The 130,840-nt window shown below is 39.4% G+C and overlaps 7 protein-coding genes and 1 long non-coding RNA gene across 12 annotated transcripts; 5 read left to right on the forward strand and 3 right to left on the reverse strand.

The window, feature by feature from the left end:
* Nucleotides 1–2,004: 2,004 nt before the first annotated feature.
* LOC124134788 (double zinc ribbon and ankyrin repeat-containing protein 1-like) lies at nucleotides 2,005–24,172 on the forward strand. Of its 4 annotated transcripts, XM_048403756.1 has the most exons (20): nucleotides 2,005–2,073; nucleotides 7,375–7,521; nucleotides 11,139–11,286; nucleotides 12,255–12,381; nucleotides 12,747–12,843; nucleotides 13,348–13,442; nucleotides 13,928–14,040; nucleotides 14,957–15,077; nucleotides 15,387–15,596; nucleotides 16,449–16,574; nucleotides 16,721–16,839; nucleotides 17,332–17,359; nucleotides 18,441–18,639; nucleotides 19,238–19,341; nucleotides 20,009–20,183; nucleotides 21,000–21,091; nucleotides 21,586–21,666; nucleotides 21,942–22,075; nucleotides 22,707–22,781; nucleotides 22,986–24,172. In XM_048403756.1, the coding sequence occupies exons 2-20, from the start codon at nucleotides 7,413–7,415 to the stop codon at nucleotides 23,134–23,136; spliced, it is 2,304 nt and encodes a 767-aa protein (XP_048259713.1). In that variant the 5' UTR covers nucleotides 2,005–2,073; nucleotides 7,375–7,412; the 3' UTR covers nucleotides 23,137–24,172. The 4 variants fall into 4 exon arrangements, with proteins under 4 accessions (XP_048259713.1, XP_048259714.1, XP_048259715.1 ...); XM_048403757.1 differs by lacking the exons at nucleotides 2,005–2,073; nucleotides 21,586–21,666; XM_048403758.1 differs by lacking the exons at nucleotides 2,005–2,073; nucleotides 7,375–7,521; nucleotides 11,139–11,286 and adding an exon at nucleotides 11,410–11,444.
* Nucleotides 24,173–25,811: 1,639 nt separating this feature from the next.
* Nucleotides 25,812–32,617, reverse strand: LOC124134790 (transmembrane emp24 domain-containing protein 10-like). Its single transcript, XM_046499829.2, has 5 exons — nucleotides 32,324–32,617; nucleotides 30,555–30,675; nucleotides 30,003–30,073; nucleotides 28,828–28,954; nucleotides 25,812–27,964 (listed from the first exon to the last, which is right to left on the reverse strand). The coding sequence occupies exons 1-5, from the start codon at nucleotides 32,501–32,503 to the stop codon at nucleotides 27,843–27,845; spliced, it is 621 nt and encodes a 206-aa protein (XP_046355785.1). The 5' UTR covers nucleotides 32,504–32,617; the 3' UTR covers nucleotides 25,812–27,842.
* Nucleotides 32,618–32,709: 92 nt separating this feature from the next.
* LOC124134899 lies at nucleotides 32,710–34,380 on the forward strand. Its single transcript, XR_006861169.2, has 4 exons — nucleotides 32,710–32,828; nucleotides 33,067–33,122; nucleotides 33,703–33,809; nucleotides 34,121–34,380. It is a non-coding gene; the product is annotated as an uncharacterized LOC124134899 (long non-coding RNA).
* A 3,286-nt stretch (nucleotides 34,381–37,666) lies between these two features.
* LOC124134791 (toll-like receptor 2 type-2) lies at nucleotides 37,667–42,126 on the reverse strand. The gene has a single exon (XM_046499830.2). It carries the CDS (start codon nucleotides 41,759–41,761, stop codon nucleotides 39,605–39,607), a length of 2,157 nt encoding a protein of 718 aa, XP_046355786.2. The 5' UTR covers nucleotides 41,762–42,126; the 3' UTR covers nucleotides 37,667–39,604.
* Nucleotides 42,127–44,333: 2,207 nt separating this feature from the next.
* LOC124134793 (DNA replication complex GINS protein PSF1-like) lies at nucleotides 44,334–50,382 on the reverse strand. The gene is made up of 6 exons (XM_046499834.2): nucleotides 50,242–50,382; nucleotides 49,947–50,011; nucleotides 48,881–48,976; nucleotides 47,366–47,456; nucleotides 45,951–46,142; nucleotides 44,334–44,484 (listed from the first exon to the last, which is right to left on the reverse strand). Exons 1-6 carry the CDS (start codon nucleotides 50,314–50,316, stop codon nucleotides 44,416–44,418), a joined length of 588 nt encoding a protein of 195 aa, XP_046355790.1. The 5' UTR covers nucleotides 50,317–50,382; the 3' UTR covers nucleotides 44,334–44,415.
* Nucleotides 50,383–50,427: 45 nt separating this feature from the next.
* LOC124134792 (lysophosphatidylserine lipase ABHD12-like) lies at nucleotides 50,428–72,846 on the forward strand. Of its 2 annotated transcripts, none has more exons than XM_046499832.2 (12): nucleotides 50,428–50,586; nucleotides 56,047–56,177; nucleotides 58,790–58,895; nucleotides 59,971–60,090; nucleotides 61,411–61,487; nucleotides 63,213–63,342; nucleotides 64,651–64,688; nucleotides 65,366–65,445; nucleotides 68,473–68,555; nucleotides 70,022–70,100; nucleotides 71,379–71,506; nucleotides 72,479–72,846. In XM_046499832.2, exons 1-12 carry the CDS (start codon nucleotides 50,489–50,491, stop codon nucleotides 72,513–72,515), a joined length of 1,107 nt encoding a protein of 368 aa, XP_046355788.2. In that variant the 5' UTR covers nucleotides 50,428–50,488; the 3' UTR covers nucleotides 72,516–72,846. The 2 variants fall into 2 exon arrangements, with proteins under 2 accessions (XP_046355788.2, XP_046355789.2); XM_046499833.2 differs by lacking the exon at nucleotides 50,428–50,586 and adding an exon at nucleotides 50,728–50,805.
* A 7,894-nt stretch (nucleotides 72,847–80,740) lies between these two features.
* LOC124134794 (lysophosphatidylserine lipase ABHD12-like) lies at nucleotides 80,741–98,784 on the forward strand. The gene is made up of 12 exons (XM_046499835.2): nucleotides 80,741–80,863; nucleotides 84,427–84,560; nucleotides 84,900–85,002; nucleotides 85,258–85,356; nucleotides 85,701–85,777; nucleotides 87,883–88,012; nucleotides 88,767–88,804; nucleotides 90,169–90,248; nucleotides 92,492–92,574; nucleotides 94,020–94,098; nucleotides 94,754–94,872; nucleotides 96,064–98,784. The coding sequence occupies exons 1-12, from the start codon at nucleotides 80,844–80,846 to the stop codon at nucleotides 96,104–96,106; spliced, it is 1,005 nt and encodes a 334-aa protein (XP_046355791.1). The 5' UTR covers nucleotides 80,741–80,843; the 3' UTR covers nucleotides 96,107–98,784.
* Nucleotides 98,785–113,787: 15,003 nt separating this feature from the next.
* LOC124134901 (toll-like receptor 13) lies at nucleotides 113,788–115,758 on the forward strand. Its single transcript, XM_046499996.2, has one exon. The coding sequence runs from the start codon at nucleotides 113,788–113,790 to the stop codon at nucleotides 115,756–115,758; it is 1,971 nt and encodes a 656-aa protein (XP_046355952.2).
* Nucleotides 115,759–130,840: the final 15,082 nt, after the last annotated feature.

Here is a 130,840-nt window from a genome sequence, read left to right on the forward strand (position 1 = left end):
ATATACGGAGTCCACATTCACATTCGACCCTCATGACACAGGCCTGTGATCATTGCTTCGGCCTTGCTCTCGTTAAGGTTAAGCATGTTGGCATTCATATACAACAGTCTCCAATGTTACTCAAGGCATGTGCTTTACTATTGACATGTTTAAAACTGTCTGCTAGGAGAGTTTCATTAGCATATAGATGTTACAGGTCGCTTCTGTATGCGCTCTTCTGGCTGCTTCGTGTGGAGCGGGAATAATATGGGCCCTAAAACCGATCCTTGTGGAACTCCCCATCAGATAGGCTGGATCCAAACCAGGTTAACACAGCATCACCCTGTCCAAACTGGGAGTCAAGTCGCTGTAGAAATGTCTGGACCCGTGAAGATCCGGGGTAGAATGCTTGCCGTAAATGGCGACTATGCGTGTTGCAAGAGGAGACTAACTGTGAGATTAACGGGATCAGTATAAGCATGGATATACTGATGTGTTTTTGTGTTTAATTAATTAATGTAGACTCCCAATGCTGGCTACCCATGAAGATTCGGGGTACAATAGGTCTTCAGCAACCCTTGCTTGCCGTAAAAGGCGACTATGCTTGTCGTAAGAGGCGACTAACGGCATCAGGTGGTCAGGCTCGCTGACTTGGTTGATGCATGTCATCGTATCCAAATTCATGATGACAATCACTGGATTGTCTGGTCCAGACTCGATTATTTACAGATTGCCGTTATATAGCTGGAAGAGTGCTGAGTGCGGCGTTAAACAACAAACAAAACAAAAGAAGTGTCTGATGATCAATGATCAGAAGCCGCTGGGGTATCCAGAAGGAATGATAGTCTAACCTTTCCATTATCAACTGTCAGAGTAATCAAGCTGTGGCGTATTCAATGTAGATGTATTCTTTACACATCAAATTATAAAGGAGATGGTCCCTTTTGAATAGCTGTAAACCAATAAACCCTCGATATGACATGCAATCTGAGATAGACGTAGAAGGAATGAAGATTTTGTTATAGAACGCTCCTTGGTGATTTAATGGGTCATCCCTCAAGTACCCATACTGCAGTCGTGGAGAGAGAGGGGGGGAGAGAGAGAGAGGTAGGGAGGGAGAGAGAAAGAGGGAGGGGGAGAGAAAGAGGGAGGGAGAAATTATTAGAAGTATATACACTAATTAGATAGGTTTACATGGATCAAACATCAGTCTCGTCAAATAAGATCTTAGTGATCCCTGCCACTTGTGCAGGGAAAGCGAGCCCTCGGATCTAATTTTCATAAGATTTGCCAAACACATAATAATAAATCTCATGGTCAACGTGTCTTCTCTGTTTTGCTAGATGGTCTCAGTGGTTGTTCCAATTACCGTAAATCCTTGATTAAACGACGCTGGGTCCAACGACCCTCTGTCTTGAATAAACGCCTGTCGTGAATGCCGGGTTGTATTTGAGTCTACAATATTTTGTTACGTAATGCTCCCTTTTCAAAGATTCCAGTGTATTTCGTTAAACAATTCAATTAATATTAAGCTATTTGATTTGTTTTCATTGAATATGATGCTATTTTTAGGTATAGAACGTAAGAAAAAAACACAAGGCTTTGATGTGAAAAAAGACCTGCTGAAAAAATATAAACAGTTACCTTTAATAAACGCCTTGTCTCGGGACCTTCCGATGATAATTTTTGATGGACGATCAAGTATCCTTATGACTCACTATCATCGCAAGAAATAAACAGTAATAAACAAAAGTAATGAACAAAAAAGAATACATAAAAAACATTTATATCTTATACAAATTTAAAGAAATCAGCTTTTGATTTATAATTGCACTACAAAATATGATTAAAATGTTTTGTCAGTGTGTCGGTAAAACCAGAGACCATTTAATAGAAACTTAACCTTAGTTGTATTCCTCCGTTCCATGTTAATCAACCAAACCAAAACATGTTTTAGCGGTCAACGAATGCATAGTTTTCTACATTATTACTTCCCCTGTTCCACCAATGAAAATGCTTCTTTCATTCAGTATCTAGGACGCTTACGTCCGTGTTGCTACATGCCCAAGCAAGGTGCTCGGTTCGATTTGACAGGTAATTTATCGAATATGTTCTTATAGATAAGCGTTCGATTCAATTTTTACAAATGGACATGTGAATTCTTTCACTGTCACTGCTGATAAGCCGTTTATAAACTATATATTACCCATTTTACCTTCGCACGAAGATCAAAGAGGGTGTTGTTGCAGGTGTGTATTCCCGGTTGTCCCCGACCGTTGTCACCTAGATGGCCGTTCATTAGCATCGCGTTAGCACATTTGTGATGCTTCATGCCTGGATGACTGTTTATGCCAAGACAGCATTTTGAACATTCTCAGCAGTTTGAGTTATATCAGTATGGTGATGACAAATTTTGTCACCAAAGAGACGGTATCATTTTCATAAGGCTAATATCAATATTTGCGTGAACAGATTAGTGATGTTGACCCAAAACAAATGTAAACAAAGGATGTGGTTGACAAGTATTTCACAATATACATCAGAATAGACTACTGCTGAATGGCATGCTGGTTGTCATTTTCGTTTCATGCAACACTGGTAGAAACTAACATTTTTAGTCCACTAGTCCTTATAATGATAACATATACTGTGCAAAACCCTTAAAAATTGCAAATTTCTACTAGTTCTTATGATACCTTAACTATCAGGCAGTTTGGAAAGGACTACAGGACTAGTGCCAATTTCTAACGCTGTAAAGCTATATATAGTGTTGTTGCATTTCCCTGATATTTATTTAGAATCTACTGATGTTACTTTGATTTAAAAAACAAAACAGTCAAGCATTTTGAGGTATGGTGCAGATGGGTTGCATTGATAAATGTCCATTAAGTGTCTGGGTACAGCCAACACTGCTCTAGCACTGTTACATGATACTTAACCTCTAATTAACTCTAATATCAGCGTTAAAAACTAACAGTTTTAGACCACTAGTCCTTATAATGCTAACATATAGATCTAGCAAAACCCTTAAAAAGGGCAAATTTCTTCTAGTCCTTATGATACCTTAACTATTGGGCAGTTTGGCAAGGACTATAGGACTAGTACCAATTTCTAACACTGAATATTATTCGTCAACTGATAGCCAAAGATCTTGCTTTAATATGCCACATCAGCAATCTTGCAGCTATTCACTGCCAGGAAATAAAATGTGAATCCATGGCATTATTCTGAAAGATCAAACAGTAATGCACATGGCTGACTGGATAGTACAAAGAGTATGACTTGTATTGAAGTATCATGCTGTATTTAGAAAAAAATATTTCATGATTTTAACATGAAGTACGGTGACAAGGAGTAGCCATGAAACATTATTGGAAATACTAAACATGATGTTGTTAATATCCATTAATATTCATGTCTTCATAGGGCAGCATGTATATTTTGATATAACTTTGTGTATTTTATGGCAGACCAATTAACCCAGTCTGGGTTTGCAATTTTCAAGCTTGGATGGGATCTTTTACTGAAGATCTTACTTTTCAGTTACTTCCTGAATTAGTTCATCTCAGCACGAAGTATTTCAAGATCAGTTGACTGGGGACGTTGTTTTGGCCTGGAGTCCCCTAACTGCTAGTCGTTATGATAGCTTCTGGTGTCATTCTTGCTTGATGAATTTCAAGGTTCACAGTCTAGTTTGAACAAAGTTCTACACAGCAATATCTCATGTTACCAGAACAAATGTCACCCCTTCTATCAAAACATTTAGGTAGCCAAGTAAATAACTTACTTGGATTTATTTCCTTATCCTCGATGGATTTACATTCTATTGTGGTAAGAACCCATTTGCCACCACAGATTCATTTGAAAAGTGGTGTACAACTTACTATCAGTAACTTTCCACAGAATTTCCTTCAGACATGAGTTTAATTTGATAGGACAGCTAGTAGGGCTGGGACGGGTAACCCGGGTCGGGTGGGTCCTGAGTAGGACCCGGGTACCCACAGGACTACCCGGACCCGTGGTTAGTCACGTGATATATATTGTTTAATGACAAAAATTATCTAAAACTCTATGGTTACACTATACATCACTAATATCCCATTTCTTTCTGACAATGCACCCATTCCTTCTGACTTTTATATGTTTGAATAAAGATAAAACTGCATGCATTAAACTTCAGTGTATGCATGACCGGATCGTCTTACATGTGTATCTAAATACATTTTGCCAGGGCTACGGTCAAACTTTTCCAAATTGGACAATTTGTACCTATCTCTAAATATATACAGCGGGTACCCGGGTAGGGTCGGGTAATAGGGTGGAGGGTACCCGGGTAGTAAATTTGGACCCGTCCCAGCCCTAACAGCTAGTTTAGCACTGTGTCATTCAAAATCTGACTCAATATGTAGTTCATGGATCTGGGGTATTCATCATAATAGAATAGAGATACACTTGATAATGAAAGAAGCTTATAATTATGACTCTGAAAATCTTTATATAAAACATGAAAACATTAAATAGTTTGAAAAAAAAAGGTGATAATGTGGCACTGAATAGACACTGTCATGTGTAGTCTTTGGCCAGCACTGATGTGCTATGGTGCTATTAACTTCCAGGGAGAAGGACCACCTTCGTGGATGTAGCATCAGCTCCAAGAACGGAAGGTCGGTGGTTTGATCGTCTGGCATTGTCATACCAAAAGATGTTAAAAAAAGATTGTACTTGTTGTTCCCCTGTCTGGCACTTTAAAGGGATCAAACAAGGACTAGTCAGCTTTCCATGTTCAACTTCTGCATGGTATCTCAAGGGGTTAGCACTAGAAAGCCATCTTCCTAAGGCAAGGGAGTTAACTGACTATAAATGTCCGCCTTCCCAAACTAGGCAGGAATATTTTGGAGTTATATTTTGGCTATCGTGTCTGTACATAGTCCGTGTAGGGAAACATCTGGTTCACCGTCCACTGGGCATTGAAGGATTTTTAAAAAATCTTTCCATGTTTTTTATCAAGGTGCTCAAGTGATTTTCTGCACTTCGTGAGGTAAGACCAGTTTTATTACAATACAGATCTTGATTATTGATCAGATCATCGTATGCGTGTTGCAAGCCACAAATTGCTTAGAGTAAGCAAATTAATATCTCACACCGGGGTCAGTAACAGCTCGAGGCACTTGTACTTCTGCCTAGTTGCCTTGCCAAAATAAAGAATGTAATAGAAGAGCCTTGATGACGAGCTGATGACTTTACGACTATTGATGACTACTTTGAAGATGTGTAGCAGATTGGGGTTGCTGGGATGTTAGCTGACTTCGCCCATTTCCTAGGTGGTCCAGTCAAGAATTTCTTGCTCAGCTGTCAAATTAAAATCTCAGTCAGCCGCCATTTTGGTTTGAAAACGAAGTGACCTCAGCCAGCGATTGGTGCGATTGCATGTGGCTGAAAGTTAGTGCCCTGTTGTAAGGCGAATCACTTCGCTGTTTGCAACACACCTCTTGACTGGCCACTGCCATTTTGTTTTAATTAAATGCAAGTGATATGAGAGGTGGAATCTAATTGCTCAATAGGACATAGAAGGGACATAAATCGTAATAGCTATAATTTTATAGTCAGTTAACTCCCTTGCCTCAGGATGTTGGGGGTAGAATAGGTCTTTAGCATCTCATGCATGCCGTAAAAGGTGACTATGCTTGTCATAAGAGGTGACTAATGGGATCGGGTAGTTGGGTTCACTGACTTGGTTGATGCATGTCATTGTATCCCAACTGCGTTGATCGATGCTCATGATGTCAATCACTGGATTGTCTGGTCCAGACTCGATTATTTACAGACCGCCGTCATATAGCTGGAATATTCAGGATGTTCTATAAAACCAGCAAAAGTCAGGACTAGTACAAGCAGCCACACATGCATGCACATCGCTACGTGAGTTCAATAATCTCACCTCACCAGAGTGAAGATTGTTACGCTTCACTGAACACTGTTACAAATTCACTTCTGTCCCGTATGTCATGTATCACATTCAAAAGGTGACTGACATGGATTGCTTTGTACAAGTGATAGGTGTTTTCAAAAGAGTGAACATTTATCATCATGATTTTCATATTCAGTTAATCCTCTCACAAACGAACTGCTTCTGCTTGTTAGTATTTACATTTCCCAACTGAGTTTTATATACTACAGATTCAGATATATCACAAGTCTTTAGGTCTTGTTTGTATTAAGTGATCCATGTCAGAATAACAACTTGAAATGAAATGTTCACAGCTGCAGAAATCTTAGTTTACTGTTAAAGATTGCTTCTTTTGGTATTTGGGAGGCGGTGTGGTAGCCTAGTGGTTAAAGAGTGTGCTCATCATGCCAAAGGCCCAGGTTCGTTTCCCTGCACATGGGTAGTTGGATACAATGTGTAGAGCCCATGTCTTGTGTCCCCTGCCATGAGGCATATTCCTGGAATAAATTGGTGAAAGCAGCATAAAACCTAACTTACTCACGCACTCTTATTGTATTTGTCTCCTTATGGATTACAGTTCAAGTTTGTGGTGAGGTGTTTTGTTGTAGGTAGTGTTAGAGAAATGTAAATTTGTGAAAAGGATTACTGGAATTCATAAACAATCATGAACCAGAACCAGTTTCAAAGTCAGCTGTTTCTTGGTATTATTGGGTAAAACAAAAGACAAACTCTGTTTCCTGTTTTTCAACTTCAGTCTGAAGTCCCGACCTTAAGCCCTTTTCCTCTCATCTTCATCGAGTTGCAGCATAGGTTTTGTCACATATAACCCTCAGGATTTTATGCCACTTGCGTAAATTTGTTGCACTTCACTACAGGCAATTTGTGAACCAGTCAGCATGTTCTGTAACTTCTGTTAAAGAGAGAAAAGTGAAAAAAACAAAAAAACAAAAACCAACAATATTTTTTGATGGACTTAAAAATGTTAAATAGGAAACACACATATTTTCTTTCTGGCCCAAAGTAGAAATCTACAGCAGCTGCACAAGATTTGGCTCCATCCTTGAGTATATTTGGATGGCAGTGAATTATTCATCATCATTTGCTCCTGTTATCTCTGCAATCTAACTGTTTGATTAATTCAACCCTGGTTTGGCTGCAGCGATTCCCAGTGGCAAACAGAAGCAAGTGTTGTTGTGAGACAGTTTCATGTGTTTTGTCATATACACATGTACTTAGTATTTTTATTATTATCTTCTTTTCATCTCTTAGTCAGTCATTTTAGGCATAAAAGATCTACCAATACAGTAGAGTATGAAATGAATATCATTTAACATGTTTCATAATTTTAGTCTTTGATATATTTTTTCAGAACAAAAAGATGGATGTTAACATGTTTCATCATAACCATGCATATGTTTTTGGATACTTTATAGTGTGACTTATTTCAGACGTAGGTTTGGTGGTGTAGTGCCTTTCTACCTTCATCATGACTGCAGGCTCCATCATCGTACCAACCATCATCCCCCTCCGGGCACCGGTGCCAGGGAGGTCCAAACTCTCCATAGACTCTGCTACCAAGATAGAAGTCAGAACAGGTGAGTCCTTTCATTTTCATCATGTAGTGCTGTGCTGGGAATGTTCACTCATTTCCATGAAGCCTATTCTCAAATGTTTCAAGTTTTGTGCAAAAGTGCCAAGTAATGTGTTCATGAATAATGTATTGGATAATTAAATAAATTCTAAGGATCATTTGTAAATAAGGAAGAACATGTAGGACATGTTAAGAAATAGGTAACTTCAGAAGGTAATTTTATGGTCGACTGAAAACATTAACATTTTTTAGGCAGGGGAGTGGGGTTGACATTTAGTCACTTTTCCATTTGCTGTCGGAATGTGGGTTTGCTTACTTTATTTGTTTCCATCCTGGAATGAATATACAGTGAATCTTCATTAACTGAATATATTGTTTAAGGTGATATAACTTGAATCTGTGCCAAAAACTTTGAAGTCTACAAGCCCAAATGTGTCTCTTAACATCATTTTCAGTAGATTTTAGTGTTATTATATTGGCTATTATTAGCTAAGCTTACGAGGCTGAACAGATTTAAGACTATAGTGGATAAAATTACAGACTGTAATTTATGGCCCAGACAGAATCCTATTTTGCACTCTGCTTTTTTGGTGTGCATACAGAAACAGTAGAACACGGATATAACGAACACGGATAGAGCAAACAAACGGATACAACGAATTGTTAAAAATCCGCAATTTATCTCCTATATATATTATCATATAAATTTACAAACATAATGAACTCTCTACAGTGAACTCACAGACATAGCGAACTGATATCTGATCCCCAACAAGCCCAAATATTATTGACGCTAAATATTAGTGACGCGTATAGCAAACTGAGAAATCTCACTCCGTGTCAAGTGTCACTGACAATTGGCTGTACACAATCAGCAGCGAAACAACACAGTCACTGGTGACGATTCAGTCTTGTTAACTTTGCATTATGTTAATCTTACCTGTCCATGTAATTGGACTTATCTTGTCTGTATATCATAAATGCCATACTTTGACTCGTTAAAAGTCATATTTGAGGCAGTTTGACTATTAAATGTCAACATAAGGTTTTCGCAATCGAAATACATGTAGCGCAGGAAGTCCCTATGGTGACTGGTCAAATTGTTTCATACGTAAAAATATCCCATATTCCAATAGCAATCACCTGCACCAAAGTGCTATTCTTATGGTTCTTATAATTTTAGATATATATAGTGAAAGCTGTAACTAAAATAACACGATATTGGAATATGTTATTCTGATAAAGTTATAATTTCAGATAAAATTTCTTCCGACTATTGTATCAAAATGTTATGAAATTGTATCCTTGGGTACTTTTTAAATGAATCACTGGTAGGTGCGGGAGGAAACATGTATAAACTTGTATGTGTATTGTGTTTTGTTTCAGCTAAGATGGCCGACGTTTCCGAGCTAAAACGTATATAACAAACTGATTTTTCGGTCCCTTGTAGTCGTTATGTCCATGTTCTACTGTAACTAGATCATGTTGACATATTTTTTATGGTCCTGATGACATTTCGTTAACAAGGTTTCACCATATGGAAGAGAATTTATGGATGTCAACCTCTTTATTATGAGGAACACAATGTTTTGGATTATAAACTTATTCCTTCAAGTGATGAAGGAGTAAGTATATATTCCGAAACGTTGGTTTCTCTTAATAAAGGAGTTTACATCTTTAAATTTTTTACCTCATGTGTATCACTTCTATAGGTCATTCAAAGACTTGAAGGTTTCACGTTAGTGTATTTTAGCAACATTGCTAGAATGTACCATGTATACAGAAGGATGTTCCCTTATTGAAACAATGTTGGTCAGTTTAGGAGCCAACATGTATTAAACCATCACCTAAGCAATGCTTAGGCCAGGGCCCACTTGCACAAAGCGATCTTATCGCTAAGATGATCATAACTCCCATGCTTTAACATAGGCTTACAATAGTCATAGCGCTAAGATCGCTTTGTGCAAGTGGGCCCAGGATTCTCTCTAAGAATTTTCTGGCATGGGTCTTCTATGTGAAAATTTCAAATATTCCAGAGGTACACCACACTTGCCCACACAGCATAATGTTATAATGCCTAATTGTATTTGAAAATGTTGGCCTTTTTCAAATTTAGGGGCTAAAAGCACAAAGCCCCACCTTAGAATTATCCCTGCTTAGGTAATATCTGTAAATCTCAATGATGGTGAACACATGGTGCCAAGCCTAGCTTTACATGGACACTATAAACTATTGCCATGCCACTGCGTATCATGTTTGTGCTATTGTTTTCCACATGGAGTCCAGCTACCTTTACTTGACCATATCAGTGTGTGTCATGTACACACACCAGCCTCAGCAGACACGATGTCTTACATTATTGATCTGTGCCCCAGCTTGTGTCGCTCCTGGATGGTCATTAGGAGATTCACTGACAACAATAGTCTCTTTTGTTGCTGCTTAATGATTTACAATACATCTGTGGGTGCGGATGACACTAAATCAATACCTGTACCCACAACATGTGTCTTTCACATTTGTCTGTGGTTAATTCAAAATAAAATGTGCTTGATTGACATATGTATAACTTCAACTAATGTGATCCATATGATTACGACATAATTAAACATCCTACTGGTAAAATAGGGGCATCTTCATTAAAGTGTTATCCGGAGATTACCACTGCTGTCCCAGTTTGTTTTCACAAGCTTATGATTGTTTTCAATTATTCAGAATAACATATACCTTGTATACTCATGTTACTCCTGTGTGTCCTGAATCCTGAATGTTTCATAAACCATTGCCAAATAAACCTGGTTCATTTCTTAAAATAACTGGCCAATCAAATTGATCCCTGGACTAGGCAAGGTGCAGTGGTGAATAACTTCCTGACTAATCCTATTGAAGAAAGACAAGTTCTATGGATGAACAACTTCTTTATTACAATTAGCAGTGATTAGTGCAACGTTTCGGTGTAGATCCTAACACCTTTATCAAGCAAGTGATGCTTGATAAAGGTGTTAGGATCTACACTGAAACGTCACACTAATTGTAATAAAGAAGTTGTTCATCCATAGAACTTATCTTTCTTCATCACACCAACTTCTAAATGCCACTGAAAGAAGGAATCCAATTGTAGTTTTCAGATGCAGTGATTTGAAGCTTTTTGAAACCTTCAGTCTCTATGTGCTTTAAATCATACAAAGTGTGTTGTATTTATTGCTACCCCCTTTCTTTGATGTACCAGTGTTGGTGACATCAGTGTTCTGTGTGTACACAGTTCCTCATCCAAACTCCTTATAGTCCTCACCAGTATAGCAAATGCATCAATACTTTCAGGGTAGCTAGTCTGATTGTAAGTAATAACATCAGTACCCAGGAGATTAAGGCTAAAACTATAGGTCCCCAGCAACCTATTCTTTGCTTACACCAATAAAATACCCCAACAGCATGGGACATTGCTCGTGGTATCAGTCACTGGTTTGTGTGATCCATACTTGGTTATTTACATACAGGTTGTCATTTAGCTAGAGTGCAGTGTTAAAAAACACATTTCAAATATGCTTTTGTATGACTCAGTCTACATGATCTAAGTGTTGACAATTTTAGGAATTGACATTTATTCCTCATTTTGCTCTTCAGAAACCAGAGATACCGATATTCATTACACAATCAATGGCACCAGACCTAACCCCTTCCAGAAGATGGGGGAGAAGTGTACAATGCAGTACCGTGGGCCCTTCACCCTACCTCCTGGGAAACAAACACTGAAGGCAGTGGCTGTGTCTAGGTGAGTACATCTTGCAGTATCATGAGCCCTTCAATTTACCTCCAGGGAAACAAACACTGAAGGCAGTGGCTGTGTCTAGGTGAGTACATCATGCAGAACTGTGGGCCCTTCACTCTTTCTCCGGGGAAACAAACACTGAAGGCAGTGGCTGTGTCTAGGTGAGTACATCATGCAGAACTGTGGGCCCTTCACCCTTCCTCTGGGGAAACAAACACTGAAGGCAGTGACTGTGTCTAGGTGAGTACATCATGCAGTACTGTGGACCTTTCACTCTTCATTCGGGGAAACAAACACTGAAGGCAGTGGCTGTGTCTAGGTGAGTACATCATGCAGTACCGTGGGCCCTTCACCCTTCTTCTGGGGAAACAAACACTGAAGGCAGTGGCTGTGTCTAGGTGAGTACATCATGCAGTACCGTGGGCCCTTCACCCTTCCTCCAGGGAATCAAACACTGAAGGCAGTGGCTGTGTCTAGGTGAGTACATCATGCAGTACCATGAGCCCTTCACCCTTCCACCGCAGAAACAAACACTGAAGGCAGTGGCTGTGTCTAGGTGAGTACATCATGCAGTACCGTGGGCCCCTCACTCTTCATCCGGGGAAACGAACACTGAAGGCAGTGGCTCTGTCTAGGTAAGTACATCATGCAGTACCGTGGGCCCTTCACCCTTCCTCCAGGGAAACAAACACTGAAGGCAGTGGCTGTGTCTAGGTGAGTACAGCATGCATTACCTTGGGCCCACTCTTCGTCTGGATTTCAAAATTGCACAAACCTTCAGTGGCTTGGAGGTAGTGCTAATATTATTTCATCAGACTAAAGCTTTATCCTCAACCTTAAAAATATGACACATTTTCCGAACATTTTTCTTTACATGTTGACTCTTGATAGCTAAGTTATCTCTACTAACAGTTTGTTAACTGTAACTGAAAGATAAGAACAACCGTAGTCATATGTGTCTGTATTTCCAGGGATGGGTTGAGAGAGAGCAGTGTAGTCACGAAGGTATTTGATGTGGAATATGTTCCCCCCCCTGCTCTGGAGCCCACAGATGATGACCTTGGCTTTCAAGAACAGTGGGAGAAGGAGCAATCAAAGGTATCATTGGCTACATTCTCTCTTTTATTCTGCATGGTGTAGTTGGGCACCTAGTGGTTACATAGTGTTCAATTCACAACATAGGTACAGTGTGAGAAAGTCCGCCATCATGGCTAAGAGTGTAAAACCAACTCAGTTCCTCACTTGCTCTATGAGCAATGAAGAGTGTGTTCAATGTTTGGTAAAATATGAATATTAATTTTGTTCTGACATTGCAAAATTATTGTAGCATCTGTCAGCCAAATTTATTTTCGAAAGCTTTTTACACTGATGCAGTGTTAAGTTTCGATTTGATGGTTTAAAGTCAACATGAGTAAAGTGTGTGACTACTCTATGGAGAATATACCGAATAATCCTATCTGCAGCTTGATGTGAGGCGAGCAACAACTAAGCTGGCAACTTCATCACGATCTGCCTGGACTGACGTCTCAACCATGAAGCAGACACAGCAAATGATGGCAGGTGGGTTGATTGTTAGATGTTTAGATGGTAAGGTTTTTAAGGTGTGATTTCTTTTTTGTGCAGAATGATGAAGTAAAGGGATAAAAGTGTCAGTGATGCATGCACAGGTTTTATGGACAATGCCAATCTCATTAAAATCAGATCTTTGTACTCGCTACCGCTAAACAAAGATCTGAGGACATCCCATTAGGGGTCAGAACGTCAGAATGACCTTTCATCCAACCAATCGAGAATCGAGAATATGTCAAAATATGTTTCGAAGCGTAGTCGCCAGTTTGAAACTAGTGTTGTAATGCTTGAGAAAGCTGCCTTCTGATTGGCTTATGTAGACTTCTTGTCAGTCATTTCATTGGTCGGTCAAAATTCGCGAAAGGTCGTTCTGACATGACTCGTAATGGGATGTCCTCTGATCTTTGTTTAGCGGTAGCGAGATATAAGATCTGATTTTAATGAGATTGGGACAATGCCTTCTGTGTTTAACAAAGCTATGTTTCTGTGTTGTAGATATGTCAGTTGGAGGAAGCTCACACAGGCGGCCAGGGACTGGACCCAGATTTCTCAACTCTCGCCGAGGAAATATGTCTGAGCGGGGAACAGTGGTTAGTATTACCTGGCACCTGTAGTTTGGAAACCTTGATTGTCCAGTATATGATATCTCCATTGCATCATGATAAATCCGCTAGCCTCGTTCATCACCACAGCTCTGTTGTGGTCCTGATCTGAATGACATGATGCTATAAATAGCGATCTAAATGAAATGAGGCACAAGAGCAAAGAAAACTGCAGCGTTTGGGATAAGAGAGATGGTGATGTCACTTCCGAAAAATAAGACCATGATTGTGAATAGGTTCTCGATATTAAACAGAATAGAATGGATGATAACTTGGATGGTCACATTTACGAGAACGCAAGAGGTTAGAAGAATCTTTTTCATTTCACACATTCAGAAACAAATGCAATTATTATTCTCAAAAAGTTAAAAATTGCCCAAAGGTATTACATACTTGAATGTTGCACCTGGTAAAACCATTGGTTGGAGTTTCAAGATACCAGTTCATGACAAATAATTCTTAAACTGCTTCAGACATTTGACCACTCGGGTGAGTACGGAGGCTCTGATACCCGGCGGTCTGAGAGACGTCTGCCCGACAACACCACTCAGGCCATGAGGCTGCAGAGAGAAACAGACTTCCTCAAGTAGGTGGTGATTTACCAGAGACAATTTACACATATGTTTGTTGATATTGGTTTGAACTATTCCGTCCTGTTCTATGAAAGGTAGCATCTTACTTTCTAGCGCTCTCAGTCACTGATAAAAGGAGTTTCATCATAGTGGTAATGTCAGCAAGTTGATTCACTTGTTGCTGTTTTGTCACTGAAATACTTCCAAAAGAAATGTTAAACCCAATTCATTAACTTTCTACCAACATGGAGATTTAACACTAAATTGATTTCAGTTTCTTGACAATCTCATTAAAATCAGGACTTCTCACTACCGCTAGACAAAGATTGGTGAACATCCTATTTCGGGTCTGAACAATCTTTCAGCTGACCAGTCAGAGATTTGCTTACCAGATCAGGAAATTAACAGTCAGACTGTGTTTTCTTATCATGAAACCTCATAAAGGTTAACACAGGGTGTTCTGAAAAGACTGGTTACTGGCTATACAGATGATTTCGGCAAAATCATTGTTTATCTCTGTCTTTAATGGGATAAAGATTTGAAACGGAAGAAACTTTCAATTTCAATCGCCTTTGGGAAGTACTGTCATACAATCATGTTACCTATTAAACCTTCCATTTTCTTTTTGATCAGTTTTCAATTTTTCAATCGAGAACCTTGTCGAAACATTTTTAAAGTGTAGTCTGGAATGGAAGTTGCCGGTGTGAAACTAGTGCCATAAAGCACAAAGATTGTTCTGTGAGATGTCCTCGGATCTTTGTGTTGTGGAAGCGAGCACCAAGATCTGATTTTAATTAAATTAATTTCTTGATCACCATTGTTATTAACAGAACAGCCTTACCTTATTAACAAGATGTGCTGGAGATGTGGGGTATGATCTGTGTCCCAGCTGATGCCTGTTGGCTTCACATCCTACTGCCTCTATTTCAGGTGTATCTACTGTTTTGCTGACCGTCCATCTGACCCCTATGCTAGATTCTGTACAACTTGTGGTCAGCCTGTCCCTCCCATCCCACAGACCCACAGAATAGCACCACCGGAGCCTGGACAGGTCAGACCGGTTTAACATTGCATGCTAGATGGCAGATTGTAACTGTGACAGTATGACGTTCCAGTATCAGAAGTGATATTCTTCTAAGTAATAGTGGATATATGAAATGATTTTGGGGAATGGAATGGAAAATCAAAATCATTTTCTTTCTTTTTTTTGGGGGGGGGGGGGGGGGGGGGGGGGGGGAAGGGGAGATAAAAACTGTTTTAAATTGTTGAAAAATATATCCAAAAAATCAGTATGACCATTACCTATAGATCTTTGAGATGTTACTCTGTAGCTTGTTCATACTGTGGGCAACTATTTCAGATGGGAATGTGTGTGTACTGCAAGTCCATGGTGCCCTTCAACACTGAGACGTGTGTGGTGTGTGAGGGTCCGATACCCGTCCAGAACCGACCCCAGGCCAGTGTCAAGCTGTCAGACCGTCTAATCTGCACTCTGTGTGGTACGGCCAACCCCAGCAACCTTGTGCTGTGTATAACATGTGACAGCAGGCTGCCGACCACAGCACAGCAGGTTAGTGTCTACATGTCTACATACATAGAGATTGTAACTTGAATCCTCTCTGGGTGTCCAGGACAGAAAAGGTCACCAGTACCTCTTGATTGTTAGAGTCAATTAAGATAATAATCGGGTGCCACCACGTGTCGATTGTGTGTCAGTCTATCCCAACAGTATGAATCGTTGCTCATGCTCGTACTATCATTCCCTAATTTGCCTGGCCAAGATTTTCATTGTATTGAATGTAGGGCTGGGACGAGTCCAAATTTAATACCCGGGTACCCACCACCCTATTACCTGACCCTACCCAGGTACCCACTGTAGATATCAAGAGAGGGGTACAAACTGTCCGATTTGGAAAAGTTTGACCGTAGCCCTGGCCAAATGTATTTGGATAACGTGTAAAATGATCTGGTCAGGCATTCACTGAAGTTTACTGCATGAAGTTTTATCTTTATTCAAACATATAAAAGTCCGAATGAAGAAATTGGAACATTAGTGACCTATAGTGTAATAGAGTTTTTGATTATTTTTTCATTAAGCAATATATCACGTGACTAACCACGGGTCAAAGTAGTCCTGTGGGTACCCGGGTTCAACTCAGTACCCACCCGACCCGAGTACCCGAGTGCCTGAGTTAACCGTCCCAGCTCTAATAAACTGCTGTGAAATTGCTAGAATATTGCAAACTGAGGTGCAAAACAAACTTCACTCCTTTGAATGTATCAGTCTTATTGATCCTTTCTGAACATAAGTCTGATGCACAATTTCTGACAAGTTTCATAAAATCTGTATGATACACACTCATTGTTTTTGCCTCTTTTTTTTCTTTTCCTTCTTTGATTGGTCAACTTTTCTATTTGTCAGACTGCCATCCTGAGTGGGAGATCTGCCCCTCCGATTGTCAACCCTGACAAGCGTCATGTGACATGTAACAAGTGTGGTCGTGTCAACAACGGAGATGCCCGCTTCTGTGACTGGTGTGGCACAAAGGTAGGGATAGAACAACACTAGTTACTTAGAAGTGTCTTGTGTCATAATTTAGTTATATGAAATGAAAAAAACGATTAATGATTGATTGATCACATTAATAACATGTGAAATATTATTAAAAATATTCTTGTACTGCTTTTATTCAGCCAAGCCAGCCAACAAGTGCCATGGTGTGCTCTCAGTGCCTGGCCAACAACCACCCTTACTCTACTTTCTGTGGGTCATGTGGTGTAAAAATGGATGCCCCCGTCAGGACAGAGTACAGGTAGGGGTTGTTTCAAAATCACAAAGTTCATTTATTGCATTTGTAAGTGTGACATTATTTCTGAGGTGAGGTGAAATGGGGTTTAACGTCGCGTCCAAGATTATTGCACTTATATAGCGACATGCATGCACGTGTATGTGTTGTTTGTGTGGCTGTTTGTACTAGTCCGGCCTGATGCTGATTTATAGTGCTAGCTCACTGAGATACCATGCTGCAGTTTAACATGAATACCCCATTCAGACACAGTATACTGACTCCGAACCGACCAGTCCTTGTTTTAGCCTCTTATTGCCGAGCGTCAGACAGTGTAACAACATTTTTTAACATCTTTTGGTATGCCGGGGCCGGGGATCGAACCCCAGACCTTCTGCTTTCCGGGCGAACGCTCTACCACTAGACCATGGAGGCGGTCGACATTATATCTGAAAGAAGGGTCTATAGATATATATGATATAACTCTAATATTGACCATTTGTCTGATTTTTATTTCAGAAAGAACCCTTCTGGCGGATCAGGTGATGTGAGTACTCCACCACCTATCTCAGACTTAATTTATATTTACATATACTACAGACAATATACAGAGCAGACTAGCTGAAGTCAGGGTTTCATACTGATCTAGATGTTCCTCTCTTGAATGGACCTATGTGGCAAACATCTATGGTCTATGCCAGTTTGAGCTTTCCTCCCATATAATGCTAACAAGCTAGGATATAACAGTGTTAAACCCGAGCCACTCACTCACTCACAATTCTCACTCATTCTCCTCAAGAGAGTGGTGGCACATGGTCCTGTGCACAGCTCACAGGTCACAAAATCAGGTGAAGTTCAGCAATGTCGGTTGCGGAATGTCCTTGGATGGGTCACCACATTTTGGCGGCTTTGCCCCTGAGAGTTTCTAGGGCTTCGGTCCTGCCCCACTGAAGCACATGTAACACATGTGGCATCTCCTTGGGCAAGTCACTTTGTTCAAAATGTGTGTCTGTTCACTCAGCAGTGAATGGGTACCCGGTAGGATGAGTTGTTGTTAACCTTCTAGCTCCTAACAGGCAGCTTGGGTTGTATACTACCCAGGGAGCTGAGAATGGTTCTTGAGTGCACATTGATCCGTTGACCGGGGTAATAATAGCACTTTGAGCTTGCCCCTGAGTGGTGTGGAAATATGTGCAATATAAATAGCCTATTATTCTTATTGTTGTTGTGGTTGTTATTGTTATAATAATGAAATCCTTCAATCAATGTAATAACATCTGCTGATTTATCTGCAATCAGTTCTGTTCCGTTATTGGACTTCACTATGAATGAGGGGCGGTCGGGTAGCCTAGTGGTTTAAGCGTTTGCTCGTCACACGGAAGACCCGTGTTTGATTCCCGACACGGGTAAAATGTTTCTGGTGTCCCCCGCCGTGATATTGCTGGAATATTGCTAAAAGGGGCGTAAAACCGTACTCACTCACTCTCACTATGAATGACATGTAAATTACAACTGATGTAATAAAAATTAATTTAGGAATGCAGATTGCAGCTAGTGTATTAACAGCATATCAACAGACATGTGATTGTAAGCATTGTGATGTATGAGATCCCCTTTGTTTCAATCAGTCCAAATGGCTGCCCGTGAGTTTCCCTGTGGCTAGCACCCCCAAGCCAATGACCACTGTGGCCTGTCAGACCGTGGGGCTGTTCTACCCATCCAAGCGTGGGATTGAGAAACAGAAGGAGATAGAGGAGGAGAAAGTTGCCCTGGAGAAGCAGATGAGAGACAGGCGGCCATTGCTCACTGCCATCAGCCCAGGCAGGGGTGAGTCATAGATTCCTGGGTGAAAGACCCGGTTCCAGTAACAGGCAACTAAATCAAAGCCAAAATGGTTTGGTGACCGCTTATTCCAATGGAATTTGGCTAAAAAGTGTGATGTAGCTGGAGCACTTTTTGGGAGGCATTTTGGGCACCTGAGACATCTCAGACAGTAATGTCATTTGGTCACATACAATGTTAGCTTAGTTCTCTGTGGTTCTAAGGCTTAGAAATTGATAGTGTTGTTTCTCAGGTACTGCCTGCATCATCATAAAGTGTGCCGCATGTTTTGTTTTGGTTTCCATTTCCCCCCCCCCCCCCCCCCCCCCTAAAAAAAATTCTTAAATATTCCGTGTTTCAAACACACAACCCTTGCAGTTAAATGCTACAATACTTAAGAACATCATGATTGTAAACAAAGTTTGAACTAGCTTGAACACCCCCACATCCCCCACCCCCCCAAACACTAATTTCAAAAGCCATTCTATTCTTTTTTAAAGTCTAATAGTGATTATTATTCAACTGCAGGACTCAGATTCTGCATCAGTTGTAGCCAAGGATGTTCCAGCAATGTTTACAAGACATGCTCCTGTCTGTGTTTCAGGTTACTGGCGTCGGCAGATTGAACACATCTGTATGCATCTGAAAGCCCATGCCCAGAATGATGCTGAGTTCCGTGCTCTCATTGGAGAACCCAAGATGGGCAAGGTACTCATAACAGAACTCTCATGATCTTATATCTGAAAGAAAGATTAGATTTGGTTTCAGGGCAAAGGCTTTGAAGTATTGCTGCTGGTAAGAAGCTGTGAAAGGGTATGACATGATTAAGAAATATGTTTCCAGGATGGCCTCAGAAGCAAGGATATATTAGTTTAGCCATGCATACTCTTATCACATTGAGGGGGCACGGGTGGCCCAGTCGTCTAAGGCGCCGTGATTCGCTTTGGAGTTGCGTCCCTTGGTCACGCCAGAAACCTATGATTGTGGGTTCGAATCCAGGTTCACCCCGATTATGTTTCTAGGTTTGTCAGCACCATACCCGTGCTTGTGGGTTTCACCGAAGTGGTAAACGTCTGAGACCTGCATCACTTCGGGCTTTCCTCCTACATTAAGCTGACACGCTGTGATATAACTGGAATACTGTTAAAAGCGGCTCTATACCCAACTCACTCACTCACTTATCACATTGATATGAAATTGATGTTGTCCATGAACCTTTTTCAGCAAATTCTTTTTTAAGTCTCTGAGTGTTATGCATAGTGTTTCTGTTGCAGAATTTGTCTCAATTAATTGCTTTTACACTATCTGCTGTACTTTGAGTGATTCTTCACTTGTATGGTGAGACATTGTTTTCAGCTCTGGTCTGTTTTTCTAGCTGATCACAAGTGCTATCCAAGAAGATGGCTATGAGTTGAGCCTGAACCTGACGTTTGCTCTGCGGGGAAACAAAGACCCATTTGTGGGGAAGAAGCTTGGGGTATCTCACCAGGGCTACCTCAGTATGCACACTGACAGGGACAGCATCAACAGCTACAACACAGAATCAGAAGGTAGGGACTACAACAGGACATTGTCCCAGGTGTATAAAGAGGACTTACTCTGCAATTGTAGCGGTTCGGTAGCCCACTGGTAAAAGCCTTTGCTCATTATGCCGAAGACCTGGATTTGAATCCCTACGTTCCCGTATGCCCCATGTTATAACTGGAATATTGCTATCACCAGCTTGAAAACACTCTCACTCTCTACTCTGCAGTAGTATTGAGAATTTCACAAAACATGATAATGGTTAAACTATTGATGTTGTGGTGCTTGGATGCTTCTAATTGGCAAGAAAGATTAATTGCAGCTTTTCTTGATGTTAGAAATGGCCCGTGTTTTAAACAGTTGTAAACAATATTTATTTACAACTGCTTAAAACACGGCTATATCTAACATCAAGAAAAGCTGCAATTAATGTTCCTTGCCAATTAGAAGCATCAAATATTGTTATGTAAAAATGTTGACAAATTTGTTTTTAAGTATAACTTTGTATTTATGATGCACTTGTATATATAACAGCTTGTTCTCGTCTCTGTATGGCTAAAAATGCTGATGCAATATTAAATTTCAACTCCCTCACTCTTGATGTTAGCTGTTAGTGTTTCTAATTTCTTCCTATAACATAAGGCAGTTAAGTATGAGTATCTGCTTCTCAGACAATTAATTTTGAAAATAATTGCTGCATGGTGAGAGCCTTATTCATATTTAATAGTATGAAAAAATATATACCCAGGTGTGAAAGACATGAACATGTTTCACTGATGATGGCAATGTTGGAGAACCAAGACTTATTTTGTGCAGCTTCAATATGAGTGTTTGTTTTACAGACAGTGGAGAAGACACAGCCAGAACAACCAACAACAAGAAGTCGACTAAGAAAGCAAAAGCTAAGAAGAAAAACACAGGACCTAAACTCTCAGTGAGTGGATGTCTTTGATGCCGTAGTCATAATTTTGGCATGAAATGTTTCCTGTTTGCTTGAATGATTAGAATGAAACAGCATGAAGGCTTAGATATTACTAATGTGCTAAGATGTTTACAAATGTAGTCAACCTTTGTGCATTTGCCCTTGTAGATGTAAGGTCATACTAGAACCCTATCACTGAAATTTGTTTGTTGAAAACGTCAATGTACAGGACGTATGGAGATTGGGATTCACAATATCATTGTGTTGGTATGAATTGTTTGTCATGCTATCGACCATTGGTTGGTCTTATTTAAAGTATGTCACGATATTGCTGACTGTTGCTGAAAACAATATTCAACCACTTGCTCTGTACAGTGACTTTTAGAAATTTTAACATAGGAATAAAAACATAACATTTCAAAGTGTGTCCCCATTTGGTAATGATTTCACCCTCGTTCTTGTCACCTTATCCTTCCATCCTGCATGTTGCATGTCTTCTCTTGCAGCCCATTAACTCCAAACTGATGAAGGAAATCGGAGCTAATGGTGATGGTTCCCCAAGTGAAGTGCAGCAGCTCTTGGATGAGGTATGATCCATGAGATAGAGACTGATCCTCAAGAAACATGATGTGATGCATGTTGAAATATCCTGCCTGCTTTTGATGACTTCAGTATTGCTGTGATAACATTTTCTCAAAGGAGATTTATTCTAAAATTTGTGATGACTTGTGTCTGGTAGTGCACAGCGAGTGTATAGTCAGTGTAAAGCCAGTGTTTAGTCAGTGTAAAGCCAGTGTATAGCCAATATATAGTCAGTGTATTGCCAGTGTATAATGACTAGTTACTACTCTTGTGTTGCTAGGGAGCAGACCCAAGCTGTGTTAACAAGAACGGCCTTCCCGTGCTCCATGTTGCATCCAAGAATCGTCACCTAGACTGTCTCCCCGTCCTGGTTGACGCAGGGGCTGATGTCAACAGGAAGGGACCTTCAACAATGTAAGGTTTCCCAGTCCAAGAAATATTCACTTCAGTGTTTCTCTTGTCAGAAAAAATATTGAAATGACATGGGATAAAGTCATTAGAGATTGTCGTGAATTTTTATCCATTGGTCACTGAGTTTTTTGTTAGGATAACTTTTTCAATTATATTTTATCATAGGTGATGGATTTTAGTAAAATCGTTAGATCCACAGTTTACTTTGAGATAGGTTTTCTCAGGGTGAAATGAAATCTCCATGGGTTTTTTAGGTTTGAGGTTGCAATACAATATGTATCCCGATACAATGAGTGTGAAACGATTCGTATCCCGATACAGTACTTTAATGTCAAAGTTGAATCACAACACTGAATTATTTGCTTTTAAATGCCAGTGGTTGTTAACAGTTTCTGTTATTCATCATGTGTTTTAACACTAAGATACCTTGTAATGTAATGTATCGTATGTATTGCATTACTGTGGCTGTAAATCGATGTTTTGCATCGTTGGCCTCATATCGGGATAAAATAATCACTGTATCATTACACCACTCATCTTTAATAGCTACGGTTCAAGGTTGGGTTATTTTGCTTATTATACCTTGAAGTGACATCCTACCACAATGCCTCTACCTGTTTCTTCTTTCTAACAGAAAAGGCAACACAGCTCTCCATGAATCTGTGAACCTTGGACCTTCTGGTCTCAAGGTCATCGATACACTGCTGGAGTAAGTAAATCTTTATATCCAATGAGGCTTCTGCTACTGCTATCACTGACATTTATTAAAGAATTATTTGTAGAGAAAATACTATTTCTTTTAAGTGGTTATTAACTTTTTAATTGCAGTTACAAAATCCTAAATGTACACAATATTTGTCATGAATCAAATAAAAAATGTTCTTGGTTAATATTTCTTTGATGTTATTTTCAGTCTTGGGGCAGACCAGAGCATGAAGAATGAGAGAGGAGAAACACCATATGATCTCGCAGCAAAAGCTGGCTATGACTCTATCATCACAAAGTTTGCCTCAGCCCTTGGCCAATCTCAGCTCCATAAGATGACCAAGCCGAGAACAAGTTAATCTAACTGGCTGGCCAGAGTTGCTGTAGACACTCCTACAGTGTTGCCTCGGTGTCCTGTACCTCATCTCTGAACCATTGAGCCTAGTTGTTGCCTTATTACCAAGTGCCAGTCGAAGGAAATGCCCATGAAAAACACCTGTACAGCATTTATCAAATTTAATTTTTATTTTTATCCATCACAGATTTGTTTTCTTTAGTGGCATTTTTTTTACAGTGAACACATCATGATTCTGATTCTTACAAAGTCTTGAGAAATTATTCCTCATGGACTTTGGCTGAAAATATAGACTTTAGATCTCAGGCAATGAAACTTTGTGTGAGTGGGCAGATAATTAGTGAACATGGTGAATGTGAAAAAGTGTTCCACCACTGGTCATAATATCCATTTGTTTTACTGAAGAAGTCTAGTATTTTAATAGTTCATGTATTTGCTGATGGGCAGTGTTTTTGCCTTTTAGCCTTTTATAGATTTTGTGGTAGATTTACATGGTACATAAATATATTTGTACATAATATGATGACAGCTATCACTTATTTTACCTATGAACAGCTATATAATCAAGCACTGAGACTTCACCTACCGGTACCAATGAAGCCACATTCAGATACAGAACTTGTGCTTCTGAGTCATGTATGTCATTCCATGACAATACTGCCATCTTAACTTAATTGTGTATAGCACTGAATATGTTGTATTCATTTTACTAGGCTTGACCATGTTGCTAGTATGGTTTAGAAACTCTTATTTATTTTATGTATATGTCAGAAAGGATGCATTGTTTAGTTTGAAACTTACTCACATGCTTCAGAAGTTAATTGTTATTGGTTCAAATGTAAAATGAGTGTTTAAAAATCCATGTGTAGTGTCCTAGTGTTGTGATACTCCGTCCCGTACTATGGCCTATCTGTGATATTTAGTATGTGAAAACTTATTGTTCCTGTCATAACTAGCCTTCAGACTCCAGTATATATTGCTTTTTATCTTAGAACTCTGTAGTTATTTAGCAGATAACATGAAATAAACTTTTTCTAGCATTTTGTTTCACAATGATCTTTTCAATGCTAGTGTATTCCCTTGAGGGACAGTAAGGTTTTAATCATCTGTTAGGGGCAGTCGGGTAGCCAAGTGGTTAAAGCGTTCGCTCGTCACGCCGAAGACCCGGGTTCGATTCCCGACATGGGTACAATGTGTGAAGCCCATTTCTGGTGTCCCCCGCCGTGATATTGCTAGAATATTGCTAAAAGCGGCGTAAAACCATACTCACTCACTCACTCACTAATCATCTGTTATATCTTGGTATTGCTGTTTGTTGACATGTAGGGGCTATGGTTTGGTTTGTTGGTTGTTAAACGCGGCACTCAGCAATATTCCAGCTATATGACAGCGGTCTGTAAATTATCGAGTCTGGACCAGACAATCCAGTGATTAATATCATGAGCATCGATCCACGCAATTGGGATCGATGACATGCATCAACCAAGTCAGCGAGCCTGACCACCCGATCCCGTAAGTCGCCTTTTACAAGCATAGTCGCCTTTTACGGCAAGTATGGGTTGCTGAAGACCTATTCTACCCCGGCAATAGGGGCTGTGGGGTAGCTTCGCTAACTGCATCGTGAAAATAAAGTCTGTCAGCATAGTACACCAATAATCCCTGTTCCTAATGGGTAAATTCTGTTTTGTGCTTTTGACAGGCTTGAACTAGTGATACAATGGCACTGTCACAGCTTACAGCTCAACTCACTTCAGATCAATGTTTTGTCCATTACCAACAGAAGTTCGGTTTTTATATCTATGGACATTTGTCAAAGTAAATATTAACACTATTAGAGTGAGTCAGTTGGGTTTAACGCCGCTTTTAACAGTATTCCAGTTATATCGCGGCGTGTCAGCTTAATGTGGGAGGAAAGCCCGAAGTGATGCAGGTTTCAGACGTTTACCACTTCGGTGAAACCCACGAGCACGGGTATGGTGCTGACAAACCTAGAAACATAATCGGGGCGAACCGGGATTCGAACCCACAATCATAGGTTTCTGGCGTGCCCAAGGGACGCAACCCTGCACAGGGAATTGCGGCGCCTTAGACGACTGGGCCACCCGTGACCCCCCTAACACTATTAGAACCTAGAAATGACAGTCCAATTGGGTTTTATTTGTTCCCTGACCAGTGGATCCAGTTGCATTTCAGTTTTCATTCTCAACTGCCTGGGGAGCATACAATACAAGCTGCCTTCCAACACTTGAGGATTTTTACATCCACCTCACATATCGGGTATCCATTCCCTGCTTGGTGAACAGAGGCACATTTGAACAAAGTCAATTGCCCAGGGTGACACCACACATGACCCTTGTGTTTTGGGGTGTTTGTATGTACAGATGTTGTAAGTTGTTGTTGTCTTCCTTAGGGTGATGGGGTAGCCTAGTGGTTAAAGCATATTGCTGGAATTATGCTAAAAGTGGTGTAAAACTCAACTCACTCAGTCTTGTCCAACATTTTCAACTCGATATCTGAAGATGGGCATAGCCCCAGGGTTATAATATCCCAGCAAAGATGTTTACCATAGTGTGAAGCCCATCCTCCCAGAAACTACTTGAAGTGTACAAAAAAGTGGCATAAAACCATCCTCAAGCCATGACACGATTAAACTTTGTTACTGACAGAAAAAAACAAATATTTTCTTTACTACATTTATTGCTCTTATAATACAGTGCTTAACTTAAATATTAACTAAAGCCTAGCCTCACCAAACACACCATATGCATAGAGTATACTTACACTGAAAGAAACATCACAATGCCGTCATCTACAAACTCAAAGCAGAGCTAACTGCTAACAACTCATCTTATTATTTATAATTCATGGACATATTTTTACCAGCATTAAACTAAAATACAACGTTCAAGATACAGAAAAGGCTAAAAGAAACAAATATGTACATGTCGCTGAGCACTTCTAATGCTAGGTGCAGTTTTCATACAGCTTCTTGTATTATTACTGCTAGCACTGGTGCAATACATCCACTCAACATAATCTGGTTAGTAACTCATGTTAGTAATAGGCCAAGTCAGAGATGTTTAAGTTCATGTTACCAGTCAAACGAAAGTAACAAAAATCACACTTCAGCTTAGCCTACTTGTAACATTGTTATTAATATCAATATGAACAATGAGGGGTGCAAAAATAGATCAATGAACATGTTGAATGTTGATCTAGATGTTACTTTCTTACATTCATTCTGATCGTGATGGTCATAAAGAAATCACCAATAAAACCTTTAATTTGACAGAGAAAAGATCATACATACAAATAAAACTTAAGGAAATCAACAATAGCTGTATCTCTTGAGTGCATAGTACCAGGTAGTTGGTTATAACTAAGAAAACATGTCAACAAAACATGGATACTGGAATTCATGACTAGTGACCTAACTACATTCTGACTTTGGCTGCAACAACTACCGGCAACGAAATTTGATTGAAATAGTCAACGACAGGACACGTTGGCAATAAAATGTGTACATTTCTGAATGCACTGGGGAAAATTTCTGTTGCAATTGTACCAAAAAAGTACACACTCTATGAAGAATGTTTCTGTACTTATTCTACATTTCATACTCCGTGAAATTGTCATTGGGATACATTTTGTTATTTGTATGCCTTTAAAAAGTTGTCCTGTGGATATTTCAAGCAAAAAATAGTAATCTTGAAATATTTTACTTCCGATCTTATGTATTGGTGTTGTCGACTAGCTATCTACTTGTTCCTTCAGACCTCATTTTAACATACGAGTGAACATAGCAGTCCCCTTTCTAGTGAAACAAGCCCTTTAGTCATATATGGAGAGTTATGAGAACTCTGTTAGGTGTTAAGTGCGCTGATGTCTTCTGGCAGTGTTTGCCCATCTTTATGAAACAAGTATACCACACATGAACTTAAACACAAATTCAGAATACACAATATGTACAATCTCCATGCAACTCCATGATCATACCTAGAAACCTGTATTCCACTAGACTCCTGAAGTGACGTTTTATACAATGAGCAATGGCAATGAAGGAATGACATGACAATACGTTGAACATCCTTCTTAAGACTGTTACATAACTTTATCCAGTCCCAACATGACTTGGCTTCTATTTGGACATCCTTGTACAAAAATAATTCAGATGGACAGACATCTCATCTAGTTCAAAAATCAATTGTTCTGACAAAGGAATTATCTACCTGACTGGTTGTATTTACTTCAATTGTTTTATGTCCTAGTTATCACAATTTAAACTTGTTTCTACTCCAAATCGAAATGTGGATGTCAGTGTCCAAATGAAAACAGACAAGGCAGGTAACTCCAACCACTCTGCCACTGAACTTACCAATATGTTCAACAAACATACCCAAAATAGATATTAAAGCTTGAAAATGGATTAAAATAGTTGGGCTAATATCAACTCATTGTCATTTAATACTGACACTTCATAATAACGTACCCTGTCAAAAATGTCCATGCATGTCAAATATTCACACAAAATTGAGGAATCATCAAGCTACAGGAAAAGATTTTCAGTCTGATATTGATCCATGTAACTGCTTCTGGTTTTTGGTACTAGTTTTGCTTTTCACAATTCTTGCACTGAAAAAGTATTCAGTTAAAATTAGGTGGCAGAGTGTTGGACAAGAGCTGGCCTCTGATGGTTATAAGGAAGTGAGTTTATTCAATAAGCTTCTTTGCCTTGAAGTATCTGCGGAGGTAGAGCACCTGCCATGTCGCCAGACCCAGGAGGCAGCACATGGAGAAAATGCTGAAGTACATCACACGCGAGTGGGTTGATTCTGGAAAGAGATATAATTAGAAATCATTTGCAAAATCTAACTTGACAACACAACCTTCTACATATGTCTAAATGTCCTAAAGATATTCTTAATCTTGGAAATGGTTTGGTAGAATGTCTATCAATACTTGCTAATAAACGTCCTAATGACATGAATTTTGTCTCAAGCAAAATTCACTGTAAAGGCACTCAATCATTCAGGTTGTTGTTTAACAATGCACTCGACAATATTCCGGCTTTTGGATAGCGGTCTGTAAATAATCAAGACTATCCTCTGATTGAAATCATGAGCATCGTCTACGCAATTGGGATGCGATGACATGCATCACCCAAGTCAGCGGTCCAGTCAGTCGCCTCTTACGACAAGCATAGTCGCCTTTTACGGTAACCAAGGGTTGCTGAAGACCTATTCTAACCCAGGGTTTCACGGGTGTGTGCCTTAGGAACGCCACAATGAACATCAATTTGCCGTGCCAGAGACGACTGGGCCACCTATGGGATTCCAAACCGAGTGCCCTTGGCAGGCAAATTGGAGAAAAAATAACTTGGGCAAAATTGGCGTATCTTTAAAGTTTGAACATTTTTTGCATTTGCTGGTACATTACAGCTATCATGACAAATCATGAAACAGTTGTACCAGGTTCACAACTATGGTCAACCAAAGGATGGTAGAATAAAGCACTATCCATGCTTCACACTAATCTGATCCCAATGTAGACCTTTACAATGAGGAATGGGTACAACATTATCTGGAACCTATCAAAGATACAAACGACCAGCGAAAACTTCTCTGGCATCTTCATTATAATTTTCTTCTTTAACAGTACTAGGATATAATGCTGCTTGAATGACAACATGTCCTACCATTAGTGTCCCTCATTTCCTCCTCCCTTGCCCTCATGTAGGCGAAGTCATCAACAATTGATTTGGACAAATCTTCCAATCGACGCAGCTCAACCTCAAGGGGCTTCAATTTCTCGGCTTTGGCAAGCTGAACACAATAGATGATGGGGATTCAAACAGCAGTATGAGATTCAGCAAACAATTCATTAATCATGTTACTTTCTGTAAAAGTAACTATCAGCATTATCAGTCATCATGGTCATGTTACATCTAAAAGAAACAAGACAACTTTCTTATAAAAAAATAGTTGGTTGGTTTGTTGTTTTACGCCGCACTCAGCAATATTCCAGCTATATGATGGCAGTCTGTAAATAATCGAGTCTGGACCAGACAATCCAGTGGTTTATATCATGAGCATCGATCCACGCAATTGGGATCGATGACATGTATCAACCAAGTCAGCGAGCCTGACCACCTGGAACATCATACCATAAACTTTCCATTGAAACCAGAAGATGGAGCAATACTCACAGAGAAGATCGCTTATGTTTGTTTGTTTGTTGTTTAACGCGGCACTCAGCAATATTCCAGCTATATGCCGGCGGTCTGTAAATAATCGAGTCTGGACCCGACAATCCAGTGATTGACGCATTGGGATACGATGACAAGCTTCAACCGAGTCAGCAAGCCTGACCACCCGATCCCGTTAGTCGCCTTTTGCGACAAGCCGAGTCGCCTTTTACGGCAAGCATGGGTTGCTGAAGACCTATTCTACCCCGGACCTTCAAGGGTCTAAAAAAATAGTACTGACCAGAGCAACAAGCAACGTTACATTAACCTAAAACTCGCGACAAAATGTTTCTTGTTTTCCTCCACTCCCAGATACTGTAACAAGGTATCATGTAAATCAAACATATGTATTTTTGCAATTATATTTCTAATTTATTCACCAGGTTCACGTGATGGTTCTCAAAAGAAAAGTCATTGAAAAAAAAAGACCTTTGGTTCGAGTCAAAACCTCTCAGCCTAGCTTTCATGAGTTTTCATGAAACTAGTATCTTTTCCCACACTACAAAGACAAAATAGTTTCATGAAACTAGTATATTTTCCTAAAAATGTTATAGACATGTGATAGAGGTTTAACAGCAATAATACTAGTGTTACTCTGTGGCAGTTGGCGCCTCATGAAAACTCACCTCTTCATAACTCTTTGCTTCCACACCATGCTTCATGTCTAGAGAGATTTCTCTGTCTCCTCCTTGGCCGCCTGAACAACAAAGATTTCACAATGTGTAATATAGTTTATTAGAAAGTTGACAAAAATGAAGTTAACTGAATAGTGATTAATTAGGAATGAGAAATGAAAAAAATAAGTCTTTGTATCTTTCATGTAAACATGGTAAACAACATTTAATAAGCATAAGGTAGCAAAACTTGTAAATGACTGTTTACTATACTTTGTAACACAAACAGACAAGACTAGGAACATGAGGAAGGCCTTGAACATGTTGAAACATCTGTCATTTCTTTTCACACCTGTTCCACTAAAAATTACAATGAATATTATATTAACTACGATAATGAACAAAAGTAATTGGGAAATAACCGATTACAGAATTCATGATGGATTCCTTGGAATCTAAAACCAATCAATAATTGATGTTGAAGTGGAATACTCCTCTCAACCTGATTCATTTAGTTTAATGCGCAAATCATGGCTTATGTGTAATTCAAACAACAACACTTACCTCCAACCATTTTTGTATCAAAGCACACTTCAAACATATCATACTCTTCTGTTGTAAATGCAAATCTGCCCTTCTTAGCATCTTCTTTGGAGTACAAAATATGGCTCTTTGAATCTGTCACCTGGAAGAAAAACAACATATTGGTACTCCATGGTATTTTCATAACTCAAACATTAACATATGAACATTGGCGCATTTTGTTTTTTTTGTAAATTACAATCCATTGACATGATTTAAGATTATGATAAAAGACTTACTTTGATACACTCCGAGTCTTACATATTTCTTACCATGCTTACATCGATACAAGAAAACAATCATTTGGACATTATTTCAGTCGAGAAACACACCTAGTTAACGCGATATAATTACCCAAAATCTGCACAGATTAATAATTAACAATTACCAAAAATTGTGACAAACCCTATAGTTTAACCCTAAATCCCTGAGTGCGGCTTTGTAACAACAAACAAATTCAACCAGTAATCGCCCGGAAGACAGGGTGACTGGGTTAACGGGGCCTGATCAAAGGAGGATTCATTGCATAGGAATCTAAGCAATGTAAAAACTGGCATTGAAGGTAAGGTGAAATGGGGTTAAACGTCGCGTCCCAGATTATTGCACTTATATAGCAATGTGCATGCACGTGTGTATGTGGCTGCTTGTACTAGTCCATACTAATGCTGATATTATAGTGCTAACCCACTGAGATACCATGCCGCAGTTTAACATGAATACACCACTCAGACAAAGTCATCAGTATACTGACTACAAGCTGACCAGTCCCTGTTTGAGGCCCATGGCAATTGCCAGGCTGCGTAACAACAAGTACCATCTTTTAACGTCTTTTGTGAGGACGCAGCAAAGGATCACTCCTTCCACTCATCAGGCAGGCGCTCTACCACTAGACCATGGCAGCGGTCTTACCAACATCCATTATTAATATTATCTAATTGGGAAGGAAACCGTACTATCACACAATCTATACCACCTGTTACCATTTGGATCAAGTTCACATGCTTTTCACTTTCATTATGTTATTGTTAATGTAGACATGATTTTAAAGCAAAGAATTATGAGTGAAAATGTAAAATCAACATTATTTTCAGATATCTACTTTTATGTTCTGATTTTAATATGTCACGTTACAATTTATAAGTTAAGCTGAAATTGCAGGAAATAGAACACCCTATGAATATTATTGCCATACAATCTACCATAAGCATGATAGCAAAGAGGTGTCACATTATTTGTTTAATACCATGTTTAATACCAATCTGTAATCATGTAAAAGAACATACAAACCTTAATTGAAATATATGATAAAGTACTCGTACAGGAATGTAAAACTTAGTACACTACTTTCAATCAAAGATTCACTCGCACTTAATTATTCACTGTTGAAATTATTTGACAAATATTTGACAAATATGTGTCAAATGTGAAATCTGTTGAATTCAAATGAATACGGCCCAGCCAATTCCAGTGATCACTAACATGATAAACGGTGAACATTCAGTATACAGTATATGTCAAAGAACCGAAGAAAAAACTGAAATCGTTTGTACACGTCATATGTAACTAAACGATAGATCGCTATGTTTGTTGCTGCTAGTTGGAAAGTAATTCTGCCATGTGACAGATGTGCACTTGTTCAGCAGATTTGTAGCATTTTCCCGTTCACTGCATCATACGGAATGCACAGATAAAATCGTACTTGTTATTTCCGTTATTATGTAAAAGTTACCGCAGTAAAGTGCAATACTTACCATAAGGTTTGCTTTCTGTCCTGGCGCGTCCGACACTTCGTAGTCACCGGTAACCAGAACATCTTTATGAATTTCCTCTCGAAGGCACTTCTTTTGATTGGGTGATAAATGGAATCTTATGGCATCTATTGTGACTAAACATAACGTACATAAGACAATAAATATGTTAGTGAGGTCCATGGTGAAGCAAACTGTCCCGTTTGGCTCTTAACAACCTTATAACAGACTGTAATTCAAGCACCTGTTTGCGTTGCACGTTTGCTAACGTGGCAATCGGTTATTTCCGTGTTACTCCGGTAACTTCCGTAGTAGTCCCGCAGTATATCAAATTCAGAATACTAACGAATTAATTTTCATATTTCTATTTATACGTGTTACTGCATGGCGTACGGGTACAATTGGATCTAACATTCATGCAAAGGTTTTGATAATATAAAAGGCTCGAGGTGAATAAGAATTTGTGAAGGTGAAGGTCGTCGTCATCGTTGTTGGCTAACGTTAGCAGGTGCGTGTAGCATGTGTTGTGGAGCTTTCATTTAATATACACGTTGGACGTAAAGCACAAGCACTTTATCCGTACATATCCATTTTATGAAAAATATATATAACTAATATTGATTGTAAATTTAATAGTAAATTCATACTAATGTCAGTACAGGTAGATCTACTGTCACTATCTGAAAACTAAAAGTAATGGTTTAGGCCAACTGATTTAAACGTTGTGTACTCCGTCTCTTTTTCAGATACAAGGTAGTAAATATGTGTCACTGACATCACCTAAAATGGGGAAAGGATCAAAGTAAGTCTGTTTTATGACCATGTACATGCTAATATATTCACAGTCTGCAACTTTAGTCTGAAGCCCATGTAAAATCACTTTGGTACAACAGCACGTAAGTTTAGAGGGACTGTGCTCTATGCTCTGAAAGCCCCTTTTTCAGTTTAGGTCTCAAATGCAAGTAGAACCAGAGGTTTTGGCACACCTTATTGCACTGATTGTAACTGGTTGTACAACTAGTATGATGAGCTGGCCTCAGCTGGGAGATATGCACACTAGCCTTTTCCGGTAATAACAGTTTGTTTAGTAATGTCCCGTTGGCCGGCCTCACTGTGTACTTCCTCTCTCTCTATTGTCCAATGGACAATTGTGCAAACACAACACCCGTGTCTTGGACTGTACAGACTGTTTCCCATGTCCTTAATATGTCCTTTATTAGAATATTCCAAAATATGTTATATGTGACATAATTACATGTTTTTAAGAATCTAGTGGGTGTGCAAATATTATTGTAGGTAAATAGTTGTTTATTCAAATATCGCTTCATGTAAATAGTTGTTTCTGTAAAGCTTTGATCTCACAGTATGTACCTGTATTGCAGGATAATCATGGTGCTCCTGGAGAGTATGGCAGGCACAGGCCACAAGCTTATACGTACACGTCCAAAGTTGGCTGAGAAACTAGAACAAATTGGCTTTGACCCACATGGTAAGCATAGCCCACACTATGAAGCCTTTTCCTGTGTAATTGCTGTCGCCAAAAAGAACTGAAAGGTGTGGATACAGGGGGATTGAGTTTCACGGTCATGGTTCATTGCAGTACTTTGTGCCACAATACGATAATTGAATCCTGAAGTAATGTACATGTACAAAATGATGAATGCATGATTATGAAGAAAGAGAAGTTATTTCTTACAACATACATAAGTTGAATAAATTGTACAAAATATTTTCTTGATTTGTTAACATCATTAAGTAATGTGGTAAGTTGCTTCAGAGTTACATTTCTTTTCATTTCAGTTCGAAAACTTGTTCTTTATAAGGAGAAGAAGAAAATACGTTCAATATGAGGGTGAAGTCGAGCCAGATGTCATCATGATCATGTGTGCCTGTGTTGATTTGGGAGTCCTTCGTCCTTGTTCATAGGATAGTAGTTTTGTTGCATCAAACAGCAAGAGGCAACTCATTGACTGTTCACAGAAAGGAACAATGGAACTCTGTTGTGAAGTTTAACTACCATATATCATGTATTGTTCTCAGAATAAATATGTATTATTTCACTGCTTTACTTGTGTTTCTTTACTGCACAATTTGCTGTTCAGAGTTGCGTCCCTTGGACATGCCAGAAACCTCTGATTGTGGGTTCGAATCCTTAGTCACCCCAATTATGTTTCTAGGTTTGTCAGCACAATACCCATGCTCGTAGGTTTCAAAAATTGATAAACCTCTGAGACATGTATCACTTCAGTCTTTCCTCCCACATTAATCTGACATGCCAAGATATGACTGGAGTTCTGCACAAAGCAGTGTTAAGCTCCTTTACTGAAAAGAGTGAGCATGTTTTGTTTAGGCTGTTTGAATAGTATTTTGGTCATATTATGGCATGTCCACTTTAAATAATGTGCAAGGCAATCTCATAAAAATGAGATCTTGGTGTTCGCTAGTGCTACACACAGTGGTAGAGAGCTCTAAGGTCTGATTTTAATAAGATTGTGTAGGAGGAGAGGGCAAAGTGATGCAGGTCTTAGACATGAAACTCTTTGGTGAAACCTTTGAGCAAGAGTATGGTGCTGGCAAACCTAGGATCTTTGATAGCTAAGACACCCATGCTCACAGATGCTACGATTTGCCATTCATTTATGGTGAATCACATAATAAGTCAAAATCTGTTTTAATGTTTATGAAAGAATGTGGATCTATCCCATAATCTCTTGTTTAAGATACTGATAATTCTAATAGAAGACATCTATATAGATTGTTTGTGTTATGGACAGGAACCGAAACTTCTCTTTAGGAAGTGACCTGGTGATTGGTGACAGGTACCTATTGGGTCTACTAGATTAGGATGTGCTGGTGACTGTGTGTGGCCTGGCTGATTGTGTGTCATGACCCGAAAGCAGGGCTTCTTGCTCATACAATCAACCCCTTGGTAGGCCAAGGTACATTTTACAGGTGAGGTGAAATGGGGTTTAACGTGGTGTCCAAGATTATTGCACTTATACGGTTACGTGTGTGTGTGTGTGCGTGCGTGCGTGCGTGCGTGCGTGCGCGCTTGTACTTGCAGTTTTATATGAATACCCCAGCCAGACAAAGTGTACTGACTCAGGCCGACCAGACCTTGTTTTTGCCCCTTAATGCTGAGTGCCAGACAGGATAATTTTGGAATGAGGCAGCTGGGATCGATCCCCGGGCGGAAGCTCTACCACCAGGCCATGAAGGCGGTCTACATTTTGTACATGACACTGGTATAGCTCTAACATTGCTGCCTGGCATAAAAATAACATTAACCAAGTGCTTGCTCAGTGATATGTTAAAATCAAAATAAATTTAGCTAACATTGACATTGTGAAAGTGAGCTTATACCATGAGTCTTGGTCTAGGAGCGGTCGGGTATCCTAGTGATTAAAGCGTTCATTCGTCACCCGGAGACCTGGGTTCGATCCCGACATGGGTACAATGTTTGAAGCCCATTAATTGTGTCCCCAACCAGGATATTGCTGGAATATTGCTAAAAGCAGCGTAAAACCATACCCACTCACTCCATCCATGGATATGTTAGCACTGAACTACTGCACGTGTCCAAACAGCTGGCCCTATCACCTGACTACTTAGGAGATGAACATTGTGTTTTCCAAAGTTCAAAGTGTCCACCACCACAGCACAATAATACAGCCTTTAAGTCTACTCTTCTTCTGGACATTTTCATTTCAAATGTTTGGAGGATGTTCATTATGTACTTCTTCACAATGAAGTGGCACTTTTTATATTTTGTAGAAATCAAAATGTCAATCATGAAATGGGGTGTGTAAAATCAGTTAAGTATTCAATTTGAACTTCCTTATGCTTTCCTGTACAAGTATGAGTAACAGCTCACCCTCTCTTGCATAAGAAACGATATGAGTCACCTTGTAGCTTACCTGCACCTAGTTGCCATCCTTTCACAGACATTAACTGGTTCGCCTTGATGAAGACTTGAAACTCCCAGTGACCAAGGCCACGCTTTAAGCCCAATCTTTCAATAAGATATGCTTACAATAAGATTATCTGTTATTAACCCCACTATATAATCGTTGTGGGTCATATATGCTATGATATATATAATATATATAAATAATGGATTGTCTTGAACCTGAAAATAAATGGCTTTAGAAAAATCATGAATGCTATTTCAAGTATGGTCATAATAAATATAAAACTTTTGGGTTTTTTTATGGAACATACAATGTTTGAGTGTCATTTGTGTTTCTGTAGTATCTGCGAAGAAGTCGTTGTCATTTGATGGTGGACGAAGGAGGCATGGGTAAATGCCCTAGGTGATTGCATACCACACCATACTGTTAAAATCTTCTGCTGTTTGGGTTGATTAATTAACCTGTGGGAATTGTTGGTTTGAATAAGCACTAGGAATCTATATGCATGTAGGACGACTAAAATCGGATCATGTGTCACACTCGGTGACTTTGTTGATTGCATGTCATCGTATCCTGTCTGTGTGGGATGTTGCTCATAATATCAACCACTTGTATACTAGTCCATAATCGATAATTTACAGGCCGTCGTCATATACCTGACTATTGCTGAGGGCAGCAGTGAAAAACATTCAAACATTGATTTAATGTTTATTTTGTCTTTTACAATGCTATGTACTAATCTTACATTCCATCCATAGTACAAGTATAAACCAGAAATCAGTAAATCTTACAGGGTGTAACTAAAATGGTTCTCTGTATCAGTGGTTCAGATGGTCTTAATTTTCTGTAAGCACTCCATTCATCAGATGATAGCAGGCTGCTATGTTCGGTGAACCACGATTGGTTAAGATGCACTGTATTTACAAGGCCTGGTACAATATATACACAATGGATGATACATTTACATCTTTGGACAAATATTGTTTTAAAAAAGAAGAAGCTACATCGCAATAGACTTTCACTATATATAACTGTTGATATACAGAGGATATTGTATGAGTCTTCATGTCATACCATGTTCACGAGACGAGTGTCGTAAACATAGTATGGCATGAACACTCAAACAATGTTCTATTTCTTACCGCAGAAGATGATGTCACAACAAGATTTGAATGACGCCAACAATGCTGTCCGGATGACGGAAACAATACACTGTTCTCTTGTGACCGGAAGGAACATGATTTTGATAGAGGATATTTCATGTGTCGAGTGAAATATCAGGTTTCTTTCATCGAATGACGAGGGGGGGGGGGGAGGTGCTATTTTCAAGAGTGGCGTAGACACATGTAATATCCTATATATTATATATTCATATATATTTTTTGTGTAGTTGTCTACCAGAAAATTAATTATTTCATTACAAATGTAAAACCTTGAAACGTAAATTCTCCCTACCTAACACACAGGGACCGTTTACCACCCCTTGTATTTGCGACATAAAAAGTAGTTTCGTGTTTGCAAAACCTTAAGCCAAATAAACTAAAGTATCAAAAAATATTTAGGGTCACGAAAATTCTTCATCATACATTTAGATATGTTTATATACAAAATCAGCTTTAACAAAAAATATTCTTGAAAACAAGGAGACCACTGTTGGAAGCGAACGAATACAGGCTGGTCCAGTAACAAAAATATCACTTTTCTCAACTTTGGAAAACTCAGTTTTTCACACTGAAGTATATAAAACATTATACAAAGTGGCTTCCATTTCTGTAACATTTGCAATGTTAGCTTTGTTTAACCACCGTCGACAGTGGCATTTCTTATCAACTGAGTACACGTATTAACATTTTGCTCTGCTATATACAGTTTAGGAAGTTTTTGAAGGCCTGAGTCACTTGGTCAACACGTAACCCCGTATTACAATTGCCTGTGGTGCAATGGCAAGTAGTGCAGAAAATTCGATAAGCTTGTATGTGGCAACGTTTTCAGTCCCACTTCTCCAAATATAATGTACAAAGAATCAAATACGAACGAAATATCGTTAACAGCAAGAACATAACAAATGCTCCTAACCTTAACACAATGTGACATTTCTCACAACCACAAGCTCGTCAGCCTGATCAATAAAGGTTTGTTGTCTCCCGCCCGCCAGTACGTAGCAGTCACATTGCTTATAACGAGTAACAAGGCTAATAAACTATCAAGCTGATATGTCACTAAATTCATTAATCATCAAATGCAGATTTATTTCTAAAGATCACCTTTAGCTAATTCAATTACTCATTACCTATGAAAAGTCACTCTTTGTGTTGGACACTCCGGAATCCTTTTAGGGCCATTTGTTTTTGTTGTTGAAATTTCAAGTTATAATCTTCAAAATTCAACTTATAATCTTAAAATTTCCGATCATTATCTTGAAATTTCAAATTAGTATGTATCTTGAAATTTCAAATTAGTATCTTGATATTTCAAGAAATAAAAATGGCCCTAAAAGGCTTCCGTAGGACACAGAATGTCCGATAGGAATTAAATGCTCAGTGATTATTCACACATTTCGTATGACGAGACTGCTAAAGGACATGGCCGGGTGGCCTCGCCTCTTTTATATATTGAATACCTTGTACTACTGACTATAACGTTCTTTCCTTATTAGTCCACCGTAATTATCAAACGTTAGTTATGACATAACTTGTACTGTTGAACAGGATTGTTTGCACGGTGCTATATGCATACATGGGGTCGGTGTTAGGCTCTCTGTACAAAGTGACATCAAGTCAGTAGCTTGCCGTATACACAAGTTTGCTTTATACAAACGGGAAAATCGTTATATACAACCCAGCTAGGCTAAGTTACCTTTCGTCTCTGGACCAAGGCTTATATGGCCAAGGTCACCTGACACGGATTAGGGAGTGAGTTATGTTTAACGCCGCTTTTAACAGTATTCCAGTTATATCACGGCGTGTAAGCTAAATGTGGGAGGGAGGCCCAAAGTGATGCAGGTCTCTGACGTTTACCACTTCGATGAAACCCACAAGCAGGGGTATGGTGCTGACAAACCTCGAAACATAATCGGGTCGACCCGGGATTCGAACCCACAATCATAGGTTTCTGGCCTGACCAAGGGACGCAACTCTGCACAGCGAATTGCGGCGCCTTAGACGACTGGGCCACACCTACTCACTCATTTAAAGGTTGACAGGACGGAAAGTGTTACTGAAGATAGGGAAGCGGTATATGGAAGGAAACCTGTCTTTAAATGAATGAATGTTTATTTATGCTGAAGTTTCAGTAACAATTTCTGCCTTTTTCGATTTCTAGTTATAAAGAGATACATCTTAAAGACGCCAATATAGATTTTTACAACAAAATGTTACTGTCCTGCACTAATCTTGACACGGTCCCAAAACATGCATCTGTCTTCCTCTTGCTCAGGCCACGTGATGTAGGTTGTCGTCTGCAGAAGTGCATACAGTGATGACGTCATGTTCCGGGCGTGTATCTCCTCCAGCAGCACCACCACGAGGTACCCCTCATCCTGCTCCAGAGAACGTTTCTGAACCAGAGTCAGCTCAAACTGACACCATGGACTCTGACTGAAGCTGTTTGATAACACCATGACGACTTTCCTGCTGGCTTGTAGACTATCAATTATATTGTCCACAATGTAGTGACCAGGGGTGAAATCTCTCTCGTGAAGACATAGCTTCAAACCATGCCTCTCTTCAAGATTCATCATCAGGTTATTTCTGACCCAGAGTGAGTCTTCATCGCAATACAGAACAAATGCGTCAAAGGTGTAGGCCATGCGTTCTCTCGCAGGCTGAAGTCGTTTCTTGTACCTGAGCATATAGATGTAGTAACGTACGTGCCAGCGCCACCTATAGGCCAGGGATACAACAATCATTAGTAATATTGTTGCACCTGTAACACTAGGTATGATCGCCATGTCAGTTAACTGGCGAGGGCAGAAGGTATCAAGCTTCATGACATCTTTTAGAGGTACCCTGACCAGACTTGGAGGACTGGCACAGAGATACTCTTTAGGGTATCCAACAAACTTTTTAGGCGCACTTTTAAGCCATTTGATAAACCACCGTAATTCACAGGAGCAATCAAAATTATTTTTTCCGAAATTAACCGATTCTAGCTGTGTTTTCAGTTTGTCAGGAAAAGCATCAGGATCTGGAATTGAAAACTTATTGGCACTCACATCGAGGTGCTTCAACCAGTTGAGGTTTTCAAAATCACTTTTATGGACATTCGCTAACCGGTTTCCAGAAAGATAAAGAAAACTGATATTTCTCATCATCTCGGACACAACTTTTGGAACTGTGAAGAGGCCACAATCATTCATCCTGAGAATTTTGAGAGTTGTTAGATGGCCTAGCAATCTGTCCATATAATCATCAGTTACGTCATACATCAAGTTGTTTGAAACCTCTAGAACCTCCAGATTGCTACAACCGTCAAATGCACCACTTTCAACGTTTTTGACAAATTCAAGATGGCATCCTCGTAGGTTTATGTTCTTCAAAACTGAGTTGTTGAATGCAGAATTAAAGATCCTGACAGAAGATTGCCCTAACGAGGTTTCTGTCATATCATCGGTAAACGGATTACAGGATAAAACATTTTGAAAGAAGATATGACTCAGTTTAGGTAGCTCTGCAAATGTATTGCCTTCGAGTTTGTCAATGTTATTAGCGGACATTGATATGTAATTCAACCCAGTTAAACAACTGAAATCAACTCCCACAAGAGATGAGATAAAGTTGTGATCCAGAACGATTCGGTTAAGTCTGTGCATTGAAACCATCTCTTCATTGCACATATTGGGGAAGTCGTGCAGACGGTTCCAAGCCAAATTAAACATCTTTGTGTATGTATTATTTGGAAGCTTTATACGTTGAATTTTGTTCCGTCTAGCAGACAGAAACATCAGATGGCGTATATTCGATACATCGAGAAAATCTATCTTGTTTTGGTCCAGTAGAATAGCGTGAGTTACCTTTCCCGACAGTTCTTCAAATAAACGTCTAGTGTCGCGTATGTCCATTCCTTCCAGGATCAAACGTAGTGTCTTTTTCCCACGTATGCTTCCAAAGGATTTACCTAAGCTTGTCTGGTTTATTTTGTTCCAACTCAGATCAAGAAACCATAGATTGGGCATTACTGTGAATGCATCATCCGGCAGAGATGTAATGTTGTTGTCACTGAGGAACAACCCTTCCACTTGTGTGACATTAGCAAACGTGTTTCTTGTAACATTGACAAGTTTGTTTCTCTCGAAGAAAAAGTATGTAATTGACGTACCCAGGTTTGGTATATATGTCAGCTTTCTTCCATGGCCTTCACACTTTGCACATTCGGCCTTGCAGTTGCAGAGATCGAAATAACAGGGTTCATAGATGTAACCTTTGCACGGAGTGCCAATCACATCGTTGTACAGGCCAGCTTGGTTGTCGCTCCACACACCTACCAGAAACCAGAAAAATAAGAACATCTCCAGGTCTTGTATAACCTTCATGATGAAAGATTTACCTCTTTGGAAAGCAACATGAACCTCTCTGAGGGAAGTTGAAACGTTTATATCACATGCCCTTTACTGGTAGTGCGTCCGACTCCTTCCTTATTTCAGTAAATAAACGTGACATTTAGTCAACACTTTTGTTTATCGAAACCTTATTAATGCACAAACACTGAACTGACTTCGACCAGATGTGGAGGAAGTATTTGTGAAATACTGCACCAAAGATGACAGAATGAGCCAAGGCAGAAAACAAGAGATATATACCGACCCACTCCCATCCTGAATTGTTTGATCAAAGAACTTCGTTGAAGTGACTTTTCATATATATATTAAAGGCAAGTATATGTAATAAGGCTGAGTGGGTTAGATCGCGGACTTTGTGTGCTGGCGATTAGGTGCCTCACTCTGGCAAGCGTGGGTTCGAATCCCGGACGGGACTCAACCCCAAAAAAGTACTAGAATCTGTATTTTACTAAGAAAGTGTTATCCCAAATATAACATTAGTTACGTTTGACCACTTTCTAAATGGCATTGTGTATTCGTTCAGTGTAATATTTAAACTTTCACAGTTAGGAACGTTTAAAAAAATATTTCCATGATCATTTATGTATTCCGTAAGTACGCATATCAGTATTCACACGCGAGACAAAGATAAACTTACTTTTAAAAGTTTCCAACTATTACTCATCCTGCAAGTAACTTTCTGAACTCCAAAACAAATAAAGCGCCACAAAAAATGACGCCATTTGCGGTTACATCCAAATATCGATGTATATAATCTATCATTATTACAAGTATCAGATTGTGCAACGTGTACAAAGTATACCACAACATATGTGTGTTTAAGCACGTGAAACAGTTTAGCTCACCTGAACTAAAAATTCAACTGTCGTGAGTTGTAAAAACGTAAACATTCTCTCAGTAAAGTTATTATTCTGTAACATCTGTTAACAGTTAATTCTCTAGTATGTAGTCTGTATGTACGTTGGTTGGTTTGTTGTTTAACGCTGCACTCAGCAATATTCCAGCTATATGACGGCGGTCTGGAAATATTCGAGTCTGGACCAGACAATCCAGTGATTAATATCATGAGCATCGATCCACACGATTGGGATCGATGACATGCGTCAACCAAGTCGGCAAGCCTGACCACCCGATCCCGTTAGTCGCCTCACAACAAGCATCGTTGATGTTTTTGTTGTTGAAATAAAAAAACACCTTGCAGCAATGTAATTTTGGTGGAGGCAATTTTCATTTTTTCCAACAGTCTGAAGCATTAGTATTTTTGTTCAAGAGTTTCGGGTTAAAATATATTTCTTTTTGATAAAATCCCATCACCCAGCCCCACCAGAATAGCAAATGGTGATGTCATATGTTGATAGTTCCAAATATTACATGGACATTTGTGATATATAGGGAATCTCACCCAGTGTCTTTTGATATAAAATGTATCAACTCGTATTGCCAAAAGTTTAAAACCCTGAGGCTTGCAGAGGAATTTGAAATTTTTAGTTACGAGTGTTGATGTATTTCATATCAAAAGACAAAGGTGACGCTCTACTGAGATTCTGTTTATCAATAAAAAAATCATACTTTCAACCTTTTCAGTTTGTATACAGTATTAACCAGTGTCTTCAGTGTAAAAAACACAGCTAACACTAGTAACAAGCTTAAGTTGCAGAGAGATGATAAGTGATGTCATTTGATTGTCGTCATGGTAACTGATGATGTCCTGAAAAGTATTGGGATGCAATTTCATTGTAGTGATATATCCTCAGAGATATTGCATGATCTCATACTTTAAAAGATAAAAAAAAGGGTGGTTCCTTTATATTTACCAGCGTCAGTCCTTATCCTAGTGAGGCAATTGTTAATAAGACCTTAAAGGGGAAGTGTACACGCAAAATTCACTTTCTTTCTTTTTCTAAACAAAACGCAATTTTAGAATTAGTTTATATCTGTGTTTGAAATGTAAACTCATTTTTTTCACAGTGAAAGTAGGAAGCTCACAATAGTGTGAAAATGATATGCCGTTATGAGGCCTTCGTTTTTCGAGCTAAACAGGCCTGAGTTATCCCCCTTAGATTATGACGTAATTGGTGCCAATTCAACTGGATCCCTGTCTATTCTCAACGCAAAAGATATCAAGTACCAGTTTTCGGTAAAACAACATGGCCTACGACACACTCCGGCGCAGTGATGACTCAGCATAACACTATGCTGGCTGGCATCTGAGACGCTAGAATCACACAGCTGTACCTACACCACGTGAAGCGGCTCTAACATAGCATGACGTCATAATGTTTATCAATTGGCACCAATGACGTCATATTGCAAGGGGCATAAGCCATCGTGTTTTTGTTATGAAAATAGAACACTTGGTAAATGTGAAAAATATAAATCGTTTTAATGCAAAACATATGTTAATTAATTGTGATATTTTTATATTTTTGTCTATGACACTACTAGGTTAACACTTTTAATGTGGAAAAAGTACAAGAAAAATAGGTTCATTTCCATGTGAACTTGCCCTTTAACCTTAGTGCTTAAAACAAAAAACAAAAAAGCATTTATAGTATAAAATTCATAATTTTTAAAGTGACACTAAACATAATTTACAGTTTGTACAGATGTTGATGATGCTGTGTTCATCAGTGCACTATATGCTCTAGGATGCCTTGTCTGATGAGGTGTTCACACTCGGACCGCAGCAGGAAGTGCTGCAACAGACAAGCAACATGGACTTATTCTATGGAACCTTGTTCACATAGTCTTTAACTCGACATATTGTTTAACACCATGTTATTTCACGGCCCCAGTAGACTTATTTTGTATTATCATTTCATCAGATAAGTCATTACCGTATTCGACGTAATAAGCGCCTCACTCTAATAAGCGCCCACATCGAGATTTGTTAATATATTGGCTAGTGAACAAACCCAATTAGCACCCCTTCTGACCCCAATTCGCATATAATACGCACTGCTTCCTTCCCCTATTTGCACTCCTTTGTTATAAGCACCCTTTATTATTGACAATTAAATTCTGGAAAAATATATCCGTCGTACATAAACATTTCCGGCTGTCACTATAAACCACGAAATTTAACTCTGTTTTTTTCACCAAAATAATATTCTCATAAGAGCTCCCTATATCTAATTTTGTGAGCGCCCTGGGCACGTATTAAGTCGAATACGGTATGTCAGATAAATCAATGTATATTTCTGGTCCCTAGTGATTGAGTTAGCCTAACACCCCTGTGAACCGTGTTCCAGTTACATCAGACACGTCAGCTTCATGTGCCTGAGTGGGTGAGTGAGTGAGATGGGTTCAACGCCGCTTTTAACAGTATTCCAGTTATATCACGGCGTGTCAGCTTAATGTGGGAGGAAACCCGAAGTGATGCAGGTCTCAGACGTTTACCACTTCGGTGAAACCCACGAGCATGGGTATGGTGCTGACAAACCTAGAAACATAATCGGGGCGAACCGGGAGTCAAACCCACAATCATAGGTTTCTGGCGTGCCCAAGGGACGCAACTCTGCACAGCGAATCGTGGCGCCTTAGACAACTGGGCCACCCGTGCCCCCTCATGTGCCTGAAGTGATGCAGGTGTCACTTTGCCCCTTTAGCAAAACCCATGCAAGGGTATGGTGCTGACAAGCCTAGGAACATAGTTGGGGTAAACTGGGCTTCAGACCCACAGTTAAAGATTTTGTTGGTTTGCTAAGAGTTTGTTTGTTGTTAAATGCCACACTCAGCAATATTCCAGCTACATGATGAAGGTATATAATTAATCGAGTCTAAACCATACAATCCAGTGATTGATATGATGAGCATCGATCTACACATTTGGGATACGATGACATACATCAACAAGTCATCGAGCCTGACCACTAAGCACAGCGAATTGGCGTGCCAGAGATAACTGGGCAACCTATGGGATTCCAAACAAAGTGCCCTTGAGAAAAAATCTTTAAATATCAGATATACAAGTCACCTCTACAAAGACATAAAATTAGTTATAACTTTATCACATTAATTTAAATAAAAATAATTCCAATTTGGGAACTTGTTAAAACACTGGCTGCAGACTCTAAACAGATCTAGATAAATCCCGGTAAGCTCTTGTTGGATCTTGTGAATGCAATGCCTAGTGCTACAACACTGATCTGAAATTGTCTACCTGGCTGTTCTTCTTGAGGACAATGACATTTCCATCTTGAGTTTCAAACTCGCCATGATCGACCTGACACCTCACTTCGACATACAATGTTTTTGGAGGTTTCAGATCCTGTGTCAGGTCAAGGCCACCAGCATCTCCAATCGATCGCATGTAGCTGGCCAACATCTTGTTATACCGACTAAACCACTGTATCTGCCAAAAAATAAAGATAGGAAATTGTTTGTCATTCAGTCAATAGTGATCAATAACAAGGAATCAGAATCACCAGGTAACTCAGTGACTTGGAAGCCATGTCCTTCTGCCACGATGGCATGGATCTGTGCTCACAATATACATCAATACATTGTCTGGCACACGCACGCACGAAAATGACAAATGAATTTTGAACAGACAATGCCATGTCGAAAGCGGTCAAATGTAACAAATGTTATATTTGGGATTACAGTTTCCAGTAAAGTACAGATTCTCGTACTTTTTTTGGGGTTGCATCTTGTACGGGATTCGAACCCACACTGCCACTCTGGACATTTCACAATCCGGAGGATTTCATTTTGGATTAACACGTATTTTGATGTTTGTCACAAGAGCCAGTAGAGTATTCAAGTCTGAATCACACAAACGGGAGGTAAGTTTGTGGAAGTAACAATACACACCAGGTAAAGGTTCAGTGACACAGTCAACAATGTCACAACTGTTAGCTGGTCTTTCATGTGGGTTACCCTGCCTAGCATTAAGTGGATAAAACCGGACTGGTGAGCTTGGAGTCACTATGATGTGTCTGAGTGGCTATCCATGTTAACCTGTGGCATAGTATTTCAATGGACTAGCACAATAAAACTTTTATTTGTCCGGAGTAATCCATCAGACACACACACACATGCATGAAAGTTGCCATGGAAGTGCAATAATCTTGACCGCGACGTTAAACCCCATTTCACCTCAGCTTCCCTGTGGTCACACATCAAAGTACAGGTCATACTTAGCAGCCATTGTGTCCACCCGATCCCCAGATTCCCCTTACAACTAGCAGTGTGACGCCGCTTGGTTGTCATGTAGTGAGTGAGTGAGTGAGTATGGTTTAACGCCGCTTTTAGCAATATTCCAGCAATACCACAGCGGAGGACACCGGAAATGGGCTTCACACATTGTACCCATGTCGGGAATCGAACCCGGAACGTCGGCGTGACGAGCGAACGCTTAACCACTAGGCTACCCGACCGCCCCGGTTGTCATGTAGACTAGTGGGATGAACATGATGAAGGCTCTTATTATCATTAATGATATTCTTCATGAAAGTAAAAATTATCTGATCGTCAACCAGCGTGGAATCTTTTCACATGCTCACAAATCTCTCTAGGAAAGGTATAAAAATCACTGTCAACATGTTCGTGGCGTCCCGCCCCCTGTAACTGTACCTCTTGTTCACACAAGTTATATTTGATGTCCGCTGGAAGAACACTCCCGAACTCCCATCTCATCTTGCGAATCTGCACCAAGCGATTGTATCTGTAAATAAATACAAACCCAATTCTAACATGTCTAATGCTAAGAGTCATTTGAACAAGAACTTGTGATCAGTATATGAAATCACTCAGTTTCAAATGTTCAAAGCTGGTCAGAATCATATGGACCATATTGTTTTACCAGGTACAAAATAATGTGAGTGAGTGAGTATGGTTTTACGCCGCTTTTAGCAATATTCCAGCAACACACGGCGGGGGACACCAGAAATGGGCTTCAAACATTGTACCCATGTCGGGAATCGAACCCGGGTCTTCGGCGTGACGAGCGAACGCTTTAACCACTAGGCTACCCGACCGCCCCACAAAATAATGTGTCATAAACACACACAAAGTTTGAGAATGGATTCAAACAACATGCATTGTGACACAAAAAGTATGGCTGTAAGGATCGATTCAAAAGTAATAATTCAGTTGTAACCTTCACATTAAACATCACTGATCTTTCTATTCTGATCGGAAATAAAATTCAAGTACAAACTGTCCATGTCATTGTCTGATATTCTTTACTCACTTGCATCATTAAACATCATGAACATACTGAATGCTCTTTATATCAATCACTGGTTTGCCTTGATTTTTTATTACTGGCTGATGTGATACAGCTATAAGTAAGTGGCCTGTGGCATCTAACAACATGCGCTCTTTCATCATGTTCCTGCATTAATTGGTGATCGATTTACTTAAAAACATATTGTTTAAACACTCCAGAAAAGTTCCATACACATGAACACAAGGGTGTGAGTTGACACAGACTAGCAGACATCCAAAAGTTATCATATCCAAATTGTGTACATAGATGCTCATGAGGTCAATCACTGGTTTGTCTGGTCCAGAGTTAATTATTTACGGATTGCCGTCATTCAGCTGGACTACTGCTGAGTGTGGCATTAAACAATAAACAAGACATCCAAATGTGTGCAGCTCCAATTCCTGATGCCAATTTCATCATAAACGCAAACAATGTTGACTTTTGAGAGTGGGCGTAAAGTTTAATTTATTTTATTGACTCAAAAGTACCACTATATATTAATAAAAAATAAAATGAATTATTCTGTATGTGTATAGATAAAAATTATGAGCAATTAATCACCTTAATGATAAATATTAACTAGGCTGATTCACTGAATGTTCAAAATGGAATCTCCTGTCTCCTTTATGTCCAACTTAACAGTGACAATCTTAATAAATGTTAACGTTTCAGTGGCAGTGAATTAATAATTTAGTATCGATCAAATAAATTTGTATCTTTTATTGACACTAAAATGTTATCCATACGTTGGTAGTGCAATAAATGATGACACTGAGTTTTGGGTGACTTGTTAGGCCAAGCTCTTTCTCCCTTGCAGTGGGCTAGTGTTACTACGAGGTGTTGCACTATTCTTGACAGCGTAGATGTGAAACACTTACAAATATGCTAACAAACATCGTTTGTTCCTTTCAAGTGCTGAATGTCGCAGTTGAACCCCTGAAAATAGTCCACTTTCTCCAGCAACTGTGGCACTCCTGAAACATTGTATATCAGTGCTTGGTTTACAGTGTGATAAACGCTATAGAAACATCAGAGATACACTCTTGTAACCATGGTAACAAGATCCATGTGGTCCAGTCACTGACTATGGGTGTGCTGGCACCACCAACATGTTATTATGGTTATTCTAGAAAACATTTAATGGCTATTCATTTGAGATCATAAACAAACAGGCATTTATCAAGTTTATTTGGACCTACAATGAGGTAGATATTTGGACCATGACAGTAAAAATTCCCAAATAGTAAATTATTAATTTCCCACTTCATGTAAATCATTTTAATACAGTTGTTAATGTTAAGGCTTTGTAGAGGTGACATGTGCTTCACAGATGAGACCATTTTTCTCAACCTGAAACCAAACCCGATAACTTTCATGTTGTAGTTCTAGTTCGAAAGATGATGAGTGCATTCTGGAATATAAGAGTACTGTACGTACTCTAATGTGTATGCTGTTTTATTTTATATAGCACGCTGGAATCATCTGCTACATTATTATGACAGTACCGATCCAGAAACTGAGGAAAATCTTCCATGTTCAGAGTTAGGAACTGGTTATGGGCACTACGCAATGCACAATGGACTCATCCTAGGATTCTGTTCTGCATTTTGATTTTGGCTAGGGTACATTTCTGTATACAGAAAGTGGCGACGACCCCTTCAGCTTTAATAATAAATAGTATATACTCTGTACACAGATACAAAAGCCCATTTGGACCATATTGGTTATTTGTTTTTTTCTCTTTTAAAAGTCGTAATTACAAGAAAAAGTCGTAATTTCGACTTTTAAAAGAGAAAAAACAAAATACCAATATGGTTCTAAAGGACTTTCGTACACAAAGAAATATATTTTAGAGTGGAAGTGAAAGACGTTAAAGAATAAGCAATTACATCAAACTGATTGACATGATTTAGCAAGCAGTAGAGATTTATAAGGCTAACTTACACATCCCTCTGATTGTGTTCAAACAAGGCTTTCATCTCCTCCAACACCTGACGCACTCCATCCTCCTGTTGAAAACAAACATCTCTTGTTCCAAATTATATTTCAAGGAAGGAGAACAATTCCTACTGTTATCAGATCAAACGAATTGTATGGTTTAGCAGCTCCTGCCAACTCGTTTAATGAAATTAATGACATGATACGTTATCAGCTGGATATTATGAGAGTGATGTGTGTGTACATATTCTTCGATTTTGTCAAGCAAAACGTCTTAGTGTTTAAGCCCATATTTACTCACGTTGTATGGAGGCAAAGTGCCATCAACCGTTCGTTTCAATTCACGAATTAATTCCAAAACTTTATCCGCGAGCATGTTGACATTTCAAGTTTCACGCAAACTCCCGCCAAGTTATAGAAGGCTATTTTTGATTGGAAGAAAGGCCAGTGGCCCAGCCAATTACTATCTGCGTCATTGAGCCCCCCCACGAGATTCTATTAATAGCCAGGAAGTGTTTTGGTTTGCAGTGTTGTTGACACCAGTCACGATGTTTCGAGTTAGCAAATCAATGCCAAAGTCGAATGACTCCATCAAAGACAAAATGGAAACTGCGAAGCTCGCAGGATATACTATTTTACCGAGCAGGTAAGATTTACATGCCAGTATTCTGTGATGTTTCAGTTTATCAGCGATAACGTTGAATCAAGAGCAGTCAGTGGACTTTGGACCTTTGTTCATCGTCCTCTAGCACGGGTTTTGCCTTATCGATGCGTAGTTGAGTGTCGAAACCCGAGCATTCGGACGACTAGTCATCTGCTTGTCAATAACCATGGAAGAGGAAAGTGAAGCTTATTATCTATTCTGGTAATGGGATTTAGAACTTTGGGAAGTTTTACATGATTTTGCACCTTATGCCTTTTAGGAAATAAACACTAGCCAACATGTTATGTCCAGAATAGAGCTGGTAGGCCGAAGGTTAGCCCACAGCACGAAGCGATATAGTTGTCACCATGGTGTGATTTGCACTCACAATCGACGATATTCACCATGTTAGTTATTGTTAAGATATTATTTACAGAACATACCTCAAATGATATCAACAGAAGTAACGTGTTAAAACTGTCGACAGTTGTCCCTCGCGACTATAGTTATCATGGTTAATATTGAGTGGTCGACAAGGAATAGTGTTTTCACCCATACTTGTAACCCCTAGGGCTACAGTTGTTGTAAGCATAGTTTTCAGCCTTGGGTATCTCGGTAATTCATTAATCTAGTCCCTATTTATTGCAGTAGACATTTGGGTCAGTAGGAACATAAAGTGCTTACTCATGTGAGTTGTTATCAGGTTATGAATATCCTCTTTGTGTTTAAAACAATTAAATAAATCTTGACTGTTAGACAAACTCATGATTCGCTGCTAGTTTTTGAATGTTGTCAAAAAAAATTGTTATGTTTCCAAACAGTTTATATGGTCATTTGTTGAAGTGCATTCCCATCCTGGTTAACAATGAAATATATGATCACATTCATTACTCTCAACATGCTCAATACTGAAGGTAATGGAAACAAACTGTGTACAATTCATATCACTATTATCAGTAGATCACAATTTATATTCTTATTCAGTAGTTATCTAAAGTACACACTGCAGACTAATGAAACTATCAAGTCATTGAAAGGCATTCTTATGATGAAACTAGACCGCCTCTGTGGTCTTGTGGTAGAGCGTCCGCCCGGAGAGCGGAAGGTCCAGGGTTCGATCCCGGGCCGCGTCATACAAAAAGACGTTAAAAGATTGTACTTGTTGTTACCCTGTCTGGCGCTCGGCATTAAGGGGCTAAAACAAGGACTGGTCGGCTCGGAGTCAGTATACTGTGTCTGAGTGGGGTATTCATGTTAAACTGCGGCATGGTATCTCAGTGAGCTAGCACTATAAATCGGCATCAGTCCGGACTAGTACAAACAGCCACACACACACATACACGTGCATGCACGTCGCTATATAAGTGCAATAATCTTGGATGCGACGTTAAACCCAATTTCACCTCACCTCACCTCACCTATGATGAAACTATGACTATTCATGATTGATAACCAATGACAACAGGTGTGAATATTATATATCATGTTTATGGCTCAACAATCATGACTCATGATTTCATTATTACTAACCAGAAATGTTTATTCAGTGTTCTCAATATGCACTACAGTAACAGCATATACTATGTATACTACTGAAGCAGGCTGAAAGGGTCATGCTTGAGCGGTTTTCCATCAAAATGTACCCAGTGCTAATGACTATAATCAACATTAAAGGGCAAGTTCACACGGAAATGCACCTATTTTTCTTGTACTTTTTCCACATTTAAAGTGTTAACCTAGAAGTGTCATAGACAAAAATATAAAAATATCACAATTAATTAACATATTTTTCCCATTAAAACGATTTATATTTTTCACATTTACCAAGTGTTCTATTTCCACAACAAAAACACCATGGCTTATGCCCCTTGCAATGTGACGTCATTGGTGCCAATTGATAAACATTATGACGTCATTATGCTTTGTTAGAGCCGCTTCACGTGGTGTAGGTCTAGGTGTGTGATTCTAGCGTCTCAGATGCCAGCCAGCATAGTGTTATGCTGAGTCACCACTGCGCCGGAGTGTGTCGTAGGCCATGTTGTTTTACCACAAAATGGTACTTGATATCTTTTGCGTTGAGAATAGACAGGGACCCAGTTGAATTGGCACCAATTACGTCATAATCTAAGGGGGATAACTCAGGCCTGTTTAGCTCGAAAAACGAAGGCCTCATAACGGCATATCATTTTCACACTATTGTGAGCTTCCTACTTTCACTGTGAAAAAAATGAGTGTATATTTTCAAACACAGATACTAATTAATTCTAAAATTGCGTTTTGTTTAGAAAAAGAAAGAAAGTGATTTTTGCGTGTACACTTCCCCTTTAAGGAATGGAGGTAATCACCTTGTTAACAGGTTTATCATGTTAATGTCATTCATAGTCCTTACTAGATGCTTAAAATAGTGTGAAGATCCAGGTTAAAATAGGTCTTCAGAAAACCAATGCTTGTGTAAATGGTGACTATGCTTGTCGTAAGAGGCGACTACATTAGGGTGGTCAGGCTCACTGACTTGGTTGAGCATGTCATTATATCCTAATTGTGTGCATCAATACTTATCAATACTTCTAATATTTACAGACCGTTGTCATATACATGATATAGCTGGGATATTGCAGAGTAGTGTTAAACAACAGTCATGGTGTATACATTAGCTGGAGAAAGGATGTAAAATAATCATCCTGGTACAGAGGGATTTCTGCTGAGTCGGATAATTTGATACTTCCTCTTGACCGAACATCAGGGTCAGTGACCACTAGTCTATTGCAGAACATATTATGTAACAGACTTGTGTCATTTGTGGTAAGAACAGAAAATTCAGCCATAGTTTGTGTTTTTCTATTTCCTAGTTTGTCTTTATTAATTCAAGCATTATAGTACGGTGTATACATGGTATATGACGTATACAAGAAAAGTGAAATCTTTATATTCAATGTATGTCTGATTTAATGACACTTGCATCACTTTGCAAACTGATAACTTTATTATGTCATATGATAAATGCCCTTTGTGTCAAGGAGGCCCTCAGTGCAGCAATACAACATAATCACAGTATGCGGTATACATTTCAACATTTGGTGCACAGCATATGGAATGTTAATTAAAAAATGAAAATCACACGCCAAGCAACCATTACAAATGAGAGTTATCTCCCTAAGGCTTGTGACTACAGTTCTTGCATCACTGTACTAGGTGAGGTACTAATTACTGAAGTGTTACGCAGCATTATGGGTATCTGTATGATGTAATGTTGTTACCTATGTCAGTGTTAAATTAGATGTGTGTGGTGTGGTGTGGTGTTCCAGTATTTATCAGGGGCTGACCCAGGATGTTCCACTTGGGCCGTTCATTAATACTTTTACTTTAACAACCAAATCAAAATGTGATCATTGTTGGAGATTTGATCATCCATTGCACGGCTACTTTGAACCGAATGTAAATCACAATCTAAACCACTCCAAGGGATTTAGCAGATTAGTGAATTGCCATATCCGGGGGAATGAAATCCTACAGCATAGGTTCAGCACAACTATCTTTACTCTTGATATGAACGCCGTGATATAACCGGAATACTGTTAAAAGCGGCGTTAAACCCAACTCACTCACACTCTTGATATGTATGTCCAGTGTTAAGACCCTTATGTAATGTGTACGTTTACCGGATTACTGTGTCTTGGTCTAATTATTACTTCATCGTGTGGTCAGAATGGAGCGAGTGAGTGAGTACAGCCCTCCAAGCTTAGACTTTTCATGGGAGCCACTTGGCTACTGGCAGCACTTTTCCATTTCAAACTTTAAGGAGCCACATTAAAATTTAACATGTTTAAATAACAACTTTGATTTAGCTTTAAAAACAATTTAACATTTTAGAAATTAAATAAAAAGACAGGACAAGGTTGAAAACATTCCATTTCTTTTAATGTGTCTGAACGACAAACTTTAAAAACTTGCTGAAATAAAGACAAGTCACTGAACAACTACACATGTAGATAGACCATCACTGGACTTCGCTGAGACAACTACCTGACACAATACTACTGCTGCCTTTCACTTTATTCTAATGTTTGTTTTATGCATTCACTTACATTTCCGTGTCATTTATTACTATCAGACACATTCATAGCAGAAGTAATCTCGGTTGTCTCACATCCCAATACTGAATTCTCTGATTCTGCTATGTCCACCCATATCTTCATCTAATAAACTCCTTTTAGGACTGCTGGGAGTAATAGCCATAGGTATGTCATCCATGTCACCATTCTATGATGGACTGGTTGTCTTATAGTTGGCTTTTGAAATACTGTAAATAATCGAGTCTGGACCAGACAATCCAGTGATTAATATCATGAGCATTGATCCATACAATTGGGATCAATGTCATGCATCAACCAAGTCAGCGAGCCTGACCACCCGATCCCGTCCCAACATGGAGGGCCTAAGTATGGTTTTACACTGCTTTTAGCAATATTCCAGCAATATCACAGCAGGTGACACCAGAAATGGGCTTCAAACATTGTACCCATGTGGGGACATGAACCTGACCTTTCGGCATGATGAGCTAACGCTTTAACCACTAGGCTTCACCACAGCCCTGGTCAGAATAGAAGAATAGTGAAACAATTTACTAGACAGGGGCTTCAGCCAGGTGGTTTAATTCTAATAATTTGCTTATCACTTGCAAGACACCCATTACTTATGAGAGTATTCATCAACAGATATTTGCAATTCATTCTAATTTACAGGTGTTACATAAAATCTCATTGAGTTCTATGTGGATTTTATATTGGAAGGTAGAATGGTGACTTTAGGGGTTCAATGCATGTTAAACACAACATGGTAAAAAACTTGAGGCTGCCAACACCCTTTTGGTATGTGGGATTCAGGGGTCTATTTGAAGGGTATTCAGGATTCAGCAGTGTGGTACCCTGGCTGTGGTATGCAAATTCAACATTTAAATAATGATATTGGTGCATGTAATACTGTATTTGATGTAATCATGGTAATAAGTGCCTACAGTGATATTTGCTAATATATTGGCTAGTGAACGATCCCAATTAGCACCTCTTCCTATTGGTCAATGTACACTTATTTATTCGTGTATAATACAATGGGCAATTAAATTCTGGGAAATATATCTGTCATATATAATACGCACAGACTTTGCTGTCAGCATAAACCACGAAATTTACCATCTTTCCACTGTTTTTATTCTCAACAAAATTATAATCTAATAAGAGCCCCCTGTTTCTAATTTTGAGAGCTACCTGGGCGCTTATTATGTCGAATACGGTAATTCCCTTTACACAGATCTACTTGTTTTTGGATATATTCTTGATTCAGTGTAAGTAAATAAGACTTAAAGTGAAAACTCAGCTGATATTCAGGATTTAGGGGAGGGGGGTTGGCACCCTCATGCTTGTTACCAAAGCGATGGGCATGTCACTATTCCAGTCTATGTTGCAGGGAGTCAGCGAAGAAGGCAGTGTTGGTGGCAAAGACGGTGTGTTTGACAGTGTTTATCATCTACATTGCGGTGCCCATCTTTGTCAGAGCCAACTCCTGGATTTTGCCCAAAGTTGTTTTCTCTAACCTCGGTGAGTAAATAATATCTCTAAACTCTTTGACCGACTTAGTGACACCAGATGTTGGCTATTGTTTGCTGTGCAACAGGTTGTCTGAGGTTTCATGTCAGATTTGATATATTCATTGTGATTGTAGTCAACGTGGTCAGGCCACAACTTTTCTCTCGCCTGACTGAAAATCAGTTGTTCCAAAATTGTTATAAAAACTGCTCAAAGAACGCTGATCCAATTTTAAACATGGCTGCCATTTTTGTTTCTTCATTATTCAGGTGAGCGGTCGAGCATTGTGCCTTTAAGTTTTTATTTTATGGTTATTAAATGTTTGCTGACATTTAGGTAGGTCAAAAGAGTTAGTGACCTTATCCACAATGCATTTGATTAAATATGGTATCTTTTTTCCGATGTTCATTGATGTTTGCAGTTGTATCTTTTCATTTTCTGGTACATCAAAGATAGAGGGGTCCAAGCTGTCATGGCTCTGGTTAGTCAAATACAGTCATTCCTCGCCATAACGCGGGTTTCGGAGTCCATGGATGACCCCCCCGCGTTATCAGACATCCGCGTTTTTCCTTATAGGGAATGTAGGTTGGAAATATTTTATTTCTTGTGCATATTGCGCGCTTGAGTAAAATTTAGTGTATGGTACCCAGTCAAAAACTTTGTTGTATCGCCTGAGGTTAACGAACAAGAGATAACAAACTTTGTCAATGAAAATTGCTATTAGAGACTAAACACCAGTAGACATGATTATTAAACATTTCATTTGTATTTCCTGTTGTACTAGGTATTGTTTTATATGCCAAGGTTAAGAATACCGTGTACAGATGTATCGAACCTAAGCTGGAAATGGCTGTCCGCTGTGTACACATGTTTTGTCCCAATCTACCGGTGATTCAGTTACAAAATAACCAATAATATAACTTCAAAGTCTTTTTGCAAGGAAAAATATTTTCTAATATGCGTTATCTTAATACAGCATTCATTATATATGAATTTAAAATAGTAATAACCTAAGCGTAGCACTTTGACATAATGCAGATACATTTTAGGTATGGAACAGTTTGACGAGTCACCGTCAAGGCTACGTGGTATAGCTATTTTCATCACGAAAACAAAATGTTGACATATTTTTTTATGAATCAAAGTATGTCAGTTATGATATGTGAATCCATTCTCTGACAACTAAGGTTTGTTTCAAGGCCTCAATAGCAGTAATCTGATCGTGACCTCTGTGAATATGTGAGTTAGAACTGTAACGGTACGCGTTAAAGCAGACCCTATGCAACAGGGTAAAGGGAAGTTGTAAGTGTTTAGCATACTGTTTCACAAATGAATTTGCCAATATTAACATAATTAACGTAAACAATTTGTATTGAATGAAAATGTGACTAAACCTAATCACACAGTCCCGAGTCCAGATGTATAACAATGATTCTGTGTGCACGTTTGTTATGCTCTATCCTATAACGTGGAGATGTGAAAATAATTAAATTTATGGGAACAGAGCTCGAGATAAGCTGCATATTTTCGTAAAATACACATAAAATAAACTAAAATATGAAGATAATCAAATGTGCAATAAAAACTATAAGTATGCTATTGAAATATAACTAATGGTTATATTACAACTGTTAAGTAACACAATTGCGTACGTTACAACTGTTAGATAAAATGATTGCGTGTCAGCTGATCACGAAATTCACTTACCGACAGTTACATTTGGAAAAGCTTTTGCGACAAACATACTTGAATTCTGATTGATTCTAATTGAAAAGCACATTGTGTCCAATGGTTATGTGATTATGAAAATAGAGCCAGTAATTTCTTATAATGCTAGGTTTTCAAACAAAAATGGCTTCTCGGAGAGGGAGCTGCAAGCAAATGCAGACAGTATGAGAGCATTCATTTAGTTTAATATAAGTTACAGGGATTCTTACAGAACATTTAAAAAAACCAAAATACCAAGAAACAGTTGGGTAAAAAAATGAATACCCTCTAAAAATTGTGGATACCCGATCAAAATCAAACTTTTGTCCTTGGGTGAAATACCCAAATAATCAAAATCATATCTAGAACTCTGGGGAACCATTGATTATCGTGTGGCTTAACCGGGGTCGTGGGGTCGCGGTATTGCGAAGGGCGTTGTTGCGAGGGATGACTGTATGTGAACCAAATGTTTTTGCTTTAGCAATGGAAGAATAAGCTTTTGAATAAGTTAGTGTACTACTGGTGGTGAAAATGCATTTAATGTACAAGGTATTAGTCCCATGAGTGAAATGGAGACATTGTCTTGATGTCCTAGGGTAACACAAACTGCTACATTGATTTACATCTGGAGACAAATAAAGCTGTGTTTGAACAACTTGGAGCAAATTATAGGGACTGCCAGCTGCCTCATTCTCAGCTGCTTCTCATGTGTCTGCAGCATGTTAAGCACTGGAAGCAATTGTGATGGAGTTGAATAACATTGGTCATTATATATACCATATGGTAGATGTTTCCATATTGTTACATGGCACAGATTTGTAATTGTTATATTCTTGAGATTATTACTTGCCTATGTAAAGAAAACAGCACACAATGTTACAGAAAGATAGTTGTATAATGGGGATTCTTTGTTCCAGTTCGTTGGCCTCCATTTATCGATTTGTCTAAGCCGTCAGATTTTGGTCTGAATACAACCCGGAACTTCTACCTGCAGACAGACAATGGTGTTCATGTTGGAGTTTGGTAAGAAAAATGGAGCTAGAATCTTGTAAAATCTCTCTCTCTCTCTCTCTCTCTCTCTCTCTCTCTCTCTCTCTCTCTCTCTCTCTCTCTCTCTCTTTCTCTCTCTCTCTCTCTTTTACCATGCTTATGGTCCTGTATTCTTAGAACACATCGCATGCAGATGAAAATCTACTGACAGATGCAGAAGGATAAGGTTGGGATATTTTGGCACAGATTACTTGACAGAATTTTTTGATTGCATTGTGATCTGAAGCAAAGCTTAATGTTGAGGAACATATAAATATATGTTGTATTTCAGAAAAATAAAATAAGCTCCAGATACCCAAAATAGATCACCATACCCAAATTAATTTTAAGTTGTTTCCATACAAACATGCATGCCAGTTTTTAAAACCCACCAATATATATAACCATGATAACAACACCCTTTGTAATTACACAATGTAGCCTTTTCAGTTTTCATTCCCGTAATGTCTGTACACATCTTTATTTACTGTTCAAATACACCTAAATCACCTATATACAACTCTACTGCAGTGAATATTGCACGTCCTGCCTATTGTAACTTAGACATATATCACTGTTGTGAGCTTATGCGCATCCTCTATATCTCCAGGGCACGTATTTCGGTAAACTATCACCTACTCCTGGATCCATGCCTGTTGTTCTTGCGATATTAAATTAGATAAAGAAGATGGCTTATGTGCTATGAGACACTTTGCAGCACACAAACAGAATTAAGTGTAACTGGAAATAGCATTTCAAGCTGAGTTATTAATAAAAATGTCTACTTGGTTGTTTAAATGAGACTGGATCGAAGGGAGTGAAAATGTATTGCATACCCAAAGAAACCTATCAAATACTCAATGTATACGATAACGATAATTGCTTCACAGCTTACAAAATGATCTGGAGCCCAGGGTGCCGTTGTACAAAACAACCTAAGCACTACTACGACTGTCGTAAGTCTATGTTAAGGTATGGGAGTTACGATCACCTTAGTGCTAAGATTGCTTTGTACAATGGCACCTTGTTAAATATGTCGCTATGACAATGACTATTGTACATGTTGTAGGCACACCCTGCCATCGAGCCTGGTGCAAGACGGGGGTCCCGCAGATCCTTATGAATACGAACAGTTGCTGAAGTCTGGGAAGAGGATTATTCTGTATCTCCATGGCAACAGTGGAACAAGGTAGGCAGTTTAAAGGCATGTAATATACAAGTGATTGTGCTCCGAGCCATGTTTGTGTCTATTGCACCATTTGATGACGGAGACAGAATATCAAGTAAAAGAAACGATATGAAATAGGATTTAAGTGTTTTGTGTCACTGTACCTTGCTTCGATATTTTGAATAAGTCTGGCGTGTATTGGCTGAAAAAAAGGAGTCGAGGCCGCTATGGACATGGTTGATGCTGTAACTTATTTGCACCCCGAAAGGTCACCAAAATAACTTGAGATCACCAGTTCATTACAGTTTGGATAGCTTGTGTCAAGGTTAACCCGGGGTTAATATTGTGTCAAGGTCACCGGTGATAATATCCACTTATCTAATAAAGAAAAAGGAAATATGACATTGTTGAACCTCGGGGCAATTTAGTCAATTTGCCTGTTGATGCAGAAAGGATCTTGTTAATTATCATGCTTAGTCAGGGGATTTACCAAAATCCTTTGTTGGGATATTTGAGCCTTCAGTTAGGAGATATACATACTGTGTTTTCAATGTAGAGCCAGGTTACATGGGTTGTCGATTAGAATTTACGGAAATACTGACAACAGCCTTTAAACGAAATATGGCACTCTATATGCTCAAACAGTTTGTTTGCATTATTATAATACTTCCCTTGATTTTATGACATGCATTGTGATGCAGTTGATATGACGTCAAAGTAGTATATAGAAAAGTGCCAAATAGCAAGCTCTCTTGTGTCCGCAAAACATGAAATACGTTCTCTTTGTAGCTTTCTGTCGTGTTTTCTGATTAAAATGTATTGCCCCACATCCTCGAATATTGTCGTAAGTGTAACTTTTGTAGCTTATAATTGTACATGTAAGTATTTAAATATGCCTACCGACAATGACTGTAAAAGAAGTACTATCTTAAAAATATTAGCTTCCGTGGTGATATGGACATCAAATTGGCTCTTTCAGTCAGAGGGAGTTTATTGTGATTTGATACGTCTGATTGACCAATGAAAATTGAGTTTCTTCCATATTCTTGTAGAATATCTTTTATCAGGGTGTACAACACTTGAAGGACATTATAAATAATTTTGAAAATGATAAGAATATAAACGGACAGTTTGTTGTACTGGTACCTGAAATGTTTGCCGCCCTGTTATGAGAAAGTATATTTGATCACTTGGTCACTTAGCACACTTTGGTGGTAGGTGGTGCAAGAAAATGGACAAAGAATTGGCAGGATCAACTAGAAATGTTGATTGTCAACTATTTTCAATATGCCTAGAAGCAAAATTCGATCTGGAGGTCAAATGCATCTGTTTTGTTTCCAGAGGGGGATATCACAGAGTACAGCTGTACAAACTACTGGCCAGCTTGGACTTCCATATTATCACTTTTGACTACAGAGGTCAGTAGTCATGGAAACACAATTCAGTTTGTCTTGTTATGCAATTCTAAGAAAATAACGCAATATATAGTTTTGAAAATGTTGTGCTATGTAACAGTATTATCAACCTCTTCCAAATGAAAAGCTTTGTTTATCATGTTTACTAAAGTACCATTACTAATTCCCTCGAGTGGAAGGTATAGAAAGCATGTAGGATATTTTAGTGTTATGGGTATGTTAGAGCTCCACATTAGCTGCGTGTTTGCGTAACACATGCACTATAAACCACCATAACTTAATTGAATTTGAGTTACTTATGTACAGATACTCATGAAATAAGAACAATAGTATAATGACAGTCTTCGTAGTTTCTAAAATTAGCCTTTTCAGCTCGTGTTGTCTTTCATATCTTTTGATTGAATGCAGGCATCACATATACATGAACTCTACTGCAGTGAATAATTAAAAAAATGCTACATTTTACTTATGGTAGCTCAATCACATTAAAATCAGATCTTAGTTCTCGCTACAGCTAAACAAAGATCTGAGGACATCCCATTACGGGTCCCGTCAGACCGACCTTACGCGAACTTTGACCGACCAATGGAATGACCAACCAGAAGGCAGCTTTCTTGTGCTTTACGGCACTAATTTCAAATTGGTGACTACGCTTCGAAACATAATTTGACACCTGAACAAAAGAACATTCTGGAATGGCTAATAGATGGTCTAGATTGTATGGATTCAGTCGTTAAACCCGTAACTATCGCTCGGAGTTAAAGTTTTCGAGGTTGCATGATTAGAAATCACATTCCGACTGTCACTTTCATAATCTGGTAAGCGATGCTCTGGTTAATCAGATGAAAGGTCGTTCTGAAGTGACCCCTAATGGGATGTCCTCAGATCTTTGTTTAGCGGTAGCGAGAACTGAGGTCTGATTTTAATGAGATTGATGGTAGCTGTAATTTTTAACACTGTTGGGAGCTTAGGCGCTAGGTGACAGATTCAAAGTCCCCTGAAACAGTATTGTGAGCATAATTATGTTGGAAAAGGTTCACTCATTGGTTTAAAAAATATCCAGTAGACTGGATCAAAGGGAGTTAAAATCTATGGAATACCCAAAGAAAACCATCAATATTCAAGATGAATTATAATGTGAGTAAATACTCAATGGCTACCGAGGAATCTGGAGCCCTATTATGTTATTGACAGTTCATTATGTCAGGGTCCATGATGTCACCTGTTCAGGAGCATGATGGGTATTTGGACATGCAAGGAATGGCCTCAGCTTTGATTGGTATCATGAAAATATGACGGATACATACATGAGCTTTATCTTGTGATTTTAGTAAAATTGAAAAGGGGAGGGGAAGGTCTTCTTGTTGAAAATGACTTACTGACAGTTCATTGTATAAATGGGGGGGCACGGGTGGCCTAGTCGTCTAAGGCGCCACGATTCGCTGTGCAGAGTTGCGTCCCTTGGGCACGCCAGAAACCTATGATTGTGGGTTTGAATCCCGTTTCGCCCCGATTATGTTTCTAGGTTTGTCAGCATCATACCTGTGCTCGTGGGTTTCACCGAAATGGTAAACTTCTAAGACCTGCATCACTTCGGGCTTTCCTCCAACATTAAGCTGACACGCCATGATATAACTGGAATAATGTTAAAAGCGGCATTAAACCCAACTCTCTCACTCAATTGTATTAGAAATGGTGGTTTTTCATACATCCGCCATGTTGATGCAGGTTTCGGAGACTCCACCGGCACCCCTACCGAGGACGGAGTCGTCCATGACTCCCACTTCATGTACCGGTGGATCAAGGAGAGGAATAATGGGCAGCCTATCTTTCTCTGGGGTCACTCACTCGGCACAGCGTAAGTCTTTTTTCTCTGGGGTCACTCCCTCGGCACAGCGTAAGTCTTCTTTCTCTGGGGTCACTCACTTGGCACAGCGTAAGTCTTCTTTCTCTGGGGTCACTCACTTGGCATAGCGTAAGTCTTCTTTCTCTGGGGTCACTCACTCGGCATAGCGTAAGTCTTCTTTCTCTGGGGTCACTCACTCGGCACAGCGTAAGTCTTCTTTCTCTGGGGTCACTCACTCGGCACAGCGTGTCTTCTTTCTCTGGGGTCACTCACTCGGCCCAGCATAAGTCTTCTTCCTCTGGGGTCACTCACTCGGCAAAGAGTGTCTTCTTTCTCTGGGGTCACTCACTGGGCACAGCATAAGTCTTCTTCCTCTGGGGTGACTCACTCGGCACAGCGTGTCTTCTTTTTCTGGGGTCACTCACTCGGCACAGCATAAGTCTTCTTTCTCTGGGGTCACTCACTCGGCACAGCGTAACTCTTCTTCCTCTGGGGTCACTCACTCGGCACAGCGTAAGTCTTCTTTCTCTGGGGTCACTCGGCACAGCGTAAGTCTTCTTTCTCTGGGGTCACTCACTCGGCACAGCATAAGTCTTCTTCCCATGGGGTCACTCACTCGGCATAGCGTAAGTCTTCTTCCGCTGGGGTCACTCACTCGGCACAGCGTAAGTCTTCTTTCTCTGGGGTCACTCACTCGGCACAGCGTAAGTCTTCTTTCTCTGGGGTCACTCACTCGGCACAGCATAAGTCTTCTTTCTCTGGGGTCACTCACTCGGCACAGCGTAAGTCTTCTTTCTCTGGGGTCACTCACTCGGCACATGGTAAGTCTTCTTTCTCTGGGGTCACTTACTCGGCACAGCGTAAGTCTTCTTTCTCTGGGGTCACTCACTCGGCACAGCGTAAGTCTTCTTCCTCTGGGGTCACTCACTCGGCACAGCGTAAGTCTTCTTCCTCTGGGGTCACTCACTCGGCACAGCGTAAGTCTTCTTTCTATGGGGTCACTCACTCGGCACAGCGTAAGTCTTCTTTCTCTGGGGTCACTCACTCGGGCAGACATGATACGTCCATGCATCTTCAATCTAAATCTATTATGATCATTTTAAACATATTTTCTTTATTAATTTTGCCATATTTAGGGTAATTGTAAAACAATTCAATTGATCTTGGTATGATGACTACTTATGTAAGTGTAAGCTTTACATGCAGGATAAACTAATGTATGTAAGTTGATGAACAACAACCTAATGTGTTTTTATTAAATTATTTTGTAATTATGTCACAAAATGTCGATATAATATGATTGTTTTTTGTTTGTTTCAGAATAACTACAAAATTAGCAAAGAAGCTCTGTGAACTGGGTAAGTTTGAAACGGTTTAAATATGTCCATACACCAGTATTCAAAAGTCATTGATATGCATGTTTGAGCATAAAGCCATCTTGCATCTTCTGAAACATATAAAACTTATAGATCTTTTGACTACCTGTACTCTACACTGTAGCTATATACTGTAATGTAAAGATCAGTGGCTCAAAGGCATGATTTTGCTTCAGTGTCAAGGTCATAGGAATACTCAATAAATGCTCTTGTTAAGGCAAATAAATGTTTATGCATAAAGTTAGCTTGCATCTTCTGAAACACATAAACACACACATATATCTTTTGACAACCTGTACCCTACGCTGTAGCTGCTTTCTGTAATTTAAAGATCTGTGGTTTAAAGGCATGATTTTGCCTCAGTGTCAAGATGTTAATTAGGAGTACTCTGTAGATATTCTTTGTTAAAGCAAATGCTAGTCAAGCCAAAGACCAGATCCGAACATTGGAACAATGTGTGAAATGGTGCCCTGCAATGTGATGTTGCTAGAATATTGCAAGAAGCAGCAAAAAATGACACTCACCACAAAGTTAAACCAAGATGCTGAATGAAAGAAGTTGTTACCTCTTCTGCAGTCACAAACAGACTGACAAACTAGCTTCACAAGACAGCTGTCTTAATGTTCTGATTGTGTAATAAAGGCACGTGTGTGTTACAGATGACCATCCACCAGGCATCATCCTGGAGGCCCCCTTTAACAACATCCGAGAAGCTGCCGCCAACCACCCTTTTGCCATTGTGAGTATCCAGGCTGGAACTGTGTGTATGAGAAGTAAGACAAATCCATCAAAATGTGAGATCAGTTTGTGAGATTTGTAGGCGAGACCTGTGAGCAAGATAGGTGTGTCAGATGTGGATTGTGCAGAGTAATTGTTTTTGTTTTTGTTTTTGGCACGGTTCCCGTCGGCGTCGGCGTCGGCGTCGGCGTCGGCGTTCCCACCGTTTCCGGACCATAACTCAGAAACCGTTTAATTTTTTTTCCGCGAAACTTTGTATACACATTAACCCAGCACTGAATTGGTGCCTTTTGCTATTTAGAGATTTTTGACATTTTTATTTTTTCTCGTTTCCATGGAGATAACTTGAACATAGACTCTGAATGGGGGGTAAGCTTGGTTTCCGGACCATAACTCATAAACCGTTTAATATTTTTTTCGCGAAACTTTGTATACACATTAACCAAGCACTGAAGTGGTGCCTTTTGCTATTTAGAGATTTTTGACATTTTTATTTTTTCTCGTTTCCATGGAGATAAGTTGAACATAGACTCTGAATGGGGGTGAGCTTGGTTTCCGGACCATAACTCGGAAACCGTTTAATATTTTTTCGCGAAACTTTGTATACACATTAACCCAGCACTGAAGTGGTGCCTTTTGCTATTTAGAGATTTTTGACATTTTTATTTTTTTCTCGTTTCCATGGAGATAACTTGAACATAGACTCTGAATGGGGGTAAGCTTGGTTTCCGGACCATAACTCGGAAACCGTTTAATATTTTTTTCGCGAAACTTTGTATACACATTAACCCAGCACTGAAGTGGTGCCCATTAGTTGTTTGAAATTTCTAGGAGTTCTATTTTTGTCTCTGTTATTTAGTAATGGAGGGTGGGAATGAAGAGATGGGGTTTAACGTGAAGTAAACGAATGAATGGGGGTTAGGGGAGTGGGGGGAGACATATGTTTTTACGAGTAAAAACACTTTCTAGTTATAACCTTATTATCCCCCGCCCTAACGAAGTGCGTGCGTGCGTGTGTGTGCGTGTGCGTGTGCGTGAGTGCATGTGCGTGTGTGTGTGCGTGTGTGCGTCCCGAAATCGTTTCCGGAGCATAACTCAGAAACCGTTAAATATTTCTCTATGAAACTTTGCATGTCTATCAGACTCATGCTTAACTGATGCCTTTTGCTATTTAGAAATTTTATAAATTTTTATTTTTTACGTTTCAATGGCAACAAGTTGGACTTAGGTTCTATAAGGGTGCTGTTCGTTTCCGGAGCGTAACTCTAAAACGGTTAACCGTTAAATAATTTCTTACAAAACTTTGCATGTTTACCAGACACATACTGAACTGGTGCCTTTTGCTATTTAGGAGTTTTATAAATTTTTATTTTTTACGTTTCCATTGCAACAAGTTGGACTTAGGTTCTATAGGGTAGAGTTTGTTTCCGGAGCATAACTCAAAACCCATTCAATACTTTCCAACAAAAACTCTGCATGTTTACCAGACACATACTGGACTGGTGCCTCTTGCTATTTAGGAATTTTAGAAATTTTTATTGTTTATGTTTCCATGACAACAAGTTGGATTTAAGTTTTAATATAGGATTGGTTTACTTAAGTAATATAACAAATAAACTGTTAAATATTTCCATGCCAAACATTGCATGTCTATATATAAAGCGCATACTGAACTAGTGTCATTTGATATTAAGGAGTTTTAGAAATGTTTATTTTAGAATTTCCATTGCAGCTATTTTGACATGGGCTAAGAGAAATGTTGGGTCAGTTACCTGGTTTGGGACCATAACGTGTTAAAATGGGCGGGGGATATAGATGACTTTGTCAACTATATGCTTGTTATTTAAGCAGTGTTGGTTTTAAAAAGAAGATATGGAACATGAATGTCAATAAAGAAGACATTCGTGTATCATGTCAATGTGGGGTTCTGGGATAGATTTGTAACCAGTCACCTATGCTTGACGTAAGAGTTGACAAATATGAATTTGTTGGTTGATTGCATGTCATCATACCCCGATAGGGGCGGTCGGCTAGCCTAGTGGTTAAAGCGTTCGCTCGTCACACCGAAGACCCGGGTTCGATTCCCGACATGGGTACAATGTGTGAAGCCCATTTCTGGTGTCCCCCGCCGTGATATTGCTGGAATATTGCTAAAAGCGGCGTGAAACCATACTCACTCACTCATACCCCGATATATTATTACATCACTTACAGCCTGCCATGAAATAGCTAGAAATTTGCTGTCTGTGGATACAACAACAAAGGAACAAAAAACAAGACTCTTTTGTAACACACAAATCTTGATATGATATTGGAACAATAGTGTCAAGGGGAAGTTTTCTTGTGGTAGGTTGAATATGGATCTGATATGGGGCAGTGTGTAGCCACATGTTTTAGCATTGGCATGGTATTTGTTAGACCCATGTTATCCTTAGCACATTGGGTACAATCTACAGTCCCTGCTGTGATGTGGCTGGTATAGTGCTTATAGTGTCATTATACCTCACTCACTCGTTGACAACTGCCTATGTGACACCTGTCAGGAATATTTAACTGCTGGCCCGTGGATGGTTAAAATTAAGAAAGGATTGCTGAAACGTAAAGTAGATAGCCCGTCTGGCAAGTCAAACTTTCACCCAATCTCTGTGTATGTTTTTTTTTTTAATTGGACACTGCTCGTATTTTGAGAAAAATATTTGGGAGGATAAGGTCATGTGAATGGTTAACTCAAAGATCACCCTGGTAGAATGACACAACCATCGTCCATACTCATAAAGTAGCCATAAAATGAGCCAACATATAATCTCAGAGTGCAGGAAAAGACGTTTTAGGGGTGAGGATCACATTGGGTAACTCAGTCATGACCTCCAACATTCAGTTTTGGGTCAGTTAGTTTGGAGAAGGGCCAGTAACTTTTGAAAGGAGCAAGCCCTACTTGCTACATACTACTAATTTGTTGTTAAATCTACCCCTGCCTGTTTTCTTGTGTGTCTTGGTTTGACTGACAATGACTTGTTCCACTTTTCAGCCCTACCGCCTTCTGCCCTGGTTCACCTGGGTCTTCGTTGATGGCATCAAGGAACATGGTATCCACTTCAGCACTGATGAAAAGTAATGTTCTTATTTATATAAATGTCAGACACACCTTTGTTTTACTTACCAGTAGCTGCATGAAAATTCAGCTGCATCATTAGATGCATCTTTGGGTATCAGGTGGTCAAAATGGATGTATGATGTGGTCAACACTTGATAGGTGACCACTAGGTTCTACCGACTCTCATGTGTGATCTGACTGTTGTCTTGGCAGCATGGGTTGACATCCATAAAATCAACCGCTGGTTTATCTGTGGCAGGTGGTACACTAGTAGTAATATTAACTACTGTGGTATAATTGATTTTCTTCGCAGTAAGTGACAAGTGCTGATCAGTATCTAATATTTCCTGTAGTAGAGGGGCGGTCGGGTAGCCTAGTGGTTAAAGCGTTCGCTCGTCACGCCGAAGACCCGGGTTCGATTCCCGACATGGGTACAATGTGTGAAGCCCATTTCTGGTGTCCCCCGCCGTGATATTGCTGGAATATTGCTAAAAGCGGCGTAAAACCAAACTCACTCACTCACTCACTCCTGTAGTAGAGGGCATTTAAAGCTTCCTTCGTGTAATGATGAAATTATCACAATAAATTAACAGTAACCATGGTAACATGGTTTATATTCTCCAAAAAGTATTCACATGAAATATGCAGTATCCAGTTCACTGCCACATTAATGTTTACAATTGTTACAATTACCTTAGTTCAGATGGACAATGAAAAGGCAGAAATTTCTTTGTATGCATTTAATGCATCATCCTAGTTCATACTTAGCATTAAATTGATTTATTATAGGTTTTCATATGTACAATTTCATTAAAATCAGATCTTAGTTCTCACTACCTCTAAATAAAGATCTGAGGAAAACTCTATTACAAGTCACGTTAGAACAACCTTTCGCAAGCTTTGACTGACCATTGCAATAAGTCAGCATTAGCCAGTCAGAGAGCAGCTTTCTCCAGCTTTATGACGCTATTTGTGAACTGGCAACTTCCATTACGGACTACGCTTTAAAAAAAATCAATTGAAAATTGAAAACTAAACACAAGAAAATTCTGTAATATCTAATAGATGGCAGAGATTGTGTGGCAGTACTTGCCGTTGCCACTGGCTATGGAAAGTCTCTTCCGTTATAATTTTCTTACCATTGACGCGAAAGATAGGCGATGAAGTGTCGTACAGCCCATAAGTGTCCTTCCTAATACCTTGTGTGAACCTTAAAAAACACATTCCGACTATCACTTTCCCGATCTGGTAAGCAACACTATGATTGGTCGGATGAAAGGTCGTTCTGACATGACCTGTAATGGAATGTCCTCAGATCTTTTTTTACCAGTAGCAATAACTTATTTGAATGAGATTGACTTAGGTAATTTATTTAGTTTTATTTCTAATCGACATATCAGGATATTTTTGAGTCGACTACAATTTCCACTCAGTCACACCCCTCATAAAGTGCTTGTCTTGAAAGTTGAGTTTTCCTCCTCAGTATTCGGAGTGTGAGTCCCCCCATTCTGATCCTCCATGCAGAGGATGATGCTGTGGTGCCATTCCATCTTGGAGAAAAGGTGAGATGCCTCGTCTCATTCCATGATGGTACCTGGCTCTAGGTCAGAATATGTACTTCACTCTCGTCAGAGAGAAAGAAACTGATACTGTTTGTTCAATCACAGTCAAGTAGCATTAAGTTAGCCAAGTTAAAGTTTCAAAACCTGTTTATGTTGTACCTGTGTGTAATTAGATATACCTTAATTACTGATTATTTATTATTTGATATATTGACAAGGATGTTCTTCCACCTGTAACGATTCTGTTCGTAGGTATGCGTGTAATGATTCATCAGTTGTTGGTTGCATACTCTGTTACTATGGTTACACAGTATGAGGATTGCATCAGTTGGTCATGTATCGATACAAGATGATACAGGTATCGAAAAGGGTGACATGTTAATTGACATGGACGTAAATGATAAAATTCTATTTTCTGAATATATGTACATGAGGTCTCAAGCTACTGTTTCATCTAGTGACTAAAATCTACGAAACAGTTTTAGTTGGGCTTCTATTAATTTCCTTTGATGATGGCAATGTTTCCTTCATATATCAAGTGTTGTGTTTTCATTGACGTTGAATTGTTTTACAACCTTACTGTTTAGATACACATGGTATTGCAACAAAGTGCGTCTTTATAGATCTATTTGAATAACAGTGTTTATCAAAGGATTGGGTTGTCCAAATAGCTGTTAAATACTGATTGGTTGTTGGTTGGTTAACGCCGCACTCAGCAATATTCCAGCTATATGACGGCGGTCTGTAAATAATGGAGTCTGGACCAGACAATCCAGTGATTAATATCATGAGCATCGATCCACGCTATTGGGATCGATGACATGCATCAACCAAGTCAGCGAGCCTGACCACCCGATCCTGTTAGTCGCCTTTTACGACAAGCATAGTCGCCTTTTGAGGCAAGCATGGGTTGCTGAAGACCTATTCTACCCCCTGAATCTTCATGGGTCATGTTAAATACTTAGTGATGGATGGATGAGTCACAGACTCCTGGTGGACTGGTTGAATCTGGTTGAATCTGTATCGTTGTGCCATAAGCTCTTTCTCCACCGGTCTGGTCTGGTCCAGGGTCCCGTTTCACAAAGCGATTTTAGCACTGAGACATTTGCAACTCCCATAGTTTAACATAGACTTATAACAATCATAGCACTAAGATCATTTTATTAAACAGGGCTCTTGTGATATAGCTGTCTCCTGTTTGAACTTGTTCACTCCGTTTGTAAAAAATTATATTTGTTTGAATACAGTAATTACACTGGCCCTTATTTTGTCCTACAGCTGTACGAACACGCCAAACAGTCCAAGCCGGATCACCATGCTGTGGTGGAGTTCAAGCGCTTTCCTGCTCACCATGGTTTTGGGCATAAACACATATTCAAATCGCCAGAACTGCCTGAGATTATCAGGTGAGAGATGGCTCTCTGATTCATGTTATTACATTTTCTTTACAATGTCATGGTTACAATGGCCAGATCACCCTCTTCATCTGTCCACATAATTTAAGACTTTTTTCAGGTTTTTTTATTGAAACATTTCAACTGAGATTTTGGTCATATTTATGTACTGACATGAACATGATTTTATAGATAGAAATATATTTACTGTCAGCACAGTCACATTCAACATTTACAAGTTGTGAATGAGTGAGTGAGTATGAATTTATACCTCTTTTGGCAATATTCCAGCAATATCACGGTAGGGGACACCAGAAATGGGCTTCACACGTTGTTCCCATGTGGGGAATCAAACCCCTTGCCTTCGACGTGACAAGTAAATGCTTTAAACACTAGGCTACCCCACCACCCTTCAAATTAATATCTTCCAGAATCTATATGAATCAAATTGAACACCAAGGACATGCAAAAGCAAGCTTAACAGGCTTAATGTAACGAAATTAGTTGCATGAAGGTTGAATTGCTATTGTCTTTCATGTGAATTTAATACTGACAAATGCCCCTGTTAATCCTTTTTTTGTTTTTGTTGTTTAATGCTGCACTCAGCAATATTCCAGCTATATGACGGCGGTCTGTAAATAATTGAGTCTGGACCAGACAATCCAGTGATTGACATCATGAACATCAATCTATGCAAATGGGATACGATGACATACATCAACCAAGTCAGCGAGTCTGACCACCAGATCCCATTAGTTGCCTCTTCCGACAAGCACAGTCGCCTTTTACGGCAAGCATGGGTTGCTGAAGACCTATTCTTCCCCGGATCTTCATGGGTCCCCCCCCTCCTGTTAAGTAGTTCACCAAGTCTTTAGACTTTACACAAGGTATAAGGTGGTGATGTTGTGACTTATCTGATTTGTGTTTACTTTGCCAATTAAGAAAATATCAATCAAGCTACCATATTAACTTCTTTTTTTTCAGGTCTTTTGTTCACAAGGCACTGGAGAGGAAGAAATAATCAAGATATTGCTGAAATTTCACAGCGGAACTCAGGGAATCACGTGATTAGCATTCCAAACTGTGGAATATATGGAAAATGTACTGCTGTTAATATTGTGATACACAACAAACTTCATTGTATTCCTGATCTTTTAGTCTTATATTAGGAGAGAGTATCCTTACACATGTTCTACGGTTTGTCATTTCTGATATTGAAAGTTCTTCTGCTTTCGTTTCACAGATGGCCCTAGTGGTCTGCAACACACTGTACAGAGTTGCATCCCTTTGCCATGCCAGTTTTTGCTCTAATGATGATCCTTAGTCTGTTAGGACTGTCTTTCGGTGGGGGGGGGGGGGGGGGGGTACAGTCGTCTAAGATGCCACAATTCGCTGTGCAGAGTTGTGTCCCTTGGGCACGCCAGAAACCTATGATTGTGGGTTTGAATCCAGGTTCACCCTGATTATGTTTCTAGGTTGTCAGCACCATACCTGTGCTTGTGGTTTTCACCAAAGTGGTAAACGTCTGAGACCTGCATCACTTCGGGCTTTCCTCCCACATTAAGGTGACACGCTGTGATATAACTGGAATACTGTTAAAAGAGGCATTAAACACAACTCACTCACTCACTATCTTTCGTTGTAGGTATATGGCAACGAATATACATGTATCGCTTTGGGCATTTCCCCCAAACTATTGCTGGAACTCTGTGATAGTGGTACAACTGATGTACTGTTAAACCCATCTCACAAACTCACTGTCCTACCTGCTTGTGTGTTCTGGAAACTGGTATTCCTGCAATTAAAGACTGCATGTTTATGTTGTTTGCATAGCCACATACATGCCTGAAATAGCCACATGTACACAACAACAAACAAGTATTCAATAACTGAATGAATGAATGAATGAATAATTTGAATAGAAAAATATGAATAATTATGTCAAATGTTTCATTCAAAGCAATGATTTTTTCAGTTGATCTCAAGAGTTAAAGACTGAAATAAGTCTTGATGATAAATGTATACTTTTGTTTTATAAAACTTGTAATTAGGGTTTTTAATTGATGAATTGTTTGTTTGTTTATATTGTTAATCTTTTGTCACAAGAAGGTAGCATGGTATTTTTAGACTTAAAAATATTTGTTTAGTCTTATGTAGAAAATTGTATTTTAGCACTTATTTATGTTGTGCTTTGTTTGTGCTTTCCACCTACCTTCTGCAAGAATTTACCGGATACCAATGACTTTTATGGCCTCCTTGTGGTGTGTTGCTTTGATTGACTTTATGCATTAATGTAAGTTATTAACTTAGCTAAACATTCATACACCGAAGTACATTATATTTGTTATCTCATCTTGTCTTGTCAGTATTTATTAAACATTAGAAATAAACAGGAAAGCTTCAAGTACCTGGTCAGCTCATTGTCCAAAACATGATCTTGCTCTAATTATTAACATGAACTCACCCTTATTTTGTCTTTTTGTATGCTAAACATTTGCCCATAAACTCCCAGTAGTGCTGACAGGTTTCTACAGTGTGATTGGCCTCTTATACTTTGACCTTGGACGTGGGAGTTATGTGTTGATTTGTGTGGTTGATTTCATATTATTGTACCTGATTTGCACTTCACATATGTATTGGTGTTGAATGCGAAGGTGTTGTGTTGGAAACGTTATTTATCAGGGTTATAGTTAGGCATGCTTATATTAACATTGAACTGTGTGAAAAATATTGGTCACTCCAGACAAATGTAGAGGAAGGCATAAGCATATACTCCGAAACATTGTGTTTCGTCATAATAAAGAAGTTGACATCCATAAATTCTCTTCCTTATCCGTAGATGTGGCCATTGGTATGTTATTCTGAGACTAGTGAACATCAAGAGGGTCGGCCTAGATACCTGGTACATAAATCACAACTCGGAATGAGGTGAGGACTGGTTGGATACAACTAGTGGTGTCTTTGTCCAACCTATCATGACTGAAGTAATGAGTGTTGGAGTGAAATGGTTCAAACGAGACAATCTTGACATTATTGGTCAATTTTGTGTTCCGATCCACATCTTGACATTATTGGTCATGTTATCGTCCCGCTCTAGATCTTGATATTATTGGTCATGTTTGTGCCTCGCTCTAGATCTTGACATTATTGGTCATATTTGTGTCCCGGTCCACATCTTGACATTATTGGTCATGTTTTTGCCCTGCTCTAGATCTTGACATTATTGGTCATGGTTTCGTCCCGTTCTAGATCTTGACAATATTGGTCATATTTTTCGTCCAGTTCTTGATCTTGACATTATTGGTCATGTTTGTGTACTGCTCTACATCAGAAAGTGGACATGCTATAATATGACTGAAATACTGGGTTTAAACTTACCTACTTGACGCGGCTTCCAAGGGATAGGCTGTCTGTGTCCTATGGTTAACGGAGTAATGAACTTATACTACTATTGTATGTGGTATCAATGCAGTTTACAGTAACCTGGAGCAACAGGCATTGGTCCCTTTCTGAAATACCTGCATTGGTCTCTTCCTTAAATAAAAGCTTGTACATTCATCCTGATGACATATTTATATATATATGTATGTTGTTACAGTGCCTTGACAGAATGTTGTTATCTATATTTTACACAGAACCTTGTTATCTCTCTATGGCATAATAACCAGTTTTAGTCCGTGGATTGTTATCTCTATAGATCTGGCAATAACCACGATGGTGTGGTCCAAGGAACAGACCACTAGTGGGATTGGCCAAGCCATGCCAACTTAATAATTGGAACAGCTTCTTGGCGCTAAGTTTGTGTCTCAGCATGTTTCACAGAGAAGTGTATGTCGTTAACATATACTTGGGTAATACGAAACATTGAAAGAGGAAATGAAAGATGTGCTGTATCTTGGAGACAAGGTAGATAATCTCTTGCTTTAATATTTGGAAGAAAAGGCTTTTGAGATAACAATTCTGCTGTTAACATGGTTTGTTCACTAAATGTTGTTAGTTTGAATACTAGTATTAGATCTGACATATTGTTAATTTTGGTAAAGAGAAGACAGGTTTCAGTGTAGATGGGAGACGAAGGACATTGAAGAGAGCAGGACACCTGTATAACGTTTTGTATTTGTGACAGAAAAAGCAAAAGGTATTTGAAGTAAGGGAGGATCGTGAAAACAAATAAATAGCCATTCTAGTGATTATTTATGTTTGTATGAAGAAGAGAAACAACCGGCTAGCACGTTCAGGTGCTTGTTTCCCCACTACAGATGAACCTTTGTAGCAGTAATGAGTAGATACTAGTATGTTTGTCACAAGAGAGGTAATGGATGGACGGGTAGTGGTTGTCGTCTACATAATGGTGTACATTGCTGATGTAGCTAGAATGTGTCATGTGATTTTTAACCATGTCAAGTTTATTGGAGAGGGCCTGTTTCAGGTATTGTTGCCATGGATACAGCAGCATGTCACACTTGATATTTGAGCTGGCTGTTGTTTCGGAATGTGTTGGCCAGCAGGGAGAGGTGTCTGAGCAGATTGTGCTCTGTTATCAAACTGAACAATGCAAATGTGTTTTTCTTCCCGTGATATATGTCAGTGTTATTGAATAAATGTTGATAAGAGTTGGATTGAGTTATTATCTTATATATCTACAGGAAAGGGGAGGGTTTTATGTCTTCCTGGAATTAGGCACTAAACGCAATAAAATGAAAGAGAGCCTGTGGAGAATCGACCCCCAGTACCACATGATGGTCCAAAGAACGGACTAGGCGACTATGCTTGTGGTAAAAGGCGACTATGCTTGTGGTAAAAGGCGACTAACGGATTGGGTGGTCAGGCTTGCTGACATGGTTGATGCATGTCATCCTATCACATTTGTGTAAATCGATGCTCAGTAGTCCAGACTCTTTCATTTACAGACTGCTGTCACACAGCTGGTATATTGCCGCGTGCGACATTAAACAGCAAACAAAACAAGAACAGAGTAATAATGGTAAGTTAGTAACAATGTGTTACCTGGTGGACCTGGGCTCGAGTATTCATGGGTTGCCATGATACAGCTGGAATACTGCCAATTGTGTTATTAAACAACATCCACTCATTCATCCACAGTCAAACAAGCCGACTCATCGAGATATGACTAAAATCGGCATATCGGTAAATATAAACTGCTGTGTTCATTCCACCCTTACATATGCTCTCCAAGAAAAGTAGGGGATATTCTAACAAAACAGATTATTACAGAAATACAAAGAGGTATCAATGTGGTAATGGATGGATAAGTAGGAATGGTCCTCATTGGTTTATACATCATGGCATGGTCACCCAGTGACAATTTGAGGGTGTCTTGTCTACTCTTGCAGTGCCTGTCCCTGGCCTTAACATATTGGGTGATCTTTGACGTTGGTGTACAGTAGGGCTGCAACGAATACACTATGAGGCGAATACGATTCATATCACGAATATAGGGTAACGAATACGAATATTAATTCACAATTACAATAACAAGTCAGCAGTTTATGTATTATTTATTATATTCAGTGAACCAATAAATTCATAATTTATTTGACATGGTTTGTTAATTATTGATAAATTATACATTTATATACTGCACTTATCCAGGTACTAGTATCTGCTCAAATGCGAAAATGACCAGTGAAAACAATACTATCAAATTAAATATTATTAGAGTGTTGTCAATTAAAGAAATCTATGCATATAATATGTTGTTATGGAGATTTTTAGGTACAGGGTATGTAAATATACATGATAGCATATTCATAAATATTTAATTCTAGTGGCCATGAATAACGAATTCAATTCATGAATGGTTACGGTTCGATTCACCGAATACGCGAGTGAATCGTTACAGCCCTAGTGTACAGGTCCCCGAACATCTCCCAGACGTGTTCTCTCGGGGAAGGTCAGAACTCATGGCTTGCCATAGCATTCTGGTGACGTTCTGCACCTGGAGGTAGTCGGTTACGATACGTGCACGTGGACACAGGCGTTGTCTTCTTGAGAGACAAAACCCTGGAACAGCATGGCCTGTAAACGGCACAACTATTAGAGCCACTTGTTTGGGCTCGATTACTTAAAGCCTGATGTCTGCTAAATCGACAATTTTCATAATGGTAACCATGTCTGTATTTTGAGGGCAATACCTACCTGATTCTTTCCTCCCACTCTGTTTCAAAGAGACGCTTCTTTGCATCGCCTCAGAGCTGAAAAAGATCTTTCTGCTTCTGCACTACGGATGGGAAGAGTGAAAATAATATTGGGTTTAATGTAGTAGAATCTGTGTACAAAATGTTTTCTTTCGTTTTCTAAAGATGGACAAATAAACAAATAATGAAATTCATCACCTATGTCAGATAATTTGCAAAGTTGGCATTTCCTTTCGGTTAAAGGTATTTTTCTCCATCTCCCAGTTTCAATAGGTAGATCATGATTACAAGTTCTAAACTTAAGTAAGACTCGCCACTCGACGGATCACTGACTGCCGAAAAACAGAATCTTATACTTATGAACTCACACAACTCAAAAAAAGGTTTGAATGTCCATCGCGTCTTGCACAAACCCTTCAGTACTTTGACTTTACTTTGAGAACCTCATTTGTCCCAAACAAATTAAAATAACCTTCTTTTGTGTTACGTTAAAACAGAGGTGCACCTTTGACAAGCACTCATCATGTTTCTGATTGCTGGCATCTTGAGGGATGAGGCTATGCTAAGGTTCAGAACATGACTACAGCAGTGCGTGATGAGTGCCAGCGGTTTTCTCTTCTTTGACTGGTGTTTGCAAACCTACTTTTGAGGTAAACATGGATGCAGCTCCACCATACATGCCTGTCCTCTGACATCGTTAATACCAAGCCATGTTTTCTCAAGCCATCTTTGATACCAGTTGCATTGCCTCACCACTGGTTCTGTCCAAAAACATAAAACGCTCTCTGATTCAAGAATCGAAAGAGTTTTCTACAAAACGGAGAGGTACACTCAAAAACTCCTAATTGGTTGTCTGTGTAACCTCATCTACTATGACTGAAAATACGTACACATTCTTCTTCATGCAGGCTGTATGTGACTTGTGATCTGATAAACTCATTTTGGGTGTATTCTTTGTGTAGGTTGCATTCTTTTTACAGGTGATTTTGATTTACATCAAGAACTGCCAGGAAGCTGATTTTACTAGAGGTTGTGTTTGTATCCCTTAATGACTTTCCACGTAACATTGCTTTCACAATACATTCGAGAATGTGCGTCCTCTTTTCCAAATGTTCCTTGTCTACTTTTGAAAAGTAAAGACTGCTTTGGTTCCTCGTGGACAGAAATACAGTAAACTACGTTTATAACGAACACGGTTATAAGGAACTGACGGATATAACGAACACGCTTATAAGGAACTAAGGATATAACGAACATATTTTTTGGGTCCCGGCAATTTGCTGTAAATATGCTTCTAACGAACTACGGTTATATCGAACTAATATCAGTGGTCCCTTTGAGTTCGTTATAACCGTAGTTTACTGTTTTTCGCCTTATGAACATAAAGCATCTTGTCATGTGTTACTGATACTCCTTCCTTTCCTTTGGATTTTGAAAACGTCAGAAACAGACGCCTAACAAGCATCGTGTTGAGGAAACAAAACACAGTATTAACAGAAAAAGACACGCTTTGGGATGGACTGTATACCATATTGCCGAGGCAACGGAGTTAACTGACAATACATGCCAGTGGAAACTGGAGTTTTATAGTCTGTTAACGATCTTGGCTCGGGGTGATGACTGTATTCCAGCCATTAATATTTCTTCAACCAGAAGTGAATGAGTAGGGTGGATTTAACGGCACTTTGAACAGTATTCCAGTATCCCGGCGTGTGAGCTTGGTGTAGGACGTAAGCCCGAATTGATGCAGGTCTTAGGCTGTTACAATTTTGGTGAAAGCCCAATCTCATTAAAATCAGATCTTAGTTCTCGCTATCGCTAAACAAAGCTTTGTTTAGCGGTAGCGAAAACTAATATCTGATTTAATGGGATTGGTGAAAGCCACGAGCACGGGTTTTGTGCTCAGAAACCTTGAAACATAACTGGGGAACCGGGATTTCTACCCCACGTTCATACGTTTCTCGTCTCTTGTCTCGACTTTGGTCAACTATATCCAGTACATCAAGTGATAACAACATTGAAGAAAGAGAGTAGCATCGTGATCAGTACAATTCTTGGATACTAAGATACATTTCTGACATGGTCAAGGTGTGTGTACGAAACCGAATTCAGAAAAAGTTCTGATGCCAGGAGTGCACGCAAGAAGGATGACAAAGAACAATCTCCACACAACAGAAATACACAGTTGTAGAAACAGTTACCAATACATTTTGCTTTCAAGGCAAAGTATCCATCCTCGAAGTCACATGACAATAGGGCATTAGTTAGATTGTCGGTGGGAAATGTTTTGAAATCTGCTTGATTTATTGTCTGCATAGAGAGGTTAATCTCATCTTTAAACCCTTGGAAAATATCAATAGCCCCGCTTATATTATTCTGATTGATACAGTCCTGTAGATGTGTGAGATCGGTCATATTTACTAAAATGTCAATAGAGAAGTTCCAAGATGAAAACTAACAGGAAAACAGAATCAATGCAAGCAGCTTCGGGAAATAAACGTTCAATCAGCGTATACAGGAGGGAAACACAAACCAAAAACAAATAAGTAAGCTTTAAAAGTATATTTGGGCGCGAGAATGCTCAAAATACAACACACCAGAATTTATTACTATTATTGAACAGGAATATTCACTTAATTCCAGAGCAAATTAAATATTCTAAGTTCAACATGGACGTCGACCTAACCCTTGTTTAGAAATAAAAACACATTTTCTTTGTGTTATATCTCAATATACGTTTAGAGTAGTTATATCAACAATTTGGCCAAACAAATGGCCGGGGAAAAAAACAGTTCGTTATATCCGTCAGTTTGTTATAAGCGTGTTCGTTATAAACGTAGTTGACTGTACATAAATACAGAATGACGCTATGATACACTGGATAATGGAGGGTGTTCTTGTGCCTTCGCTGATCAATTGGAATAAAGGCAACAAAAAACATTTCCATGGCCTCAAGAAATCTCAGCTGTAGCAGTCATTGTCATGTCATTGGTCTAAGGGCGGTTACTCTAAGTTTGCTAATCCCTCTTGGAAAAATAGACTGTTCCGGAAGTCAACGTTAGGTTGGGAGATTCCAAATGTAGGGGATTTCCAGTCACGAGTTGTGTATGACAACACGGAGGAGGAAACTAACTTTGAAGGAAGAAAATCGAGTCATAAACAGCTGACATACTTGCGAACTTTGGGCAGTCATGGGGTATAGTAGAGATAGGTAAGATTTAAAGTTTATTTTGTGTTTAGTTTGGAAGTAACTATGTGAACTATCAAAGTAATTATCCGCTGCTTGCAGTGTTGCTGTCGACTAGTCTACGAGGTTACAACTTTTGACAACAATCTGTCTTGACGTGAGTCGAGTTAAAAATAGAACACTGTTCGACCTCACAAAGACCGTCACCCCTGTGTCAGTTCAGGCGGTGCCGTTATTCTGATTATGATGATGGCGTGTGTTTCTAGTGATACCATGGATGACATCAGCTTATTCAAATGTTAGGCCACTAATCGACAGTGATGAAATGGTTGGCGATATTGTAAAGCTGGCATGCATCTTCACGCGTTCAAAGTTAACAGATGGAACAAAATATTTCAGATAAGACATGAGGCATGTAGAATCATGTTCATCTGAATTGATCCACAGAACACTTGTCTGCCAATATCCAAATCCCCATCTCATCTGTAGTATTGGTACAGCTTGGAGTCTGCATACTGACTGTGTCCATTCACAGGACCATGTAACTAATAATAATAACAAACACACTTGCAGGCGAGCCCGAAAGCTGCGAGTTTGTTTGTTATTGTTATTAATTACATGGTCCTGTGGTCCATGTTAAACTGCTATTTGGTATTTCAATGGGCTAGCCCAGCACAAGCAGCCCTCCCTATAGTATATGACCAGTCCCTATATAGGCCTTATGTTCAAATTTTATGGTCAACTTTTTTATTTAAAAAAAATAGAACTGTGTCAGTTTTTCATGCCAAACATGCCTGCCGATCAGTATTTTAGAAATAGAAAACTCTTAAACCAAGAAATCACAGATCTAAGCTGCAGTGTGTATAGTTTCAAATTGTATGCAGTTTGAACTTGCTTCGATGTAATTAAAGAAAGGTATTGTTAAGTTATTGAAATGTTCAGAGGAATGGCGATGGTAATGTCACTTCCAAAATGAAGCTACGGGTGTGAGAAAATATTGCTTCACATCACATAAGCAATCCTACAGCCACTCACAGCGATGATGGAATTGAGGCATAATACCCTGGATAATCTAGGTTGTAGTATACATCAAGGACACTGCCAGGTACCTAAGTCTTTATTAAGTGAATGTATTGGTCAGTGATCCAGGTAAATACATTTTGAGTGTTTACTCACATGTTACTATTCACATTGGGTATTTATAGTTTTCTTTGGGTATTCAATAAATCTCATTAAAATCAAATCATAGTGCGCCCCACTGCTTCACATAGTGGTATCAAGCACATAAATCTGATTTTAAGGACATCTGGTATTCAATAAGAACGTATTAACATTTTCAACTGATTGTCATCCAAAATGTTTGTAAGATATTTTATAAATTTTGATAATGATATAAAACAATGTTCTATCAAAAGCTTGTCTTGTAAATAAGACACACTGAAAATTATGAAGGAGGTATTAACCATCATTAGCAGGTGGTTCATTAGAGATTATCAAATTGTTGGAAAACAGATTAATGTGAGTACCAGGTGGTGGTTGTGTGCTCCAGGTTGTGTAGAGTCACACTTGAAATAGGATACCTGGAGGCTGGTTTTGTGAAAAGATGTGTCTGATATCACATTTCAAAACAGTAGGTGGTCTGCAGAATTTATTGAAGTTCTAAACATTATCAGAGGGCTTTTTGTTTGAGCACATTTATCAGTTAATGGATGTGATGTAAGTGATTTAAGTGATGAAACCCCCCATGGAGCCCAACTTAAATTATTCCAGATATGATTGTGAGCTAATCCAGGAAGAACTGGCAAAAACAATTTGGTGCCAATTTTTTACCCAGAATGCGCTGAAGGAAATTTAAATTCTTGTTGTATTATGGAGGTTTGAATTGATTCTGTGGCCTATTTTTAAGATTCTGCACCAAACACTCACAATACCCGTTGTGAAATGTGAAATTTTGTTACAAGAAAGACTGGCGAAACAATGTCCTGTGACAAGAGGGTTAAGGGGGTCATCGAGAGTGCATAAGCTACTATCAGTGATGTATCATTTCTACATGCAATGTCACTGATAAAGAAGAAGAAGATTCCGGGGTAGAATAGGTCTTCAGCAACCCATACTTGCCGTAAAATGTGACTATGCTTGTCGTAAAAGGCGACTAACGGGATCTAGTGGTCAGGTTCGCTGACTTGGTTGATGCGTGTCATTGATCCCAATTGCGTTGACCGATGCTCATTATATTAATCCCTGGGTTGTCTGGTCCAGACTCGATTATTTACAGACCGCCATCTTATAGCTGGAAAAGTCCTTAGTGCAGCGTTAAACAACAAACCAACCAAGTCACTGATAAAACCCAGTAATGTTGAGCGGTTTCAATATTTGTTTAAATATAGCCGGCAGAGGTGCATTTTAAAGCAAGCGACAGTTTATGACATTTATATTCGATAGATATTTTTTTCACTTTCATTCTTGGGGATAAAGGGATTATTATTGGGAACTAATAAGCATATTTTGTTTGTCCGATTCTGTAGTTTTCATTGATATGCATAGGAATGCAGTTGTTAGGTATTTGTTTATTGACGCTGCACTCCTCCAAACACTACAAACTCTATCTTCCGTGTGACAATGAATCAGTTAGGTTTGTGATGACAAGGGACCTGTGAAGATATGAGTTAGAACAGGTCTTCAGCAACCCATGCTTGCGTGGTGACTATGCATATGCTTGTCGTAAGAGGTGACTAATGGGATCGGGTGGTCAGGCTTGCTGACTTGGTTGATGCATGTCATTGTATCCCAATTGAGTGGATTGGTGCTCATGATGGATCACTGGTTTTTCTGGTCCATACTCGATTATTTACAGACCGCCGTCATATAGCTGGGATGTGGCGTTAAACAACAAACAAACAAACAAATGTAATGACAAGGATGGATACGAGCTGTGTAGGGGCTAATGGGATGATTGTACCCCACTCACACAGTTACACACTGGTCATGTTGATATGTATCACATATATATATTTCATGTACTCATATTTACCAATGAAGTTGGAAAGAAATTCTGTGGCTTGCTCCTTGTCTCCCTGGTATTTCCTGGGGAGACTTCACTTCCAACCCTGCAATGATCAACCATTCCTTTGATCTGTAAATAATTACACATGCATTATCATCAATGTGCAACATAGCCAAGTATTGTTATTTATAAGGAAAGATTCTGAAAATTTTAAATTATGTTCTTTTACATTCAATTGCTGGAAAATACAGAAACAAATAACACCTTATTATGATATGTGATTTATTGGTCGGAACAAAACAATGACCAATGATAAATTATAACTGATGCTTAACACTATGCCATGATACAGCTGGATATTGCTTAGCCTGGCATTAATTAACATTCACTCACCTTCAAGTTTGTGTCATCTCTAGTCCGTAGATTGATGCTCATGATGTCAGTCACTGGATTGTCGGGTCCAGACTTGATTATTTACAGACCACCGTCATATAGCTGGAATATTGCTTGTGTGGCATTAAACAACAAACAAACAAACAAAATACTTTGATGCCTTGCCCATCACAGTGTTTGTTACTTGCAGGACATTCCTGGGTTACCTCAAGCGCTTCCAGCTGCGGTTCCTGCTGGTGATTGTGGTGTTCCTGTACGTTGTCGTACCGCTGCTGGTGTGGCTCAACCCCAGCATCGTCAACATTTTCATATTCGGAAACTACTGTGAGTTCAGCGTCTTTTTCAGTCATTTTCAGTGAAATTTTGATCCTGATATTTAAACAATCCAGGAATCTTGCTATAAGTTACCATGGCTACTGTCAGATTGTTATCGATATAACTCAAATCATTAACAGGGCCCCGTTCCACAAAGTATTCTTAGTGCTAACTCCTATACTTTAACGTAGGCTTACGATAGTCGGAGCACTAAGTTCGCTTTGTACAATGTGGACCTGGCCAGCAGATCTAAATAACACCATCATGATCAAAGGTCACTAGCCTTCAATGATTCAGATGACAGGTGCCCTAAAACTCTATCGACTATTTCATCTGTTCCCCCTGCAGTTGTGCTGCCCTTCTCGGACCTCTCCCACCCCAGCTCCTATGGCTTGCACGATGCCCGCCACCTCCAGATTGTCAGTGATGACGGTTTACAACTGGGGATATGGTAAGTGAGTTTGTAGTAGTCTGTATATCTTTTTATTTGAAATCTTAATGGTAAATGGAGTCGTTTATAATCCAGTGATTATCCAGTGAATCTCAATTCTTTTATGATATATACCCTGGGCTCAATGGCCTCACACCCCACCCCCCACTACTACACAACTCTGGTACTCCCACCATCACTACCCAGCAATGCCTTGTGGATGAATAAGGGGTTTTGATAATGACAATAACAATGAGTCTGTGTGATATGTTCCAGGCAGCTGTTACCAGCCTCACTGAGTGGTCAACCTTTTGAGCAGGCTTTGGCATCAGGAAAAGAGATCATTCTTTATTTACATGGAAAAGGTCAAAATAGGTAAATACTCACTTCTCACTCCAGTGAGTGAGCGAGGATGGTTTTATGCCGCTTTTAGCAATATTCAAGCAATATCACCAGAAATGGGCTTCACACATTGTACCCATGTCAGGAATCGAACCTGGTTCTTTGGCGTGATGAGGGACGCTTTAACCACTAGGCTACCCGACCGCCCCTCTCACTCCAGACTCACTTGCTCCCTTTTTCACTGACTCACTGACTCACTCTTTCTTGCACCTGGATTAAACTAAATCTCATATTTGACTCTTCCATTAATGTTCATCATTTTCTTTGTTAAAAATAGTAAAAGTTTGTTTTGAATATTTGTGTGATATATTTTTCAGAGGAAGTAAGATTCGTGTAGGCACATACAAAGCACTCACGCGGATGGGCTTCCATGTCGTCACCTTTGACTATCGAGGTAGGCGTTAGACACCTGGCATCTTGTACTTTACCAGTATTGGAGAATATTTCCTGCTCTTGTTGCTTACATGCTCTCTTACTGTTACAATAATTACCCAGAAACTAATACCCCGTTCACATGCACCTCTATAAATATCTGTGTAGATTTGCATACATGTGTAATTATACATACATGGGTACACTTGTCATGTGGACCTGTTTACTCCAGCATGTATATTTACATGGTTTTACACCAGGAGCAAATTTGCACCATGTCTGGAGCAGGTGATTTATACCCTGTTTACATGCATACATTTACTAACGTAAGTACTTTTGCACATGAGTAACATACGTGTGTATATGTAAATTTACTATGCATTCACAGGAAAATCAACTTAGGTGTGTAAATAAAGTATGTAAATTGTGTAAGGCGCACATATTCGTCAGTCTGTTTACGACTTTCAACACAAAACAGGTTGTTTTCCAATCAAAGTTGAATGAGAAGACAGTTACTTCACCGAAAATTTTCAGGTGAAGCAACATGTGTTTGATTTAATTTGTACACAAAGTTTTGACTCCTTGAAACCAAAAGAAAACACTGTCCACTCAACTCTGTATGTACACATATAAGTTGGCAACTGTTGACAATTTGTTTGGTGGCAAAAGAACAGATATTAATTAGATCATCCTCTTACGTTGACATAAACGTTGACATTGCAACATATACACAAAGTGAAAATTTACATTTACATTTGCACCTGCTCCAGACATGATGCAAATTTGCTCCAGGTGTAAATATACACACATGAGTAAACGCGTTCACGTGACAAGCATACTCACGTATGTATTTCTACACACATATGCACATATACACACATACGTATAGAGGTGCATGTGAGCGAGGTATTAGACTGTTGTGGACTGAAAAATCTTTATTGTAATTTACAGACCTCTGTCAGGGAACAGTCCTTGCATGTCTAAGGGAAATAAGTGTTGGGTTTCTATTTATCATTGTTATGACATCAGTAAGTTTTGCAGACATTACACTTAGCTGAGTTATAAAAGTAGTCTCAGTTAGTGAGGTGCCATACTGTGCGGGTATTTAATACAGTGTAGTCCTGATTGGTTTGATTATGGACCCATGAAGATCCGGGGTAGAACAGGTCTTCACACACCCATGCTTGCCGTAAAAAGTGACTATGCTTGTCGTAAGAGGCAACTAACGGGATCGGGTGGTCAGGCTTGCTGACTTGATTGATGCATGTCATCGTATCAAAATTGCGTGGATCGATGCTCATTTTGAGATTTGATTATTTACAGATTGCCGTCATATAGCTGAAATATTGCTGACTGTGACGTTAAGAACAATCAGACAGAACATTTTGATTCTGGTAGTAATATCATCATAATAGCTGCTTCATATCCTGATAGATTTTACCACATGATTCAGTGTCATGTCTGGAAATGTTTAAATTATATGAAAACTTAAATTTATGATCAAGAATAATTTCATTTCCTACTTTCACTCCTCCATAAGACAAGGACCTGTTGTCATGGTAATGAGGGATCTCATTGTGTGTTGTATTTGACTGAATCCAGTGTTTTCTTGTTAGTGTAGAAAACACGCTCTTCTCAAGTAAGCTCAAAGATTGATTCTTTGTAGGGGTTCTTTGCCTTTAGGCATTGTAGTCTATGGCGTCAAAAACATGCTTCTGACTCTGTGCCTGACTCTCTGTTTCTGACCATGCTGACTGTTTCTGATTGTGAATGATTCTGTTTATGAGATTCAGTTTCTGATTTTGTGAGTGACTGTTTTTGAATCTGTGAATGATTCTGTTTTGGACTTTCTGAATGATTCTGTTTCAGACTGTTTTTGAATCTGTGAATGATTCTGTTTCTGACTGTTTTTGAATCTGTGCATGATTCTGTTTTGGACTGAATGATTCTGTTTCAGACTGTTTTTTGAATCTGTGAATGATTCTGTTTCTGACTGTTTTGGAATCTGTAAATGATTCTGTTTTGGACTGTCTGATTGATTCTGTTTCAGACTGTTTTTGAATCTGTGAATGATTCTGTTTCTGACTGTTTTGGATATGTGAATGATTCTGTTTCTGATTTTGCCAGGCTATGGTGACTCCACGGGTTTCCCGACTGAGGACGGCCTCATGGCCGATGCTCTCACAGTGTACAACTGGGTAAAACGGCAGTGCCAGTCTTCTCCTGTCTTTATATGGGGGCATTCTCTTGGAACTGGGTCAGTATTTACCTCAAATCAAATCTACATGGTCAGATGTGTTCTCGATCAATATATGAATATGTCGAACATAAATATTTTTCATGATCTGTGAGGAACTCTTTTTAATTTTTTCCCTACAAAGAACACTAAGTAACACAACTATCCTCACACTGAACTCGACTCTTGAGTACAATGTGAATTGTCAAGCATGGCTAACACAGTTTGCTTCAGAGGACAATTTGAAATTTGAAGAATATTTTTTCATGGGCATTACAAATGACTGACATGCAGTATTCAAAGCCTGTGAAACGTTTCCAACCATGGGAAAGTAACCATAGTTTGGAAAAGGCAGTGGCAGCTGTGGTGAATGTGAACTTTGGTCATCTTTCGGACAGATCAGACATGACAAGTGTTGTTCATTGTAAAATCTAAAAGATTTAAAATTTAAATTTGTCTTCTTTACCATTACATCACATAGTTGTTTGTATGTGTGATATGCTTGTATGCTGTTTGTTTATGTACCGATATATAAATGTGTGTATTTGTGTGTTTGTGTATTTGTGTGTGACTTGTGTATTTGCATCATAATATTTGCAACAGTATGTACAATTAGTCTAAATCTATTATTTTATGTACAGTTTACTCTTATTAATTGTTAAATGTCCTTTGTAGGGAGAGGTGTTTAAATAGGTTTAAACTGTTCACCAATCCCATTCCTTTTTCTTGGAAATAAATATTGTTTACATCACAAGTGCTGACAATATCATTTCAGAGTAGCTACCAAGCTGGCCAGACACCTCAGCTTAGAAGGTATGTTGACATGGTTTATGGGTGCTTTTCTCTTAGGAAAATCTTTTTCATAAAACTTGTGTAATGACATTGTCATGTGTATCAATTTGTCATATTTTGTCAGCATGACATCTTGAGCTTTATGATATTGTGAGATGTAAAAACACAGCGTTTTCACTCATTCATATGTTGTTTTCAATAACAAAATTGCAAGACGGCATGTCATGAAACAAGCCACTTTGTTGTCACTGTACTAAATTGGCTTCTCTCCTGTTAATCCCATTGGCTTCCCCGTTACCATGGTTACAGGGTTACCTTTGAACATGAATCCTACCTTGTGTAAAATTCTTGCATCAAAATTCTGTGATGTTATATTACAATTTCATTAAAATCAGATCTAAGTTCTCGCTGCCGCTAAACAAAGATCTGAGGCCATCCCATAACGGGTCAGGTCAAATAAGCTGCTTTAATCAGGGATTATTGTGATTTGTTAACCTTTCGCATATTCTAAAAACACAGGGCAGCATCTGGGGTTGTACGTTGAGTTTCCCTGCGTTGTTACTCTGTGCAACTGTCTGTCCATCAGTTCTCCCATTTAAACATTTCCACTCCTCAACTCTGGCCTTCGTAATATTGTATATTCCATTGTCCATGTATTTGTCAAGGCAAAACAAACTGAGCTTTTCATTTCCTTTCACATTACCTACAAGATTAACATTCCATGTTTCCAGTTGGCAGCTGTGTTAGATTTGACAGTGTTTGGAATTGAAAGGGCAACTGATCATGTATGAGAAAGATGTGCTTTCCTTTAGGTGATTTTTGTTGTTGTTGGTTTTCGGACCCACTGACATGAAAAATAGCAAAACTTTGATGGTATAATAATAAATAAAAAAAGAAGTTAACTTCAAATATCACACAAATTAGTTTCATTGCGAAATAGGCGAAGTGTTAACCCCAAAGTCTGACCGATTAGAGTTACGGCCCTTCAATATGACATATCTGGTTGTGCAGTCATTTAGTTTGTGAATTGATTTACGATATTACATGCCTTATGATACTGAAAACAAGATTCAATAAGCACACAATTGAAATAATTCAATTGGTTTTTAACTCTACCTCCAACATATTCACTTGAAGGCATTTTTTTTTTTGACCACCGACATTGTAAGAACAAACTAAAATTCTGTAAACCAACTAAAAAAACATTAATCCCCTTAAATATCGGCTCCTCCTGAGATGCGGCAGCCATATCAGCTGTTTCAATCATGGTTTGTAATTGTGATGTGAAACCTCTGACTAACTAATCATAATTTTTCAATGGTAGAATTAACATTACCTGGGTGTTACTGTTGTCATTATAACATGATGTGTGCTATGTGTTCCAGGTACACCTGCACTGGGCGTGGTCCTGCAGAATCCCTTCACCAACGTCCAGAGTGTCATGGACTACTCCAAAATGGCAATGGTAAAACAGGATTTTTAAATAAAGTAAAGATTTTAATGCCGCACTCAGCAATATTCCAGCTATATGACAGTGGTAATAAAATAAGAGACCTCTGCAGGCTAGATAAGTGGATGTTTTATGAAGGTATGAGATTTATTCAGGCTAGATAAGTGGATGTTTTATGAAGGTATGAGACCTCTGCAGGCTAGATAAGTGGATGTTTTATGAAGGTATGAGACCTCTGCAGGCTAGATAAGTGGGTGTTTTATGAAGGTATGAGACCTATTCAGGCTAGATAAGTGGATGTTTTATGAAGGTATGAGACCTCTACAGGCTAGATAAGTGGATGTTTTATGAAGGTATGAGACCTCTGCAGGCTAGATAAGTGGATGTTTTATGAAGGTAAGAGACCTATTCAGGCTAGATAAGTGGATGTTTTATGAAGGTATGAGACCTATTCAAGCTAGATAAGTGGATGTTTTATGAAGGTAAGAGACCTATTCAGGCTAGATTATTGGATGTTTTATGAAAGTAAGAGACCTATTCAGGCTAGATAAGTGGATGTTTTATGAAGGTATGAGACCTCCGCAGGCTAGATAAGTGGATATTTTATGAAGGTAAGTGACCTATTCAGGCTAGATAAGTGGATGTGTAATGAAGGTATGAGACCTCTGCAGGCTAGATAAGTGGATGTTTTATGAAGGTATGAGACCTCTGCAGGCTAGATAAGTGGATGTTTTATGAAGGTAAGAGACCTATTCAGGCTAGATTAGTGGATGTTTTATGAAAGTAAGGGACCTATTAAGGCTAGATAAGTGGATGTTTTATGAAGGTATGAGACCTATTCAGGCTAGATAAGTGGATGTTTTATGAAAGTAAGGGACCTATTCAGGCTAGATAAGTGGATGTTTTATGAAAGTAAGAGACCTATTCAGGCTAGATAAGTGGATGTTTTATGAATGTATGAGACCTCTGCAGGCTAGATAAGTTGATGTTTTATGAAAGTAAGGGACCTATTCAGGCTAGGTAAGTGGATGTTTTATGAAGGTATGAGACCTATTAAGGCTAGATAAGTGGATGTTTTATGAATGTATGAGACCTCTGCAGGCTAGATAAGTTGATGTTTTATGAAAGTAAGGGACCTATTCAGGCTAGATAAGTGGATGTTTTATGAAAGTAAGGGACCTATTCAGGCTAGTTAAGTGGATGTTTTATGAAAGTAAGGGACCTATTCAGGCTAGATAAGTGGATGTTTTATGAAAGTAAGGGACCTATTCAGGCTAGATAAGTGGATGTTTTATGAAAGTAAGGGACCTATTAAGGCTAGATAAGTGGATGTTTTATGAAGGTATGAGACCTATTAAGGCTAGATAAGTGGATGTTTTATGAAGGTAAGAGACCTATTAAGGCTAGATAAGTGGATGTTTTATGAAGGTATGAGACCTATTAAGGCTAGATAAGTGGATGTTTTATGAATGTATGAGACCTATTAAGGCTAGATAAGTGGATGTTTTATGAAAGTAAGGGACCTATTCAGGCTAGATAAGTGGATGTTTTATGAAGGTATGAGACCTCTGCAGGCTAGATAAGTGGATGTTTTATGAAAGTAAGAGACCTATTAAGGCTAGATAAGTGGATGTTTTATGAAGGTATGAGACCTATTAAGGCTAGATAAGTGGATGTTTTATGAAGGTAAGAGACCTATTAAGGCTAGATAAGTGGATGTTTTATGAAAGTAAGGGACCTATTCAGGCTAGATAAGTGGATGTTTTATGAAAGTAAGGGACCTATTCAGGCTAGATAAGTGGATGTTTTATGAAGGTATGAGACCTATTCAGGCTAGGTAAGTGGATGTTTTATGAAGGTAAGAGACCTATTCAGGCTAGATAAGTTGATGTTTTATGAAATTAAGGGACCTATTCAGGCTAGATAAGTGGATGTTTTATGAAGGTATGAGACCTATTCAGGCTAGATAAGTGGATGTTTTATGAAGGTAAGAGACCTATTCAGGCTAGATTAGTGGGTGTTTTATGAAGGTAAGAGACCTATTCAGGCTAGATAAGTGGATGTTTTATGAAGGTATGAAACCTATTCAGGCTAGATAAGTGGAAGTTATGGATATTCTTTGTCAATATGGCAATCTTTGTCGATAATAATATAGAAATAGTACTAAGAACATGTAGAAATCCTAGCTCTCCAGTATCTCCCCATCATCATCCTATTGCATGAGATGAACTGTTAAGCTTGCTTACTCCCCTCCACAGCCGTACCGGTTCCTCCCCTGGTATATGCCATATTTCAAGCGGTCTCTCAAGTCAACAGGCACATCATTTTCCAGTGACGTCTAGTAAGTATCACAGGAAGCAGCTGACAAGTGACGGTGATCTTGTAGATCTGAGGGAAGGCAGGACACCAGACTGGGGGCGTGCTGACCTCTATGCTGACCTCTATGCTGACCTCTATGCTGACCTCTTTAGTCATCATTATTTACAGGTCGCTGTCACGTAGCTGGAATATTGCTGACTGTGATGAATTGAATGCTTTATGAAACAAGACCCCCCTCATTGATAATAGAGGAGTGTTGTCATGTAATAATGTGGTAAATGAACATGTTGTTGTGTAATAATGAGTCAGGTGGACATGTTGTCATGTAATAATGAGGCAGGTGGACATGTTGTCATGTAATAATGAAGCAGGTGACATGTTGTCATGTAATAATGAAGCAGGTGGACATGTTGTCATGTAATAATGAAGCAGGTGACATGTTGTCATGTAATAATGAAGCAGGTGGACATGTTGTCATGTTATAATAAAGAAGGTGGACATGTTGTCATGTAATAATGAAGCAGGTGGACATGTTGTCATGTAATAATGAAGCAGGTGACATGTTGTCATGTAATAATGAGGCAGGTGGACATGTTGTCATGTAATAATGAAGCAGGTGACATGTTGTCATGTAATAATGAAGCAGGTGGACATGTTGTCATGTTATAATAAAGAAGGTGGACATGTTGTCATGTAATAATGAGGCAGGTGGACATGTTGGCATGTAATAATGAGGCAGGTGACATGTTGTCTTGTAATAATAAGGCAGGTGGACATGTTGTCATGTTATAATAAAGAAGGTGGACATGTTGTCATGTAATAATGAGGCAGGTGGACATGTTGTCATGTAATAATGAAGCAGGTGGACATGTTATGTAATAATGAGGCAGGTGGACATGTCAGGTAATAATGAGGCCTGTGACATGTTGTTATGTGATAATGAAGCAGGTGGACATGTTATGTAATAATGAGGCAGGTGGACATGTTGTGATGTAATTATGAGGCAGGTGACATGTCAGGTAATAATGAGGCAGGTGACATGTTGTGATGTAATAATGAGGCAGGTGACATGTTGTGATGTAATAATGAGGCAGGTGACATGTTGTGATGTAATAATGAGGCAGGTGACATGTTGTGATGTAATAATGAGGCAGGTGACATGTTGTCATGTAATAATGAAGCAGGTGGACATGTTATGTAATAATGAGGCAGGTGGACATGTTGTGATGTAATTATGAGGCAGGTGACATGTCAGGTAATAATGAGGCCGGTGACATGTTGTTATGTGATAATGAGGCAGGTGACATGTTGTCATGTAATAATGAGGCAGGTGACATGTTGTGATGTAATAATGAGGCAGATGGACATGTTGTTATGTGTTGATTGTGGCATGGCTCTGTTAACCTTTCCACAATTAAATCAAAGTATCAATGTTTACAGGCAATATATGCATCTTCTCTGTTTCAGCATCTGTGAGGTAACATCACCCGTCCTCATAATACATGCAAAAGATGACAGAGTTATACCTATAGAATTGGCATCTAAGGTAATGATTGAGTGGACATGGTGGCATGTTCACTCTGTGGGTTAAGACTGAGAACTCTCTCTGTGTATCCCTTATGTCTTACATAAGGGAGTGACCTGTGAAGATCCGGGGATCTAGAATAGGTCTTCAGCAGCCCATGCTTGCCGTAAAAGGCGACTAGGCTTGTCGTAAAAGTGACTAACGGGATCGGGTGGCCAGGCTCGCTGACTAGGTTGATGCATGTCATCGATTCCCATTGTGTGAATCGATGCTCATGATATCAATCACTGGATTGTCTTGTTCAGACTCGATTATTTACAGACCTCCGTCATATAGCTAGAATATTGCTGAGTGTGGCATTAAACAACACTCCAACCAACCAACCAACATAAGGGAGTTAAATTGAAAATATTGATGTCAGCTATTGTCTGTAACAAACAATCACTTACTTTTTAAGCCAATTGTGTGAATGGCTGGTGCTATCGCTAGAGTGCTTACCTTTTTCGTATTCACGTTGTGTCATGTGATCCATACAAATGATTTCCACCACTATTTTGCCTGGAATCTGTTTTTGCAGATAAAGGAAACTGATTATTCTCTGTCATTGATGTTATATATTTATACTGACAAACTGTTCTGAGGACCACATATGACAAATCAACTTGCCTCTCCCCAGCTGTTTGAGACGGCCCAGAAGACACCGGCCAGGACAAACATTGTCACAGAGATGGTCGTGATGGATGGATGCGGACACAACAATGCCTACATGGATCCAGACTTTTCATCAATAGTCACGTCAGTAACAATTTCAATGCTGCCTAATTGTATTATCTTCCAGAGGCAAGGGAGTTAACTGACTGTAAAAATCCAGTTTCCACCCTTGCCGAACTTGGCTGGAATTTCTGGGCTCAATCGTAGAGTCCCACCTATTGACCAATCAGATTCCACCTCTCATATCACTTGCATTTGCTTCAAACCAATTGGCGGCAACCAGTGAAGATGATCTGACCGATAATTAAGATCTATGTTGTGATAAAACAGGTCTTACTTAGCCAAGTGCATCTAATCACGTGAGCAGCTTGATTAAAAACATGAAAAGATTTGGAAAATATCTGTTGACACTAAGTTAATGGTACACATGCTTTGCAAATCCTGCAATTTGACTGAAATCTGCATGGCAGTTTAGGAAGCAAATGTCAATTACATTACACAATTTTGATTGGACTGTGCCTAGACTCGTAAGTCAAGCCTAAATATTACTCCATAATTCCAGCCTGTTTCGAGAAGGGTGTAAACTGGACATTTTCGTCAGTTAACTCCCTTGCCTCAGTAAGATGAATTGGTATAAAGAGGTGTAAAGTTGAAGTATGGACCAACTGAAACAAGAGTATGTTAGCGACACTTGTCTGCTGCTGCAATGCAAATATTTTATTACATGTCTTCACACTTTGAAAGTGCAATTCATAATATGTCTAATTCATTCGGTTCAATTTGTTAGGATGTATTAATAGAAATCCAAAAGTTGAGAAATTTGATAATTATCGTACATGGCTTAAAAAATTAAAGAAATTGGTTCTCAGGCAATGACTTTTGAAAATATGGTGCAGGCAGGCGGTGTTTTTTATTTTTTTGGAGCTTGTTCAAACGAGTATGTTACCAAATAAACAGTTGTGTACCGTCAACCTGGGAAAGGGCCTTCCTTCGTAAGCAAACAAACAAACTCCTATTGCTGCCATTGCAATAACACGAGATGCGCAGCAAAGCGATGGCATATAAAGGGAAGTAATATATTGAAACACATTTTTTTAAAGTATCAGGATTATTTTGATTTTGTTGAAAATGGAAATAAAAACGAAACGTGCGGCAGACTTTATTATGATGCGGGTGGTGCCTGAGAATCAAGACTATTTTTTATTTATAGCCTAATCATGTTGAAAATATTTGTTCTTATTATCATAATTATGTATGTGTTTTGTTTTTTTCCAGAAAATTCACATCTTCTCTTCTGCAAAACAAGAAGACGGTGTGACAGGTTATGATCTCTGTTGCTGCTCTGTGATGAGGAATACAGAAGGAGATGCCCGTGCCTTGCTTTTACCCTGTGTAACATCCTCAGCTAGGTGATGCTTTCTTTCCTGTGGTGGCTGGACTGATGGTGTAGAGCACCTTTGCGACAGGACACTTTTATCATGGTTTCTATGTTGTTGCTCGAGAGATGATGGCTACTGCTGTAGTGTAAGATGCTTTCATGTACTGGTATTTGTTTGTTTCATCGTTATTGAACAAGGCAGTTTGTTTGGATTGATGATGAAAAGAAGACACACTCCAGGATTCTCTGTCTTGTTTGAAGTATTGATGGATTGATGCTGTAGGAGGCTGACATCAAGATCCACAGGCTTGCTCCACGGATTGATGCTGAATGATATATGCTGATATCATGATTATGTACCATTTTGAACATGAGTAGAAGTTTGTGCTGAACTTAGAAAACAGTTTGCATTTATTTGTCTCTCGTACAACACATTTCCAATAATCTGAAAAATCATTTCTGATGCCAAATTCTTATCTGTGATATTTATGGAAAGGATTTCGAAATATTAACAGTTTTTATTAAATATGGAACAATTCATCGTTATTTTCAGTGGTTTGTTATTAAGCAACAATTATTGACAGCTTTTCTTATCCAGATCTGATGTAATTATGTTGTATGTCAAAATGGCCAAGTTAAGGGATGATCTATTGCACAATGGCTTATGCTTTTGTAGCTGGTCATTTATTTTTGTTCAGCTTTATTTTGTTGAACAGTGCTTCATACATTGTCTTCATGTTTACTGATAACTCGTGTCTTCATTCCTGACCATAATTTTACAATTCTAGTTCAGTATGCTCAAATCATAGAGAGACAATGCATCATCAGAAGGAGGGGTGAGGGTTTTGAAAACTAGAGTCTAAAACTATAAAATGCTAAACATGCTGGCTGTCTTGGAAAGAAATGTGTAAAACAATTCTCCTTCAGGTTTTCCTGTCACAGAAATAAATGTGTGTGATGAGTCAGTGACTGAAGACAAATACTCCATCTCTTATAAAATTTTGAGGTCCCCCATAATATTAAATGGTGGGTCCTCATCAGGTTATCTCAATTTGATAAAGGGCATTACAGGGTCACCACACTGTTGAGAGCATGGCCGCCTTTAGTATTGCAGTCCCAAGCAGGGACAACTCGTATAGTGAACTCTAGGTTACAGCATTTCACATGTTATTATCATTACCACAGATTTATCATTTTTGCATTTATTGGGGTTGTGTGTTTTTTAAACAAACCAATTCCAAAGCTGGGATATTAATATGTAATATTTTCATATTGTCCATTTACACAATGAGGCATTATCTAAGTTACATTGTTACTGGCGCGCGTGCGTGCGTGCGTGCGTGCGTGCGTGCGTGCATGTGTGTGAGGTGCATCTGGTCCCATCTGGTCTTGGATGAAACTGAAGTTGATAGGATTGATGTGAATGGTGTATGTCACACATTGCCACTGATACAAGATACAATCATGGTTGACTTGTCTTGGTACTGATAATTCTGTACCATTTATCCGCTTGTTTTAATAAATTAGAAATGCCAAACTTACAGTTAATGGTATATGTTGTTATTCTATGAAGACTATTTGGTGTTACCATAAAAGACTCCCAGAATCAACAGTTCCTTCCATTGATGCTTCACCTGTCAAACTGTTTCAGTGCACATTGTCAGGTGTCAACAATTGGTAGCCAGGAATGAAATTAATTTTAGGTTCTTGAGACCGGCAAGATTTTGTTTGATATATATTTCCTAAAAAACATCTTGAGGTAAACATCGTAAAATCTGACCAAAACATTTAACAATTGGTTTTCATGTAAGCATACTTTGAATTAAATATCAAATGTCCATACCAGAGACTAATCAGGCGCTATTATTTGCCAAGACAGATTCCCTTAGACGTAAAAGGTAAAATAGTAATGATAATAATATGAATGAAAATGCATTTATATTTTTGTCTGATGCTAAATTTAGGTCAAAGATACAACATATTTCCAAACAACATGTTTTTGTGTACTGTTTCTGTTTGCCTTAGACATGAAGTATGTTATGTTTCCATAGTTTATATGCGTGTTATGGCAAATGTAGCTTGTAAATGTGTAAGTAGATTTTCTTGAAGGATCGCATCATGGAGGTAATCTTTCTCAAGGAGTAGTGTCAGCTGATGATCTTTGTATTGCTTTTGCTAATTTAGCAATATTGAGTCAAACTTGGTTTTCTTCGTGTTATGCAATGACACAAACCAAAGGCCCACCCTTAATACCCTTAATGTGATTTTCCTGAGACTATTTTCTTGACATGTTGTAGGATAGGTTATTTTCTTTGCAATAATGATATATATACATATGTTTTGTTTTTCTTTGATACTTTACTTTCATCATTACTTTTTACATCTAATGTTTTATGTTTTTTATTGTTCCAATGATATTTTCATTCCTGTCTTCCCAAAACACTTTTCCCAGGGATCCAAATAATAACAAAACAGTAACTGTCATGCACATATTTACCATCTTCCCGAGGCAAGGGAGTTAACTGACTCTAAAAGTCCAGTTTCCACACTTGCCTCACTAGGCTGGAATTTCTGGGCTCGATCGTACTGCCACCAGTGGCTATTACGAGTTATGTCCATTCTATGCTCCTCTTATTAGTTTCCACCTCTCATATTTGGTTCAAACAAAATGGTGGCGCCCAGATTGATGATCAAAATAAATATTGTAATAAAACAAGTCTTACTTTGCGAAAAGATTTGGAAAATATGTGTCATTGTCCAGTTGACGGTACACATCTATTGCAAATCCTGCAGTCGACCGAAATCTGCATGTTGAAATCCATGTTGTTTACGAACCGGATGTCAATTTCGTTACGCGATTTTGATTGGATTGTGCATAGTTTCGTTAGTCCAGCCAAAATATTACTCCATAATTGCAGCCTAGTTTAGCAAGGCTGGAAACTGGACTTTAACAGTCAGTTAACTGCCTTGCCTTGGGAAGGTGCATATTAAGACACATGTGACACATATTTAGTATTTAAGCTGAGTTCCTGATTTTACTTATTAATGTGCATTGCCCATGCACTTTCCCTGCAGGATCATGTCACAAGTTCAACAAGGCCAAAAAATTAATTCTGTTTTGTCTGTTAACGGTGTGCTTATGAATTGCATATTTTCTTTTGAAATTTATTAAGTTGGTTTCACAATATGCTTTGACAGGCAAATGTTACTGTGACTATGTATGCTTGACGTCTCAATTTCAATCAAAGGTTTAGCATAAGCACTAGTGATTGACCTGAGATTTAGTTATTGAAAATAAGAACTCTTGCAGATGAGAATTGGCCCTTCTTTCACTGATGTTTCCAGCCTCATTGAGCTATTTGAAAAGAGTCATAGCAGGAATGTCCTAACCTTATGCTGCTTTGTAAACACCTGATTTTTTAAACATTCCAAATGGACCAATGGGAGTGGACCGAAGTAGAAGATGCTCATGACATTAACACATGCTTGTGGAGTGGGTCATGCTGGTTGTCTGACACATCAATAGTGAGCAAGTTGGGTTTAACACTGCTTTGAACAGTATTACGTTATATTACAGTGTGTCAGCTTGATATGGGAGGAAGGCCCGAAATGATGCAGGTCTTAGACGTTTAATACTTTGGTGAAACCGAGCAATGGTATGGTGCTGACAAACTTAGAAATATAATCGGGGCCACAATCATAGGTTTCAGGCATACCCAAGGGAAGTAACTCTGCACAGCGAATTGTGGCGCCTGTGATTACAGGGCCACCCGTGCCCCCACATGTCAAGAGTGTTTGTCCAATAAGAATGACATTCCTTGCTATTATACTGCTATCTATCTTGAACACTCCATCGTTTTCTCACACCCATTCCACACTGCTTGACAACATATTCTTTTATTTGTAAACACTGTATTTGTACAACATCCACAATGTATTTCCAGTGTCAGTTTAGAGTGAAATGTATTCATTTGACAGTGGTTTACACAACAGAATACGTTCAGACAAACAATGTATCATTTGTTTCTTGCACAAATCAGCAACATCAAAAGGTGACAATACTCAAATGTCAAAGCATTCTTTAACCAGATATTACTTGAAATACTTTTTATATGATTTAGAAACTGTCTGTTGCCATGTAACATCAATGAATATTTCTGTCCAAATATTGATACCTTTATTAGGCTTAAAAAAATACAAGAATTGATTCTCAGGCATTAACTTTTGAAAATATAGAGCGGGTGGCTATAGTTGTTTTTTGCTAGTTCATACTAGTATGTAACTAAATACAGTTGTGTACCATCAACCTTGGAAAGGGCCGCCATGACCATAACACAAGATGTGCAGTGAACATGTAAAGGGAAGTAACTGTGTGCTGTATTGGATCACATTGTATTTAAGTATTAGGATTTGTTTATTGTTTTTTAAAATGGAAAAAAAACCCCGAAACATGCGGCAGACTTTATAATGATGCGGGCAGTGCCTGAGAACCAAGATTATTTTCTTTTTTTAGCCGAATGTTCCTTTCTTGTCAACTGAATCTCAAGTCCTGCCCAGAGATTTAGATTGGGCCCGAAGTCTGAAGCAAAAATTACAAAATTAGAAATAAATATTTCCCAGTTCATGTCAATATTGTTGTGTTACTAACTTAATTTGTTTTTCATATTTGCCTATCAAGGGCAGTTAGTTTAGAATCCTGGATACATCACTACTTCCAGTGATGAAGATGAGATGAGTGTCAGACTAAACCAGTTCATGATGAGGCTTCATCATCGTATATTATGTTCTATGATGTTGCTATTTGTAGATCAGTGACGTCCGTGACGTTTTAATACAGCCATTAATCTATACTGCTGTTTGTTTTGGTCATTGTGGGATTAACTACAAATTCTGTCTATTTTAACTATAATAACGGAAATGCTATTTTTCAGGGGATTATCATTTACAGAAGCCCTGTTAGTTCATCTGCCGTTCTTTTTCAGGCAGTAAATGGCAGTCATTAGGCTTCTGCAAATGTTAATGCCCTGAAAAATAATGTTACCTTCGTAATGTTTATGCAGATTTACAGATATATGACAAGGGTATTTCATTATCAAAACTCAGTTTATCAATATCAATTTTGACCATGTTTGAAATGATATGAATGAGTCATTTTACACAGTATTTTATAATGACAAAGCTATCTCACTATACATGCTGTACATTCTCACATTTTATGGCAATGTTTATTGATTACCTGTTGAATCTCAACTGCTTACATTATTTGTGTCTAGTCAGCATAAACACATGCCATCTGTGATCATATGAACAATGCAAGTGGAAACATACATTTAACATCCGGGATGCTATAAAAGGTTTTATTCTACTAGCTACTGGTGTGTGTGACCCAGGCTAGATTTAGGGTCAGGATGGAGCTGGAATTGTGTGACATAAACTTCTGGTGTGTGTGACCCAGACTAGATTTAGGGTCAGGATGGAGCTGGAATTGTGTGACATAAACTTCTGGTGTGTGTGCCCTAGGCTAGATTTAGGGTCAGGATGGAGCTGGAATTGTGTGACATAAGCTACTGATGTGTGTGACCCAGGCTAGATTTACAGTCAGGGTGGAGCTGGAATGATGTGACATAAGCTACTGATGTGTGTGACCCAGACTAGATTTAGAGTCAGGATGGAGCTGGAATTGTGTGACATAAGCTACTGGTGTGTGTGACCCAGACTAGATTTAGAGTCAGGATGGAGCTGGAATTGTGTGACATAAGCTACTGGTGTGTGTGACCCAGACTAGATTTAGAGTCAGGATGGAGCTGGAATTGTGTGACATAAGCTACTGGTGTGTGTGTGACCCAGGCTAGATTTAGAGTCAGGATGGAGCTGGAATTGTGTGACATAAGCAACTGGTGTGTGTGACCCAGACTAGATTTAGAGTCAGGATGGAGCTGGAATTGTGTGACATAAGCTACTGGTGTGTGTGACCCAGGCTAGATTTAGAGTCAGGATGGAGCTGGAATTGTGTGACATAAGCTACTGGTGTGTGTGACCCAGGCTAGATTTAGAGTCAGGATGGAGCTGGAATTGTGTGACATAAGCTACTGGTGTGTGTGACCCAGACTAGATTTAGAGTCAGGATGGAGCTGGAATTGTGTGACATAAGCAACTGGTGTGTGTGACCCAGACTAGATTTAGAGTCAGGATGGAGCTGGAATTGTGTGACATAAGCTACTGGTGTGTGTGACCCAGGCTAGATTTAGAGTCAGGATGGAGCTGGAATTGTGTCACACAAACCCCTTATACTTCCCCCACTTGGCTGCTTGTTGATTACCTGACTACAAGTCAAGTGAGTTTTGGGGCCATGGGGTTGCATAAGACCCAGGTTCCATTACCCACATGGGTACAATGTGTGAAGCTCATTTCAGGTGTCACTTACCATGATATTGCTAAAAGCAGCGTAAAACCATACTCACCCACAAAAGTGAGTTTTAATCAGGTCATGATTGTCCTTTGTCTTCATTCATTTTTGTCTGTAATGGTCCATTGATGCTGATATTGGCATACTTGTTCTCACCAATGTTGATACCTGAATTTATTCAAGATGATTTAGAACCTGATTTTCAATATGTCAGCCACAGCAGCAATTTTAAAAATCTCATCTATGGCCATTACCCAGACACTTTCTAAATGTAATTAAATTTTGTATATATCAAGTTTGAGTTTGTAGAGGGCCTCAACACACAACTTTTTGTGGGGATATTTGTAACGTTGACCTTTGACCTTTGAATTTTGAAGATACAACTGAAGTCTAAAAAATCACTCTTTTACTTGGAAACATAAGCTGAGATTTGCATGTTGCTTTAACTGGACCATAAAATCAATTTTCATGAATATCTTAACATGCTTAAACATAGTATTTTCAAAAAACACATGGCATAGAAAACTGAGACATTGTTTGATAATGGCCATGAGTAGGTTCAAGTTTGCTGATTGAAATTCTACTTTGGTGCAGAAGATTCGGCATACACTACTTTTCTCCTCTGTTTCAGTATACATATACAATGCGCCAAAAATTTGATAAATCTTAATATAGATATAGGTTATGATTGAAGTATCATAAAGTTATCAAATGCAAACATGTTGTCATGCCTGTATGAGCTCCCTTTTTAGGAACCAGCTTAAAGTAGCAACTATGTTCAAAACAGGAAGTGAAGTTTACCTTATTAGTTAGCAAAGGACTTTCATGTCAAATTCATGAGGAATATGAGTGGTAGTAGAGCTGTGGAACATTACTACCGAGATATATTGTTGAAGCAGTAACTGCCTTAAGAAAACCTGTTTTACAAACAAACAATCGAATTTGTATTGAGATAAATGTTCATGTGTATGTAACATATTATTATGTTTTGTATCTCTGTCACTGTCATCTTATACAATAAACGGTCTTTCTGTAAATGCCGGTTTGTCTTTACTAGGCTAAGATATATTCGTATAGGGAAGGGTTTTTTTCCTTGGTAGTCTTTTTATGGTTGTGTTCTCCACATTTTCTTGCAATGTTACCTTTCCGTTCATTTCATTTAGGTCATCCTCGCTGTGCCGATTTGATGAGAGTGCTTTCCCTTTCACTGTGCACCCTGCTGACCGACGGGCACCTTGCACGTCATGTTGTTGTTGTTTTTGTTTTTTTGGTTTAACGCCGCACTCAACATTATTGCAGGTCATGTGATGGCGGTCTGTAAATAATCGAGTCTGGACCAGACAATTCAGTGATTGACATAATGTGCATCGATCCACGCAATTGGGATACGATGACATGCATCAACCAAGTCAGCGAGCCTGACCACCCCATCCCCTTAGTCGCCTCTTACGACAAACATGTATCAGACAGGATCATGTTATTTAATTTCTCACAATTCCAGCCACGTAAATCTTTGTCGCCCGATACTCAAAGTATAACGAAAAACCAAATGATATTTTAATCTTTTAAAACTGTTTGCTTTTCCCTATTATAACGCGAAATAACATTGTAAACCACAGCAGTGTTTGATTCAGTACTGTCCATGAGTAATTACTTGCCCGTCCCAAATGTGTCTCCCATGAAATAACACCACGCCTTATCAAAATACATACACGTTATGTTTGTAGCTCAAGTACTATATTGGCACATCGGAACACTTCTAACGTGAATGCATATGGGCACTGTTCTTGAATGCCTCATTGTATTGTGACAGTCATATGATAGACCCACGTTCATAGGAACTGCAGACCAGGAATATGTGCAGAGCATAAGCGGTTTTTGTAAAGCGATGCAATTTTATAATCTTTAATTAATCAAAAAACAACATAATATACAAATCGTGAATAAGTTTGCATTGCCTTCTATCTATATCCAGTCTGGTCTTTCAATTTATAAAATGCCGTCATATAACTTGAGTTATTACAAAATGCATCTCATCCTGAACGACTTGAAAGAAATTGGTTTATATCATAAGTTTTAAATATGTATGTGAATAACTAATAGCTTGTTTTCAAATTTGGTGCCATGCTTTTAGACGTTTAGAGATTATTGACGTTAGAGTACCGTAAAATTATTTTGCCCCTGTAAGTATCATCAACTCAATGCTGAGCATGTTTTAAGATTGTCTAGTATTGTGCAGAACCACAAGTAGCTCAAGTGATGACGCAAATCCTGCTGGGGTATCGCGCAGGAAGTAGGGGCACTGCAATTCGCCATGATTTTATACATGACACATCCCTATTTGCGTAAATTTGCAGAAACGAGACACCTGTGTATGCATGAATATTTCATATGACACGAAGGGGCACGGGTAGCCCAGTCGTCTAAGGCGCCGCGATTCGCTGTGCAGAGTTGCGTCCCTTGGGCACGCCAGAAACCTATGATTGTGGGTTCGAATTCCGGTTCGCCCCGATTATGTTTCTAGGTTTGTCAGCACCCTACCCGTGCTCGTGGGTTTCACAGAAGTGGTACTGGATTACTGTTATAAGCGGCGTTCAACCCAACTCACTCACTCACTCATATGATACGTTCATGGCAGTATTTGCACGGTATATATGTATTCTTAGCCTGGCTACACGTGAATGATCATTTCAGCATCTGGAGTCAGTTATATCTTGATATTAAGAGTGAGTAAGTGAGTGAGTTAGAATTAACGTCGCATCGGCATTATTTCAGCCATATAGCGACGAAAATAAGTTGATATATACATAAGTGAGTCATGAATAGAAAGTTATATTTAAAAACAAATTTGTCAAACATATTTGGGCATAACACTATTATTTACAGTTTTAAAACATGGGCTCTAGGCCACCAGTAACCAAAGCTAAGTCACTTCACTTGGGATCATGGGGACTTTCGTGCCTCAGGTTCCTGCACGATACGCCAGCAGGATTTACGTCATCACTTTAGATACTGGTGGTTGTGCATAATACAAGCCAATATTAAAAAAATACTCATCAGTGAGTTGGCTTAAAACACTGGTTGATGACAGTTACATTGATTATGACAGGAATTACGTGTCACACAGGGGGACAATCATTTTACGGTACTTTAACCTCCTGGGCAAAGCCTCCTATAATCTTCGTTGATAAAAGGTATCACAACAAATTAAAAAAAACAGCAAGCAATTAGTTATTCACATAGATATTTAAAATACAGACCATTATTTTTCAATTTACTTGAGATATGATGCCAACTTACACGGGAAAAGTGATCTTTCAGATTTTCTATTTGATAATGTGAATCCCTTGCAAGTGCAAGTCCACACAGTCAAGCAATATATTCTTGATGCAGATGCATGGTAGGACTTGGATCCATGTCCAAACGCTTGGCAGGTGTAGCACTGGAGTGGAGTGGGGATACACACATCCACTCCAATGTTACAATGACCAACTTTGATCGATTGAGGGATTGATGTTCGGGCGAAGGTGAAGAGGTTTGACCACACCAGCCTTCTTTACGGTAAATCGTAAGATGTGTTTTGGCACATGTGCTCTTGGATGGACAATTTCGCTCATTTTCAAAATGCGTTCAGATATTCAGCCTTTGTTAAATACATTAAGTGCAGTGGTGATTGTCAGCATTCCCGATTTACTATCGATCCTCATACGGGATTCCACTGTGCACCGTGACTTTATTTATTAAAGCCAGTTCAAACAATTAGAAACTTCAGCGAATGATACCAAATTATTTAACCCGATTCTGTGTAAATATGTTAGACTTGCAATGGCGTATATGATACTGCTATTATCATAGCTCGTTCCTGTTGTATAGCAACACATGATATGAAACACATAATGAAAGCTACCCCACTAATTCTCTCAGATGAAAGAGGCACCAGCATTAAAGGACACTGTATGCTTTACAAAGCTGTTTTGTTGTGGTAACTACAATATTCAAGGGATGTCTGGCAACACATTTCGTGCAGAAAACATGATAGATATATACAAAGAGAATATATTTCAAGTTTCGAGGACAACAGAGACCTTGCAATTTGGAGCTTTTCTGTATACGACTGTAACCTCATAACCACGTCTCACTGATGCACAATCAACTCCCACACACTAGAAGGACCCTCCTACAATATCACTCTGTTGAAAGTAGCAGACCACAAGCGATTTTACCATATACGAAACAACCCCACTAAAGGACCAGCTTGAGAATGTGATTGAAGAAGCATCAGCTGTACTTCCTGTGACCAGCACACTGGAGTGGGTGAGTGAGTTGGGTTTAACGCCGCTTTTAACAGTATTCCAGGTATATCACGGCGTGTCAGCTTAATGTGGGAGGAAAACCCGAAGTGATGCAGGTGTCAGACGTTTACCACTTCGGTGAAACCCACGAGCACGGGTATGGTGCTGACAAACCCAGAAACATAATCGGGGCGAACAGGGATTCGAACCCACAGCCCATAGGTTTCTGGCGTGCCCAAGGGACGCAACTCTGCGCAGCGAATCGCGGCGCCTTAGGCGACCCGTGCCCCCCAACACACTGGAAGAACCGGCCTTCATATGCACTGGGAAAACAGCTGGCCTCGGAGACTAAGGCGACACAATTTCCTGTGCAGAGTTGCGTACTATGGCTGTGCTAGAAACCTATGGTTCTGGCTTCGAATCTGTGTTTGTCCTGATTATATTTCTGGATTTGTGAGCACAATACCCGTGCTCGTGGGTTTCACCAAAGTGGTAAACGTTTAAGACCTGCATCGTTTCCGTCTTTCGTTTAATATCAAGCTAACGCTCCGTGGTGTAACTAAAATACTTTTAAAAGCAGCGTTAAACCCAAGTCACTCACCCATTCACTTCCTACGATGTCTGTTAGTATGACGATTATTAGACGTTTTTTTTATATAGCTTAGATTTAATTCACCTTTCCAAATGAAGAGAAGTTGGTCACTGTTTAACTGTGTAAACATTGTTGTATAAATGTATCATGAATGATATAGTATTCAGCTTTTTAAAATATCTTCCCCGCACAAGGATACAACGTTCGTCTTTAATGAATCAAAACAATTTGTGCATGTTAGTGTGGATTAAAAAAAACGTGCACATTTTCGTATTTCACTAAGTTTCTAAAGATCCACTGATGACGTCTTAATGATACGCAATGAGATAAAATGAGAATGGCGCTCTTCACATTCACATGTGAAGTAAACAATGGTAATTCATACACGTGTCTTTGATATAGATCGCGGTAAGTTGGATGATATATATATCTTAGGGTACGATTCACATCGAAAAATGTATATCTCATAAAAGGTGCCGTTAGAACATTCCCATACAGGTCAGTTCTCGTTTTACAGTGATTACAAAATCTTTCCAGGAGACATCTTTAAACAAAAACATGCTCACACATTTCGTGTAAGACCTGGGTCCCGTTCTACAAAGCAATCGTAGTGCTAAGGCGATCGTAACTCCCATTCTTTAACACTGGCTTGCAACTGTTGTAGAGCTACAATCGCTTTGTGGAACGGGGCCCTGGTAAGAGTATTATGTTAACAACGTTACATATAGTGGCTTCAGTCGTTGGACAGGTGATAAGCATGAGTTTGGTTGAAGGATCTGTCGCTCAGCTCATGACCAGGTCGTTGTCTATGCATATATACAGAGAGAACATGGTGTGAACAGTCCATAGTAACGAGAGTGGTATACAGTGACGCCAGTAGTGTCGGTTACGGAGATTATTGTGTACAGTTTGGTGAGGAGCAGTCTCATGGGCAGTGGTCGGTGGAAGAAGCTGCGCTGAGGGAATTATAGGCAGCGTACATAATTTTGCAGAGTTTTCTCCCTTTGCTGAAGTCGCATGGAATCAAATGGTTTCCTCATAATAAAAATGTTGAATCGATTGCAGCTAAAGGGTCTATGATCTATGAAATCTGGGTTGCAAAGCCATTTGGGTTGCTACAGCCATTTATAATCTTTATCTCCAAGGTCAGATTCAGATCGAAATGCAGTGGATACCCAGGTCAGAAAATTAGAGATAAGATTATCTTTGTAAGCCGCTTGACACGGACGAATGGGGTATCAGTAATTTTATTCCAGTTATTAAAAACCTGGATCATGTGGAGTGGATGCATTTACTATGAGTTAGTCTGAATGCAACAATTGGGTAGTGCAACATGTTTATTTGGTATCTGGGTCATTACGACATTTGAGCACGTGTCATGGCAAGGCTACGTTGATTGTTGATTGGCTTGAAGGAAGGTTTGTTCCACAGGTGAAGAAAATAGTTTATCTGCCTACTTACAAAGATGCAGATGTCCAAAGCAGACACATCTTCCGGAGGCAAGAGAGTTAACTGACTATAAAAGTCCAGTTTCCACGCTTGCCGAACTAGGCTGGTACTATGGAGTTACATTTTGGCTGGACTAACGAGTCTATGCATAGTCCAATCAAAATAGCGCACCGAAATCGAAATCCGGTTCGTAAACTGTCGTGCAGATTTCGATCGATTGCAGGATTTGCAAAGCATGTGCACCGCCAACTCGTTGTCAGCAGATATTTTCCACTTCTTTTCATGTTTTAAATCAAGGTGCTCACGTGATGTGATGCATTTCGCGATGTAAGACCCGTTTTATCACAATATAGATCTTGATGGTCGATGGCCACCATTTTGTGTGAAGCAAACGCAAGTGATGCGAGAGGTGGAATCTAATTGGTCCATAGGAGAGGCTTAGAAGGGACATAACTGGTAATAGCCACTGGTGGCGCTACGATCGAGACCAGTAATTCCAGCCTAGTTCGGCAAGGGTGGAAACTGGACTTTTAAAGTCATTTAACTCTCTTGCCTCGGGAGGATGAAGCAGACAAGGCAATGACCTGTTTGGTGTTAATGATTTAAATTTTAACATGATGGCGATTCGGGCTCAGTTTTTAATTTCTTGTTACAGGTGTTTTGATCATGTGTTTGGTGACACACCACCGAGTATGACGGAATTAGTCAAAGCCATAATCATGCCAGAGCGACTTCCATGTGTAGGAAGTATGAAAATGGTTTCCGTGCTGGAGAAAGTAGGCTGTTTCTAACTGTCTGTAGGGTTACCGTTATCTCCTTTACATTGTGCGCTTTATTTGCTGTCCGTTATACAACGGTCGGGATCTTTCTCGCCCGTGCAGTAAGCGTTTTATAGCATTGGACATTTTCATGTTATTGTCCCACAGACAACACATTGGTGATAAATTTGTTGGAGGGGGCCAAACGGAGTTTGTAAAATCCGTTAAGAAAAAAGAGCTTATTACAGTTCAAATTCTTGAATGAATGTTTGATTGTAAAATGAAAAACCCATTTGCAGGTTTTATGTGGTCTGCTGTGTTGCTTAATATTAAGCATGGTGATTTGCTTTTTTTTAATTCACATATGAATTTTTTTAATAGAAAGGTCGAATGCGGATGTATACAGAAAGCATGGTTAATTATTGGTAGAACAGGGACAAAGGTGTGTCCTGTGAAGTGTATGGAACGTTTCTTGGAAAGGCCAGGTTAAAACGAAGAAACTAACGCTAAAACTTATCTTTGCAGAAATCTGTGAAGACCAGCGATGGCTATACATTTAGAGCCGAGAACAAACCGTGTCCTATACTCGGTTAAGGGAGTTATTTATGGAAGCCTTTTAAGCCTTATGTACCTGACATAAAATGCTATGTTCTGCATAGTTTGAGGTCAAGTGGAGCCACAATGGCAGCCAATACAGGCATCCCTGATAGAATGTTTAAACTGACATGTGAATATTTGACTGTCAAAGAACCTACTAGTTTCACTGTCCTGTTGTTAAAGCATGGGTGTCATGAAAATGTGTCCAAAGTTGGAATTCTTAACATTGTGATGATCCCTAGATCACATTTCACATGTATTTGTGCTTCAATGTATGTACTTTTAGCTTTGTACAATTTCGATATGTCATGTAATTATTTGTGGTGATGTGGTAATATACCTCCCCAGATTTCATCATTTCATCATAAATATACACTTCGAAAATGGATAGTTTCTCTATGAGAGTGAGTGAGTTTGGCCTTACTTCGCTTTGAACAATATTTCAGTTATATTAGGGAGTGTCAGTTTGATTTGGGAGGAAAGCTCGAAGTTATGCGGGTCGTACCACTTTCACGAAATTCAAAACGTCAATGCTAGAAAATGATCAATCAATCTATAGGGCATTAAAGAAAGAAAATAGTGATGATTACATGAAATGATGACTGATGGGTCCCTAAACGTTCCTTTCAATTGTTTCCCTCATTTCCAACTCTGGTGGACAGATGAAGTGAAGCAACTAATAATGAATGAATGGAGTATTGATGAAACTCTGCCAAACGAATTGCGGCGTCCTAGTCTACAGGGCCATTAATGCCCCCTTCACTGTAAAATATAATTAATTCACATCATGCTTTACCCATGTAGGACATATATTATATGGGTTTGTTGTCATATCGACAGAGGATCCAATCAGCCAAACTGCCTAAAAAATGCAATTAATTATATTCCCACAGGTAAAATAAAATGTTTGCCCAGTGGGCTTGTACGCCACGAGGGAAAAGCAACTCAAGTACTCATGAGGTTATTTCTTTCTACGTGACACAAAACCCATGCTTGCCGTAACAAGCGACTATGCTTGTCGTAAGAGGCGACTAACGGGATCGAGTGGTCGACTCGCTGACTTGGTTGATGCATGTCATCGTATCCCAACTGCGTTGATCGATGCTCATGATGTCAATCACTGGAATGTCTGGTCCAGACTCGATTATTTACAGACCTCCGTCATATAGCTGAAACATTACAAATGTTGCACCATCTGACATTGACTAATAAGAAATGATTTGTTTAATCTGTATGAATTACTGAGTCCTGACCTATTATTAGTTTATTTTAATAGAAGCCTTGTATATTCATCCTTTACATAAAATACATGTCGGTCTAATTTAAAACTTAATATTTACCTTTCAAGAAACGTCCTTAATTTCGTTTATGCCAAGTCATATTATATTGCATATTATGTGGACGTGCTTTATATACTGAAAATGGATGTATCTTTATCCGGGCTTAAGTCATATGAAAATATATAAGTGAATGAGTAATATACGGCGTTCTGGACGAAGCATGAAGAAGAACAGCTCGTCAAAACACATTCCTAATTTTTTTGTGAGCGAAATCGCCAAAACGCAACAAATTGCGTGCACATCATGGAAAACGTGTTTTGTTTCATGGGAAGCATGCAGAATAGGGCTATAAAAGACAGACTTTAAAAAGCCACTTGTTGCTGCAGACGTAAAGGGTACTGACACAAGAAATGCCAAGATTAACAGCAGAACGGTTTCAATGCCATCATTCAACAGTCCTCAGGCTACTGAGCAGATACCAGCAGACAAGAACCACCAGAGATCGACCACGTCCGGGTCAACGTCGTGTAACTACACCACGTCAGGATCGCCATATTGTTCGTCGGCATCTTCGTGATCGTACACTTCCGGCTACCAGAACTGCAGCAACTGTACACGGCCGACGGAATTGATCAGTGCTGACACCGTACGTCGACGTCTCCGCTCAGCAGGGCGACGTGCTCGACGTCCATATGTTGGACCCATACTCACTGATCGACATCGAAATGAACGTCTGCGTTGGGCCAAAAGGCATCGTCATTGGAGATTGAGGCCGTGACATGGTGTGCTGTTCTCTGATGAGTCCCGTTTTCATTTACGGAACGCTGACGGTCGACTGCGAGTGTGGCGTCGACGTGGAGAACGTTACCACAATGACTGCGTTGTACAGACAGATCGATTGGGGGAGGGAGTGTCATGGTGTGGGGCGGCATCAATCATCAGTCATCAGCATCGAACAGAGCTCCATGTTTGTCGTGGAAGAGTTAATGCCCTTTACTACAGGAATAACATATTGGCAGATCACGTCATCCCATTCTTTTATCAGCACCAGGATATGCACACCTTCTAGCAAGATAATGCAAGAGCCTGTGTTGCTGTCAATGGCGGACATACCAGATATTGTCTTTTCATTTTAATCCTATGTGTCTTCCTTACACTGATGACGTAATTGTAATTACTGTGTGGTATTCCTGTTTCCTTTGTCGTCTTTCTTAATAATCCGTCTATGTCTGTTCTAATCAAAATCGGTCATTGCTCAAGTTGTTTTTGTAATATTTCAAGATTTATTGCTGGTGCGTTTTCAATGCTGTTCAGTATACATAGTAGCTTAAACAGTTTGCCCTGTTTCGATTTCCCGCACGTAGCTGTTGATAATGTTTACTTACGACACTTTGGGAAGGATAATGTAATTGACATGCGAACCTCAACATATGAACTACTTTGTGTAGTAACTTGTAATACAGAAGCGTAATCATCTAGGCGAGGCGTGTTTTACGTCCACGATGCTGGGAAATGTTCTTCTATTTTGAGGACTGAAAGGTCGGTATTTACTTATTGGTCATAACCACAATATGAAATAGAAGCAACCATATTTTCCTTCAGAGTAACAATAATTAATTCTAATGGGGCTAATGGATTGGGTGGGGTTGGGGTGTTGGGGAGAGTAGCATATCCGTGCTCCTGAGGTTCACCAAAGTGGTAAACGGCTGAGGCCTGCATCACTTCGGGCTTTATTTCCACAGCTGACGCGGCGCCGTGCATATTATTACTTATAACAGTAAATCTGCCCTGACACAGTCACCAAAAGCAGTTGATGCAGTTGATAGCAGTTTATAGAACTTAGCATTGATAGTGATGCATAAACACATGCTTATGATGTAGTTGGAACCGGACTCTTGTTTTCTTTTATGTATTAGTATTGAAATGGTTCTGTCGCTTTTGCGTGAAGGGTGGTTGCTACCGGTAGAGCAGGACATGCTTACTGTCTTTGCGAACACCTGGTGTCATCACTGATTTTCAGTGATCCATTCATGTACATCACAATTTTGTCTCTTAGGCCCAATGGAATCTGTTTCGGCAGATAGTCGAGGCTGCATATTCTTGGGGGGTGACGTTATATATTTATTTACAAATAACATTCGTCGTCTTATCTCAACTTGTTTTATACACTTTATAAAATAGTTTAATATTTTCTAATTTCTTTTATTTCTTCAGAGAAACAGCTGATTCGAGAAATATTTGGATTTGATGAATATGACGCTCATGTCCACTCTGATATTAGTGCTCACACAGTGTGTGATGAATAAGGAAGCAATATGTGGGATAACCAAGAACCTGAACCGTGTACAATGTGGAGATGAGTGGTCTTCCTGTTATAAACGCATGTGTGTCTGTGCCTCGAAATGTGTCAGATGTATAGATAATGGAAGAAATCTTACAACGATTCCTGACCTAAACTCCACAACTGAACTGCTCAACTTTTCATCCAACTATTTAGGAAGCATATCAAGAATGACGTTTCAACATATGACGCATATACGAGTTCTAGCTCTCATCAACAACAGTATTACCAACATCTCCAATGATGCATTTCAAAGTCTTACAATGCTTGAACATCTTGATCTTGATTATAATGATTTTAAAATATTGGATTTTAATGAACTACGCGATCTTAAGATCCTCCGGAGATTATCAGCTTCAAACAATGATATTTATATAATACGAGACATAGTACCTACGCAACTTACTCACCTTTCTCTCCAGTGGAACCGCTTGTCGATGCTTCCCCGGTTTTGTTCTGGCAGTAACCACTCAAATCTGGTGGATATAGATTTAGGAGGAAATAATATAGGGCAACTGTCGAGGGGAAGCTTAAGGTGTCTCATCAACTTGAAGTACTTCAGTTTAGATGGAAATAGATTAATCACGATTGCCTCAGGTACATTTTCGTCACTACCTCAAATTGAAACAATAAATCTCAGTGACGTTTTCAAAGATAAGAGATCTGCAGAGTCAGTAGGATTAGAGGCATATGCACTTAATAATAGTGCTATAAAAAAACTTTATCTCGCAAGTATCGCTCAGTATGGGTATTTTAATGTCATTGTTAATTCAAATGCATTTAAACGGTGCACAGGACTTACAACCCTCAACTTATCATACAATGCTATGTTGTACTTTAACGACACATTTTTAAATGCACTTCTTGGTGATTTACAAGCCTTACAGTGTATAAAAATATCAAGGTGTCAATTATCATTCTTCCCAGAGGTCATATCAACGTTACTAGAACTACGAACAATCGATCTACATGGAAACAGAATAATGCGGTTAAAACAGGGATTATTTAACAACTTGAAGAAACTCAGGTACATAAGTTTATCAGAGAACGCTATCGAAGTTATACATGAAGCAATTTTCCCAATAAATCTGAGAAACCAACTAAAACATATCAACCTAGCATATAACAATTATGTCTGCACTTGTGCGAATCTCTGGTTTATAACATGGGCAAAGGCAGAAAAACATAAATTTGACAAATTTCCTGATTCATATGTATGCGGATATCCTATTGAACTCCAATCCACACGTCTCATTGATGCTGATATCTCTAAACAGACATGCCAAATCTCGCCTTACATGTTTCCTGTTATTTTCGGTCTGTCCACAGCAGCAATTGTGTTGTTGGTGATCATCTCCCTCACATACCGATGGCGTTGGCACATCCGTTATTGTGCTTACTTGCTGAGATTTAAACAGAGACAGCGAATAGAAGAAAGAGAGGAAAGATTCATCTATGATGCATTTGTTCTGTATTGTGAAGATGATTCTGGGTGGATACGGAATGACCTGCTGCCGAAAATTGAAAATGATGACAATTTAAAGTTATGCATTCATGAGAGAGATTTCACTCCTGGGCGTTACATAGTTGACAACATTGTAGACAGTTTGAATAACAGCAGAAACGTAGTCCTGGTGCTGTCGGACAGTTTCAATCAGAGTCTGTGGTGTCAGTTTGAGCTGACTCTGATTCAGAAACGTTCTCTGGAGCAGGATGAGGGGTACCTCGTGGTGGTGCTACTGGAAGAGATACACGCCCGGAACATGACGTCATCACTGTATGCACTGCTGCAGACGACAACCTACATCACGTGGCCTGTCGAGGAGGAAGACAGACAGTTATTCTGGATGCGGCTCCGGGATAGTTTGCAACAATGAACCTGTTTTTCACTGACATTAAACAGGATTTTAAGCCGAATCATATTAAACGTTATACGGTTTGCAAAGTTACAACAATGAAGGGCGAAATGAAAAAAATATGAAATATGTGCATGATTTCTGGACGGCTGGTTGGAAGTAGAAAATTACATTGTTAATATTTTCGAACTGCATGTGATTTTCACCATGACTCTATCTCAACTCACCTCTGTCATCAGTTATTAAGGTTTGCCGCTACCGTTCTCACACAGTATATTTGAATTGATCATAACGTGTTCTGTATAAACTCATGATAGGCACAAGTTACGTACCATGACATCTCATATTGAATTTAAATATTTGCTGCACAATATCGGAAATGACCTCTTTTAACACATCAGAGCAAACATTTCAAAAACGTGTACATAGAAATATATCAACATATTTCCTGACGTTATTCATGTTTTGTTAAATAACAACTATCCGCTTATGATTACATTTGTTTCCACCTTGTGTACATGAAAGCTGACAAAAAGTGACAAAATATGTCCCTAAAACGAATTTCGACTCATTTCTTTAAAAATGTTCATATTTGTATAAACGTTTCAAGACGCGAATTTGATAAAAAAAAGATTAACAGTCTTCCCTTGTGAAACTCAACTGTCCTTCTTCCTCACTTGACAACAGTAACTATTCAGTAATAAATCATTACGCTTGATTACATTAGTTTCAACACAGGTAAAGGTCCAAAGGTTGTGTGTCATTTGGGTTCCGCGTACTGCATTTATATACTTTATACAACATCAATGCACGGACGAATGGGCTGTGCGTTCCTGCGCTTTCAGTGACAAGTGGAGAGATTCATTCATTTACATGAAATGTTCACATTAAGTACGTGTGTGGATTTAGTTGGACTCGAATGCTTGGCTGTATTCTGAGACATTTGGATTCGCGATGGTACTTTATTCGCTTCGCCCTTTGTTCTCGTAACTGTACCTCGCAACTCGCACATCAGGTAGTGTCACTCATCCACTATCAGTATCAGAAAGAAACAAGTTTGCTTTCAGTTATCTCTCACTGTTTCTATCTTTTATCATTACCAAACGTTTTGTATTATCTGAAATTGACGTTGTTCGTAGCGAATACGCGGTGGTGTGTGGGTTGAGGCGCGTGGTGGATGTTTTGGATGTGTGTTTGTTTGATGTGTAGATGTGTTGGTGTGTGGATTGAGGGGCGTTGTGGATGTTTTGGAGGATGTGTGTTTGTTTGATGTGTAGATGTGTTGGTGTGTGGATTGAGGGGCGTTGTGGATGTTTTGGAGGATGTGTGTTTGTTTGATGTGTAGATGTGTTGGTGTGTGGGTTGAGGCGTGGTGGATGTTTTGGATGTGTGTTTGTTTGATGTGTAGATGTGTTGGTGTGTGGGTTGAGGGGCGTGGTGGATGTTTTGGAGGATGTGTGTTTGTTTGTTGTGTAGATGTGTTGGTGTGTGGGTTGAGGCGTGCGGTTGGTGTTTTGGAGGATGTGTGTTTGTTTGATGTGTAGATGTGTTGGTGTGTGGATTGAGGGGCGTGGTGGATGTTTTGGAGGATGTGTGTTTGTTTGATGTGTAGATGTGTTGGTGTGTGGATTGAGGGGCGTTGTGGATGTTTTGGAAGGATGTGTGTTTGTTTGATGTGTAGATGTGTTGGTGTGTGGGTTGAGGGGCGTGGTGGATGTTTTGGAGGATGTGTGTTTGTTTGATGTGTAGATGTGTTTGTGTGTGAGTTGAGGCGTGCGGTTGGTGTTTTGGAGGATGTGTGTTTGTTTGATGTGTAGATGTGTTGGTGTGTGGATTGAGGGGCGTGGTGGATGTTTTGGAGGATGTGTGTTTGTTTGATGTGTAGATGTGTTGGTGTGTGGATTGAGGGGCGTTGTGGATGTTTTGGAGGATGTGTGTTTGTTTGATGTGTAGATGTGTTGGTGTGTGGGTTGAGGCGTGCGTTGGGTGTTTTGGGTGTGTGTGTGTTTGTTTGATGTGTAGATGTGTTGGTGTGTGGATTGAGGGGCGTTGTGGATGTTTTGGAGGATGTGTGTTTGTGTTACGTGTAGATGCGGTGGTGTGTGGGTTGAGGGGCGTGGTGGATGTTTTGGAGGATGTGTGTTTGTTTGATGTGTAGATGTGTTGGTGTGTGGATTGAGGGGCGTGGTGGATGTTTTGGAAGGATGTGTGTTTGTTTGATGTGTAGATGTGTTGGTGTGTGGATTGAGGGGCGTGGTGGATGTTTTGGAGGATGTGTGTTTGTGTTACGTGTAGATGTGTTGGTGTGTGGATTGAGGCGTGGTGGATGTTTTGGAAGGATGTGTGTTTGTGTTACGTGTAGATGTGTTGGTGTGTGGATTGAGGCGTGGTGGATGTTTTGGAGGATGTGCGTTTGTGTTACGTGTAGATGTGTTGGTGTGTGGGTTGAGGCGTGGTGGATGTTTTGGAAGGATGTGTGTTTGTTTGATGTGTAGATGTGTTGGTGTGTGGATTGAGGGGCGTTGTGGATGTTTTGGAGGATGTGTGTTTGTTTGATGTGTAGATGTGTTTGTGTGTGGGTTGAGGCGTGGTGGATGTTTTGGAAGGATGTGTGTTTGTTTGATGTGTAGATGTGTTGGTGTGTGGATTGAGGCGTGGTGGATGTTTTGGAAGGATGTGTGTTTGTTTGATGTGTAGATGTGTTGGTGTGTGGATTGAGGGGCGTTGTGGATGTTTTGGAGGATGTGTGTTTGTGTTACGTGTAGATGTGTTGGTGTGTGGATTGAGGGGCGTGGTGGATGTTTTGGAGGATGTGTGTTTGTTTGATGTGTAGATGTGTTTGTGTGTGGGTTGAGGCGTGGTGGATGTTTTGGAGGATGTGTGTTTGTTTGTTGTGTAGATGTGTTGGTGTGTGGGTTGAGGCGTGGTGGATGTTTTGGAAGGATGTGTGTTTGTTTGATGTGTAGATGTGTTGGTGTGTGGATTGAGGGGCGTGGTGGATGTTTTGGAGGATGTGTGTTTGTTTGATGTGTAGATGTGTTGGTGTGTGGATTGAGGGGCGTGGTGGATGTTTTGGAGGTTTTGTGTTTGTTTGATGTGTAGATGTGTTGGTGTGTGGATTGAGGGGCGTTGTGGATGTTTTGGAGGATGTGTGTTTGTTTGATGTGTAGATGTGTTGGTGTGTGGATTGAGGGGCGTTGTGGATGTTTTGGAGGATGTGTGTTTGTTTGATGTGTAGATGTGTTGGTGTGTGGATTGAGGGGCGTTGTGGATGTTTTGGAGGATGTGTGTTTGTTTGATGTGTAGATGTGTTGGTGTGTGGGTTGAGGGGCGTGGTGGATGTTTTGGAGGATGTGTGTTTGTTTGATGTGTAGATGTGTTTCTGTGTGAGTTGAGGCGTGCGGTTGGTGTTTTGGAGGATGTGTGTTTGTTTGATGTGTAGATGTGTTGGTGTGTGGATTGAGGGGCGTTGTGGATGTTTTGGAGGATGTGTGTTTGTTTGATGTGTAGATGTGTTGGTGTGTGGATTGAGGGGCGTTGTGGATGTTTTGGAGGATGTGTGTTTGTTTGATGTGTAGATGTGTTGGTGTGTGGGTTGAGGCGTGCGTTGGGTGTTTTGGGTGTGTGTGTGTTTGTTTGATGTGTAGATGTGTTGGTGTGTGGATTGAGGGGCGTTGTGGATGTTTTGGAGGATGTGTGTTTGTGTTACGTGTAGATGTGTTGGTGTGTGGGTTGAGGCGTGGTGGATGTTTTGGAAGGATGTGTGTTTGTTTGATGTGTAGATGTGTTGGTGTGTGGATTGAGGGGCGTTGTGGATGTTTTGGAGGATGTGTGTTTGTGTTACGTGTAGATGTGTTGGTGTGTGGATTGAGGCGTGGTGGATGTTTTGGAAGGATGTGTGTTTGTGTTACGTGTAGATGTGTTGGTGTGTGGATTGAGGGGCGTTGTGGATGTTTTGGAGGATGTGCGTTTGTGTTACGTGTAGATGTGTTGGTGTGTGGGTTGAGGCGTGGTGGATGTTTTGGAAGGATGTGTGTTTGTTTGATGTGTAGATGTGTTGGTGTGTGGATTGAGGGGCGTTGTGGATGTTTTGGAGGATGTGTGTTTGTTTGATGTGTAGATGTGTTTGTGTGTGGGTTGAGGCGTGGTGGATGTTTTGGAAGGATGTGTGTTTGTTTGATGTGTAGATGTGTTGGTGTGTGGATTGAGGCGTGGTGGATGTTTTGGAAGGATGTGTGTTTGTTTGATGTGTAGATGTGTTGGTGTGTGGATTGAGGGGCGTTGTGGATGTTTTGGAGGATGTGTGCTTGTTTGATGTGTAGATGTGTTGGTGTGTGGATTGAGGGGCGTTGTGGATGTTTTGGAGGATGTGTGTTTGTTTGATGTGTAGATGTGTTGGTGTGTGGATTGAGGGGCGTTGTGGATGTTTTGGAGGATGTGTGTTTGTTTGATGTGTAGATGTGTTTGTGTGTGGGTTGAGGCGTGGTGGATGTTTTGGAGGATGTGTGTTTGTTTGATGTGTAGATGTGTTGGTGTGTGGATTGAGGGGCGTGGTGGATGTTTTGGAGGATGTGTGTTTGTTTGATGTGTAGATGTGTTGGTGTGTGGATTGAGGGGCGTTGTGGATGTTTTGGAGGATGTGTGTATGTTTGATGTGTAGATGTGTTGGTGTGTGGGTTGAGGCGTGCGTTGGGTGTTTTGGGTGTGTGTGTGTTTGTTTGATGTGTAGATGTGTTGGTGTGGATTGAGGGGCGTGGTGGATGTTTTGGAGGATGTGTGTTTGTTTGATGTGTAGATGTGTTGGTGTGTGGATTGAGGGGCGTGGTGGATGTTTTGGAGGATGTGTGTTTGTGTTACGTGTAGATGTGTTGGTGTGTGGGTTGAGGCGTGCGGTTGGTGTTTTGGAGGATGTGTGTTTGTGTTACGTGTAGATGTGTTGGTGTGTGGATTGAGGGGCGTTGTGGATGTTTTGGAGGATGTGTGTTTGTTTGATGTGTAGATGTGTTGGTGTGTGGATTGAGGGGCGTGGTGGATGTTTTGGAGGATGTGTGTTTGTTTGATGTGTAGATGTGTTGGTGTGTGGATTGAGGGGCGTTGTGGATGTTTTGGAGGATGTGTGTTTGTGTTACGTGTAGATGTGTTGGTGTGTGGATTTAGGGGCGTTGTGGATGTTTTGGAGGATGTGTGTTTGTGTTACGTGTAGATGTGTTGGTGTGTGGGTTGAGGCGTGGTGGATGTTTTGGATGTGTGTTTGTTTGATGTGAAGATGTGTTGGTGTGTGGATTGAGGGGCGTTGTGGATGTTTTGGAGGATGTGTGTTTGTTTGATGTGTAGATGTGTTGGTGTGTGGGTTGAGGCGTGCGTTGGGTGTTTTGGGTGTGTGTGTGTTTGTTTGATGTGTAGATGTGTTGGTGTGTGGATTGAGGGGCGTTGTGGATGTTTTGGAGGATGTGTGTTTGTTTGATGTGTAGATGTGTTGGTGTGTGGGTTGAGGCGTGCGTTGGGTGTTTTGGGTGTGTGTGTGTTTGTTTGATGTGTAGATGTGTTGGTGTGTGGATTGAGGGGCGTTGTGGATGTTTTGGAGGATGTGTGTTTGTGTTACGTGTAGATGTGTTGTTGTGTGGGTTGAGGCGTGTGGAGGATGTTTTTGATGTGTGTGTGTGTGTTTGTTTGATGAGTAGATGTGTTGGTGTGTGGATTGAGGCGTGGTGGATGTTTTGGAAGGATGTGTGTTTGTGTTACGTGTAGATGTGTTGGTGTGTGGATTGAGGGGCGTGGTGGATGTTTTGGAGGATGTGTGTTTGTGTTACGTGTAGATGTGTTGGTGTGTGGGTTGAGGCGTGGTGGATGTTTTGGAAGGATGTGTGTTTGTTTGATGTGTAGATGTGTTGGTGTGTGGATTGAGGGGCGTTGTGGATGTTTTGGAGGATGTGTGTTTGTTTGATGTGTAGATGTGTTGGTGTGTGGATTGAGGGGCGTTGTGGATGTTTTGGAGGATGTGTGTTTGTTTGATGTGTAGATGTGTTGGTGTGTGGATTGAGGGGCGTTGTGGATGTTTTGGAGGATGTGTGTTTGTTTGATGTGTAGATGTGTTGGTGTGTGGGTTGAGGGGCGTGGTGGATGTTTTGGAGGATGTGTGTTTGTTTGATGTGTAGATGTGTTTCTGTGTGAGTTGAGGCGTGCGGTTGGTGTTTTGGAGGATGTGTGTTTGTTTGATGTGTAGATGTGTTGGTGTGTGGATTGAGGGGCGTTGTGGATGTTTTGGAGGATGTGTGTTTGTTTGATGTGTAGATGTGTTGGTGTGTGGATTGAGGGGCGTTGTGGATGTTTTGGAGGATGTGTGTTTGTTTGATGTGTAGATGTGTTGGTGTGTGGGTTGAGGCGTGCGTTGGGTGTTTTGGGTGTGTGTGTGTTTGTTTGATGTGTAGATGTGTTGGTGTGTGGATTGAGGGGCGTTGTGGATGTTTTGGAGGATGTGTGTTTGTGTTACGTGTAGATGTGTTGGTGTGTGGGTTGAGGCGTGGTGGATGTTTTGGAAGGATGTGTGTTTGTTTGATGTGTAGATGTGTTGGTGTGTGGATTGAGGGGCGTTGTGGATGTTTTGGAGGATGTGTGTTTGTGTTACGTGTAGATGTGTTGGTGTGTGGATTGAGGCGTGGTGGATGTTTTGGAAGGATGTGTGTTTGTGTTACGTGTAGATGTGTTGGTGTGTGGATTGAGGCGTGGTGGATGTTTTGGAGGATGTGCGTTTGTGTTACGTGTAGATGTGTTGGTGTGTGGGTTGAGGCGTGGTGGATGTTTTGGAAGGATGTGTGTTTGTTTGATGTGTAGATGTGTTGGTGTGTGGATTGAGGGGCGTTGTGGATGTTTTGGAGGATGTGTGTTTGTTTGATGTGTAGATGTGTTTGTGTGTGGGTTGAGGCGTGGTGGATGTTTTGGAAGGATGTGTGTTTGTTTGATGTGTAGATGTGTTGGTGTGTGGATTGAGGCGTGGTGGATGTTTTGGAAGGATGTGTGTTTGTTTGATGTGTAGATGTGTTGGTGTGTGGATTGAGGGGCGTTGTGGATGTTTTGGAGGATGTGTGCTTGTTTGATGTGTAGATGTGTTGGTGTGTGGATTGAGGGGCGTTGTGGATGTTTTGGAGGATGTGTGTTTGTTTGATGTGTAGATGTGTTGGTGTGTGGATTGAGGGGCGTTGTGGATGTTTTGGAGGATGTGTGTTTGTTTGATGTGTAGATGTGTTTGTGTGTGGGTTGAGGCGTGGTGGATGTTTTGGAGGATGTGTGTTTGTTTGATGTGTAGATGTGTTGGTGTGTGGATTGAGGGGCGTGGTGGATGTTTTGGAGGATGTGTGTTTGTTTGATGTGTAGATGTGTTGGTGTGTGGATTGAGGGGCGTTGTGGATGTTTTGGAGGATGTGTGTATGTTTGATGTGTAGATGTGTTGGTGTGTGGGTTGAGGCGTGCGTTGGGTGTTTTGGGTGTGTGTGTGTTTGTTTGATGTGTAGATGTGTTGGTGTGGATTGAGGGGCGTGGTGGATGTTTTGGAGGATGTGTGTTTGTTTGATGTGTAGATGTGTTGGTGTGTGGATTGAGGGGCGTGGTGGATGTTTTGGAGGATGTGTGTTTGTGTTACGTGTAGATGTGTTGGTGTGTGGGTTGAGGCGTGCGGTTGGTGTTTTGGAGGATGTGTGTTTGTGTTACGTGTAGATGTGTTGGTGTGTGGATTGAGGGGCGTTGTGGATGTTTTGGAGGATGTGTGTTTGTTTGATGTGTAGATGTGTTGGTGTGTGGATTGAGGGGCGTGGTGGATGTTTTGGAGGATGTGTGTTTGTTTGATGTGTAGATGTGTTGGTGTGTGGATTGAGGGGCGTTGTGGATGTTTTGGAGGATGTGTGTTTGTGTTACGTGTAGATGTGTTGGTGTGTGGATTTAGGGGCGTTGTGGATGTTTTGGAGGATGTGTGTTTGTGTTACGTGTAGATGTGTTGGTGTGTGGGTTGAGGCGTGGTGGATGTTTTGGATGTGTGTTTGTTTGATGTGAAGATGTGTTGGTGTGTGGATTGAGGGGCGTTGTGGATGTTTTGGAGGATGTGTGTTTGTTTGATGTGTAGATGTGTTGGTGTGTGGGTTGAGGCGTGCGTTGGGTGTTTTGGGTGTGTGTGTGTTTGTTTGATGTGTAGATGTGTTGGTGTGTGGATTGAGGGGCGTTGTGGATGTTTTGGAGGATGTGTGTTTGTTTGATGTGTAGATGTGTTGGTGTGTGGGTTGAGGCGTGCGTTGGGTGTTTTGGGTGTGTGTGTGTTTGTTTGATGTGTAGATGTGTTGGTGTGTGGATTGAGGGGCGTTGTGGATGTTTTGGAGGATGTGTGTTTGTGTTACGTGTAGATGTGTTGTTGTGTGGGTTGAGGCGTGTGGAGGATGTTTTTGATGTGTGTGTGTGTGTTTGTTTGATGAGTAGATGTGTTGGTGTGTGGATTGAGGCGTGGTGGATGTTTTGGAAGGATGTGTGTTTGTGTTACGTGTAGATGTGTTGGTGTGTGGATTGAGGGGCGTGGTGGATGTTTTGGAGGATGTGTGTTTGTGTTACGTGTAGATGTGTTGGTGTGTGGATTGAGGCGTGGTGGATGTTTTGGAAGGATGTGTGTTTGTTTGATGTGTTATTGTGTGGGTTGGGGCGTGTGGAGGATGCTTTGGATGTGTGTGTGTGTGTTTGTTTGATGTGTAGATGTGTTGGTGTGTGGGTTGAGGCGTGTGTTGGATGGGTGGATGTTTTATGTGTAGATGTGTTTGTGTGTGAGTTGAGGCGTGCGGTTGGTGTTTTGGAAGGATGTGTGTTTGTTTGATGTGTAGATGTGTTGGTGTGTGGATTGAGGGGCGTGGTGGATGTTTTGGAGGATGTGTGTTTGTTTGATGTGTAGATGTGTTGGTGTGTGGATTGAGGGGCGTGGTGGATGTTTTGGAGGATGTGTGTTTGTGTTACGTGTAGATGTGTTGGTGTGTGGATTGAGGCGTGGTGGATGTTTTAGAAGGATGTGTGTTTGTTTGATGTGTAGATGTGTTGGTGTGTGGATTGAGGCGTGGTGGATGTTTTGGAAGGATGTGTGTTTGTTTGATGTGTAGATGTGTTGGTGTGTGGATTGAGGGGCGTGGTGGATGTTTTGGAGGATGTGTGTTTGTTTGATGTGTAGATGTGTTGGTGTGTGGATTGAGGGGCGTGGTGGATGTTTTGGAAGGATGTGTGTTTCTTTGATGTGTTAATGTGTTGGTGTGTGAGTTGAAGCGTGCGGTGGATGCTTTGGATGTGTAGATGTGTTTTGTTTGTTTTTAAAATTGTTTTTATTCATTCCAGAGGGTACATAGTCATCGTATCATAAGAGGCATCAAATTACATGTTGATTACAATGAGAGAAATGTACAGGAAGTGATATGACAGTAGGTTCACCTTTCCTACTTTGTAATAATTGTAAGAGATATAGATTAAGGAAGCTAATCCGTCTGCGTTATGGTTTTCTCCATTAAACTCCATTTTTTAGAGAAAGAACTTATTGTTCCGTTTCTTTTTGGAAGGAACATTTCGACATGGTAAATATCTTTCAGTATATTTCTGTATGACTTAAAATATGGTTTTACTCCATTAATATGTGTTACATAAATGTGTCTTTTTGCCAATACCAATAAGTGATTTAATAAGATGTTGTTTGTATCTCCAAAATATATATCTTGTTTTGTACTGAAAACATGACCGAAAATATCCTTTATGAAAGCATTAAATGCGTCCCAGAATTCTTTAACACAAGAACATTCTAAATATACATGAGCGATGTTTTCACTGACTGAATTGCAAAATGAACAAAGGTTGTTGTCAACCAAGTTCATCATTCCTTTTTAGTGTTTATAATTTTGTGTAGGAATTTGAATTTGAATTCAAATAGTTTTGTATCTATTGTAGATTTTCTATATTGTAAAAATACATATTTCCAATTAATTTGATTATTAAATTCTTGTTCCCACTTCTCACAAATTTCTGGAAAGTTAGATGATGAAATGAAGTTGTCATAAAATATCCTAGAGCCATTGCTTGTCTTAAGTAAATCAAGCCATGGTTCAGAAATGTTTAGTTGCATTGTGTTTAGATTATTTGAATCAAGCACAAGATCTTTTCATGGCTTCGGGATATTTAAGAGCAAACGGTTATAGTCCAATAAAGTACCTTTTATACCATACATTATTTTCATCTTAGGGAATGGAATAAAGCCGTTCGAGTCAGATAAATCCTTTACATGGCAAATACCCCTTGTATACCAGTCTAATAATGAAATCCGGAAATTTACATTTATGATTGTACCACAATGGTTGCATTAAAATGTCATTAACATCGTTTTCGTTTATTTCGTGCGTTTTTATGTATTTTTTCCAAGCGTTTAATGTGTCTTTCCAAAATGGGTTTGTGATATTGAAGTGTTTTTGAATATTAGCGCCCAAACGGAAGATGTCTTGTAAGGGAAAGCCTGAAAGAGGGTAGCTGTTTCATATTTTCGAACTAGGTTTACTCTTTTTATTTTGTCTTTCTTATCTTTCCATATGAAATTGAAAAAATACTGTTTAATTCCTTTATGAATTCTTTTGGGGGATTTGGTAAAGCAGTTAATAGGTGAACTATAGTTGAAAAAGCCAAGGTTTTTATTACGGTTATTTTCCCTATTAAGGTCAAGTTGCGTTTCCGCCAGTTTGAACGAATTCTTCTAATTGTTTCCAGTCTTTTTCTAGTGTTGATAACCCAAAGGTTCATCAAATCAGCGTTTAGTTTAATTCCAAGTACATCGAAATCTGCGTTGTGCCAGTCCAATGTCAAATCAGGACATAATGTGAGTGAACTCCCTGCCATTGAGCCTATCCGATCAGCTTTGGTTTTGTCTGTGTTTATTTGTAAGCCAGACATTCTATGGAACTTACTCAGTGTATTTACTGCTTCATTTAGAGACGTTGATGAGCCATCTAAAAATAGTTCGGTGTCATCGGCATATTGACCTATCACATGCTCACTTTCTCCAAGGACTATACCTTTAATATTTGTGTTTTTTCTTATCATTATGCCTAGTATTTCTGCGACGAAAAGAAACAAGTATGGGGAAATCGGATCTCCTTGTCTACATCCTCTCTCGTTGCTGAAAAATGAAGACAAGTGACCGTTTTGTATGACACAAGAAGTAGAGTTTGACATCAGGATATTTACCCATGTTTGCATTTAAGTTCCAAAACCAAATTTATCTAAAACCTTCATAATGAATCGCTTAAAGACTGTGTCAAAGGCTTTTTCGAAATCAATTAATATTAATAGGCCTTTCTTCTTTAATCTTTTTGTTTCGAAGATGATGTCATATAGGAGTCTAATGTTTTCGCTAATACACCTACCTGGGATAAATCCTGTCTGGCTATCGTTGATAAGGAGATCCAGTGTCTTTTTTATCCTATTTGTTATACAAGTGCTAATAATCTTATATAATGCATTTAAAAGAGAAATGGGCCTCCAATTTTTTAAGAAACGTCTATCTTTATTTGGTTTTGGAATGTATGTTATAACTCCTCTATTCATTGGTAAACTCAAAGAGTTGTTTTTGAAAGTGTCCTTGATATAGCGATGAATCCAAATGTTGATATCTTTCAAAAAATATTTGAAAAATTCTATAGGAAAACAATCAAGTCCCAGGCTCTTATTATTTTTCATTGACTTAATAGCCACAGCTATCTCGTTAATTTTTATTTCTTCATCTAGTTCTTCTGAAAGATTGTTATCTAAAGTTGGAGTGGTTATGTCTTTTAAACAATCTAAACCTTCAGCGTCAATATCGTCTGTCGACTTGTATAATTTTTCGTAAAAGTTTTTCTGTTCGGTTATTATTAGAGAACCATCTGTTATTTCCTCACCTTTATCAGTAATAATAGTATTGATAAGTTTATTCTTATAGTTCCTGTTTTCTAAGTGGCAAAAGTAATTAGTTGGTTTCTCTCCTTCGTTATACCACTGTATTCTATTACGTATTTGAATCCCTCTCATTTCTTCTTCTTTAATTGTTTCGAGCTCGGACTTCCGTTCTGACAGTTTGGATAACAATGTTTCGCTAACGTTTTGAAAGTCGTTCCTTACTCGTGTTTCTAATTCCAATGTATCATTTTCTATTTCTTTATGTTTTTTTCTATTTTAATTTATTTTAAGTGTGTAGAATATGAGATAGTTTTTCCTCTTACTTTCATCAAAAATGTATCTAAGAATAGCGAATCAGTAATGTAAGATCTAAAGTTTCTTCAGGGATATTTTTAATATCTTCATTATCAAATTTAGGATCAGCGTATTCACGTTTAGTTTCGTTTAAAATATCTATTACCATTGCTGCATATTCATCTTTTCGCAGTAATGATGTATTGAACTTCCAATATCCTCTCCCCTTTTCTTTATTGTGTTGATTGGATAGCGACAATGTAATGGCGGAGTGATCAGTTTTGTAGCCGGGTAAGATCGAAGAATGAACCGTGACATTAAAAAGATATTCAGACACCAGAAAAAAATCTAGTCTAGCTTGTTGACGACGGTTGATTTTCCACTAAGTAAATGTATTATTGTTTGAATGTATTTCTCTCCATGCATCTATTAGGTTTAATGATTCAATTTGATCTAAGACTAATTTTCTTGCATTAGGATTGTTGATATTTTTTTATATAGTTTTGTAATTATATTGAAGGATCAAGGACAAAGTTCCAATCTCCACATATTACTAAAGAGTCATTATCCATATCATCAATTTTTTCAAATAATGTTTTGTAAAATGAAGGTTGATCGGAGTTTGGGCCATACCTGTGGTGAGCGTAAACTTTATACCATCTACCGTAATGTCTAAAATAATATAATTACCATTATCGTCAACACAAGTCTTGTGTATTTTATATTCAAAATTGTTGTTGAAGAGGATTGCTACACCTCGTGCATTTGACTTGTACGGTGCAATAACACTATCAAATCCCCATTCATTTTTCATAAGATTTTCATTATCTTTGGAAATATGAACATCTGCAAACAATTGATAGAGAATTTCTTTTTTCTATATATATTCATGACTTCTTTTCTTTTGGTCTTTGCAGCTAGGCCTCTACAATTAGCTGAGACTATATGTATTTTATCATTTACTCCCATGTATCGATCAATCTGTCTCTTGAAATATCGGCATGTACCAAGTGGAATGAGTTTTTGTTTTGCATAACGATAGAAGATGATAAAGAGAATAAAAACAAAGAAATATCCCTTGTTGCCATGAGCTGTGTAGATGTGTTGGTGTGTGAGTTGAGGCGTGCGGTGGATGTTTTGGAAGGATGTGTGATTGTTTGTTGTGTAGATGTGTTATTGTGTGGGTTGAGGCGTGTGGAGGATGTTTTGGAAGGATGTGTGTTTGTTTGTTGTGTAGATGTGTTGGTGTGTGAGTTGAGGCGCGTGGTGGATGTTTTGGAAGGATGTGTGATTGTTTGTTGTGTAGATGTGTTGGTGTGTGAGTTGAGGCGCGTGGTGGATGTTTTGGAAGGATGTGTGATTGTTTGTTGTGTAGATATGTTATTGTGTGAGTTGAGGCGCGTGGTGGATGTTTTGGAAGGATGTGTGATTGTTTGTTGTGTAGATATGTTGGTGTGTGAGTTGAGGCGCGTGGTGGATGTTTTGGAAGGATGTGTGATTGTTTGTTGTGTAGATATGTTATTGTGTGAGTTGAGGCGCGTGTTGGATGTTTTGGAAGGATGTGTGATTGTTTGTTGTGTAGATATGTTATTGTGTGAGTTGAGGCGCGTGGTGGATGTTTTGGAAGGATGTGTGATTGTTTGTTGTGTAGATATGTTATTGTGTGGGTTGAGGCGTGCGGGGGATGTTTTGCATGGTTGTGTTTGTTTGATGTGTAGATGTGTTATTGTGTGGGTTGAGGCGTGTGGGGGATGTTTTGCATGGTTGTGTTTGTTTGTTGTGTAGATATGTTGGTGTGTGGGTTGAGGCGTGTGGAGGATGTTTCTGAAGGATGTGTGTTTGTTTGATGTGTAGATATGTTGGTGTGTGGGTTGAGGCTTGCGGTGGATGTTTTGGAAGGATGTGTGTTTGTTTGTTGTGTAGATGTGTTATTGTGTGGGTTGAGGCTTGCGGTGGATGTTTTGGAAGGATGTGTGTTTGTTTGTTGTGTAGATGTGTTGGTGTGGGTTGAGGCGTGTGGAGGATGTTTTGGAAGGATGTGTGTTTGTTTGTTGTGTAGATGTGTTGGTGTGTGAGTTGAGGCGCGTGGTGGATGTTTTGGAAGGATGTGTGATTGTTTGTTGTGTAGATGTGTTGGTGTGTGAGTTGAGGCGCGTGGTGGATGTTTTGGAAGGATGTGTGATTGTTTGTTGTGTAGATATGTTATTGTGTGAGTTGAGGCGCGTGGTGGATGTTTTGGAAGGATGTGTGATTGTTTGTTGTGTAGATATGTTGGTGTGTGAGTTGAGGCGCGTGGTGGATGTTTTGGAAGGATGTGTGATTGTTTGTTGTGTAGATATGTTATTGTGTGAGTTGAGGCGCGTGTTGGATGTTTTGGAAGGATGTGTGATTGTTTGTTGTGTAGATATGTTATTGTGTGAGTTGAGGCGCGTGGTGGATGTTTTGGAAGGATGTGTGATTGTTTGTTGTGTAGATATGTTATTGTGTGGGTTGAGGCGTGCGGGGGATGTTTTGCATGGTTGTGTTTGTTTGATGTGTAGATGTGTTATTGTGTGGGTTGAGGCGTGTGGGGGATGTTTTGCATGGTTGTGTTTGTTTGTTGTGTAGATATGTTGGTGTGTGGGTTGAGGCGTGTGGAGGATGTTTCTGAAGGATGTGTGTTTGTTTGATGTGTAGATATGTTGGTGTGTGGGTTGAGGCTTGCGGTGGATGTTTTGGAAGGATGTGTGTTTGTTTGTTGTGTAGATGTGTTATTGTGTGGGTTGAGGCTTGCGGTGGATGTTTTGGAAGGATGTGTGTTTGTTTGTTGTGTAGATGTGTTGTTGTGTGGGTTGGGGCGTGTGGAGGATGTTTTGCATGGTTGTGTTTGTTTGTTGTGTAGATA

This window comes from Haliotis rufescens, unplaced genomic scaffold (assembly GCF_023055435.1).
Source record: "Haliotis rufescens isolate VD_foot unplaced genomic scaffold, xgHalRufe1.0.p SCAF_3, whole genome shotgun sequence".
In the NCBI taxonomy this organism is placed as follows: Eukaryota; Metazoa; Mollusca; class Gastropoda; order Lepetellida; family Haliotidae; genus Haliotis; species Haliotis rufescens.

What these genes read in the sequence shown, in the direction of transcription:
- LOC124134901 (XM_046499996.2), top strand. Translation starts at nt 113,788, where the DNA reads ATGAATATGACGCTCATGTCCACTCTGATATTAGTGCTCACACAGTGT.
- LOC124134793 (XM_046499834.2), bottom strand. Translation starts at nt 50,316, where the DNA reads ATGCTCGCGGATAAAGTTTTGGAATTAATTCGTGAATTGAAACGAACG. An exon ending in ATAACTTGTGTGAACAAGAG is followed by an intron (nt 46,143 to 47,365) that starts GTACAGTTACAG and finishes ATTTTTTGGCAG; the next exon opens with ATACAGTGGTTTAGTCGGTA. An exon ending in TCCTCAAGAAGAACAGCCAG is followed by an intron (nt 44,485 to 45,950) that starts GTAGACAATTTC and finishes TGTCTGTTGCAG; the next exon opens with CACTTCCTGCTGCGGTCCGA.
- LOC124134792 (XM_046499832.2), top strand. Translation starts at nt 50,489, where the DNA reads ATGTTTCGAGTTAGCAAATCAATGCCAAAGTCGAATGACTCCATCAAA. An exon ending in AAAGAAGCTCTGTGAACTGG is followed by an intron (nt 64,689 to 65,365) that starts GTAAGTTTGAAA and finishes TGTGTGTTACAG; the next exon opens with ATGACCATCCACCAGGCATC. An exon ending in CACTTCAGCACTGATGAAAA is followed by an intron (nt 68,556 to 70,021) that starts GTAATGTTCTTA and finishes TTTCCTCCTCAG; the next exon opens with TATTCGGAGTGTGAGTCCCC.
- LOC124134790 (XM_046499829.2), bottom strand. Translation starts at nt 32,503, where the DNA reads ATGGACCTCACTAACATATTTATTGTCTTATGTACGTTATGTTTAGTC. An exon ending in TGATACAAAAATGGTTGGAG is followed by an intron (nt 30,074 to 30,554) that starts GTAAGTGTTGTT and finishes TTTGTTGTTCAG; the next exon opens with GCGGCCAAGGAGGAGACAGA. An exon ending in AAGCAAAGAGTTATGAAGAG is followed by an intron (nt 28,955 to 30,002) that starts GTGAGTTTTCAT and finishes TATTGTGTTCAG; the next exon opens with CTTGCCAAAGCCGAGAAATT.
- LOC124134791 (XM_046499830.2), bottom strand. Translation starts at nt 41,761, where the DNA reads ATGAAGGTTATACAAGACCTGGAGATGTTCTTATTTTTCTGGTTTCTG.
- LOC124134788 (XM_048403756.1), top strand. Translation starts at nt 7,413, where the DNA reads ATGACTGCAGGCTCCATCATCGTACCAACCATCATCCCCCTCCGGGCA. An exon ending in GACACAGCAAATGATGGCAG is followed by an intron (nt 12,844 to 13,347) that starts GTGGGTTGATTG and finishes TCTGTGTTGTAG; the next exon opens with ATATGTCAGTTGGAGGAAGC. An exon ending in TGTCTGAGCGGGGAACAGTG is followed by an intron (nt 13,443 to 13,927) that starts GTTAGTATTACC and finishes AAACTGCTTCAG; the next exon opens with ACATTTGACCACTCGGGTGA.
- LOC124134794 (XM_046499835.2), top strand. Translation starts at nt 80,844, where the DNA reads ATGGGGTATAGTAGAGATAG. An exon ending in ACTACTCCAAAATGGCAATG is followed by an intron (nt 90,249 to 92,491) that starts GTAAAACAGGAT and finishes TCCCCTCCACAG; the next exon opens with CCGTACCGGTTCCTCCCCTG. An exon ending in TCATTTTCCAGTGACGTCTA is followed by an intron (nt 92,575 to 94,019) that starts GTAAGTATCACA and finishes TCTCTGTTTCAG; the next exon opens with CATCTGTGAGGTAACATCAC.